The 144,179-nt window shown below is 38.8% G+C and overlaps 4 protein-coding genes across 5 annotated transcripts; 2 read left to right on the forward strand and 2 right to left on the reverse strand.

Moving 5' to 3' along the window:
• Positions 1–20,127: 20,127 nt before the first annotated feature.
• sucla2.L (succinate-CoA ligase, ADP-forming, beta subunit L homeolog) lies at positions 20,128–47,361 on the reverse strand. Its single transcript, XM_018247342.2, has 11 exons — positions 47,206–47,361; positions 41,253–41,430; positions 34,381–34,480; positions 32,768–32,930; positions 29,703–29,831; positions 29,446–29,584; positions 28,137–28,298; positions 26,413–26,555; positions 23,381–23,501; positions 22,215–22,303; positions 20,128–20,415 (listed from the first exon to the last, which is right to left on the reverse strand). The coding sequence occupies exons 1-11, from the start codon at positions 47,287–47,289 to the stop codon at positions 20,341–20,343; spliced, it is 1,383 nt and encodes a 460-aa protein (XP_018102831.1). The 5' UTR covers positions 47,290–47,361; the 3' UTR covers positions 20,128–20,340.
• A 4,771-nt stretch (positions 47,362–52,132) lies between these two features.
• nudt15.L (nudix hydrolase 15 L homeolog) lies at positions 52,133–55,916 on the forward strand (the record flags this gene model as incomplete). Its single annotated transcript, XM_018245539.2, has 3 exons — positions 52,133–52,437; positions 53,897–54,093; positions 54,921–55,916. Coding segments are annotated over 3 exons (645 nt in total), but the record flags the coding sequence as incomplete, so codon positions are not given.
• Positions 55,917–56,077: 161 nt separating this feature from the next.
• On the reverse strand, positions 56,078–67,445 carry med4.L (mediator complex subunit 4 L homeolog). 2 transcript variants are annotated; one of them, XM_018247343.2, is made up of 7 exons: positions 67,291–67,445; positions 65,174–65,240; positions 62,567–62,737; positions 61,049–61,106; positions 59,415–59,501; positions 58,577–58,708; positions 56,078–57,532 (listed from the first exon to the last, which is right to left on the reverse strand). In XM_018247343.2, exons 1-7 carry the CDS (start codon positions 67,359–67,361, stop codon positions 57,360–57,362), a joined length of 759 nt encoding a protein of 252 aa, XP_018102832.1. In that variant the 5' UTR covers positions 67,362–67,445; the 3' UTR covers positions 56,078–57,359. The 2 variants fall into 2 exon arrangements, with proteins under 2 accessions (XP_018102832.1, XP_018102833.1); XM_018247344.2 differs by lacking the exon at positions 67,291–67,445 and adding an exon at positions 63,637–63,692 and having other exon boundaries at positions 65,174–65,220.
• An 18,087-nt stretch (positions 67,446–85,532) lies between these two features.
• On the forward strand, positions 85,533–110,455 carry itm2b.L (integral membrane protein 2B L homeolog). Its single transcript, NM_001086913.1, is given in 6 exon segments — positions 85,533–85,696; positions 98,526–98,654; positions 101,162–101,362; positions 102,087–102,197; positions 104,203–104,353; positions 109,010–110,455. Coding segments are annotated over 6 exon segments (774 nt in total). The 5' UTR covers positions 85,533–85,603; the 3' UTR covers positions 109,099–110,455.
• Positions 110,456–144,179: the final 33,724 nt, after the last annotated feature.

The following is a 144,179-nucleotide window of genomic DNA, read 5'->3' on the forward strand; positions in this document are numbered from 1 at the left end:
GGGACAATAGTTCAATAACCATGGGATGAAGTAATATGGAAAAGAAAAGACCAGAATGGACATGTGCTTGTTTACATTTATGTATCAGCACACACTCCCATACATCAGCATGTCATGTAGTCAGTAGTGTAACTATAGAGGAAGCAGACTCCACGGTCTTGGGGGGGCCTGGAGAACAGGGGTGCCCAGACCGTGATATCTGCTTCCTCTGTTGCAGTAAAAAAATTACCCACTCCCCTGCCAATTTCCTAACTGCAGTGGGGAGAGAGGAAGCAGCAAGCTAGACACGAATGGGAGAATGGGAAGGTCCCGAAGGAAGGCAGGGAGTGGGCGGGAGAAGTGGAGTGGGTGGGCAGGGGCCACGTAGGGTCCTCTGTGTGCCAGGCCCCTCCGAAGATTTCAAAAAAGCGGCATCAGCTTATGGGGCAAATTTACTAACCTCTGAAAATTCGCCAGCGACGGCTTCGCTCACATTGCAACACTTCGCCAGGCGTAGATTGGCCAGGACAATGCTAATTCACTAAAATCCTAAATTGCGCCCAGGGCACCGAATGCTGGCGAAGTTGCGCTAGTGTTGCCTAATTTGGATAAAGCAGGAAGTTAAAGTACAATGGACGTATATGTTGCAGCAAATACATTACACTACACAAGCCCGGAAAACAGTAATAAAAGAAAATAGAGTTGTTATATTGCCCTACACATGAGCCCAGTGTATAGTTTATGCAATTAAGAGTACAAGCGGAGCTCACCAAATCTCGTGGGATTTTCCCACGGGGTATCCTGTGCGTGATATCCCAATTAGGTCAATCTGTAGAAATATGTAGAGTTGTGGGACAAATCCCACAGCAACTGGACTGCAAAACTTCTTTATTGGGGATAGAGGTACACCTGTGTGTATAGTTTATGTGCCGTGTGTTAGGAAATGTAGGGGGGAAGTGGGTTACCCCAAAAAAAAAAAAATGTACGCTCTTTTGCAGCCTATCACCCTGAGAAAAGGAAAAGACACCAGAGTTTTTTTTGTGACTTAGAAGTCGGGCGCAAGAGGTACACTGTAACCTTCAGTAAAATCAGCATCTTAGTGAATTTGCCTAGTTACGTCCATTCGCCAGAGTTAGGGAACAAAGTACCGCTAGAGTTTATCTCCTTCGATACCGAAGTTATGCCAGCAACCGTTAGTAAATCGACAAATTACCGAAATGACGTATTTTCGCCATCGTTAGTCCGTTCGCCCTTTTTTTAATTTGCCCCTATGTGTACAAGAAGTTTGGATTGCCCTTTTAAAAAGGTTTGGAACCAAAATTGGGGCCATTCATGCCAGAAGTGATGTGATGTTTACTGGTTCCAATCAATAGCAAAAACATATTTTTTTAATTCTGGGTTAGAGAGTACTATAACAAAAAAGTAAATCATGCAATAAAGCTTCAAGAATAAGGGTCTGATTTAATACAGCTTGAGCCTTCTAGTGAGTTCCTGAACTTATCTTGATTTCTGCTCTCATTACATCGGCTTTTTGCAGAACAGGGTTCTTTTTTTTTAAGAGAGGGCTTTTGAAGGAAAAAGTTTAATTGACAAACTGTTGCTCAGAGAAAAACCCTGCTACGCACCAAGCCAAGGTACTCAGAGCAAAAACCACTTGTAAGTTCAAGAACTCATGCGTGATTTCAGTAAATGATTGCTTGAGCTCCAAAGGATCGAGCAATAATAAATTATCCCTTAAAAGACCAATTGGAAACTTGCTTAAATAACACATTTCCTACAAGTTTCCTATTTTAAAGGGATTTCCAACAAATAATATTTTGCAGAATAAAAATAATGTCATTCTAAGTTGCTTTTCACCATCCATTAAAGCTGTGGTTCACCTTTAAGTGAACTTTTATTATGTTATACAATAGCCAATTCTAAGCAACATTTTAGTGGATTTTCATTATTTTTATAGGTTTTTAATTATTTGCCTTCTTCGTATGAGCTTTCAAATGGGGGACGCTGATCCCATCTAAAAATCAAATGCTCTGTAAGGCTATAAAGGTATTGTTATTGCTACTTTTTAGTACTCATCTTTCGATTCAGGCCTCTCCTATTCATATTCCAGTCACTTATTCCAATCATTATATGGTTGCTAGGCTATTTTGGACCCTAGCAATCAGACTGGCAAAATTGCAAACTGGAGAGCTGCTGAATAAAACACTTAGGGGGTTATTTATCTCAATATCTTCTGCTACAAACTCCGATCAAATCCGCTCTGGTTTTTTACACTAGTTTATTATTATATTTTCCTGAAAATTTGTTTTGCGGGAAAAAATAGATTTTCCCTTTTTCCTCCGATTTTCGAGATTTTTTCTGATTTTTCACCCGAAAACTTTGATTTCTTTTTACCAGAAACCCCAAAAACTTTGGGGTATTGCACAAAACCCAGCGCACATCAAAAAATCATTGGGACTTCTCCCATTGACTTATATGCAACCTCGACAGGTCTGAGATGCAGTATTTTCAGATTCAGGCTTTTCCATCTTTGGGGTTTAATAATTTCTGAAAAAATGTAGATTTTTTTAAAAGTCTGATTTTATAAAAAAAATAAAAAAAATTTCGTGATTTTTGCATTCAGAGTTTAATAAATAACCCCCTAAATAACTCAAAAACCACAAAAAAAATCCATTTGCAAATTGTCGCAGAATATCACTCTCTAGAAGTTAATTTAAAGGTGAACAACCCCTTTAACCTAATATATACCATGATTTAAAAATTATTTGTAGATATAGTTGCAGTTGAAGGCCATATCTGTTTATCTTTCTGTTCTGTGGTTCTGACTCTTGAAATAACGTGACAGAAGTCAGTTCGCCTCCAGGACTGTTAATTAGTCGACTTTTGCTACATTGGTTTAGCAGTCAGTCAGGAGTGCAGAGAATATAAACAGCACGATTGAAACTGCTGTGTACAGTGATTATATTTACAAACAACATTTAATCAGTGTATATTGGGAAATTGCTTACAATTTCATGCAAAGAAAACACAGGTTTTGGTAATCCCCATTAATATTTTAAACACTGGAGTTTGCAAATGGGTGGTCCATGGCAGGTATTAAATGAGGCCTGAGCATTCCAAGTTAATGATTTTGCCTTCTCCTTCAGACTGTGAGGAATAGTATTACAAGGTAAATACACTTCAGGAACTTCATTAGGTAATTCAACACATCTCTTCTTGCTGGAGCTGAAGTATGTTTTCCACAAGGGACATTAAGTGCAAACCAACAGTCCTACCTACAGCGTAATATCTCTTTCATATAAGTGAAGATTTACAGTGGCCTCTACTCAGTCTGTTTGTCTAGTTAAATCATACACTACATGAAGCTAGGCAACCCCGACATTAGCTCCAATGTTCTACACGTTATCAATAAGTAAGTTCTTATATGAACACATACACTCCAGCTGCGTCATTTTATATGAGAAGAAGGAAACAGTCTGTGTAGTTGTTCCCAAACTGCTTTTTATTGCATAATTACAGAAAAATCTAAGAAACTAGATTAATTGGAGATAATCTAAGCATTTTTCTTCTATACAATTACAAATATTTAAAATTATTTGCAACTGCAACTGGAATTGCAACTAAAAGCAGTTAATATATCCCTGAATTGTCTCTGGTTATGTCCCTTGAAACAATGTAACAAAAGTCAGTCTTCCTCCAGGTCTAATCAGTGGACTCTTGCTACATTGTTTCAGGAGTCAGAGCCAGACGTTGGGAGAATATAAACAGCCAGATAGATAGAATGTATCCTAGCAAAGTTCTCTTTTTAAATTGTCTCTATTTTTTTTTTAAAAGTTTTTAGTAATACAGGTCTTAAAGGGGTGGTTCACAATTAAATTAACTTTTAGTATGCTATACAATGTTTAATTCTAAGCAACTTTTCAATTGGTCTTCATTGTTTATTTTCTAAATTTTTTGAATTATTTAGCTTCTGATTCTTTCTAGCTTTCAAATGGGGGGTCACTGACTCCATCTAAAAACAAATGTTCGGTAAGGCTACAAATGTATTGTTATTGTTACTTTTTGTTACTCATCTTTCTAATCAGACCCTCTCCTGTTCATAGTCCAGTCTCTCATTTAGACACTAGTAACCAGATGGCTGAAATTGCAAAATGGAGAGCTGCTGAATAAAAAAACTGAAATAAAAAAACTCAAAAACCACAAAAAATAAAAACCAATTGCAAATTGTCTCGAAATATCACTCTCTATATCATACTAAAAGTTAACTCAAAGGTGAACATCCCCTTTTAAGGGGGACTATCATGAAAATGAAAATGTAATATAAGCTGCAGCATACTTAAATACTTATATTATACATCTGTCAATGTATTTTCTTTGCTCTCATGGCTGGGTGAGTAGCCCACTGGGAGTTCTGGTGGATCAGGGCTGGATCCAACAGTTAAAACAGAGCCCACCTAACTAGCCACAAACTCTGTGACCTCCATATCCACTTTCAGGAGTTTCACCAGCACATAAAAATAATTAAAGTGTGGACTTCTACAGAACGGGTACAAAACACTACCTATTTTACTTACTGTCTTGTTCTTGCTCAACAAGACAGGCCAATGGAATCCTCTGAATATTTTGCCTACAAATGGACTGTATTGTTGGAAAGGTCTCAGATTCACACTGTACAGTCAAACATTTATAGTGTAGAGACATTATATTAAACATGTTACATTATTGATTTCAAGCTGCAGTACTCAGGACGGAGGGGTGGACGACATGTTTCTAACAAGAAAACCCACTAATAATGTTGTGAAAGGTAAAATACTGATGAGAGTAAATATTTTCAGATGCATGATTTATCTTTTGCTGTTGCTATATTCTAAGCAGTCGAAAGAGTGACACTGCCTCCTAGAGGCCAAGTGGGTCTTTTATCAAGAAATCGTGTGGTTGAACTGCAAGCATATCTGTGTCTGTACTGGTTTATTTTATGCTGAGGGAACTATTTTTAGTTTACATCCAAACATAACCTTTCACAGTATTTCACCTCTGATCTTGGCAATTCCAGACAAATATATCATGGTGATTTGTTGATGGAGTCTGCGTGTACAAATCAATATTATAATAATATTAATGTGGCAGTTAAACTATAACATAATATGCAACAATTCTGGAGTTCCTTTAGCCTGTCTCTAACCTTTGGTTATTATCATTATTATTATTATTAGAGCAGACAATTTGTTTGCAAAAAAATGGCTTTGGGGGAAAAGAATTTCACGGGTTGGAACAACTGAATGAGTGTTTGCAGGGGTATCAAAGCACATGCACCCGTCGTTGAGAATCCATAGAATGGATTTAATCAAACTACAACCTCCATTACTTTAATATCCATGCTTAACTATTTCTCACAGGGAGGGTTGTCACCTGTCTGGTTTTTACATGGACTGTCAAGTTCTTAATTTCCTGTACAGTTAAGAAAACTGAACAGAACTTTGCCCTGACTGACAATAAATTTGTCCAACTGCAAGAATCATAACCCCACCAGCTATCTTCACCAGTTTGTCCCAACACATCATTTCTCCTATGTCCCTGTCTGGACCATAAGCTGATGAAAGGTGGCAACCCAAGCAGTGGTGTAACTAGATATTACTGGGCCCCACAGTTATTTTTCAGGTCCCAAAATGGCAATGGTACTAGTCCCTGGATCAACTTGTACTAAGAGCTATCTTCCATAACCCTGTATGTTAGGTGGGCTCTGTTTTAACTGTTGGATCCAGCAGTGCCCTGACCCACCAGAACTCCCAGTGGGCTACTCACCCAGCCATGAGAGTAAAGAAAATACATTGACGGATAATATAATCTTAATAAAATAGAAGAATAAAGAAGGTGAATGAGGAACAATAGTTGGAGAGAATTCCACACATTCACAGCTTTCAATGTAAAAAATATTTAGATGGAACCTCTTTTCTTCTAATCGGAGTAAGTGCATTTCTGGAAGGACCTACTACCTAAATAGCATTAGAGGGTTTATTATATGGTCCCCTTAAATATTTATACATAGTTATATCTGCCCTTAAATGCCTCTTCTCCAGTGTAATGAACCCCAACTTGGCCAATCTTTCTAAAGTTTCCATATCCTTTTAGTGCTGTAAACTTTGAGCAATGCTTGCCCGGAGATGTCACGGCACCACCCAGTCCCCGGAAGTGGCATCACGTGCATGTGCAAATCTCTCGCCTGAAGCTGCAGCTCTCTACCCTCCGTTGCGCACTTTCTCCAAAAGACATCTAGATACTTATTGCGCATGCACAGCAAAATTTTAAAGAGAACTTACAGAAAAAAATCAGGGGAATGCTTAAAATTCGGGTGAATGCAGTAGGATCAGGGGCGTAACTACAGAGGAAGCAGACCCTGGGGGGGGGGGGGCAGGGGTACAGGGGACCCCATGAGGTCCTAATTAATGAGCAATTTAAACATATATTGGCAAAAAAGGACAACCTCTGAATATGTTGGGGGGGGGGCCCTAAAATTAATTTGCTGTAAGGCCCAGTAACATCTAGTTATGCCACTGAGTAGGATTACTGAATACCGGAGAGAGGGCCAAATTCAGGTAACTCACCGAAAAATAGGGAGGGGGGTTGATAGCTTTGCCCATTACAAGCTTAGTTGTGCTTCTTTGGATGCTCTTTAAATCAATAATATCCCATTTGAGCACAGGAGACCAAAACTGCACGGCATAGGCTAAGTGGGACCTTAAGAGCGCTCTGTAAAGTGAAAGAATGAACCCTCCCTCCTGTGAATCTATGAACCTTTTAATACATGACTGGCATTTACTTACATACATATTTAATTATTTTTCTCTTATAGCTTTTGACATATAAATGGTTTATGAGTTTCCTGACATTTAACATTATTTCGTACTGCAAACAAGCCATATTGTGTTTCAGTGGGGCAAATCACTGACTCGTGCTGCAATCCAGTTAGAGTAAAGAAAATCTGTCACGGTGATGGTTGCAATTTCTGAATTACCTTATTGTGCAGGAAATTATCAAGTCTTACTTAAATCTAGATAAATAATATGAACGTAAACACTTTGGGGTAGATTTACTAAAGAGCGAAGTGGCTAACGCTAGCAACTTTTCACCAGCGTTTACACCCGCAGGGACATTGCCAATTCAGGCGCAGGTGTCAATTCACTAGCGAACGGGACGGTCGATACCATTCATTCGCACTCTATCACCGGGAGACTTTTTGCTCTGGCAAATTATCGCGGACTTCGCCATCTCAGACCAGGCGAAGTGCTAAAAAGAAGCTACATCTTCCTCAATCTTCTGTCACTTACATTGTCTTTATCAAGGTTCCCTGGACATTTATAAGAAAAAGTGGTAACTTCAAGCATTTGCACCATCTATAATAAAGAACTCCATACAACTTTAGATTGCCCGTGTGTGCAAACTGACCTAAGCGCAAGATAACCAGTGAATTTTTCACTAGGCGCAAATGAACGCTACAGCATCTTCGGTATAAAATGCTCACACTGTCGAAGTAACGCTAGCGAAAAGTTGCCAGCATTTTGGGGCCCAGGGTGCAACTTCACATATTAGGGAATTAGCGTAGTGGTAGATAATTTGTGCCTGGCAAAGTGGTCGCTGGTGACAATTCTCCCTTTAGTAAATCTGCCCCTTTGGCTATTAATAATGATTTTCTACATAAGACAAATAGGCATATTTATCAAAGAGTGAAGTTAGAGATTGCCACTCTCCATTCATTTCTATGGGGTTTTTAAAAGAGTATTTATAAATGGGTGAAACTGAAAGTTCTTCCTTTGGTATACATGCCTTTCAAAATCCCATAGAAATAAGAGGACTGAAGTGGACTGTAGTGATCTCTTACTTCACTCTTTGATAAATATTCCCTTAAGTCTAGCAGCTTCATGCTTTATTTTACTGCAATAGCTATAATATCTGACAGGTATGGAATATCCTTAGTCAGCAGCAGGAGTCTAAATCTGCTTCGAAATCTATCAAAACCTGCTCCAGAGACATTTTTTTGGATTTGGAAGTAAGTTGTGGGCATATAAAAAACGTTAGAATTCAGCATTGAAAGTCACAAGGATAAAAAATGTATTTGATTCCCAAGCAGTTTAAGATAACCGTCATTTTGGAGCATATTTACATTGCCATTGGTCAAGATTTTAAAGAAGCCTGTAATGCTCTAATGGATGGAAACACAGATAGTATCACATTTTCTCCTCTGATAAATGTATGGATTACTTTAGCAAATTATATATATATAAAAATAATTTTTGAATCTCACCATAAAGTTCTTGAAAGTCACCTGAAATATAGATTCCCCCCAATCCTTAATGGATTTTATGAGTGTATGTACTGTATGTACTAAGAGAACATCAACTGTTATGGTGATGGCAGATGGGTAGATTTGTTGCCCACAATAAAAATGCATGACTGGGGGCAACTAATCTCCCAAAAAATACTTTTCCACTAGCAATCATTGAAATCATTGGTGGCAAAACCTATACGTCCCTTTGTTCTTCAGAATTCACCCGACGTTGGCTGATACATTAGATAGCTTTAAGAAGGGGTTGGATAGCTTTTTAGCAAGTAAGGGAATACAGGGTTATGGGAAATAGCTCATAGTCTAAGTTGATCCAGGGACTAGTCCGATTGCCATTTTGGAGTCAGGAAGGAATTTTTCCCCCTCTGAGGCAAATTGGAGAGGCTTCAAATGGGGTTTTTGCCTTCCTCTGGATCAACTGGCAGATAGGTAGTTAATAAAAAAAAAAAAAAAAAAAGGTTGAACTTGATGGACGTGTGTCTTTTTTCAACCTTACTTACTATGTTACTATGTTGCCTTGCAAGGAACCTTTGGACATCTTGGCAACATGTAGGTTTTACCACCAGCAATTTCAATTATTTCTGGTGGAGAAGTATTCTTGGGAGATTTGTCCCCCGCAGTCCTGCATTTTATCTCCCTGTTAGCTATGCCCCTTATATTGGTAGTAGGATTTCTGAGCATATAGGGGAACACAAATTTACAGTTTGTAAGTATGGAGTCTGTTCATAGGGTCTTGTCAGAACATTTTGACAAGTCACTTTGGTCACAATACAAAAAAACAAATACTTATACTTTGGCTGCCTTCCCTCACTATACCAGTGTGGCCTAAAAAGGCAAAGGAAACCATCCCAGACGGCCACCTACCTGCACAAAGTGGTTCACACTCTTTAGCTCACAGTGAACACCTAGGAGTTCATGTCCTGACTCCAGTAGAGCTAATATATGGCTCTATGGCATATGTCTCCTTCCAAGGAAATACAAGGAAAGGCCCTTCTCCAAACACAGGCTTCTCTCTCACACACCCTAAGAGATCATGGAGTCTCATACACAGGCAGCAGCACCAGCAGTTACGATGTGCAGTAGTGATGCTATGGTAACACTGTGTATGTCTAGTGGCATTATATATTTATACTTTGTTGCATGATCGCTTTGGAATAAGAAAAGATGAAATAGTTACATTTTTTTACATATTAGTCTCCAAATAGTAGTTATTATATTAAATTATATTCTACAGATGAATTATGGATTAAAGTAAATTGTATGTCACACGAATGAAGTTTTGTAACTTTCCAAGATATGAAATTTAGATTATATGGTTTATGTTTATATATTATACCAATCAAAGAACTAATTTATGGAATTTCTCCTACTTAGCATTTATTTTATTTATAATTGACGCGAGTTTTAGTGAATTTAAAAAAAAGCGTTTTTCAGTGTCTTAATTAATGTACAGGTGTGCTGGGGGGGATTTAAACTCGGTGTAATGTGACAGGAAATGAGGTCTCTGAGGAAGTGTGTTGTCACGAAACGCGTCAGACCTCAGACGCTATGGTTATTTGATTGTATGTCTTAATAAAGAATTTACCTTTTAAATAATTTGGAGACGAGCGATCTTTGCTGATACCCAGGAGTGCGTGGCCTACAAATCTACTGTTGGACAGTAGTGATGCTAGACTCAGATGGGTTTGGTCTGACCACTTCCCCACAGGTGGGTTTCAGAAAGATGGGAAGTTTGTATTCACCACCAGTAAAGCTGCAACCCAAAGTCTGCATACTTTTCCAACCCCACTACTGAAAGGGACGGCACTTGTTTATATACCCAGTTGGATGCAGGTATATAACAATGTGCTGAATAGCAGGCCAAGTCAAGCTGGTGCAGGGTTAAAGGGGTTGTTCACCTTTGACTAAACTTTTAGTATGATGTAGAGAGTGATATTCTGACACAATTGGCAATTGGTTGTAATTTTTTATTATTTGTGGTTTTTGAGTTATTTCGCTTTTTATTCAGCAGCTCTCCAGTTTGCAATTTTAGCAATCTGATTCCTAGAGTCCAAAATACCATAGCAATCATGCATTGATTTGAACAGAAGTAGCAATCAAAGAAGTAGCAATAACAATTTTTTTATATGGGGTCAGTGACTCCAATTTGAAAGCTGGAAACAGTCAGAAGAGCAAAGCAAATAACTCAAGAACTATAAAATATAAATAACAAAGGTCAATTACAAAGTTGCCAGGAATTGGACATTCTATAACCTACTTAAATGACCACCCTTTTAAGGCAGGTTAGGGTTGGGTGCAGGTCACAAAATGTGCAGGCTCAATTCTTTAAAGGGTAGCAGCCTTTTATACAATTGTCACTTATTTATCTGGTTTGAAGTCGACCAAAATCCCTTCTCTGCCAGACGCCACATTGAAGTCTTTCTCACATACCATATAATTCTATTCACCTGCTGGTCAAACTGTCCAGGCACACAGTGACAGTATACAGTATGTATAGTGAGGGCTACATTTCTGATTAGGTGCTGTTCTAGCAGATAAACTGTAATGGAATTTAACATTCATCTAATCTCCCCAAAGTACTTAAAGGTGGTTTTGAAGGTCACAAAACACATGATGTAAAGTTCAAGTAATAAATTGGACTTTATGCGTTTCTTTTTGGCTACCATTTGGCAGGACTATGTGTATGTCATGTCTAATGAGATTTTGCTGCACCCTAACTGCCTGACTCACACAATGTCACTTTCAACATTCAGTGCTGTGAGACAAATTACTGATTTTTTGCGAGTGTCTGTAACAAGCTGAAAAGTGAGTCATTTCACTTATTTCCACTTCTGACAATTCAGTTTAAGCTTGGATCTCAAGGAAGAATTGTGACTTTATTTAACACTTTTTTTAATGAAACCTCTTGTTATCCCTACTCTGCTACTGCAGGAAATCTAACCTGATTTTCTTCTCTTTGGCGCTACAGGAGTCCTGTGTCTCCGCTCTACGGGAGAACAGATAAACTATAAATTGTCGTGCCTCCACCCAGGACAGACTGGGCTGTAACACCCCTCCCTGGGAACTTCTCTGATCCACAGTCACACGTAAGGATAAAATTGAAAGGTTTATTTGCAGAACATTGTAACTTCAAATAACATGCAGCTATATGGATCTCTTTGCAGTCTCTTTTAGATGGGAGCTGTTTGTAGTCACACAAATGATCAGTGAGTGCTTCCAGCAAATAATCATCTAGTGTATACTCACAACTTTCAGGATGAGTGTTCACAGCACCCCAGAGGTAGTATTGCCTGCCTTTCATACACAATCCCGAGTGAAGGTGAATCTCACTGTGGTCCCTTGCTCCAAGGATCTCCTTATCCCTGATAATAACCACTTGAGTCCCTAAGCTGGTGGTCTTGTCACCGTAGGGTACTAACCCTTTTGGTCAGCGTTTGGCTGCTCTCTAAATAACTCCTGATCTTGTCTTTCACTCCTAGAGTGACTATAACAGAACTGCCCTGCCCTTTCTTCACCTGTTCTGGAATCTTCCTTTGTTTTAGAGCCTATGGAACACCACCGTACTTTATCCAGCAAGTGTGCAGACCCAAAGAGACTGAGCACATGGGATCTTCCCCTTTTATAAAATAATATTATCTACTGGCCAGTCACTGAACTGCCAGCACAATACTTTCACAAAGGAAAAGGAAACAGTTTCCCTTCGATAACTGAGGACCCAATATAGCTGACTACGTACTGCCCAGGGGACCAAAGGACCTAAAGCTTTACCCTACTACAATTGTATGTATAACAATAACTCTCTATGGTCTCACATTTTTAGCATGCACTACAAAAAGAATGTAAATTGCTCAGTATGCTTTTCTAAACTTCAATTTTATTGTTGCTTTAATTGGTTTGAATATATTTAGCAGATGCACTTTAAATCTAATGTAAATTGGCTAAATGCTATTTACAACAATGAATTAGGAGCCCAAGATAATGACATTTACCAGAGAAGGCAAGTGTTGGGCTCATTGCAAAGAAGCAAGTGATTGTTAAAGAGCTATAAATTATTACTTAGCACCCTTTACATATGAGAAATACTCACCCCAAATACTGCATTAAAAACAGTTCTTTAACACTTGCTTAACTTTCCTAATTCATGTACCATTTGCATTTTGATGCAGCATACATTGCTATTTAACAAACTTCAAAATGTGCATGTACATTTCTAAACAAAAATCAGTAAACGAAAATAGTAAATCAGTGAATTCAGTCAAGCTTATTGTTATCCTTTCCATGTTCAATGGCATGGGGGGGGGTCAGAAAAAAGGATCCTTAGTGCCGCTTTGAATGGAGTATACTCACTCCTCACTTATCCCTAACAGCCAATAACAGGATTAGTTTCTCATTTTTATAATTGTTTGCCTTATAAACAGATTTTAAGACAATAAATTATTAAAGGGGTTGTGTACCTTTGAGTTAACGTTTAGTATAATGTAGAGCAGTAGCGTAACTATAGAGGAAGCAGACCCTGCAGTTGCAGGGGGCCTGGGGAACAGGGTGGCTCCAACTGTGGGGTCTGCTTCCTCCCCAGCCGCTCTCTCTTACTGGCAAGGAAGGGGGAAGCAAATCAGGTGGGAGTGGGCAGACTTGTGGCTGGATGTGGGCGGGGATTGGGAAACATGGGCGGGGTTGGTACAGGAAGTTGGCAGGAGAATGGGGATCGGAGTGCCCCGGGACCCTCTGAAGATTTTTTTGCATTGGAACTTGGCGCAGTCTTATTACACCACTGATGTAGAGAGCGATATACAGAGACAATTTGCAGTTGGTTTTCATTTTTTATTATTCGTGGTTTTTGAATTGTATAGTTTTTTTTTATTCAGCAGCTCTCCAGTTTATTAAAACATTAATTGGCTCTTAATGTTGGTCACAGGGTACATCTTAACAAATATATCACATATTGTGCATTTTAACCAACCGTCATTTTTTTAATTTGTATTCTTGCCTGGCTCAAAATATTAGCACATTTCATGTACTGCCATAGGGTACATCTTGCCACTTTAAATTTCAGGTTAGATTGTCTGGTATTCTTTTGTATGAGCGAGAAACGCCTTCAAAACATTCACGATGCAATATTTGGTAACAGGTCTAATCACTGTATAAAGTTGGTACGTTTTTGTCTCTAAGCTTAATATCTTTGAATTCCTCAATAAATATTCTTTTATTACTCTCCCTTGGCATGCATTATTTTGTACCTTTATAGGAGAATAATAAGCAGCTTTGCTCCCTATAATTGAGTCATAGAAAAAAATGTAAAAACAAATTGGAGTCAGGTATTAATAGATTTAGAAACATACTGGAGCACTATTATCCTACTGGCAAGCGCAATCTAAAACTGATGTTATGTTTGTATGAGCAAATAGGAACAGTCTGAAACAAGCATAACAATTAATTGTTTTTGCATGAAAACATTTACAGCTTGTATTATTAATATTTACATTATTATGGTCTGTTCCTGAGCTCTCTGGGAAGGTTCGAGAGCTAACGTACAAAATCCTTTTTTTAATCATACTTAAAAACATGCAAAATAGACGACAGACTATCTATTAAATGGTGATCACTGACAACATTAATGATGATAGAAGTTATCCGGATCTACAAATGTGGAACGATTCCCACTCACAGATAGTTTAAGTTGGAGCCAATTAACAAGAGAAGAAGAAATTAACGTGTTTACAGTAACCATGCAAACTGATTCGTTCCTCTGTTATGTGCTGAGGACCAGTGGCTAGAGGGTAACACTATAGGCACACGGAGTTGTAGGCTCCTCTGCTCTGAGCTGCATATTTTTGCAGGCTGAGAGAAACAGATCTGTTCCATGCCTCTACATTTATCTGAGCTGCTTCGGTCTGTGTGTGCTCCAACCAGCAGAGTGAAGGGCAGCCTGAAGATACCTCATTTGCTTATTTGGCCGGACCTCTGCTGCATGTAAGCACACGCAGGAGCATACATTTTAAAATCAATTAAGATGGGGGCATGGAGCGGATCTGCCCTAAGTCTATGGGCCAGCGTTGTAACTAAATTTTACTTGGCTACACAGAAAATTCATTTTAGGGCCCCCAATATATCCAGAGGTTTTTAGTTTTACCAATATATGCTGAAATTGTTCATTAATTAGGGCTTCATGGGGCCCCTATACCTCCTGGGGCTTCCTCTGTAGTTACACCCCTGCTATGGGAAAACGGAGCTAGTTGTAGGCTCTGCTGCTCTCAGCCTGTGTACTTTTGTTGCCTGATAGAAGCAGATCTGCTCCATACCCTGTCTCAATTGATTTTGGATTTTATCTGTCTGCATGCACTCAGATGCAAAGAAATGGAAGTGGAGGTCAACCCAAACACAAGGAGGCATCTTCAGGCCAATCTCTGCACCACAACACTGTGTGTAAGCGCATGCAGGTGGAAGCGGCTCAGTTACATGGAGCAGGGGCTTAAAGCAGAACCACTTCCTGCAGCCTGTAAAAAAATTTTTTTTTTAAATCAGGTCACCAGGGGAGTGAAATGGCTGACGCTATATGTGGAGGCAAATAATCTGGTCAAGTGAAAATGGAGTGAGAGCATAATTGATGTAATCAAGTGCAGCACAATTAATCTCTTTTCAAGAGGTCAATCTAGTTGAAAGATTGAAGGTTAAGAATGAAGCCTTTCTAGACTAATGGAGAAGAGGAAAATTATAAGACTGAAAGTGTATTAAACGACAGCATCAACAGCATGTACTATGTCTTAGAACTCTACTTCTTGCTAAGATTATTTCTCAGTCTTAAAAGGGAAGTACTGCAAAAATAAATTTCATCTCACCAAAATAATTACCTTTAACTAAAACTAAACTAAATATAATCAATTAAATGTGTGTACGATTTCTGAATCAATTTAATCTTCACCATCCCCTACGTAGATATCTGTCTACATCCTCTCTTCCTGCAGGAGTCAATCAGATTTTAATTGGCAGCTTTAATATATCAGTGAGCAGAGTCGGACTGGCCCACCAGGATACCAGGAAAACTCCCGGTGGGCCCAGGTGTCAGTGGGCCTCTTGCTTCTAACCATTTGGCCAATTTCATGATTATTCCATATTTCTTTATGGGAACAAAGAGGCATATTAATGGAAGAATATTATGTAGTGAAAAAAGACTAGGAAAATAAGGGATTGATTGAGGAGAGAAGGTATAATAGTTTGGAAAGTGGGTTCTCAGTCTAAGGTTTTCTGGTAAGCCCCTGGCATCCCAGTCTGACACTGTCAGTAAGGGGACTCCTTTTACTTTGAAGCTCACTCTCTTTATCTTAGAGCACATTCTTTCACCATAACCAACTCTGACAATGTCTCTCTACATTAAGGATTTTTGTGACAGGTGGTTATTTTGAAAGAGTTAGCCCTAATTAGTGGTGTAACTATAGAGGAAGACCGTGGCCCGTGGCCTGTGGACATGGGCAAAGAACCAGGCCGGGTTCCTTTGAAGATATTTTGTGGGGGGTCCTGGCACCAAATCGTTTTGCCACTGGCTCTAATACATCTTGTAGCCAAAGAGAGCCTCCCAAAAGATGTATTAGACCTGTCTGTCGATCAAAATCTGACTCCTACATAGAGTGATAGAGAAGGAGAATGAAGAGAGGGGGATAAGTACTGTAGTAACTTGACTTTAGAAACAGGATAGAAGTTTTAACTGATATTTATAAAATCTCCTTTTCATGAGCTGAAGCTTATACCGTATAACATTTTCATTTTCCTGATAGTTCTCTAAAGGAAGCACTATAATTATACTACCATTTCAGACGTCATAAATATTAAATTAACTTTACCTATAGCCAAGAGAAAACTAAAAGGTCTTACATTACAGGAAATACAGTATAAGCCCCAAATGATATTGTATAATACATTTGTGTCAAACTCTTTCTAAGCATACTTGCTCTGGCAATCAAATCTGGATACAGCCCTAGAAGCAGACATGTGGGATACTAGGAAGGTCCTTATTGGGAGGGGGTCTACATTTGTCTTAATAATAAATAAATAATGCTAGGAAGAGAGCAGATGGGGACCTCCTGGAAGCTTATTCCTATCCAAAAAACAGGTATCACTCACATTCCCCTCAAGTCAATAAAGATCTAGTCATTCAAATCCTTATTACACATTTAAAAATACCTCCAAAGGGATGTACATTAAAAAGTCTTTGAGGGGCAATAAAAATGGAGATCTACTGGTATACAGTATATATCATATGGGAACATAACCCCATACTGTTATCTCACAACTGATTACCACAATAGGCAGGGGAATATTTTGCCAACAAGAAATTGTAGCTGCTTTCCTTGCTTACTATAAAACACTGTATAGCACTGTAGCCATTTATAATAGCTTAGCCTATAATATAAAGGTGGCTATAAACAAGCATTTTAAAGCTGCCGATATCGGTCCTTTAGACCAATTCGGCAACTCATCTGCCTGTGCATTCTGACGGGTCTCCCTGATCGATATCAGGCCAAAAATCGGCCAGATATCGATCGGGCAGATTTGATTTTTCTTGGTGACCGAGGACCGCATTGCATAGTTGATGCGGTCCTGGTCCCATCGGCTCCCATTTCCTTCATTGTAATGCGATAGTTTGTCCCTAGGGCCAAACGATCGGATTAACCCGGTATCACCCTGCCTTTGGTGGGCATATTGGGTTAAGATCCACTCATTTGCCGAGCCTTGCCAAATGAGCGGACCTTTAGGTAGGTTCCTAAATCTTAAAACACTTTCCTAAAATGCCTACACATAAAGCTTGCTTGTTACACTAGATGAAAATAAAGAAGCAATATTCAGCCTTACCAACGGGAGAACCCTGGGCCTGATGGCAATCATGGCATCCCAGCAGAATGGTACAAAGTATGTGGGGTAAAAACTGCATTTGGAAATTGCTTTCCCTCAAGAACTTGTTCTTACCAATCATACCTGCCATAGAAACAGCAAAGCATTCTTTATCAAGAAATGATGTGCAGTACAATTTAATAATCTTTCCTATATTGAGCTTGTGACCATGGCATCATTTTAGATGCACTGGCCAACATTCAGCAATGATACAAGAACGTCATTTTAGTAATACAAAGCCTGTGCTGCAGGATAAAGAGTTTACTCCCAAATATGCAGTGATTTGCAGGCTGACATTTAACCCATGGGTCAAGTGGGTTTAGGCAGAAATCCACACATTATTTGTAGGTAGTACAGGTTAAAAACTATTCACCCACCCCTCACACAACCTTACTTTGTACAACTTCTACCTCCGGCATCCTGTATTTAGAGTCTTACTCCACCCTGCTCTCTTCAGTGATGTCAGAAATGAGTGGGTTAGAATGGGCATGGGTCTATAAATACCAACAGTTCGCCAGGTTGACCCGCATAGAACTACACAAAAGGCCCATTTAAAAATTCACCCTTCCTTTAAGCAAGTGGTTCAGGTTCCACTATGTAGGCCCTGTGCAGTAAAAGAAAATAAGATTGGGGGCTGAAATAGGCCAAACAGAATATGATTGGATGAATGTTTAGTATGTTGGGTACAACTGCTATGGCGATAAGCAGATCAACAAAAGGTCAGCCTTGCCCTCTGCAACGCCGTCTGACTGACCGTACTTTTGGACTCACCCTACATCCCAATACAGACTTTTGTCTCTGGGTGACAGGTCCACTTTAAGGAATCCATCATCAAGGTAAGCTTTGCATCATCCCAAATGCATCAGAATAAAATACCTGATGCACATGCCCAGATTATAAAACAAGTCAAGGGCATGTAAGCAGTTCAGGCATAGAGACAAAGAAGGCAATATAAGATCGACAGCTGAGATTTTAAATTTATAACTATGGAATATTTAATAGAAAAAAAGAATTTGGGTTTCATGTTTAATTTGAAAATAACTTATTTTACAGCTTGTAATGTTTGGGTGACAGGTCCCCTTGACGAGTTGATTAGAAAGGTATCTTTTCCACATGTTCATCCTGTGAAAGCCGTTTAACCATGATATACCACTCATTTAACAAGAAAAACAATGCTTTCAGATACTCAGTGGTTGAGATATTCTGACTAGCTTTCTACTGTCATTTTTCCTGTGTTTCATAAATATTTATTATTGAAACCCTTAATAAATCATTTGTTCCTGAGAGACCGCATTAAATATTTTACTGAAGGAACACCAGTAACTTGTTTAAATGCCACTAATATAGTTAAATGTTGGTCTAACAACTCATCTGTCAACGAACTACAGAAACCTGTTGAGTTATAGTTCCCAAGTGTTTTCTAATACACAACATACCTATTAACCACAAACTTCATATACACAGCAGGGCTGAAATAATTTGAACACTTTATTTAAAAACCTTTAAAGTTACATTTTATCGATTTAAATTCCACTTACTTTAAACAAAAATAAAATGTAACATTAATTCCCCAAACTTTTTAAAGGCAAAGTATTTTGACTCCATTGTTTCAATGAGAAGGGGTTAATTTGTTTCAAATTCTGCCTCAAACTGCTTTCACAATGAAAGGATGGTAGTTTATTAGATAAGATTGAATGTCCAGGTGCAATGCAGCCTCTTAAACGGGGTCTATGGAAAGCAACTTAGGCCAGTATTTTGCCCACTTTATGTAATGTCAGTTGTGTCAATACAATACGGCTTTTGGCAAAATTGTAACTTTGCTCCCATTGAAGTAGTAATACATACATTTTCTCATAGATACTCATATTTAAATACCCAGCAGGACTGATTCCCGTTTTGTGGTTTTGCATATTTACTGTATATACACATGGAATACATCAGAACATTTAACTGCTCGTAATGTATGCGTAAAAACTAACTATATATAGTATTTTCATACACGTTCAAAAAAATCAACAGCATTGCTACAAAGCAAAATATTATACCACCAAAGGACTCCATCATCTAGGCAATTGTAAATGTAGTGGTCTTTTGTATTGCAGTTTAGAAACATGCATCAAAATGTCTGCAAACGTTGATCCTTATTCCTATTTACTGAATTCAAGAAGGACTGTAAGCAGATAGCTCTAAATCAATGACTTTTAATCCTTTTTCTAATTACAATGGGAAGGACAGTGAACAGACACAAGAGTGTTTAGGAAATGAGTTGCGGCTTTGTAGACAGCTACAGAATGAGAAGAAACAAAGTACCAGCAGCAAGATAGCGCACATTTGGATATCTGTGGTTTCAGCCAGGATAAATGCTTAGGGTTATATTCATGTGTAGCATTTTATTACTTTACGTAAGCTAATTCAGATTTTTTCTACAGTCCTTTATATACAGTAATGCCACAAACATCAGCTTCTTATTCAGACATTAAGGGTTTGGCCACACAAGCAGATTCGGGGAGAATAGTCGCCCCAGCGACAAATCTCCTCTTCTTCGGGGCAACAATCTCCCCGAACTACCTTCCCACTGCCCTCCGTTGGCTAAAATGAAAATCGCCTGGGGGAAGGCACACGCGGCGGTTTGTTTTCCAAAGTCACCCGAAGTGAGGCGACTAATCTCCCCGAATCTGCTTGTGTGGCCAGACCCCAACAGTGCTAATGAGGTAAATAACTACCAGGGCATTGATTTCAAGACATCAAGTAAATGCTTACTTAAAAAAAAAACACGTGTTTGAATGCACAGCAGTGGGCTTTGAGATGACATGATAACAGTTATCTAGAATATAACAATACCGGTAAAATGAATATATATATATATATATATATATATATATATATATATATATATATATATATATATATATATATATATATATATATATATATATATATATATATATATATATATATATATATATATATATATATATATATATATTTCAATTTGTGTGTATGAGTGATGTGACAATGATTCCAAAGCAGCAATTCATTTCACACAGCAACCATTCCTAAGTCATCAAGCATGAATTTAAAACCTAAACAGGAAAACGGGGAAAGGAAAAATAAACAAATATTTCCAGATCTCTGTTGCATTAGATGGGCAACTGAAATTTAACATCGACTTGTGCTTGTTTCGCCAGCGTTACGATTTCTGAAAGTTTAACAACCTAAAGACAGAATAAAAAAAAAATTACAAATGACTTGCATATAATTAATAGTCCTAACTCTTCAAATAAGATAAAATGATCGACAGCACAAAATAAATGTAATCACAGACATGGATTATCTTGAAATCTCTGATGGATATAATTGGAGTTCTGAGGTTTAATGACCCATTCACGTAACTATGGTGTTTCCTTGCATCAATTCACCTAAAATCTTTATATACATCTATGAAACATAATCTGGGCATTTTTGCTGTAATTTTTATTACAAAACTATCTTGAGTATTCAGTTTATGAAAGAACACGAGGACTGGTTTAAAGACAAAATATTAAACCAACCTATTGATGAGCAAACAGGAACAGGAGGTTATTGTTGCTATTAATCAGCAAGGTCGGGCTCTCATGATCACTGCGGGTGCCAAATGTTAGGCACTCTTTTCTTCTCCTTTAAATAAACATAGGGAGGGCCAATAGTATCTGTAGGATACTTGTCTATTTATCATGATGTGTAAAACGTGGAGTGAAACATTACCGGTGATGTTGCTCATAGCAACCAATAAGATCTTTTGCTTTTTACACAGCATGATACATAGAGAAGTACCCTACAGTTACTCTTGGCCCTCCATATGTTTATTTAAAAAAAATAAATATTTACAACTATCTAATAAACAAGGGAATCAAAATGTTAGTGAGATGAAAATTTGAATGTCTACATATTAACTGATGTTTAATGCAATGTCTGTGTTAATGTGGACATAGACGCAGAGATCTGCCCGTTTGGTGATGTCGCCAAACGAGTGGATCTCTCACCGATATGCCCATATTGAAGTGGGTGATATCGGTCTGATCACAATGAATCCAAAACGGGTGGTCAGACGGCGGGACCGCATACATGCACAGATGCGGCTGTGATCCGACGGGATTTTTTAACCTGCCCGATCGAGATCTGGCCAACTTTCGGACAGATATCAATCAGGGAAGCCCGTTGGATGGACCCGCACAGTGGCCAATAAGCTGCCAACTGGGTCTGTCGGCAGTTTTTATCGGCCTGTGTATGGGGGCCTTTAGTGTCAACTAGGGTCCTCTAAATACATACAGACGCTATATGTGGAATCGCACAAACTAATAATAAGACCCATGGCCTGAACATGACTCGTGAATAACCAAGCAAATACACTGTTTTAAAGTGTAATAAAATTACCCACAAGCACATTGTTACTGCAATACCGGACACTGGATTATATACATATTTATGGCAATGACACACCGGGAGATTATTTGGCTGTGTTAAACATTCGGTGGCAACAAATCTCCCCTTGTGTCACTGTCCATTATGAAAATAAAAACTGTCTAAATAGATAGCCCATGCAAAATAAAACATGTTTCTAATATAGTTAGCCAAAAATGTAATATATAAAGGCTGGAGTGCCTGGATGTCTAACATAATAGCCAGAAGACTACTTCTTGCTTTGCTGCTCTCTTTTGTCTACTTTTGTAACCAATCAGTGACTTGAGGGGGGCACATGTTTGCTTTTAAATCTGAGCTGAATGCTGAGGATCAATTGCAAACTCACTGAACAGTTATGGCTCATGTGGCCCCACTTAAAAGTCGCTAACTCAGAGTTAGAGAGCTGAAAAGCAGGAAGTAGTGTTCTGGCTATTATGTTAGACATCCAGTCACTCCAGCCTTTATACATTACATTTTTGGCTGACTAACTACTGTATATTAGAATTATTTTTTATTTTGCACGGGCTGTCAATTTTTACACTGAACTGTTCCTTTAAAACTATCAAGAACATACCATTTTTGCAGCTTCATCCAAATCATCACATGCAAGTATTTTTAGTCCACTGGCTGTTATAAGTGCTTTGGCATCATCAACTCTTGTACCTGTAAAAATGAAACACATAAGCATCAAGATATCTACTAGTTGGCAGCATAGGTTTAAGGCATAAGTCTATGACTATAGTATTAGGTTTATAGAATATATTAGGTTCTAGTTTTAGAATTTTAGCTTCATTATAGCTATAAAGGTACACTGTATTACCAAATTTATCCAGACATCTGCCTGTACAAAATCTAATTCCTGGTACTGCAAGCTCTACTCTTTTGGGAAGGCTTTCTGGTAGTTTTACATTGTTGCCGGTATACAATTTGCATAGAGCAATGTGCATACATAATTGATTTGATGACACAGGTGTAGATGAAATTGACGAATAGGGATGGGCGAATTTTTTTGCCTTGATTCAACGTGAAAATGACGCCCATAGACTTATATGGCGTCGTGCAACAAAAAAAAAAAAATGCCACGCGTCAAAAAAAATTTGCCGCGTGACAACATTTTTTGCCGCCCATAGACTTTAATGGGCATCGGCGACATTTCGCAGGCGGCGAATTTTTGCCAAAACAAAACGTGTCAAATTCGCTCATCCCTATTGACGAACCAATTCTAAGCTGTTAATAAGGTAAGATGATTTTATATACTCAGGGCTAGAACTAGGGGGAATAAGAATATTTATTTTTTATCATTTTTTAATCATTTGCCTTCTCCACTTTCCAGCTTACATATGCTCTGTACGGCAGCAAATGTATTGTTATTGCTACGTTTTCTTACTCATTTTTCTGTTCAGGCCTCTTCTATTCATATTCCAATCTCTTAATCAAAGCAATGCATGGTTGCTAGGGTAAGTTGGACCCTAGCAACTAGATTGCTGAAGTGGAAAACTGGAGAGCTGCTGAATAAAAAGCTAAATAACTCAGAAACCACAAATAATACAAAATGAAAACAAATTGCAAATTGTCTTAGAATATCGCTCTCTACATCATATTTGAAGTTAATTTAAAGGTGAACAACTTTAATATAGGATTTTGGGCGATTTGTGCCACGCCGCAAATCCAAAACTACCAACCACTGTCTGTAGTAGCAAATTTACAACAAGGAAATATAGAATCTTACAAACGACTTACCTTGCAAACGGACTACAATAGGTATCCTAAGTTCCAAGTCCTTGACAGCCATAATGATACCCTGAGCAATTACATCACATCTCATGATACCACCGAATATATTCACTAGTATAGCAAGAACCTGCAAAATAAATAATGTTCAGTATTCTTTCATGCAACAAAATTGCACCAATGCACATTGCATTAGGTACCAATAGAAAACATCCTAAATATGAATGCTAGGGGTCCACTGAACAGTTTGATGCTCACTGTGCATATGATTACCAAAGTATTTGGTGGTTAGAGGCCCCAAAATGAAGTTAGCACATACAAATTGTCCCAGAAGTTACTCTAGCTACTGAATAATCAACAAATTTAGTGTTTTTTTTGTGGGGTAACAAAAAAATATATTGAACCATATCTTTTTACACATATGTACACATTCAGACAACTCTTTCCCAAAATTGTCGGTTTTGATTAAATACCTGGAAATTGCCTCAAAGCTTACACTTTCTAGACTCTTATCTCCCACATAACATTAGGTACCAAGACAAACGTCCTAAATATGAATGCCAGAGGTCTACTGAACACTTTGATGCCCAATATGCATAGATTTACCAAACTATGTGGCGTACAGAGACCCCTAAATGAAAACAGCACATTTTTACGGCTGACACGCTGGCTGTTGCAATATAAGCACCCGATGTGTGTATTATGTGCACATCCAGTAGGGAGATGCTAGAAAACCATATATTTTCCTAAAGAACACATTCTGACAAATCTTTCTACTGCAATCTATGAAACTGCAAAGCCATGCTAAAAGTAGCGTTTTTTATGACATTTCTAAAAATTGTCACAAAGCTTGCATTGTACCCATATTTGCTCCACATTTCATAAGGTATCAACATAAAACATTCTAAATATGAATGCATGGGTACTGAACAGTTTGATGCCTACCACACCACACTAATTTACCAAACTATGTGGTGTGCAGAGGCATCCAAGTGGCTATACAACACACAAAATCCCCACAGGCAAAAAAACAAGTCCCAGCAATGCAAAATGCAATAAAACCACTAAAATCATAGCTTTTTTTCTCTCTTAGGAGGTTATGCAATAAGAGGCATTAAGTTTGCTCAGGAGCAGTAACTGATAGCAACCAATCAACAGGTAGGATTTCCTGTCACCTGTTATAAAACAAACATCCTATTGGTCGCTATGGGTTACTGCAACTTAGTGCCTAAGGGCAGGACTCCACGGACAATTCCAGCACGATCAGACGCGCTGCGCAAAAACGCAGGCGTCAAGGCGGATGAGACGGAAATAAGGTAAGTAATGCTATTATTGGATCGTGTCGCATTGTTGTGTGCAGCGTCTGCATCCGACAGTCGTGTCGCATCAACGTTGCGGCACGATACGACAATATCGTTACTTACCTTATGTCCGTTGCATCCGACGTGATGCCTGCATTTTTGTGCAGCACGTCGGATCACGCCGGAATCGTCCGTGGAGTCCTTCCCTTATATTACATATGGGGGTTAGTGTTATAATCCGTTAGAATTGCAGTTTGCATATTTTAGCATGGCCAAATAAGTTATAAGGACAGAAACAAGCGAGCAACACCTATGCAGAACTGAAAATGCAATATAATGACTAAAAATGCCCCAAAACCACCAAAACTTTAATACAATAACCGAAATAACATACTGTACAAAAGTTATTGCACAGTGCGGTTAGTGAATATGCTATTTGCAATTGCAATATAACAGTTTTTTCAGGCAAAAAAAAAAACATGGTATGCAGGCTGCAGATCCATGTTTAGGAAGGCTGGAGGACTGGAGGTAATGCAGGAAATGGTCAGTATCGTGATCTGGATCGGGGGAGGAGACAGTGTGGGCAGCACCAGACATACATGCGCCCACTTTCCCACAAGCCTACCCCCCCCAATCGTTGCCTTGAGTCTGGAGAGCGAGCAGGTAAGTAGCAAGCAGCTTTAAAAGTCAGACGCTCCCCCCTGGAAGTGCTGCAGAACGTAGAATTTGGCACTAAGGTACTTTTATCCACAAAATGTAGATTCTATGTTCTGTGGCCCTTAAAGTGTTAAATGGCAACTTTGACTATGGTACAGCACTTGCCAATAAGCTAGAGACCAATAGGCCTGAAGCAAAAAAACTATCCACTTCTGATAGCAGATATTTAATACTTGCGTTCCATGAACATATGTAGTTATCATTTTATTCCTAGCTGCAACCAAAAGTCACTGGCACAGATCATGTTTTAACACTAACTTACTTCAATAAAAACTTAATACATTTTTATTATTCTATATTTGCAAAAAGTGCAATTTTTAGACCTGTCAAGATCATACCATAATTTTTTTCTTTCAATTTGGGTATTTTTTTTTTAAGAAAGTGGAAACAAAAAGCATAAAAATCCATTAAACTTAAAGGAGAAGGAAAGGTTAAAACTAAGTAAGCCTTATCAGAAAGGTCCATCTAAATATACCAAAGTAATGTTGCTCTGAGTCCCCTGTCAAAAGAAACACAGCGTTTCTTTCCTTCTATTGTGTACACATGGACTTCTGTATCAGACTTCCTGCCTTCAGCTTAAACCTCATTGCCCTGGGCAAGAGCATGCTCAGTTTGCTCCTCTCCCCCCACCCCTCCCTTCTCTACTGTAATCTAAGCCCAGAGCAGGGAGAGACTCAGGCAGGAAGTGATGTGACACTACATTAATACTGCAGCTCCTATTCTAAACAAACAGAGTTTCTAGAGCTTTTTACTCCGGTATGGTAAAACATTCTACAGAATAAATATAGCATTCTAGCTTGCACTATTGCAGCTAATCTATTGGCAATAAAATGCCTCCGTAGCTTTTCTTCTCCTTTAAAAGTACATATAGGTGTTCAAGAATAACCTCAGTGAATATTATTATATAGCTATACAAAAACAAAGTTAATGGGATCCCTAGGAATCTTGCATGTAATATACCAGGCAGAAATAGCAGATGATCTCTTCTATTTCTTATTGGAAATTGCAATAACATAAAGGTACCTTTTTATCAGATGTAATAAGTCTAAATGCTTCTGTTACTTGATGAACTGTGGCACCACCTCCAACATCTAAGAAGTTTGCAGGTGTACCTCCATGAAGTTTTATTATATCCATTGTTGCCATAGCCAAACCAGCCCCATTCACTGCAGAAAACATGAGGAGAAAATACATAAGTATGACAAAGAAAAAATTGAATTGCCTATATATATATATATATATATATATATATATATATATATATATATATATATATATATATATATATAAAAAAAGTTTACTTGTGTATATAAGTGTGTTTATGTGTATTCTCACTTTTGTTACATTTACAAGAGTGGCAGCATCTGATGTTATAGTGAAGGATATTAAAGCCTGCCCATATATTATGAATATTCCCTGAAGTAACAGGACAGGAAGTAAAATGGAATTACATAATTAATACAAGTAGAGAGCACACTATGGAAAGGGTCTTTGTGATGCCTTTCCACAGGATCCATGGCTCCTGTATTTCAGAACATATCCAGCCCAAAAAAAACCTTTACTAGAAGGGATGCACATAATGTTTGGACAAATTTTAGAAAAGCTACAACTGCAAGCAAATGTAAGCATTTGGCTGTCTAGAGAAGTGCTGTCCAACTGGTGGCCTGCCCCCCCCCCCCCCCTTTATGTGGTCCCACATATGAAAGTCTGCCTTCTGTGATGGCTTTACCTTGTGTGAACTTTAAATGGTATTTGTTCTGAGAATAACTGGCCCCAGCATTGTTTACACCTCAAATTCAGACTGTAAACTCTTGTATTGTTCACACCGGTGACACCTCTATTGTTCACAACCCTAAAGCCCTGTACTGTTCACACCTCAGACCCAGACTGAAAGTGCCCACACTGTTCACACTCATACAAACTACTGAAGGGGCACCAGCATTGTGTCATTGTAGCATATTATAAACTGTTCATTTTAGAGTGGTCCTGATAGGTTACCCGGTCTCCTGCTCTATTCTGCCTGCCCTAGGCTCCCTGTGTGTGCCATACTCTGCCTGCCCTATGCTCCGTGTGTGTGTCATACTCTGCCTGCCGTATTATCCCTGCCCTATTATCCATGTGTTTGCCATGCTTTGCCTGCCCTATGCTCTGTGTGCCATGCTCTACCTGTCCTATGCTCCCTGTGTGCCATTCTCTGCCTGTCCTATGCGCCCTGTGTGCCATTCTCTGCCTGCCCTATGCTTGGTGTGTGCCATTCTCTGCCTGCCCTATGCTCCGTGTGTGCCCTACTCTGCTTGCCCTATGCTCCCTGTGTATGCGCCAGGTGAACCTGGTAGGGGTTTGCTAAATACTTGTTAAGGGTCCCCAAGGTGTTTAAACATGTGCTGGGGGTTACGGTGTTATCCACAAGGGATATTTCATTTTAGGATATTTCATTTCAGTCAGTTAAAGCTAGACTCTAAGAAATCTTTCTTGGGTTCTCTGGTGAGACCTGCACTGGTTTTGCTATAAAATATGTAATTTGACAAGCAGAGGTTCTCCTGCCACATTAGAAGAGTGTAGAACAATGGGATGGGCTTTTCTTCTTCACTTGCATGCAGCCATTTTTCCAGCTGCCCTGGAGAGTTTCTAAGTCCTACATTTAAATTGGGAACCCACAGCATGTGTATGCTAAATATACCAAAACAACATTTTATTTTGGAATGGGAACTGCAGTTGTAGATAGAGCAGAACATAAAATTACATACCAAGACATCCAATGTTGCCATCTAGACCAATGTAGTTAAGATCAGCTTTTGCAGCTTGTCTGTCTCTCTCATCTTCCTGTGACCAGTCCCGCAGATCAAACACTTCCTTCTGTCGATAAACTGCATTGGAGTCAAAGTTTATCTTTGCATCCATGCACATTACTGCAAAAAAAAAAAAAAAATACAAAATGTACACATTTTTAAATGTTTTTTTTTTAAATCTGACCCATATAATTCACTGTATTCTAGGTAATCCTCAACTGTTACTGATCTAGTTCTCTAGTATAAATCAGATCTTGTGTTTGGAGGGGACGATAGGTTTGCAGTAGAAATTGAAAGAAAACGAGTGTCACAGTGCCATAGGGCTGCTTCAGGTGCTTTACTTTGTAGTTCATGGAAATTCTTCGTGTACCATATACCCAAGATGACAGCTGTATTGCAGAACATAGCAGGATTATGTAAAAATATATATCAGTAAATGGCTAAAATAATGTTGACTATTGCAACTCTATATTTATATCCCACCAAAGACAGGACTCCAGTCAATAATAAATCTAAGTGCCTAGCTCACACCACTCACCAACAGCTCTTCCTTTGCCAATCCCTACCAGTACATAACTCTGCCTCAACCTTATCTAAAAGTAGTCATAATAAAACCATACAATATACTATTCTAAAGATCTACTCCTCAAAATCACACACATTCAAAAGAGATGCTCCCCTTCTCTGAAATTACTTTCAAAGTTTCATTAGACTTTCTCTCATTCTCTCTCCCTTCACTAATGTGTAGTGAAAGAATGATATGCTAAATTACAGCATCTCTAAAGTAGGGATGCACGGAATCCAGAATTCGGTTCGGGATTCGGCCTTTTTCAGCAGGATTCGGATTCGGCCGAATACTAATTTGCATATGCCATGATTCGGGGGTTCGGCCGAAGTTGTGAGAAAGAAAGAGGGCTGGTCTGAAGTTCTTTTGGTTAAGAAAGCTTTGAGAGAGGTTTCTAAGGTTTGTAACAAAACAGCACCACCTTGCACTTATATTTAGAAAGTTGTTATAAAGGAATTATTGTTTCTGATTATGTTCTCATTATGCCAAGTATGAGCTTAACACTAACTGAGCATATGAGCTTCTTAGTAACTGAGACCTAAGGAATGATAAAAATCTCCCAATAAGTAAAACCTTTTATCAGCCTCACATAAAAAACAGATTGTTTGAATGATAAAAACAGGTTGTTTTTTTTTTGGCAAAAGGAGAAAGAATGCCCTTAAACTCAAGAACAAGTTCGTTTTTTGTACGTTAAAAACTTACCAACCCCTGATGCATCCTCTACCAACGGGTTAATTTCGACCATAGTAGCATCATATTTCATAAAGAGATTATAAAGATTAATCATACAGTTTGCAGCTTCATCCACGATATTTGTAGGGAAGCCCATTTTCTCTGCAAGCTTGGGAAAAAAAACAGATATACTAGATTTAATACCAGTAGTCTACAATCATGAAATGAATAAAACAGAGCAGAGACTTTCATAAAAAAATAGATCTAAATGTATAAATATATTATACCCTGACAGCTTGCTCTTTCTTTATTCCTTCAACAATATCAATGGGTTCCTTTACAATGGCATCTGGGTTTTCAGCAGCAACATCCTCAATATTTACACCACCGTGGGAACTTCCAATTAGTACAGGGCCCTATATAAAAACAAAGATAAGTTTGCCAATTAAATAGTTTATGCAGAACCTCGACAAGGATATTCTTCCATGTACGGTATTTTGGGAATGTCCAGTAATCCAGCAGTTTTGGGTTGATGTGACACAGTACATGGCTGCAGAGCTTGATTTGCCTGATTTGACACACTACCCCCCGCCTACTTGATATAGTGACAGATTTTAATCTTGGTTTATATAAGAGACTATGTTATCTGCAACTACTGTATCATGCTAAAAATCTATACTACTACAGTGGAAATCTGTGGTTGCCCCTTCCCCTAATTTCTGGAAACAGTTAATCATAACTCCCTTACAAAGGAGAAACTAACATACATAGCCAGACTACATACCTCAAAATTTGATGTAGTTTGGGGCACATGGGTGATGGCTCAAAGACAATGAGGTGGTCTCTGTAAGTCTATATGCACTAATGTATGACTCAACCCTACCTCCTATGGCCCTTGAGACCCCTTTCTTCTATATTTTGATATCTCCTTATTGTATGTTTATGTTTAACACCAAAAAAAAAACAACAAATAAATACAATTTTTAAAATTTGTCTAATGAAAATAAAAAGTCCATACATAAATAACACTATCATGACCTCCTGTCCAGTCATCGTATTGCCTAGTTTCATGCTCTCAACTCCTTCCCAACAAAGAACAAATAGTCTTTTATAAATGCTTACCAATACCCGAAGAGTACATCATTTTTGTTATATAATTTTCCTGAGCATTTACTAAAGTCCTTCAAATCACCTGTACCTAAGAAGACTAAACAGAGGTGCTTATAATTTGTAGCACTACAGTAGAAAATTAAAATATAGGAATACTTTACAGCATTTACTTGGGAAAACATTCAGTATGTTACTGCCATCTACTGGTATTAAGAAAGGGTACTTGACAAATGCTTTTCATAAAAATAATTGCACCAAATATGCAGAATAAGGACTACTGCTGCTATGAAAATATATAAGCAATGTTGGTACATGAAGGGAAAATAGGTGAAATTACTTTTTAAAGGTTTTCAAAGTTCAAAAAATTGTAATACAAAGAATGCACAACCTATTTGTCAAAAGCAAAAAAGAGTTTTGTATAAGTAAAAGACAAATATATAAATAATTGCAGTCAACGTTTCAGTCCTGCTTAGAGTCTCATATCTTGGGAAAGGTCCTCGGAGTAGGACTGAAATGCAATACATTTTTGATCACTACTTGAAGTCCCATGAATGCTTCTGTTTCTAAAATATGGATAGGTCTTATTTTTCGGAGGCACCAGGGCTATGCTATAGTCGTTTGTGAGCATTGTATTTAGCTTGGTTCCCTTATACCTCTGAAGTATGATTTCCCTTGTGGTTTCACTTGACATTAATGGACTGGGTATGCCACACTAATTTGTCTCTGTGCACACGTTGGTAGCAGTGGTTTTGTTAGTACACTAGTCATTAAACACAAGCACAGGTATTCAACACAAGTTCAGGCTTCTGAGAAATGTAGTGGGCTCTGTATATAGGTTGCCATAGTAATAGTGCTACTAAAGCATTAAATTCATGTTTTTTGTTAAGTATATCTCATACTAATAGCACATTTTTTCATATTTTTTTGTTTGCTTGTGCTTTTTACTTTATTTAGTACATTATGTGACAAGCTTTTTAGCACCTTATTAGGGTGGGGGGGAGGTGGACTTCCACTGTTTAGGTTACTACAGCATGACTTTTATCCACGTTTGTCCACAAACATTGGATTTTGCATATGAATAAAAAATATATGAAAAAAATATTTTAGATTCATTTGCCAAAAGAATCACGAATGCAAAATATTTTTGCAGATATAAAGTTGAAAATATATGTGTTGAGGTCAGCCACAAAAAAATGACATTACTGGCTTTGCTGGTGTTCCCAGAAGCATCCAAACTGATGTTATCTGACCACAAAATACTGTTGTTCTTATGATGAATATCGAGAATCCCTCAAAGCACAATTGTAAGTCAAACAGAACAGAAATACAGCAGGGATAATGTCCTTGGCTTTCACATAAAAAAAGGCCAGAAAAAGTCATTTACCTTCTTGAAGCAAAGTAAGAACCATTATGGATGTACTAATATATGTAACCAGAAATATGTATAACAGAATGCAGCTTTTCACAGCAACTGGCAAAGCTTATGAGACAGTGGTAAAACAATGGTCAACTGCTCTTTTTACATTTAGTTTTTATTTGGGGGGGGGGGGTTAAACGTCATGTTTGTATTATTCTGCATTTCTAAAACTTTTAAAATAAGAACTTTATTACTAGTTGCTAGGGTATGGTGACTATAGTGACCAGAAAGGACTAGCAATAAAGTTTGTTTCAAAATAAGTGCAATGCTCATCTCTGAAAACAGTCTTTAAATTCAGACTGGAACAAAAAATAACAGCAAACAAATATGGAATATTCAGCTACAACTTCAACTACAGAAACACCCCTTCTTCATTTAGCCCAGAGGCCTATTCCACCTAGCCAGATTTCCTTCCTTATTTGCTTAACTTCCATCATTTTATAAACCCTACCTGTCAGCTTTCTGACTTGCAAAATTGTTTCAAAAATTATAAACTGGTTTTTCACCACAGCACATGTCTAGCAAACATTGAATATTTCAATAAGAGTAAATAGCTCTTTAGAAGAGACTTAGCTGCTATTGGAATTATTTTAATCAAAAAGTCTTTGTCCTAACAAATTTATTACACAAATTTACAATACGTTAATATTCAGTTTTAGATAACTTGTAAAAAGAAACCATTTTTGCAATTATGGTTTAAAAAGCAAGTTTTCATTACAGCGGTTTAATTAATTAATAATCAATGCATCATGTATTCTGAAGCCAGCAGCCTTTTTTGCAGAAACCATAGACATAAAAAAGATCTTCTCATACAAGTCAACTCACTTGGAATGCCCTTTCCATAGCAATTGCAAAGTAGTATTCTCGTCTGGGATACCTTCGTTCACAGATAAACACATGATTGCATATCCTGCCCTTTTCACCTGTCTGTTTTGTGAAAAGCTTCTTCCCAATCATCTGAGATGCGATGTCTTTGGCTTCTTCAGGTCTAAGATAAAAAGAACGCAGTTTATGTATAGAAAATATAACAACCAAGAGCAAGACATGCAATTGTAGAATTCTCAAAATGTAATTCTCAGAAAACAAGAACAGGATACATGATGCATATAACACTGGAGAGTAGGAAAGATACAAGCAAATATGCATTTGAAAGACTGTTTCTGTTTAAAAAATGGTAAAACAAAAGATGCAGTTGATAAAGTCCAGGGATTTTTCATACTAAATCGAAGGACCAGAATCAGTCACAAGCTACCAACCTTCCGGCTAAAGTCAGGTGATCCCACTGGTGTCTAATAAAAGGGCAGCCAAGTTTGGGAGTTTTACTTTGAAAGCAGCAAGTAAGTTGCAGGTAAAACTTAGTCCCTTTGTAAAATGTATAATAAAGCAATAGAATTCTTAAAGGGATACTGTCATGGGAAAAAAAATTTTTTTCAAAATGAATCAGTTAATAGTGCTGCTCCAGCATAATTCTGCACTGAAATCCATTTCTCAAAAGAGCAAACAGATTTTTTTATATTCAATTTTGAAATCTGACATGGGGCTAGACATATTGTCAATTTCCCAGCTGCCCCAAGTCATGTGACTTGTGCTCTGATAAACTTCAATCACTCTTTACTGCTGTACTGCAAGTTGGAGTGATATCACCCCCTCCCTTTTTCCCCCCAGCAGCCAAACAAAAGAACAATGGGAAGGTAACCAGATAACAGCTCCCTAACACAAGATAACAGCTGCCTGGTAGATCTAAGAACAGCACTCAATAGTAAAAACCCATGTCTCACTGAGACACATTCAGTTACATTGAGAAGGAAAAACAGCAGCCTGCCAGAAAGCATTTCTCTCCTAAAGTGCAGGCACAAGTCACATAACTGGGGGTAGCTGGGAAATTGACAAAATGTCTAGCCCCATGTCAGATTTCAAAATTGAATATAAAAAAATCTGTTTGCTCTTTTGTGAAATGGATTTCAGTGCAGAATTCTGCTGGAGTAGCTCTATCAACTGATGTGTTTTGAAAAAAACATGTTTTCCGATGACCGTATCCCTTTAATGAATCAGATGAAAATTGAGCATAGGACTGGCCAGATATGGGATGACTTTGACGTAGTTGGCCAGCTTAAATATATTGCAATATATGGACAAACAATCCCTGTTTTGTTTAAAGGGTAAGGCATTTTTCAGTAGCAGTATGCACAAAATGTCTCTGTCTTAAATATATTGATAATGGGTTGAGTGCAGAGGACTCTTGTATTTGTCTTAACAATAACGGATCCCATACCTGTATTTACATATGATATATTTCTCATAAATCTCTAAACTGACCAATGAGTTTATTAAATAAGCAGCTACTCCACATAAATCCTACCAGAATATCCTACATTCACAGGGTGCTAGGGGACCCAAAAAATCATCAATAGGAACAAGTTAAAAAATGAAACACTCACGAATAAACAATCTTCACTCCTCCTTTTAAACCGCCTTCAAAGGTGCCTTTGCCTCTGCCGCCAGCTAATACTTGTGCTTTAACAACCAGATCCTTTGAACCTTAGGGAGAAAAAACAACAAGCACAACTTGAGAGATTTTAATCAAAATTAAAAATCTACCATATTAAACAGGCTATGCAGTACTTTAAATGATATTTTCAGTAATGTTCAGTTCTACAGCAACACATGGAACTACCTGCTTACAAAATTTCTGGAAAACTACTGAAAGCCAACAAAAAGGCAGTTTTCATGTTTTTGGTACAATATGTTTTCGGACATAGAATTCAGAGTATCATTGTAAAAGTAAGGCACCCCCCAAGTGATTATATTCACTTACCGGATACCCCAGGCTAATGCTCTTGTTTGCAAGAAACTGCACTGGGCCTGTTTTTTTCTCAGTGAGCACCAAAGAGCCAACCTCTTTCACTTAGCCTTTCTTCACTACCTCAGCTCTGACACATGCAGTAAAAAGAAAAAGGCTTTTTTTATCTTTTAAGAAAAAAGAAGAAGTGGGTTGCTCTGTCGTGCTCGCTGTAAAGGAACCCCGGGGGTATCAGATAAGTGAACACAATCGCTGAGGGGTGCCTAACTTTTTGCACGTCCCCAGTAATTTCACCTGTCCTTCTCTTTAAATAGTTTCATATCTGACAAACATTCAATATAAAAACAGTGCTTAGTAGGGTTTCCACCTTTTGCAATGGTGGAGACCAGAGTAGGGGGGTGGGGCTGTGCTGTCAGGGGTGGGGCCGTGACGTAGATGGGAAAGGTGCGGGGCTATGATCGCCGTTTCAATCAAGGGAATCCTGCCCGGTTTTCCAAATAAGGAAGTTTTGACCCGGGCAGCCCTTCAAAATAGCGGGCTGTCTGGGTCAAAACCTGACAGGTGGCAACCCTAGTGCTTAGCGTTTCTTCACTTCCCACACACTAAAAGCTACTAAGGAAATCTTGACTCTTCAAAGTAATCCACCCATTTTTATTGCCAGCAGATCTTCCAGGCAGCATTTTGCACACTTTAAAGGAGAAGGAAACCCCCTGGATGCAAAAACCCTCCCCTGTGTTGCTTCCCCTCCCTCCTCCCCCCTGGCCTACCTGTCCCGCTGGGCAAATGCCCCTAACTTGTTACTTACCCCTCTGCACAGGTCCAGTCCACGGAGTTCACAGACGCCATCTTCTTCCATGCGATCTTCTTCCTGCTTTGACCGGCGTTTTGGCGCATGCGCAGTAGGAGCATTTCACAAAGTTTTCCGATTTCCGACTTCGCGACTTTTGGCGCATTCGCAGTAGATCCGTACCGGCGAAATGCTCCTACTGCACATGCGCCGGTCAAAGCAGGAAGAAGATTGCGTGGAAGAAGCTGGTGTCTGTGAACTCCGTGGACTGGACCTGCGCAGAGGGGTAAGTAACAAGTTAGGGGCATTTGCCCAGCGGGACAGGTAGGCCAGGGGGGGGGAGCAACACAGGGGAGGGTTTTTGAGCCCAGGGGGTTTCCTTCTCCTTTAAGAAAACAACCGCAAAGCTCTGGCCATAAATTGTTCCTCTCACCCGGTTGCATTCTATTATAGGTGTGGGACCTGTTATCCAGAATGTTTGGGGTCTGGGGCTTTCCAGATAATGGATCTTTCCGTAATTAGGATCTTCATACACTAAGTTTGCTATCATGTATGCATTAAATAACCCAATAGGATGGTTATGCTTCCAACAAGGATTCATTATATCTTAGTTTCGATCATATACAGGGTACGGTTTTATTATCACAGAGAAAAAGGAAATTTATAAAAATTTGGATTATTTGGATAAAATGGAATCTATGGGAGATGGCATTTCTGTAATTTGGAGCTTTCTGGATAATGGGTTTCCGGATAACTGATCCTATACCTGTATTAAGAACTGTAAATACATGTAATAAACTGAAGTGTAATCTAAGTATGCAATCCAGCATCATTACAATGCAGTTGTAATAATATGTATGAATGGAATAATTTTAGTCAATGGTTACCATGTAATCCATCTGAAGTGTTTTTTTTAATTAAACAACAAAAAAAAAAAGCTAAGTGGAAAAAGCAGTCAGCATGTGGACTTTCTGTTTCTTTGCAAGATTTGTCTAGTGAAAAAAAAATACTGTCGCAGGTTACACTACCTTACAGCAGAGCTTTATAAATAACTAGAACCCCTTAACCAAGCCACAGAAAGCAATAAAATATTAATAAAGTAATGACTTATAAAGGTAAATTATTACCTAAGCGCTTAGGACAAAAACAGCTATTTAAATATTTAATCATTCTCCGTTAAATTGCGGTCTGCATAAAAATATAGATTGCAGGAAAAAGTAATTGAGACAGTAAACAAACATTCACAGAGAACATAATTGAAGGAAACTTTCTGTACAAAAGAAAACATAATATAACAGAAATAAAGGAATCTATCAACTTTCATACAATGCGTATGGGGGAAGCTTTCAAGTAGAAGAAAAGTAGAATGTTAAAGGGGTTGTTCACCTTTTCGTTAACTTTTTAGAGAATGACATTCTGAGATAATTTGCAATTGGTTTTCATTTTTATCATTAGTGGTTGTTGAGTTGTTTAGCTTTTTATTCAGCAGCTCTCCAGTTTGCAATTTCAGCAATCTGATTGCTATAGTCCAAATTACACTAGCAACCAAGAATTCATTTGAATAAGAGACAAGAATATGAATGGGAGACGCATGAATAGAAAGATAAGTAATACAAAGTAGCAATAGCCTTACAGAGCAGATGGGTCAGTGACCCCCATTTGAAAGCTGGAAAGAGTCAGAAGAAGAGGGCAAATAATTAAAAAACTATAAAAAAATAAATAATGAAGACCAATTGAAAAGCTGCTTAAAACGGACCATTCTATAACACACTAAAAGTTAACTTAAATGTGAACCACCCTTTTGAGCATCTCCTAGTGATTGTAATCACTTATTTAATAAGCTGGGATAGTGCTCCTGTTAGCAGAGAACGGCAATGGCCCCGGGGTGCTTCTGTGCAAGCACCATGGAGCAGTTCTGGTTCTTTCTCGCATGTATGTGAATGTGCGGTAGAGTGAAAAGCTGAAAAAAAAAAAAGCTGGCTTCCTCATTCTACTAAAGTGTCTAAAGCACCCTGTAAAATATTTTTCATTAGACCTACATTATGTCTCTAATTTGGATCATTAATTTTTATGAATGAATAATAATAAAGCATGTACAATTAATTTACAGTTGCAAGAAAAGGTCTGTGAACTATCTGGTATTCACTGAAAACATACTCAAGCCTCTGTTATTACCTTAATATTTGAAAAATGTGGCCTGATCATCAGCTAAATCATATTAATGCACAAACACAATCTGCTTAAAATAATAATACAAATACTGCTGTACTTCTTGACGATTAACAGTCACAATCCAGGCTGGAAAAAAAAAGCATGTGAGCACTTGTATTTAGTAAATTTAGAAGCAGCAATAACCTCCACTAAACGTTTCCTGTAGCTGCTGATCAGACACAATGGTTAGGAGCAATTATATACTATTTCTTCATTGAAAATGGATTCATTCGTATTTATGATGTTCTTTATGTCAAATAATCTTTTCAGGTCATGCCACAGCATCTCTATTGGGCAAAGGTCTGACTTGTCCATTCCAGAACTCAACATTTTCTTATGTTTAAACCATTCTGTGCTTTGCATTTAAGGACCCCAATTATTCTGGGTGATTGATGTCTACCCTGCCGTTATCCTATAAAATGCCAGAGTACAATGATGAATTCTTTGCAGGCCCTGGGGAAGCTGAGCCAAATGATATCATGCTTCCTTAAATATACATTTAAAGGGATACTGCACTGAAATCCATTTCTCAAAAGAGCAAACAGATTTTTTTTTTATTCAATTTTGAAATCTGACATGGGGCTAGACATATCGTCAATTTCCCAGCTGCCCCAAGTCATGTGACTTGTGCTCTGAAACTTCAATCACTCTTTAATGCAAGTTGGAGTGATATCACCCCCTCCCTTTTCCCCCCAGCAGCCAAACAAAAGAACAATGGGAAGGTAACCAGATAACAGCTCCCTAACACAGGATAACAGCTGCCTGGTAGATCTAAGAACAGTGATCCCCAACCAGTAGCTCGTGAGCAACATGTTGCTCTCCAACCCCTTGGATGTTGCTCCCAGTCGCCTCAAAACAGGTGCTTATTTTTGAATTCCTGACTTGGAGGCAAGTTTTAATTGCATAAAATCCAGACGCACTGCCAAACAGAATCTCAATGCAGGCTGACAATCCACATAGGGGCTACCAAATGGCCAATCACAGCACATTTGGCACCCCAAGAACATTTTTCATGCTAACGTTGCTCCCCAACTCATTTTACTTCTGAATGTTGCTCACGGGTTCAAAAGGTTGGGGATCCCTGTCTAAGAATAACACTCAATAGTAAAAACCCATGTCCCACTGAGACACATTCAGTTACATTGAGAAGGAAAAACAGCAGCCTGCCAGAAAGCATTTCTCTCCTAAAGTGCAGGCACACGTCACATGACCAGGGGCAGCTGGGAAATTGACAAAATGTCTAGCCCCATGTCAGATTTCAAAATTGAATTTAAAAAAAATCTGTTTGCTCTTTTGAGAAATGGATTTCAGTGCAGAAGTCTGCTGGAGTAGCACTATTAACTGATGCATTTTGAAAAAAAACATGTTTTCCGATGACCGGATACTTTTAAGGTTTGAAGAAAAAGGCATTGGTCACCAATACGGAAAAAAATGAATAAAATTTTATTTGTTGTGCTTCCATGTAGAATGGTTCCTGGTATACATGTGATTTTGTTTCCGTTACCTCCCAAATGTACATAAGGAGGATCAGTTCTCAGGCCTAAACTGGCAGATCTTATAAAAAGGTATTGAGAGGGGGGTGGAGATATAGTAGATATAATATTAGAGATGCTGGAATATATGCTTTTGGGGGTAAAAAAAAAAAAAACAGATGTGTCTTGCTTCATAGCAGGGCTTGAAGGTAAAATACCATATAAAAACCAAAGGGCAGAATAAGCATTTATTTGAAAGGCTGATTTAACAATTTCTCCACTTGCTTTTAATGGTCTGTATCTGATTTAGCGATCAGAGCAGAAGCAATAAGAAAGCTTAGTTATTCGGAGAGCAAATAAATCACTGAACCTTTAAAACAATAACAGCTGCCACAAAAAATTAAATTGTATCGTTAAAGGATTAATCATGTGATGATTTCATTTCATATAAAAATAACATTTGGTAAATTAAACTTTTAAGTAGTCTTTGGCATGATATGAGCATTCATTTCGGTCTCATTTTCTATTCAAAACAATTAAAATTATTTCTTGTTTCTAGGTTAAAGCAATACCGACACATTCCTATAAAAATCATAAGAACGTGTCAGTATCAAGTATGTGCTGCACCCGGAATAGTTCCCCTCAAAGCCAACCCCAGCCCAAGCAAATCAATCTGCATACTAGTTAGAAAGGGACAAGATACAAATTCAAATGGTAAAGATGCAGAACAAAAACAAAAAGTTAAATATCTTAACAATTAAACATTTTAACCAGCACAGTGCTGTAATGTTTAGGTATGCTGTCTTTCAGCAATGATGTCCTAGGTTCAATTCTTGCCAGGGCATTAATTGCAAAGCAATCTATTTGATCAGAAACTAATCATAGTGTATTTACAACTACTGTGGCGGGAATTTAAGATTGTAAGCTCCTCTAGGGCAGGGACAGATGTGAATAATTTGATAAATGTAAAGTGCTGTAGAATATGTCAGCACTATATAATAATTTGCAAACTACTGGGGTAATATAACAAAACCAGAGACACTAATTTTACAGAAAACTTTGCACCTCTTTGTGTCATATTTACTACACTGCTGATGTGTTGATGAGAATACAGCGGTGACATGTGAAAATATCTTTAATACTAAAGTGTTAATTAGTCTCTGCAAAACAGTTATTATACAGCTGGATCTTTTGTTGTAAAGTTGTAAAGGAGTGGACAATTGCTGCAGAAAGAGAAATATGTTGTAATAGGTCAGTGAAGCTATAGTGGCCTTTACAAATCTTTAATAGAGTAACTAGTGTACTACTGCCTATGAAACAAGTGACATAATATTTGAATATGTTTTACCTATACTAGCCTTATAAACAATCAGTTGTGTTACTATTTTATTTTTCAATAATAAATTTTCCTACAAAGTGACAAAATAAAGGGCAGGTATAGTTATCCAAAACATAAACGGAGTCGCAAATCCTTTAGATCCGGCGATTTCTATCATGCAGAATTCAATGTGGAACTCTCTTCTATCCTCAATTCAAGAATCGCAATTTGAAAAGCCGATTCAGACTGTATAAAGTCCACCCAATCTTTACGAGTACAATATGAAGCATCTTATCAATCAATAATTTTAAGCGACTGAGTCCAACAGGAGAAAAGTGCTATAAAAATGTATTATTTTTTTAGTTCAATTGAATAGGGCATGGGTTAAGCAAACTATTTGCCTATTGTTTTAATTACACACTCTATGAGGTTTGTTAATTTTTTAGCTAAAAGCAGTGAAACTGCAGCTACTCCATGTTTGGTAAATAATTAGATTACCAGTGCTCAGATGATCCACAAGGACCAAACATGGAGTAGCTTAAATTTTCCGGTTTAGCTCAAGACAAAACAAAAAAGTTTTTTTTGTGATTAAAACAATAGACAAAAAGTATGTTCATGCACTCATGTTAAACAAGGGGGTATACCATCCCTTTAATGGAAAAAAAGCTCTCTTTCACAGGGTATATATTCTGTCAGATCAAAACACTCAGCAGAACTCTTACCAATTTCTTTAGCTGCTGTATAAGCTTCATCTGGTGTTTTTGCAACACAGCCTTTTGGGATGGCAACACCAGCATTTTTCAGAAGGTCCATGCTCAGATACTCATGAAGAGACAGATTCCGATGTTGTTGTGCTTGGACACCATGGCACCCGAACACTCCAGGAAATCCACTGAGTACCTACAGTAACCGCATAATAATAATGTTTATTAAATTATTGTTCCTGTTAAATGCATACCAAGAGTATATAAAGCCAGAAAAATTGAGTGGGATTTTTATTTGTATTGATGCATCACAATTAGGTTAACCATAGCATTCAAAAAATAAGTTCTTTGGGTCACTTCAATGCATTATTTTAGGGTTTGCTTTGCAAAGAATCTAGCTCTAGTCAATATGCTTTATCAGATGTTGTGCATGATACAGAATTGCTGTTCTGCTAGTTTAATATGATTCTGTAAAGGAGAAAAACCTTTTTTTTTTTTAAATCAAGACATTAATGAATAACATAAGCTATAGTCCACTTCAATCTGCTCTGTCAGACCAAAATTGCAACAAGTATGGTAGTACGAAATGAGGTGGCTATTCAATGTGTACTGGCATGTGTAGATCACCATACATAATTCATGAAAAATGTATGGTGATCTACACATGCCATATACACTATATTTCCAGACACATATTTGGATTAAAGTACTTTGACAGTCTATCTTAAATGACATGTCCTTGGTAAGAACATGCTGAGTTCCAAAATGCCTCAGAGCAAAATCAGAAACACTATTCATTTGTTATTTTTTTAAAAGGGTGGTTCACCTTTAAGTTAACTTTCAGTATGATATAAAATGGCCGGTTCTCAGCAACTATTCAATTTGGCTTCACTATTTTTATAGCCTTTTAATTATTAACCTTTTTATTTTCCATTTATGAAATGTCACAAACCCCCGCAGTCAAAAAACTATTGCTCTGTGAAGCTACAGTTTTATTGCTATTTTTATTTTTTATTACTTATGTTTCTATTTAGGCCCCTCCTCGATGTATGTACAGGAGTACATGTATGTAACTATATATGCAAATATGGTCCTTCCAGCTGACAAGAGGTCACCCATTCTGATTAGAAGAAAAGAGGTTCCGTCTAAATATTCGGAAGGGGTTTTTTACAGTGAGAGCTGTGAAGATGAGGAATTCTCTCCCTGAATCAGTCATACAGGCTGATACATTAGATAGCTTTAAGAGGCAAGGGAAGGAAAAGAGGGTTATGGAAGATAGCTCATAGTACAAGTTGATCCAGGGACTAGTCTATTAGTATAGCAGAAAACAAACAAACAACAAAGTTTATTCTTGCTCAACGTTTCGGCGCTCCAACTGAGGCAGTCTTCAGGAGGGTGAATACACACACAACAGTGAATCACATTTAAAGAGTAAATTAGGCCTCAAACAGCATGAGGATGATGTCATCAACAAGTGCCTTTTTCATATATATATATATATATATATATATATATATATATATATATATATATATATATATATATATATATATATACATATATACATATATACATATATATACACACACACATATATATATATATATATATATATACATACACACATATACATATATATATATATACACACATATACATATATACATATACATATATATACATTTACATATATACATATATACATCTCAATTTGGTACCTATTAACCAAGTGCAAGTTGAAAACTAGAGAGCTGCTAATTTCGCAACCCCTTTAAATAACATCCCTATAGGGCTGCATCCAGCAAAACAGCCTTATAAGTCAATTCTTACTGAATTTGTTTTGGCATGTGAGGCTTTCCCACGGTTTCTGCTCACTATACGATTCCCAAAATACAGTACACAGAGCTATAAATAGAGTAAGTAAAGGCTACAAATATTAATGGGTGTGAGGTGACCCTAGCTGGTTCAGTCAAAGGCAATTTGAGAGCGCTTATATTCTGATATACATAGAGACAGCTGCAGGTCACTGAGTTACACAATACAAGCCTGGAAATCATCAAGTCAGCAGCTATTCATGCAAACATAGCATGTAAAGATATGGGATCCATGTTCCAGGAACCCATTATCTAGAAAGATCTAAATTACGGGAAGGCCATCGCCCATAGAGTGCATTTTAAGCAAATAATTTTAATTCTTAAAAATGACTTCCTTTTCCTCTGTAATAAAACAGTACTTTGTACTTGATCCCAACTAAGGATATAATTAATCATTATTGGATGTAAAACAATCACATTGGATTCATTTAATTTTTAAACGACTATTAGCAGAGAGATCTAAATTTACAAAAAGACCCCTTATCCAGACAACCCATTCTGGATAATATGCATTCTGGACAACAGGTCCTACATCTGTGTTTATATGTGTATGTAAATGTACTACTCCCTAAACTAAACCTTGAGCTGCTTGCATTTAACAATGCTGCTCAAATACACAGACCTACACTAAAACACTTGCAAGAATATTATTGGAAATTAAACTCACATAAAGCATTCTTTTAGAATTACACTTAACATAATTCCTAGGCTTTTCCAGATAACTGATCTTTCTGTTATTTGGATCTTCGTACCTTAAAGAGGTGGTTCACCTTTAAGATAACTTTGAGTATGTTATAGAATGACTAATTTTAAGCAATGTTTCAACTGGTGTTTTTTTTTTCTTTTTCGTTTTTAAATTATTTCAGTTCTTCTGACTCTTTCCTTCTTCAAATGGGTGTCACTGACCCCATCTAAAAAACAAATGGTCTGTAAGGGTAGAGGCTGCAGGCGACAAATCTCTCACCAAGGGGGCAACTTGTGCGATTTAGCGTTAAGTTGGGCATACCGACAGCGATTTCAATTAATGGCAATGGAGAGGCATTTTCGGGAGATTTGTCGCCCACAGGTGTGCATAAAAAATTGCAGGCAACAAATATTCCTGTATGTCACTGCCCTGAGGCTGCAAATGAATTGCTATTGTTACTTTTCATTACTCATATTTCTATTCAGGCCTAATTCATATTCCAGTCTCTTGTTCAGATCAATGCATGGTGCTAGGGTAATGTGGACCTTAGAAACCAGATTTCTGGAATTGCAACTGAAGAGCTGCTGAACAATAAGCTAAATAACTAAAAAAAACACAAATAATAAAAAAATAAAACCAGTTGCAAATTGTCTCAGAATATCACTCTCTAGATCATATTAAAAGTTAATTTATAGGTGAACAACCCCTTTAAGTTTAGTAGAAAATCTTGTAAACAATAAACCCTATAGGCTGGTTCTGCTTCCTATAAGGATTAATTATATCTTAGTTTGGCTCAAGTACAAGCTACTGTTTTATTATTACAGAGAAAAATATAACATGTATTTGTAAATCTAATTGCTGGTGAAATCAGTGTGTTTACCCTGCCACTTTAAGGGGTTGTTCACCTTTGAGTTAACTTTTAGTATGATGTATAGAGAGATATTCTGAGACAATTACCAATTGGCTTTCATTTAGTATTATGTCGTTTTTGAGTTATTCAGCTTTTTTTTCAGCAGCTCTCCAGTTTGCAATTTCAGCAATTTCTGGTAGCAAGGATCCTAATTATCCAACCAACCATGCACGGATTTGAATAAGAGACTGGAATATGAATAGGAGAGGGACTGAATAGAAAGAGGTAGTAATAAAGAGTAGCAATAACAATAAATGAGTACCCTTACAGAGCATGTGTGTAGATGGGGTCAGTGATACCCCATTTGAAAGATGAAGTCAGAAAAAGAATGCAAATATTTAAAAAAAAAAAAAAAACTTTTAAAAAATAAATAATGAAGAATAATTCAAAAGTTGCTTAGAATTTGTTATTCTATAATAAAAGTTAACGTAAAGGTGAACCACCTCTTTAAAACTTTGTAACAGGAGCCAAGAGTTTCCTGGTATTTTAATCAGCTGGTGTGTAATAATGTTTCAGAAGTCAGAAAATATAAACAAATACTGCTTTTAGTAGCAATTGCATTTAAAAATAAACATGAAACCACAGAGAATTTGCGTTTAACATATGCTGAAAGGTTTCTTAAAATTACATTTGATTTCTTTAATTTAGGAGAAGTACATAGGGATCTGCAGAACAGTGTGTGTATATACAACAAGGTTAAAAAGGGATGTTTGTCAGACTTTCGTTCTCGGATGTTTTTATTCTCTGCACTGCTGGTTCTGACACCTGCAACAATGCAGCAGTAGCCAGCTGTCTAACAGACCTGACTGACAACTGAAATCGGAGTCAGAAAAGAATAAACAATGCTTTGCCATTAAAGGGGTGATTTGCCTTCAAGTTAACCTTCCGTATGTTATAGAATGGCCAATTCTAATCAACTTTTCAATTGGTCTTCATTTTTTTTTTGATTTTGTGCTTTAATTATTTGTCTTCTTCGTCACACACTTTCCAGCTTTCAAATAGGGGTCACTGACCCCATCTAAAAACAAATGCAAGCTAAGGCTACAAATCTATTGTTATTGCTACGTTTTGTCACTGATCTTTCTATTCAGGCCTCTCATATTTCAGTCTCTTACTGAAATCAATGCATGGTTGCTAGGGTAATTTGGACACTACAAACTAGCTTGCTGAAATTACAAACCGGAGAGCTGCTGAATAAAAAGCTAAATAGCTCACAGCAAACACAAATAATAAAAAATGAAAACCAATTGCAAATTGTCTCAGAATATCACTCTCCACATCACACTAAAAGTTAACTCAAATGCGAACAATTCCTTTAAGAAATAGTTCTAAAACCACTTAATTTTTGTAATTTGTGTATATTGTGTATATTGGAACATTACTAAAAATTTCCTTTAATCTACGTTCTTTCAATTTAACTCTGCACATCATGGTTGCCAGGTTGGAGGTTTTCCAGCCAAATTGGGCTACTAATTTAAAGCCCAGGCTGGTTTTGAACGTACAAACTAGCCAAGGTACGGATTTGGGCTACTTTTTGGGCCTTTGCCTGGTTTGTACTTTGGAAACCAGCCAAAGTTTTTTCTTGCCCTAATGTGCCAAGCCTACGTCTCCTAGTGCATGTTGGGTAAGGTAGTATTTCTTTAACAATTTCCCGACTGCCAAGTAAGACTACAATACCCAGCAGGCAATGGGACTGACTTATGTAGAAGTCGGGCTTATCTGTCCTATTTTGCTTCATGGAGAAATTTGCGAATTTTCGCATTTCTTTCTTTCTTTATTTTTTTTACAGCACATATTGTGCTATTTTGGGCAGCTTTTGAAGTGCCTCTTGGAAAGTTTTGTAGCCGACTTTGAAAATTAGACCTGGCAGCTCTGCTACACATAATGAATGGATGATGCAAATAATGAACAGGTTTCTGAATATTAAAGGGGTAGAAAGATTGGCCAGAAAGCTCTGCTTATTGTGTCCATTAACTGGCCAGCTGTAAGAAGCTAAAAGAAAAGCAGTGTAGAACAGCGGGCAGCCAGGAAAAAGGTCAGGCAGATCCGATAACTGTTACTGCAAGAAAAAAAAATGCTGGATGTCAGTACAAGGGCATCCGACTCGCTCTCCTCCCCGCATGACCCCCACGCTGTGTAGCCACGGGAATGGAGGCCAATATGGACAAGTCAAGCAGGGAAGGGGGTATTAGCGAGAAAAGAGACTCATGTCAGTAGCACAGAACAGAGAAGCCATGGATCTGCCTATATAATCAACACTCACAAACGCCTCCAAGTCTGAACACATACACGGGATGGGGTCACTAGGGAACAGGTGCTACACAACTATCTCCAACACAACACAGCACAGCACTGCACCCTCGCCTCTGTGTTACGGGTTGTAGTTGAACTGCAGAACAGACACTGACGCTGTAGGGACAGTAGTGTTTCCTACAATAACACCGCAAATGACAACAACCAAAGAGGTGCCGAGCAAAATCGGCCTCACAGCGTAACAATTACCTGCACTGCAGAACCGAGAGCTGCGCGAGGCGCCCGACTCCTCAATCCAGCTGACAGCCGGCTGTACATTATGGAGGCCGCCATGTTGTCTATGTCAGACACACCTCGACTTTGAGCTCTCCGCGCAGGCGCAGTTTGGAACGTCAGAAAACGGGAGGGGAGTGGAACAAGCGGCCACTAGGTGGCAGAGCGCGGTGTCATATTTCTGTTGAACGTATATAGCGCTAGAAGGTCACGCTCTATGATAGCGGAGACTGGATTAGTTGTGGTTCAAAGCAGATTAGGGTAGTAGTGTTGAGTCCAGTGCGTTTTTAAATGGCATACAATCGTTAAATTGTATAGTATTGTTACATATATTATATAAAATTTTACTAAACCTGAGAATACTTTATGGCCAAATATAAAAAAGAAAAAAACAGTTGGTCATCCGACAGGCTTCTTCTCAACTGATTGAAGTAACAATACACAGAAGCCGTGATTATGCTGCAAGACAGTTATATATCCTTACGAATGGTGTATAGTGATGTCATCAGTTATAATTGGTCCTTAGTGATGCCATTTCTGTCACACGATTCAAAGAAACGTCTGATATATAGTGAATAAAGTACCCCCTATTGTAAAATATAAGGCTATTATAAGTCATCAAGGCAGGAGTGTAACACCAGCACACTGGGCCACCCTGCCAGAAAAATATTCAGAGGGTCTGGCGTGACCCCCTCAATGCTCACGTGCCAATTTAAAGGGATACTGTCATGGGAAAATTTGTTTTTCAAAATGAATCAGTTAATAGTGCTGCTTCAGCAGAATTCTGCACTGAAATCCATTTCTCAAAAGAGCAAACAGATTTTTTTATATTCAATTTTGAAATCTGACATGGGGCTAGACATTTTGTCAATTTCCCAGCTGCCCCTGGTCATGTGACTTGTGCCTGCACTTTAGGAGAGAAATGCTTTCTGGCAGGCTGCTGTTTTTCCTTCTCAATGTAACTGAATGTGTCTCAGTGGGTCATGGGTTTTTATTATTGAGTGTTGTTCTTAGACAGTGGTCCTGGTCCCCAAACAGTAGCTTGTGAGCAACATGTTGCTCTCCAACCCCTTGGATATTGCTCCCAGTGGCCTCAAAGCAGGTGCTTATTTTTGAATTCCAGGCTCAGAAGCAAGTTTTAATTGCATAAAAACTGGCTGCCAGTCAACATAGGGGCTACCATATAGCCAATCACAGCCCTTATTTGGTATCCCAAGGGACTTTTTCATGCTTGTGTTGCTCCCCAACTCTTTTTACATTTGAATGTAGCTCATGGGTAAAAAAGGTTGGGGACCCCTGTTCTTAGATCTACCAAGCAGCTGTTATCTTGTGTTAGGAAGCTGCTATTTGGTTACCTTCCCATTGTTCTTTTGTTTGGCTGCTGGGGGAAAAAGGGAGGGGGTGATATCACTCCAACTTGCAGTACAGCAGTAAAGAGTGATTGAAGTTTATCAGAGCACAAGTCACATGACCAGGGGCAGCTGGAAAATTGACAATATGTCTAGCCCCATGTCAGATTTCAAAATTGAATATAAAAAAATCTGTTTGCTCTTTTGAGAAATGTATTTCAGTGCAGAATTCTGCTGGAGCAGCACTAGTAATTGATTCATTTTGAAAAAAATTTTTTTTCCCATGACAGTATCCCTTTAAGTTAAAATAAAGCGGCGAGGAGGGGAATTTCATTACTATAGAGGAAACAGACCATGCGGTCCCCCCAGCCACCGCAGGGACCGCTTCCTCTACGGTTGCCACCTTTTCTGGAAAAAAATACCGGCCTTCCTTCGCAAAAGATTCCGCCGAATACCGAACTGAATCCTAATTTGCATATGTAAATTAGGGGTGGGAAAGGGAAAACATTTTTTACTTCCTTGGTTTGTGACAAAAAGTCACATGATTTCCCTCCCCGACCCTAATTTGCATATGCAAACTAGGATTTGGATTCAGGCGAATCCAAATCCTGCTGAAAAAGGCCAAATCCCGAACCGGTACATCCCTACTTTTTTCCCTTATTAATGATATTGCGATCAGCCATCATTTTTACCGGCTAGGCTGGTAAATACCGGCCAGGTGGCAACCCTAGCTTCCTCTATAGTTGCACCAGTTCACCAAGGAGTTGCATGACCATATGAAAGCACAAAGCTAAAGGCAGGGTGTTTTTACACAGGTTATGGAATGCTGAGGTGATATTCATATTTTGCAACAGGGGGTACTTTATTTATTATAATACACAAGTTTCAGTGAGTCCTGTGACAGAAATTATATTACTAAGCTCTGATTATAACTGATGTCATCATTAAGCACTGGATATTAATGGCTATTGTGTATTATAAAAAAAACAATGTGTAACCCTTTCGACACCCCTTTGTTGGTGTTACACTCCACGTGTGACGCTTATCTGATGTCACGGGACAAACCTGAGCAACTCCGCAGTGGTATGGGGAGAGACTGGGTACCTGGTACTTACTAGAGCAGTGCCTCCACCTAGTGGGATCTGGGAATGTACCTACGAATGGCCCCACTAGGAATACAGTAATAACACACACACACACAGTATTGGTTAAACTGAATAATGGCTTATCTTAAAATAAATGGCCAACTAGTACATGCAACACTCCTAACCAGTGGCAATAGGGCCTCACTAACTAACTTGCTAGCGCACAGCTGTCTAGCTAACTAGAAAGGCAAAGTCCTTTAATGTACTTTAATAAACAGTCTTTTTATCTTCAGCGCTCTGTAGGGTACTGTCCCTTTAAACAGGATACTCACACAAATCCTCTTTGGATACTTTAGAGCTCTCTTCAAGCGAGTCCAGCACATTCAGTCATACAGTGCGACTACCAGCTCCTCGGGATGCTCAGATAGGAATCTCCTGCTGGTTGCTCCTCCAGTCTGGATTCCTTTCACACTCTCAGTGTGTATGTGGCTTCCCTGTGCCAGCCCGATCCAAAGGAACACTTTTGGTGGAGCCTCTCAGCACTCTGGTCCCACCAGCAGCTCTCTGGCTTCCTTCTCTGTTCACCATGCGGTTCTCTATGCCAGGCTCTCTTCTTTTGCAAAGTCCAAAGCACTGCGGCACACTGACAAGATGAATGTATTTATATTCGTGACATTTATTGGCTCCAATTCAAGTAGACAAAGGGCAACGTTTCGGGCCTCACAGGGCCCTTTATCAAGCCTATAATTACACTCAACACTCTGTGTTAAATAGCAATAATTGAGGGTGGGGAAAGGTCAGAGGAGGTGCTGGACGGGAACTTTTATCTCAATCAATTAACGACAAAAAATGTCCATTTATATCTTTTTGCTTATATTGTCCATACAAAAGTGACCAAAATAAAAGTGTCCATTCCTAAATCAGTGTTTCTGGTAATCATCTTCCGTTTGTTGTAAGTGATCCATCTAATCTTGTTAGTAGTGTCCATAAAAGTTCCATAAAAAACCCATAAATATGTAAAAAGTGTACAAAACCTATTACGTACGAAAATTGTAAATATTAGATATCACGAAACTCAAAAATCTACTTTACTGTTGCTTATCCAAATATATACATAACATTTTCTTACACCATTATAAATTTCACTAACCTTTCATGTAACTTTACAGTAAGGCTTACAGACACAGTTCATTTAAGTGGTATTCTTCAAAGGCTGATGGCACACAGGTGTTTACACCACTGCCAAAAATCATCACAGCCACCTCATATTCACTTGAATTGAAATGTGTAACAGCATTAGGAGTGCTATTCAAGGCACTAGAGCATTTCGGGCAGAAAAGTTCAAGTACCATCATTGTCAATTTGAGCAATGACAGTTATCTTAAAATGTGCATGATGTATAATCTCTGTTAATTTTTCCATCTGTAAGAAGGTGTGCTACGCCAATGAGGTGAGTTAAAGAACTCATCTTAGGAGGCAGCGCCCCACAAGTTACAAGGGGTGGCAAAAAGCTGCTCATGGTATCATTAAGAGCAATTGCGTTCCCTGCACTAGTGAAGTGGATTCCCTCCGGCACCAAAAAGGTGAGTGCTGAGGGGAGCTGTGGGGCAGAAGAATGAAAGCCGGCTTAGTTTGCAATAGGGCAGGATTGTCCCTGTCTGTAAAGGCTTATAGGGTTGTTTTGTAGGTTTGATGTGCATGTTGGCACTTTATTAATAATTATAAAAACATATCTTCAAAAACACCTTGCTTTCACTACAGCCTGGGCCAACGCAGGCCATTTTACCTGTTCCAGATGTCCACATCCACAGATTTAGATTTATGTGTGCACAGTAGTGTAAAAGCTGAAACTTTCCCTCTACAGTGCATGGACAATTCCACATCTTTGCTAGTAACACCTGGGAAAAGTAAGAGTGTAGTGCAGAACTATCATAAACCTCTCCCTATCTAAGCAGCAGCATCAATTCAGCAATTTACCTATTGGGGGCTTATCAATGGACTGGTAATTCGTTTTTTCTAATGTTCTGTGGTACGGGAAGTGATAGAAAATACTAAAGAGAAACAGGCTTCATATTTTTATTTAGTGCCAAAAAAAAACCATAGATATTTCTTAATTAAAAAAATAGGGTAACATTATGTTAAGCACATGCCCTGTTCATTTAGTTCATGTTGAAAAGGGGTGTATATTGTCCCTTTAATTACACACTTTTACAAGACGAAGTGACTAGCAGTTTGTAGTGGATTTTTGTGATGAAGCAGTTGTGGGACACTTTTATATATGGTTTTTCCAAGTAAAGCATGGATAACTTAAAAAAGGTAATTGAAGAATACTCTTTGGAAAACACACGGACAGTAAAAAAAAGGGGGAATTGAATCACATTCTGCTCTTTGGAAAACATGGTTAACCGTAAAAAAGCAAGGGGTTTGAATAACACACTCCACTTATTGAAAATCAAAGCTATCAGGTAAATCATCATAAGATTCTTTACAATTTCTTGTTTTCCTCTACATCCCCTTCGGCTTTTCTCCTCCTCATGCGTCTCAGCCAATCAGAGGCACAGAGGAGGGCGCCTATCTAAGGTCTCTGCTGCCAGCCCCTTTATACACAAGCAGGTTATGGCTCAGCCAGCGGCCAATATAAGACCGGGAGTGGGAGTCGGGGTCGTTGTAACCAGCCCTTCTCATCCTGGCTGTGTCCTTCTGGGGAGACGCAAAGGAAATGAAAAGCCAGGGGCCGGCATGTACCAACTTCCCGGGGGACATTTAGAATTTGGGTGAGCCCACGATTTATTATCTTGTCTGCACCGGGTCTTTTAAAAGCGCACTTCTGACAACATTGTAGCTTCCGGTGCCGACTACATGCTGCACAGCGCACCCGGAAGTTGATTTGCCTTTCTGAGCCGAAGATACATGCGGCTTTGTTCGGGTTTGTGTGCAACTGCGCATGCGCCTATTGTTGCCTTGAGTCCTGTCAGCTATAAAATATATTTGTCTAATACTAAGTTATATTGTAAAAAAAAAACTGTAATAGCCACATTTTGCTTGGTCACAGTGTCATATTAGATGCTACAAGAAATATCAGTACTTGTATGGGCAACTTCATGTTATTTTGCAGGTGTTGCCACCAACATGGGGCATTGAAAAATGCATCATACCCCTCCAAACTGTCTGCACACCTCTAATAACTCTGTACCGACTCGCAGATTGAGTAGTTTCTAGTACCAGCATAAGCTTATGAAATATGGGGCATATTCTGTTCCAGAGAAGAGGGAATCATGGCTGTTCAGCAGGAACAGATTTGGTGAGGTGGAAATGTGTGGGGGCCGAACATTCAGCCTGACATTCTTTGAACCATTAACATAATTTAACTCATTTAAACAAGGAATCGCATAGCCGTAGCAGTAATATTTGGGCACATTAGTGAAATGATCTGCCACTTGGTCTATACTGCTGCCTGTGTGCTGATGGTGTCAGCAATAGACACGTACTGGAACGTAATGACGCCATACTTCTTTAGTTTACTGAAGTATGCAAAAACAGTGTGTCTCTACGTGTCTATTGCTAACACCTTCAGCACACAGGCAGCAGTATAGACCAAGTGGCAGATCATTTCACTAATATGCCTTAATATTACTGCTATGGGATTCCTGATCACACTGTGCTGGGGGGCCTCATTATTAATTTCATGATGAAGGTATGGGACAGTGGCCTGAAGTAACAGGTTAGGAACAGTGGCCCTTGGGTGCCCATACTGAAATAAAATTCAAAAAAACAAAATGTCTAATGCCCTGGAAGGAAACTCACACAGACAAGGTGATAATATCCAAAATTCCTTTTAGATGGTGCCCTGCCTGGATTCAAAAACAAAGTCTACAGTGCTACACTTGAAATAATTTTAAGGAGAAATAGCTTTGATCACTTTGCAGCATATTTTTCTTTCATTGTGTTCTAAGATCATAGCAAAGCAAAACACAGTAAAGTCACGTTAACACTAGCTAGGTTTTTTTTTATAGAAAAAATAGGCAATTACAGGGTATAACACATCTATGCAAACTAGACACAAAGTTATGTTGCCATTAAAGTCATTAAACATTAATTACTAAATAAAGGCCAGTTTAACTAGCAGTATCCATATCTATCTATCTATCTATCTATCTATCTATCTATCTATATATATACTGTATATCACTTTTAATGCAGTTTGAAATCTAACTACAGTCTTTCACGTTTCAGTGAAAGCTGGGAGGTTTGTGCAGAGCGGGAGACACTGGAGGAAGCTGAACTTCACCTTAAAAACACCCGTTTTGCATCAGTGGTAAATCCAGTTTGTCTGAAGGTTAATTATCATTACATAACAATTATAATGAAGGGAGAAGTAGATATGAATTACGCATCGGAACCAATAAACATGGAGCCTGAGAAAAACGAAGGTACGTTTTTTTCACTTTCAACCTGAATATTGCACTCCACAGCTTTCCAGAATAGACAGCCAAAAGATTAAATTGTATTCTTCTGTAAGAATTCTTCCTACCAGTGCAATGTCTGGCAGCTTGTTCTCTGTATAAGTAAAGTTTTAGCAGTTTCAATGGTGCCTTTTTTCCCAGCTTGAACGGCTGCCCAGAAGCTTGTTTACATAAACTATACTAGTCTTACTGAATCAAACATGCCAGTTTTACCAGTGCAGAACACTACTTTAATTGCTTTGATACACTTTGTTGTTGGTGTTACTGTTCCTTTAAGTCTTATGGCACACAAGACAATCTCTCACCCACAGGGCTGAAAAAGTCCTGTTTTTCATTATTTGTGTGAGGGGAATATATTAGCAGAAGAATATCTAATGATAATTCTGCTGCAAAGCTTTCCCATGATTTCACAAAGCTAATTGCATTGTCTTTTTACTTGTGAACTGTTCTCAATAAACATTGTAGGTATCTATAGGCTATTCTCAATGAAAACTTCAGTTATACATTATAGCATTACACTATACATGATGTATTACAAGATATTTTGAAAAACCCAGCAAATATTAAAGAAAAACAACTTGCTCACCTGTCAAAAGAACAGATGGACGTTTTCTTACTACAAAACTTACAGTGCATCACTATGTAAAACTATGAAAACAAAACAAAGACAGCATGTCATTTCTGTAGGAAAAATATTTTCTGAAGAAAATGGCTGAAATGCTACTGAACAGTCTACAATCATTTTATGGGATGGCTTTCTTAAGAATTCGTACAACTTTGTTTTTGTCACTCAGGTTGGAATTGGGTAAAGTGGGAAGAATTTCCTCCAAATGATCAACTGTTCTGGGCTTTGTGTTGCCTGAAGCAGCAAGGCTACAATCCATTCTCAGAAGATTTTAATCATCTCCATGCACAAAACAAGAACCAACAGTCTTAATGTCAATGCTAAATATGAAAATAGAAGCCTGGGTAGAACTTTACTGTTGTTGAATTATGTATGTCTGCCACATCTGTAAACACAGAAATTTGCTCAATTGTGTGCATATTAACAATGTCAATTGTTAATTTTATATAACAATTGCTTAGGTTTTGGTTTTGTACAACATATAAAATGTCTGTTAAGAGGAAAGAAAGCAAATGGTAAAAAATACTGGACTTTGGTTTAAATAGGTTGTTCACCTTTGAGTTAACTAGTATGATGTGGAGAGTGATTTTGCAAGTGGTTTAATTTTTTTATTATTTGTAATTTTTAAGTCATTTAGCTTTTTATTCCGAAGCTCTCCAGTTTGTAATTTCAGCAATCTGGTTGCTAAATTAACCTAGCAACCATTCACTGATCTAAATGAGAGACTGGAACAAGAATAAGAGAGCCTGAATAGAAATGAGTAATAAAAAGTAGCAATAACAATACATCTGTAGATATACAGAGCATTTGTTTTTTAAATGGGGTCAATGACCCCCATTTGAAAGTCGGAAAGAGTTAGAAGAAAAGGGCAAATAATAAAAAAACGATTAAAAATAAATAATGAAAAACAATTAAAGTTGCTTAGAATTTGCCATTCTATAACATACTAAAAGTTAACACCCCTTAAATAAAAAATACAGGTCCAAAATATTAACTAACAGGTATTTTAAGTGTTACTGTTCTTTTAAGAAAGGCATGATTTATAGAGAGAAACCAAACAAAACTGCTTAAGGTAATGTGGCTGTAAACACCTATATTCCATGAGCTAAATAAATAAAATCTTGTATTGAAATTGCATAATAAACTATGTTTTTATTCTTTGTAACTCTATGGCTACTACTGCTCCTTTCACTTTCCCTGGAATTACCGTAATTCTTCTAAGAGATGTAAAGTAATATGCAAATACAAGCCCCCCCCCCTTTCCTTCATCATTGCTTGTCTGCCAAGTTTACAAAGAAGGAATTATTAATTATGCTGCATGGGGGGTAAATGGAAGGGTAATCTTTATTAACCAGCTTCTTCTCCCAGAATTGTGCAGGTACCAACAAGGTGGGGTTTTTGTTGTTCATTTAATGGGCTCATGTTAAACACGTGTATATTGTACATTTAAGGGCAATGCCACACATGGAGTTTTGCCCTTAAATGGACAAATTCCTTGCCATTATGGAGGCTGAAGTAAAACATTCAAATTGTATGAAAATGCCTGCATATGTATTTTTCATCTTTTACCAGCGGTGATTCTCAACCCCCACAAAGGCAAGGAATTTTCTTATGTTGTCACTCCAACAAAACACCATATGAACATTCTTTCTTGGAAAGATCTTTTCCAGGAAAGATCGTAATTGTAACGTCTATGGCCACCTTTACCCATTGTAGAACCCAATTATCCAATAAAACATTCATGTATAAGCATGAACCAATATAAGACACACAGAAATGCCTGATAAACTTTATGTTTGCTTAAACCTCAATCCCATGCTCAAGCTCCTTTTCAAAATGGTTATCCTTAAAAATAAGAATATTTACATATATATATATACATACTAAAAGGACCCTTGTTTACAAAAGTCCATCAATTTAATGGGATAGGGAATGTGGATGAAAAATGAAAAACAACCCTCAGAATGTTTAACAAGCATGGTACCTAATGTACCTCTATGTACATGTGGCAATATACACATTTTTTAGAAAATGTCAATGCCTTCATAAATACATATGAACACAACAATGGATATGCATTATACACAGAGACAGACCTAGCAAAATACTATGTACAACAGACACATTAAGAAAAGTTAACCCAATGAAAATATATACAATAGTTTTAAATTTGTACCAAACCCAATAATAAGCATTTCCTAATGGGACAATGAAGTCTTGATGGAAAGGAAAAGGCAAATGAAGCTGAAAGCTAGCACATTCAATATACAGCACTGTGCCAAAACACATGCTGGCCTCCCTTTCAGGCACTTCAAGGGTTTTACAAATAATTAACTGGGGTAGGATGACCGCTTCCTTCAGACAAATTAACTTACTTATTAAAAAAAAAAAAAAAGTATCAAAAATATATATATATATATATATATTTAACAAATCACAAAAAATACCAGTACAAAATGTCAGTTCAATATTCCAAGTACTTGACAAAAAAAAAGTCCATGGCTTCCATGACTATGGCAGTCTTCAGTATGTAAAGCCACTTAGGCAACATGCAGACACATCAGTGCTAGTGGTTGGATTCCAGTGGCTGTAAACTTTCTGACTACATTTAATCAGAGTCGCTGCTGCTGCTAGAGGAATCTGTGGACATGACCTCAACATCTTCTTCATTCTCCTTGTTGGGCCCAAGGGATTCCATTAAAAATTCATTACTGTGATTTGGAGGTAGCATGTTCATGGACATGTCATTTGATTGCCACGGGTATTGAGGCGCCAAGACATCTAAAACAAAAAATGATTTCCAAAACAGTTTAGATATGATGTGCAGACATTGACTCATTAACTACTAATGAAGTTCTCGGTCTTCAAAGGGTATACTTATGGCAGCAATCAGAATGCTGCAAGTCACCCCTGATTGCTTCCCATTTGTAATTCAACAACACATAGAAAGAGTGACTAAGGATGCACATTGTATTAAATATTGGCTCAGAATATTGCTGCATGAAAATGAGAACAAAAACAAGGCTTTAAACCTACCATTATAGAAAACCATAACATGGCTGAAAAGATCAGATAAAATCCAAGACAAAGTTACAAAAGTGGTTGTTATTAAAGATTATCAAAGTAAATTAAGAGATACAAATGAAATGGAACACAAACTATCAGTTCGGGCAATCCAACAAAATCAGGCAATAGTTAACTCGTGTAAATTAGCTGTCGGAAATTCACATGAAAGGAAACCACCTGTCACAAACACAGATATTGCACACAGATGAAGTTATGTAATTGTTGAAAATTTTTTGTTGTGCAATATCCTGCTGTATTGGCCTGAAATTTGGAAGATATTGTGTAGTGCTCTCTGTGCCCTCACCTGGTAAATTTCAGTTTTATATTTTTTTCATTTTCAAATTCTCGTTATTGAATGTTTAATAATGCAGCAGCAACGCTTCAAAAAACCATACTTGCCAAGATTCTATGTGAATCTTGTAATTTAACATTAACCGGTATTAACTACCAAAGTTACCAGAGATCTACTTCATCTTTTTACTGGACACATTTAAAAATAGTGCAAACATTTTCTCCAATATAACATGTGAATGGTACAGTCAAGTCAAAGCATTTTCCAGACCTCAAGGATTTTCTCAAGGCATAGCAGCCATATACAGTATTTTATACCTAAAGTGGATATTTGAGAATGTGGAAAATGCCTGCAAACCAGAGGTTTTGTACTTAAACTTTTTTTTTAATTTGCTTTTAACATTATTATATGGATTCCAGGACTTGGAATAACTAAACCATGTGAATATTTTAGTTCTTCTAGATTACCTGGGAGTCGTCCAGCAGCCAGTGCATCCCCAGGCAAATGTCCATTGACTCCATTGGTAGGCAGGTTACTCATCTGACCCAGTAGGCCACTCCTCATTTCCAAATCAGTGGGGTAAGGCCTTCGGGGATCACCTTTAATAAAAAGCATAATACAATTAGGATGGGCAAAATGCATTAAGTGACACTTCTAAAGGTGTATAAAATAACAGTGGGAATACAGCATGCATGACTCACTTAAACACCATGCTGCACCGTGTAAAATAATTTGTATTTACAGTAGGGATTTACACCCATCGCACTCTGTGTGATATATTTTACATACCTTTATACATTTTTAAATCTGTGGTTTTAATTTAGCAGAAATATTTTTGATTTTACAAAATGATGCCAGGGATACTATGGAGGAAGAAAGCAGGGAGGGGGGCCAATGGAGAAATAAAGCAGGGAGGGGGGCCAATGGAGGGAAGGGGACGGGGATTTTTGATTAATGGATGTTTAGTTCTCCTTTAAATTGCAGTTAAATTAACATAAAAATAAAAAAGCCTTAATTCATTTCATGAGTATGGAGGTTTTTGTAAACATTGAGTTAAATTAATGAATTAATTTAATTAATTAATAAATTAATGAATCTGAAGTACCTCCAGCAAGAATCTGTATTCCAGAAGAAGTTGTACCCCAAAGTTAGAAAGATGCCGTTAAACTGCCCAAGTATCTTTTCTTGTGAAGAAGAGAATGCAAACCACAGTCTTTCCCTTTGTTGGCCTCTCCTCAATTTTATTTCATTTCTGGTTCATTAAGCATTCATTAAGTAGCTAGATAAGTGTCAATATGTAATTACCTGGCACCCAAGTCAAAGGAGCACATACAGCATTGCTTGCACTAATTCGATGGGCATACTTAATAAGTTCCTCAGAAGATATTGAACCTTAAAAAAAAAAAAAAGTATTCAAACATTTGCAACAATTATTTGCACTTATTAGTTTTAATTCTTAACCTACAAGCCTTGCCTGGCACCCATATTGGACATCGTTCACCAAACTGGCAGATCAACTAGTGTTTTGATTTGTTACACTCCATTATGATAACACTGTAGTTTTGTTACTCAAATTAAACTAGCCTGTGTGCAGCAATCACATAAGACAACCAGGTATGGGATCTAGGGATCACCGTATCCACTATTTTGGATTCGGCCAAACCCCTGAATCCTTCACAAAAGATTCGGCCAAATACCGAACCAAATCCTGGGAAGGGGAAAACATTTTTTAATTCCTTGTTTTGTAACAAAAAGTCACGAGATTTCCAGCCCTGCCCCTATTTGCATATGCAAATTAGGATTTAGATTCGGTTTGGCTGGGCAGAAGGATTCAGGGGAATCCGACTGAAAAGGGCTGAATCCTGGCCGAATATAAACCGAATCCTGGATTCGGTGCATCCCTAATAGGATCAGTGCAATGTGTCAATCCACGTTGGAACCAGCATTAATCTACAACACTACAAAGTCCAAGAGACAAATAACATCTTCTGTACAGACACTTGTGATTAAAGGAAACTGCATGGGGTATGACGTACTTTAAATAGACACAAATAGTTTGTCGTCTACCTAACCCCTCCCATCTCTTTCATACTGGTAAAGCTTCTTCCTGGTGTTTGAGGCATCCCACATGCTCAGTATGCTCTGATTTGCAGCAGGTAAGCTATGCTAAAAATGTGTGAAATTCATGCTGAACAGAGTATGTGGTTAACATCTGCCAAATAAATCTCAAGACAAGTGAAAGGTCAGTGTTTCATATGTTACTAATCTGTACGGCAGGTCAAAGAGCCAGGAGGTATATTGATTAAAGTAGTACTAATCATCTTTGCTGAACATTTATTATGCAGGTTATAGGTTTCATAGATAAAGGCATTCCAGACCAACACTTCCAACTAGGGATGCACCGAATCCACTTTTTGGGATTTGGCCGAATCAGTCGTGAAAGATTCGGCCGAATCTACTCCTAATTTGTATATTTACTTACTTGTTTTGTGACAAATAGTTGCGTGATTTCCCTTCCCACACCTAATTTACATATGCAAATTAGGATTTGCTTCGGCCATGCACAAGGATTCAACCGAATTCTGCTGAAAAAGGCCGAATCCTGGCGGAATCCCGAACCGAATCCTGAATTCGGTGCATCCCTAAATTAAACATGGATCAAGAGATAAGAAATAATTCTTATTAACGTACTGAAAATGGAAATTCACTTTTTAATCACAACATAGACTATTCAAAATAGCTAGCCTAGGTTAAGATTAAAAAGTGTAGTTTGGCGTTCTGTGCATTAAACAGGGTCCAAATTACTATAATTAAAATCCTCTACTACCTAAAAAGCTTTAACCTTCAGTTTGGCAAAAATAGATCTATATCTCTAAGAGAACAATTTCTTACATCTGTAAAACAATTCCATCAGTTTCACAAAAATCTTCCACACTCACCCTTATTTGCTTTATCTATTGATTTCAGTTTTTCCTTAGCTTGATAGACAGCTGTTGCCTTAAGTTAAAAGAAATAGCACAGTTTTAATGAAACATGTTTTTTTCAGTAATGTTATGCCATTTATGGAAGTTATTCAGATTAGGGATGCACCGAATCCAGCAGGATTCGGATTTGGCCGAATCCTTCTGCCCAGTCGAACCAAATCTGAATCCTAATTTGCATATGCAAATTAGGGGTGGGGAGGGAAATTGCGTGACTTTTTGTCAGAAAACAAGGAAGTACAAAATGTTTTCCCCTTCCCACCCCTAATTTGCATATGCAGCTTAGGGGTCAGATTTGGTTCGGTATTTGGCCGAATCTTTCACAAAGGATTCGGGGGTTTGGCCGAATCCAAAATAGTGGATTCGGTGCATCCCTAATTCAGATAAAAAAAAAATATGAAAAGCATTGCTCAGTTTACTGAAAGTTGTAGTTTAACAACATAAAAGGAATCTGCTTGACAGCCACTTATCTAGAATAGCAATGGCATAGCAAGGAAGACAAGCAGCTGTAACAAACTTTTATATGGCCCAGCTATCGAATTAAAAAAAAAATCCTATTGGGTTAAAAAACTTAAAATAGGAAGGAAAATTTGATTGAAGCGTAATTGTAAAATATAATATTTAATTAGGATTTACAGTCACTGTACTGGTTCAATAAAACATTAGTAAAGAAAGCCTTATTGATCCAAATATGTTCTTTATTTAATGAACAATTAGCGAATTTAGTGTTCCTTAGTCACAGCGAGTACTTAAATGGGAGCTCAATACACAAACTGCATTTAATTGTTTACATTTGGTGCACCACTGGCTCTGACTTCTGAAACAATATAGCAGAAGCCAGATGATTAATTGGCGTTGAAGGAGAACTGACTTTTGATACACTGTTAAGAATTAGACCCGAAGAACAGAAAAGGATAAACAAATACTACTTTCACTAGCAAACACGTTTGCTATTTCTAAATTGCTTTAAATTTCCTTTAATTTTGCAAAAATGTGTTTTTGAGTCTATATCCGCCAACTTCAACTGAACAGCAGCTTTCATTGCCATACTGTTTGGAGAACCAGTGGAACACACTTAAAACTCAGGACCTTCAGAACAAACTCAAATTTTTAAATGCTAAAATAGGAACGTGTAACCTTTTAACTATAATTTTACTGACATCTTGTGGCATCAGATTGTATGGCACCATTTTTCACCTATTTATCTTGGTAAGATGAGATTTTTATCCTTGTCATTCTGATATGACAACATCATATTCCAGCTTGGAAACAGGAATAACTGAATTGTGTAAAGGCCCTGTTACTGTATTATCTAGAAGTGAGTAGAGGACATAAGTGCAAATTTACTTGTGTTGTGGATTACTGGACTTGGCTGCTATGGATTATACTTAAGGAAATAAAGGTAAAGAAAACATATTTGTTCTATATAAGCACATGGGAAGAAGCTGCCAGCAACTAGTTATTTCTAGAGCTTACCAATATATGTTCGGCTTCCTTCAACTGTTTCTGTAATTGCTGGATATCACTGTCCCTCTTCTCCACTTCTTTTTCTAAAACCTGCATTTCTTGGTGAATCTTCCCCTGGCTGAATGCCACTTTCATCAGTTCTTGGAATTCTCCATCCCTCTGAATTAATAACTCTAAAATCTAGCATGAATAGACAAATCAGTTACTATAATATCTCAGACAGGGTCATGCAAGACAGATGCACAATTAACTAAGGAATGAAACAATTAAAAGGTATACCATCATCATTTAAACAATGTCTTTGCTTATGATATTAAAACATCACAAAGTATTTACCAAATAAATGGGGGAAAGTAATAAACGGTCTTAAGGGGACCCGTCACCCAAAGAAAAATTATTCAAAATCCTATTTTATCACATTAGTCAAGCAAAATTAACTTTACACTATATAAATTATTTGAATCTTGCTTCCTTTAATCTGGGATTTCAAAATTATAGCAAGCAGGCAGCAGCCATTTTGTGCACACTGTTATTAAGACAAGCCTTGCATCATCTCAGAATCTTGTTTGTGCACCAGAATGGGGGACCCAGTGTCCATCCCCATGCACTGGCTACACAATTAAATGGTAAAGAGAACGGGGAATATGTGGAAAGCAGTGAAATCTAGAAAGAGCTGAATGGAAAGTGAAAGTAATTGTCTGCCCTGCCTCTATGCCCAGGGCATAGAGGAGCGGCAGACAATATTTGATTGACAGCTGAGATTTTTAAATGAGCTTACAACACCTATGAATGCTGTAATAAAAAATAGAAATTGGATTTCATGTTTAATTTGAAAAGGACTTTTATTATACAGATTTTTGTGTCTGGGTGAGAGGTCCACTTTAAGTTTGCATCGTGTCTAGTAACCCTGAGCAACCAGTATGCAGATACCATTTACTGGTCAGTGGTTTGAAAACGTCTGGTTGCAATGGGTTACTAGATGTGGGCAAACATTAGACCTTTTATTATAGTACCTCTTAAGTTACTCATTTCTAACTTTATATAAATTAAAATCAGTATTTTATTAGCTTTGTACTAACCATAAACGTTGACAGTTGTCATGATAAATTAGCCAAAAATACAACGCCATAGCAAGCTGTCAGAAAAGTAGTAATAAAACAGTAAATAAGCGGAACATTAGTTATATATTGTAACAGCATTTGCCTAAGTTAACAGGAGTTTAGAGCCATGTTCAGACATCCTTCACACCTAAAATGTTGAGTAGATTAAGAAAATACAAAATAACAAGAAAGGGAAACCTAATTTAGTGACAGGAAAGTCGAACTTATAAAAGGAAAGCATCATGCCATAGACGTAAGGCCCCAGTGAGACTGCCTTGTCATACATGACAGAGCATATCTATGTACATGCTTACTGCTCCATCTACTGCACAGTGTGAAATCCAGTCAGACTTCCTACTGTACAAAGGAAGCACTTTGATCCAGCAGTTTTAAATGCCAGTCTTATCGGAGTCTCCCAGCAACTCTTCCTCTATTCTAAGACTTATCCACAGAGCAGAGGTCTGCATTTTGTTTAGTTTGAGTGCTGAACTAGAGTACCCACGAGTGGTCAGGGATGCCGACTTAATAGCAATCCTTCCCCTAAAACAAATATCTGCATGACGGGCACGGTGGGGGAAAGGCTAATTTCAGTGGGGCGTGCAGTTATGGTAAGCCATAATACAAATAAAATTAACACTTGTTAAAATAATGCTTGTTATATTCAAGTTGGCTGAGGAGGTAAAGTCTCTATTAGTCATGTGTGGGACCTTCGAGTCGGGTCAGGCCGACTTCTGCACACTTGCGGACCATCTAGTGCCCCTCTTTCTTCCGAATGCATGCCCTTTTATATACTTGTGCTGGTGTGCCTGCCCCCTTCAATGACATCACACTAGGTGCAGATATATAAATAGAAGAGAACACCAGGTTAGGGTCAGGTGCAGGTTCTCTAGTGTTGGGTTAGGATCGGGTGTGGGTCGACTTTTATTCGAGCTGCACATTACTAGTCTCTATCCCTTGCCCCATAGATGGATACTATTTGGAAATCAAGAAAACCTATAGATTTAGATCTTAAACCCATGATCATATTGGGTTTATTTAATGTTTAAACAATGGGTATGGTCATTCAAATTAAGCAAAGATCCCTTATCCAGATTATGGAAAGACCATCTCCTACAAAGTCCATTTTAATCAAATGTTTTTTAATTATTTTTTTCTCGGTAATAATTTAACAGTGATCCTTTGATATAATTGATCCATATTGGTGGCAAAATCCTATTGAGTTTCTTTGACGTTTAAATTAATTTCAGCAGACTTGCGACATGGAGATCCAAAGTACAGAAATACCCCAAGGTCCCGAGCATTCTGGTCCCATACAGGTCCTATACCTGTATATATAGACATTTTTTCATTAATAGGTAAACAGTGTTTTAGGAGTGTTTTATCCGATCAATATCTTTAACTACATCAAGGATCGTAATGCATCAGTCACATATTATGTAACAAATTCAGTTAAAAATGAATGAACTGTATTATAGCTTTATTCATTCTATAATCTGTAAATGTAAACTGCACATACTTGGTTCTCTTCTCCAGGTTGGCTGAGCTTCTGGTTCCTTGAAAGTGCAAGCATTTCAATAAGTTCTCTGGAACAATATTAACAGGTTTCAATCAATAGAAATTCTTAAATATTTTGCTACAGATAAATGGTTAACTGAACCAGACACGCACACAATGTACACAGGCCTGCTTCCATTGATTAAAAGGAAACCATGATGGCCAACCCCAAACTTTCCTTGACCACTGAGAAATGATTCTAGGTCTTGAAGTCCTTCTGCTTTCCAGAAAATCTGTGCACCACCTAATTCAGAAAGCAGAGCAAGCCCCAGAATCCATCACTTCACAGTGGAACAACGTTGGGGGGGGGGGGGGTTGCATTGTACTGTGAGAATAAGTGGGGTTGGGAAAAGGTTTGTCAGATTAAAATAAAGCAGATTATCGCCATCTCCTCAATTTGTAGAATCAGGTATACATAAAAAAAAAATATTTATTTATTTCTGGACCGTCAAATAGTATTGCAGCTTTTTTCCACAACCACATCTGAATGAGCTTGTGTAAAAAAAGGGGGGATATTTTCCCTTATAATAGAAATAAAAAGTAAGAAAAGTATTCCTGACATTTGGAGAGGGAACCAACAAGACTATATGCTAGTGTTTACTCAGTGTCAAATAATGGCTTAAGGGGCACCCAAAAATCTTTCCCCAATCAAAGATGAGGGCAACAATAGTTTTCTGCTCCTGTGAGCTGAAAACTGCATCTGTATTCCTATAGGAGCACCACATCATTCTGCTCATCTGCCCTGGGCCAGTGCACGTGTGTATCTCCTACAGAAGTACACCAGGTCTCAGGTGAGTGATTATTATCCCTGTGAGGTGCCTAAAGGTGGCCATACACGTGCCGATAAAAACTGCCAACAGACGGAGTCGGCAACTTATTGGCCAGTGTATGGGGCCGCTGACAGGCTTCTCCGATCGATATCTGATGTCGATCGGACAGGACTAAAGTCCTGTTGGATTGTGGGCCGCATCTGTTCGCTGATGCGGTCCCGCAATCCGACTGCCCATTTACCCTTTGTTATGATCCGATAGTTGAGCCCTGTCAAATTTTCATTTGCGCGGCTGAAGATGGCACCCGTGAACTCTGCTGAACAGAATCTGCACGGAAGGGTAAGTAAAGAATCAGGGGCATTTGCCCGGGGGGGGGGGCAGCTAGGCTGGGAGTGAGGGGTCTATGTAGAGTAGGGTGTTTTTTTATTAAACCATAAAACTGAATATGGTTAGAAATGCCTTATTTTATATACTGAACTTATTGCACCAACCTAAACTTTCAGCTTGTCAATAGCAGCAATGATCCAGGACTTCAAACTTGTCAAAGGGGGTCACCATCTTGGAAAGTGTCTGTGACACTCACATGCTCAGTGGGCTCTAAGCAACTGTTGAGAAGCTAAACTTATGGGTCATCGCAAATTATCAAGCAGAAAATGAGGTTGTCCTGTAATATAAACTTATGCTACAAGGCTGATTATTACATTCTGATGCTAGTTGCACTGGTTTCTGTGCTGCCCTGTAGTAATTATCTGTATTAATTACTAATCAGCCTTATATTGTGACATTTCTATTCTATGTGTACTGTATATTGTGAGTGGGTCCCTAAGTGACAGCAGCACAGAGCATGTGCAGACAGTGAATCAGCAGAAAAAGAGATGGGGAGCTACTGGGGCATCTTTGGAGACACAGATCATTACTGCTAAAGGACTGTGGTTTCCTTGGGCTGGTAAGAAGCCCAAAACATAATGTACAACATTCATAGACTACTTTTTACTTAAGCTTAAGTTCTCCTTTAAGGGATTGTTTCTCCTTTAACAGATACTAGTCTCGCCCTAAAGTGTGTAGTGGGGTTAATACCGTGGGAAGAAGACTAAGTACGAGCTTAATGCTTTAATGCTGGTCACATAACATACAGAAGACATAGTATAAGGCCCCATTGCCCCAGTTCATATTACAGATCTTAGCGATTCTGCTCTCTCCCTCATCATCAGCTGCTGCTACTCCAGCCCATAGCAGGTACCAATACTTGTTTCATGGAATTTGGCGCAGACCCGAAAAATACAGTACTCGTGTTGCACCACGCATTTACCGGGACAGAACTTCCAAATCGTCCAGCAACGACACCAGCCTTTCCTTCGTGCTCTTCTCCGGAACAGCCATGTCTGCGGATGGAACAGAGACGGGCTGACGAGCAGTTCCGGGTAGGATTCAAGAGAAACGCGTATGTGGAGAAAAGCGCGGACATTTTTCACAGCGCCATCTAGAGCATAATAATGAAACAGACCCCTAGAGATGATCCCACTTATTTCCAGTATAAGTAGCAAATGTAGACAATACGGTGGGTGCCCTTTTGCACACCACCCAGCAAAGACAGAAATAGGGAAAGATCTGCTGTAGCGTGACGAAATTGTCTGATCACACCCGTTTTATGGCCACGCCTCCTAAATACCATGTCCATTTTACAAAATTTGGCAGGTTATGGGCAGTTTGAATACATTTCTGGGAGTTTTAGGGCAATGTTTATGTGTTATTACAGTTTTGCAGTGAATTGCCCTTTAAACGAGAATCAACCCCCAACTAATGAAAACCCCTTCCCCCTACGCTCTATAGTCCCCCCTCCCTGTTCCCCCCAGACAGGTGTTAATAGCTGTAAATGCCCCTGATGCAGAGTCAGTGCAGCGAAGCTCACGGGCACCATCTTCCAGTCTTTGGGGCCATTCTGCAATTTCTGTGGCTTTCGCGTATCGCAGTTGTTCAGGACTGGAATATTGCTACAAATGAGCATGCGCCAATACGACACTTACCGAAGATTCCCGAAGTGGTGAAGATGGCCCCTGTGAGCTCCGAAGTGCTGACTCTGCATCGAGGGGTAATTAAAGACTATAGGGCATTTGCAAGTATTAACACCTGTGTGAAGGGGGACTATAGGGGGTAGGGGTTTTCATTTGTTGGGGGGTTTGGTTCTCCTTTAAGCTGTGAGTCTCAGTTCTCTCAAGAGACCTGTTTATCTTAAATAGTTACAATTGTATCTCTCCTTATCTTAAATTGTTGTCACAGGTGTATCTAAGCTGAGCAGCCACTGGTCTGGGCTCTCTGAAAAAAGTCTCTTATTTAATTAAATTTCAGAAACTTTGTATCTTTTTCTGGCTGTTCAGTACAGGAGAACTAAGAGAAAGTCAGGACATTTCACTAACAGGACTGCGTGCTGAGCTGTCAAAATTGGGACTGTACCGCGTAAAACAGGACAGTTGGGAGGTATGCATTTGCAATACTTTTTCACTAAACGGAGCTACGGGTGAATGCTTAGTCTAGAGGTGTCAGTCATATTGATCCGAACCACAACAACAAGCAATTCACAAACCTGACTTCCTCATGGTCCTCAGCAACACGGCCATAAAGACACCACCTTGGCTTGGACAATTTAATTGTACAAGGCTAAAGCATGCCAGGGCAGGGTGGCAGAACATACTGGGATGCAAACATTCCTTGGTCTGCCAGCATTTCAATACATACACAGTGTGGTCCCCAGTTAGGGTTGCCATCTTCTCTAGAAAAAATACAGACTTTCCTATGTTTTTATGATTTTTCCCTATTAATACCATTTGCGTCAAGAAACATTTTTACTGGCAAAGTGGTGACCCTACCCCCAGCCTTTCACAACCAGCACAGTGTTGTACCCAACATTTCATGACAGTTTCGCTCTTTGGTGTCTCATTGGTCTTTTATATCAAGAGACAATTTCCTGTTAAAATCACAAGGTTGAACTAATGTTATAAATGCTACACAACAGTGTTTTATGCCCTTTAGTTCCACTCCTTTCCCTAGTTGCAAGAGGAGCTGGGTATTTAATGCATGGGTATTTAATGCATTTTTCATTGTCTGTTGTTACTTTGAGAAAGGCCTCGGAGAGGCCAAAACGTTAGTCTTTTGTTAATAAAACATTATTTAATTTTTAAGTCCTGAGAGTGCGGACCTTCTTTACTGAATATATATATATATATATATATGTATATGTCACATAATACTGCACTTAATGGGATACAATCAAGATTTCTTGAAAAAAATCCTGTTCTAATATATATATATATATATATATATGCAACGCACAAAAATTCACTGTTAACTTGTTGAATGCCAGAAATGATAGCATTATTATTTACTTCAAATTCACATTAAAATGCATAAAGGAAACAAGATTTAAACTATTTATATAGTGTAAGTAAAGTCTATTTGTTTCACATATATAAAAAGAAGATAATTTGGAATTATTTCTTAGGGTGACAAGTCCTCTTTAATATTGCCCATTCTGTAGTTCATCTTTCAGCTTTACATTTCTTGTGTCCCCCCCCCCCCCAAATTCTCCTCACTGCCACCAGTTGCCAACTAAATCCGCAGGCCAAGGCTACCTAGTGCGAGATAGAAGTGATGTAATAAGTACTTGGACTATGGACCATAATTCAGCGATGTGACAGTACAGTTTTGTTTGAGGTGTGAGTAGGTGAACATTGCATGGAATTAAAGTCTGAGGTATGAACAATGCCAGCTTGTCTAAGTTCTGATACCTTTTAATGCTTACACAAGATAAGCAGTCACATTAGCCAGACTTAATACAGGGGCCACACAAGGCATCTGGCGGGCCACCAATTCGACAGCGCTACCCTAGCTTATTACCTTCCACTATGCTACAATAAGAAGGCTCTGATGTTCTTCCCAACACAGCCCCGACAACTTTTTAGATAGACCAATTGGCTGATGCAGAAGACAATGAGGCAATAACAGCAATGTAGGAGAGGGTTCTAGCAGGGATTTACAAAAAAATTGCTCTCTTCCCTAACCATTGCTCTCTAAAACAATAATAGAGTGACACATAATATAATTCACACATTGACAAACAGTTTGTTTATGATTACCATGGTATTTCTTTCCTCCTACAATCATCACATGTATCTTTATAAGTTATTCTAGCTACTGTTACATAGGGTCAGACTAACTTACCAAAGCACCAAAGAATCTCTCACTGACCTGGTAAAGTGTCCCATGGCCCTTTATTTTTTCCATCATTGGCCTATACAATAGCTGTATTATTTAGCATGTAATGCATCTTAATTTTCATTTACAAATGCAGTCCATGATGCAAAGGCTCAAATAGATTCAAAATACACTGGTGGTCGTTACAAAAACACTGGGCAAATTTGCACCTGGGCAGAAACCCATGGAAACCCTTTCAGATGATTGCTTTCAGTGCTCAACCTGCAGCTGGCTGAAAAAAAACGAATCATTGATTGGTTGCTATGGGTTACTGCCCACAGGGTCGAACGGGGGGGCCCAGGGCCCACCTCCAGCCTCCCTTGCTGAGCCTGCGCTCCGTAGCACCCCACCTTGTGTGTGTGTATGCACGCTGTGACACGCGTGTGTGCATGCGCGCACTCGCACAATGTTTTTCCCAGTAGGAAGAAGCTTCCAAATTTCGGATCTGGGCCAGCAGGGTCCACAAGAGCCAGGGGCCCACGGTGTTTTTTCCCGGTGTCCCGCCGGTCCAGTCCGACCCTGACTGCCCAGGTGTAAATCTGCTCAGTGTTTATAAATGACCACCAAATGACATCATTCACAAAGGTATGTGCTCCCATATATGCTCCCATATATGCTCCTACCAACTGTCAGGCAGCACCACTGTACCCACCCTCCCTATTCTGGTGTATGAAGCACATTCCTATTTCTCATACCCCTTCCTCTTTTAGATTGCAAGCTCTTTTGGGCAGGTTCCTCTTTACCTCCTGTATCGGTTATTGGTTGTTTTTGTATGTTAATCAGTATGTTCAGTTTCTACACCCATTTGTTGTACAATGCTGCGGAATATGTTGGTGCTTTACAGACAGGGCCGGCCTTAGGCCAATTGGACCAATTGGGCCCAATTGGGCCCCGCACCTCTGGGGGCCCCGCACCACAGGGCAGCACAGATAATATTTCCCTCAGCACATGATGCTGCCTGGCCTGCCCCCAACTTTGAGAGTCCAGCCCATCCCCAAATCCATAGGTCTAGCCTGCCCCCAACTCTCATAGGCCCAGCTTTCCTCCAACCTTGATAGGCCCTGGCTGCCCCCAATCCAACCAAGCCTGCTCCCAAGCTGAATCGGCCCAGCCCCAAACTAATTGGCCCAGTCCACTCTCCTATTTCCTCCCTCTCTCTCTTACCCTGTGTGCCCCTATTATGTTACCTTGTCTGCCCCTTTCCTTTCTATTTTGTGCCTGTATGCCCTTATTTTCCTAAATACTTGGTGTGTCAGTAGCCAGCAACACTTTGTCTAGGGGCCCCGCCAACATGGTCCCAATTGGGCCCCACATGTGATAGGACCAGCCCTGTTTACAGATATATGAAAGAAGTTCTTCACAGGCAAAGAGAGAAGTGTTTAGAAAAGAAAAGGGGATTATCTTCATATTAGACCAAGAAGAAATTAAAATTGCTGCAGTTTTCTTAGAGATTAAGAAAAAAAAAAGTACTTATTCTTTAGTGCTGAGCAAATTGTCACACTGGGAGTGTTTGCCTCAGCTTGTGCACAACTTTGCTTACACTCTGGGAAAAACCAAGCATGACGATTTGCATCTGAAAATGGCACTTTGCACTATACTCTGCATTTTTAAGTTCCCTTATAGTTATCAAGTTGTATACCTCCCAACGGTCAGATTTTGACAGCTCAGACCACAGTCCTGGATTTGTATTAAAATATCCACAATTAATCTTTGATCTCCTGCACTGAACACCAGAAAGATATACAACGTTTCTGAAACTTATTTGGATAAAATGCTTTTGGCAGAGAGCCTAGAGTACTCAGCACCTGCACGTATGTACAATTGTAACTAATAAGATAAGCAGGTGTCTTCAGGGAAACTGAGACGGAGGCAATTTCACCTTCATTAGCGAAACTGTAATAACACATTGTCAAATTCAGTGGGAAAATAAATCACCACAGCAGTAGCATAAAGGACCATTTATTTCTGAATCAAACTCATAAATAATCTGTATCTTCAGCAGGTAAAATGAAAACTTAAACATGGTCCACAGCATAAATTAACAGTTTTCATGGACAGCAAAAACCAAAAAGTAATTTGTTTTCCCATTCAGTGCTCATGCTCACCTAGTCTTGCAGGCTATTAGATCCTATTAGATCCTCAGGGAGGAGAGTGGTTTTCACACACTTTTCCTCTGTAGTCCTCACATTCATCTCCCAAACTCCCTCCTGAACTCCCAGGGCTCTCTTATTTTCTGCACTGCTGCAGTAAGTAGCCCTGCTGTGCACCTTAAAGGTATCTGAATAAAGGGGAAACAATCCCGTTGTCCATGACCAGGGGCGTAACTACAGAGGAAGCAGACCCTAAATATTGGTAATACAGTCCAATCTGTAGACATTTTGAGGGCCTGAAAAATAATTTGCTGTGGGGCCCAGTCACTGTCTAGGACCCACTCTTGGAGCCCTGTAGAACATAAATAATACACACGACCCTAAACCCTCCAGAAATGTGTCCAAACTTTCATAACTTGGAAAATTGTGAAAAATGGATGTAGTATTTAGAGGTGTGGATACGGTTGCCACCTTTTCCCCCGGGTGGAATCCGGGCAGGGCAAAGGGCAGTGACGCAGTAGAGGCGGAGCAGTGAAGCAGCAGGGACAAGGCCGTGACATCAGGGCCGGGCGCGACAATTGGCCGGTCTCCTGGTCAATCATAGGAAATCCTGCCCGGTTTTCCTAATTTATAAAACCGGGCAGGCAGTTTTGACCCAGGCAGCCCTTCTGGGTCAAAATCGGGCGCGTGTCATATACTGTAAATTTCACCACTCTACATGCTCCAGATCTTTTTGTCCCTCTTTACATTTTTCAAATGTTGGGAGGTATAAAGTTGTGTCAGTTACTTTTGTTGATACTCTGAAGTCCTACTGCTGTATGATTTACATTACCAAAAACTATAATCTCATTTAGGGACCAGGACTATTTATTCTGTGAAGCTGCTCAGAAATGTGTTTTTTATCATTATGCTTTCAGCCCTTCCTAGCGAAGAATCTCAATAGTTGCTTTTATTTCATATACTTCCTTATTTATCTTACCTATCTATTCTCTTTCCTCCTGTGTCAAGGAGAGCAAGGGCAAATCTCTTTGTATATCATTGGTAGATGCTGTTCATATTCTGGAAAAAAATTATGCATGCTTCAAAATTTTGCCTCAGACAGCAGAATAACTCACAATAAATTCCTTGTACGTATTAAATGTTTTATGTTTTTTGAGAATGCCAGACCATTTTCTGACAGCTCATTTTACCTACTGAATAAAGCTTTCATCCATTTACACAAGATCAATGAATGATTATGCGAGGTGTTTGCATAAGAAAACAAGACACAATAAATTATTTATGTCTGACACACCTGGGTTGATGTATAATTTTATTATTATTATTTATGTCCTTTCATAATGTTCTGCTCTGGTTTATATGAAAACTTTTTAGTGTAATAAGTGGGTGTCTGTTTCACCTCTGGTCACACCAGAGTTTTTTGTACAAAGACATCCATGATTTCTCAGGTTGAAAGGAAACCCTGATGTGCTGCCTCAGCCTAGCAGGGACCGTTTCCCCTCTATCTTTGGCTGTCAGAGTTATTCAACCCTGCCCTCACCTTGTTCTATATTGAATTGATGGATTCTGACACTTAGAGGCCCATTTACTTTGCTCGAGTGAAGGAATAGAATAAAAAAAACTTAGAATTTCGAATGATTTTTTTGGCTACTTCGACCATCGAATTGGCTACTTTGACCTTCGACTACGACTTTGAATCTAACGATTCAAACTAAAACTTCGACCCCCTACTTCGCCACCTAAAACCTACCGAGGTGCCATGTTAGCCTATGGGGAAGGTCCCCATAGGCTTTCTATCAATTTTTAGGTTGAAGAAAAATCGTTCGATCGATGGATTAAAATCATTCGAATCGAACGTTTCGAAGGATTTAATCGTTCGATTGAACGATTTTTCATTCGATCGAACTATTTGCGGTAAATCCTTCGACTTCGATATTCGAAGTCGAAGGATTTACATTCAGCAGTCGAATATCGAGGGTTAATTAACCCTCGATATTCGACCCTATGAAAATCTGCCCCTTAGGGTAGGACTACACGGGCGTTCTCGGCGCGATCTGGCGTGCAGCGCAAAAACGCAGGCATATAGTCGAATGCAACAGAAATAAGGTAAGATATACAAATTTCGGATGAAGTCACAACGTTGATCCGACGCGACATGACTGTGTCATCCGACACTTGTGTCGCGTCGGTTCAACGATTCAACTTCATCCGACAATGCTATTACTTACCTTATTTCCATCACATCCGACTTGATGCCTGCATTTTTGCGCAGCGCATCGGATCGCACCGAAGAAGCCCGTGTAGTCCTACCCTTAAAGTTCCCCTGCTTAATATCTAGAAGGGGATGCAGAACACCTAAATCAGGGGTGCCCAAAAGGTAGATCGGGATCTACCAGTAGACCTTTAGCTGGTGTTCAGTAGATCTCAAGACACTGCCAACAAACAGCTAGTCTAAATCAACCTCCTATTTCATGCTTTTCATTCAGATATTTATTATGTTACGGTTACATAAGAAATAGTTGTTTGTTAAATATAGCAATATATATTTCAGTACAAAGAGCACTCTGGATTTGCATTTATTACAAACCTAAACAAGTTAATAAAAAACAGTTCACTAACCAGAACCCCAACAATATAAATATACTAGCAAATTCTTGTTGGTGTGGACTGGGTGTGCGCTGCAGTAGGTCATAGTAGGCAGCTCATCCCTGTTCTTTTTAACCATCTTTATTTCCCCCAGTTCTGTGAGCCCAATCCAGTATGAGTTAGAGTGATTCTGGCTTATATTCATGCTTGCAATTGTGTACTTTCTTAATCGTAGTTGGCTATGACAAGACTCTACTTCTCCTAAACAAATTATTGTTGATAAGGAAGAGGAGAGTTTGAGGTCATGTGGTACCCACTCAGGAAGACATCCATAAGTAATCAAACGGAAAGGTGTTGCTCATAAAAAAAGAAAACATTCATGCTTCTAGTCAGATTAAAGGGTTCTCATCAACAGCATACAGAGAGAAAGCACCTGCGAAAAGTGACTAAAGATTATCAGTAAGTAGGGTGAAATGTATGCCTCTACATAGTTACATACTGTCAGGGTCGGACTGGGGGGCCCGGGGCCCACCGGGACTGCTGTCCAGGGGCCCCCCTCCGGCCCCCTGCACCCCTACTAAAATGCGTCGGCCCAGCAACACCGCCGCTTGGCGCGTATGCGCAAGAGCGCCGTTCGGCGTGCATGCGCTGGCGGCGCTGCGCATCGCCGGAATATTTTTTTTTTCCCGTGATTGGAAATATCTAGAGAAGGGTTCTGGCCCGGCGGGGGCCCACGAGGGTCGGGGCCCACCGGGTTTTTTCCCGGTTTCCCGCCGGGCCAGTCCGACACTGCATACTGTAGTTACATAGTTACATAGTTAAATCGGGTTGAAAAAAGTCCAACAAGTTCAACTCCTCCAAATGAAAACCCAGCATCGATACACACACCCACCCACATCTTCACATAAATTCTATATACCCATATCTATACTAACTATAGAATTTAGTATCATTATGTCTGTCCAAGAAATCATCCAAGCCATTCTTAAAGACATTAACTGAATCAGCATCACAACATCACCCGGCAGTGCATTCCACAACCTCACCAACCTCACCGTCCTCACTGTAAAGAACCACCTACGTTGCTTCAAATGAAAGTTATTTTCTTCTAGTCTGAAGGGGTGGCCTCTGGTACAGTGATCCTCTTTATGGGTAAAAAGGTCCCCTGCTATTTGTCTATAATGTCCTCTAATGTACTTGTAAAGTGTAATCATGTCCCCTCGCAAGCACCTTTTTTCAAGAGGAAACAACCCCAACATTGACAGTCTACCCTCATAATTTAAGTCTTCCGTCCCTCTAACCAGTTTAGTTGCACTTAGTCTCTGCACTCTCTCCAGCTCATTTATATCCTTCTTAAGGACTGAAGTCCAAAACTGCACTGCATACTCCAGATGAGGCATAATTATGTTTTCATTCCGTGAGTTAATGCCCTTTTTTATGCAAGACAGAACTTTATTTGCTTTAGTAGCCACAGAATGACACTGCCCAGAATTATTATCATTTACAAAAACCCATAGGGGCAGATTTACTCAAGGGCGAATATTCACCAGCGACAGCTTCGCACCCATCGCAAGTTCGCAACACTTCGCCAGGTGAAAATTCGCTAGGGACAACGCTTATTTACTAAATAGCGAAGTTTTGTCCTGCCCCATGGAGGCTGCTGAATTTTCGCTATCGTTACTTCGGCAATGCAAGCAAATCAATGTGAAGATGCGATAGCATTCAATTCTTGCACTCAGGCTAATTTGCATATGGTGGGAAATTTAAAGTTGAATGGATGTCTTTATGTTACAAGTTGCATCAAAAACATTACATTTACATTGATAAGTAGACATGTCCAGGGAACCTTAATAAAGTCAACAGAGTTGTTATAATGCCCTACACATGAGCCCACTGTGTTATGCAAATAATGTTCCATATGTTAGAAAATGTATGGGGAAACTGGTATAAATGGTATAAAATGTTTGCACCGATGTGTATTTAGTAGCTTGATAAAAGGCGATTGTATGCCTGAAACGTCGCTGCTATGTTGTTCATGCTGAAATAAGCCCTTTTGGAATAAAGGCATTTTAAGAATTTACCTCAAGTGTGGTGCTGTCTGCTTTTCTACATTGTGTTTACAAAACGGGTGGAAGTGGCCACCTTAGACCTGCACCTGCGTCCAATATACCCTATGGGTGAGTGCTGACTTCTAATCTCTAATTCTTCGGGGAAACTGGTTACACAAAATATTTTTTTAGGACTTTTGCAGCCTATCACCCTGAAAAAAGCATTTTTGAACTTAGAAGTTTGTCAATTCAGAAAATATGATGAAAGAAACTGAAGATTGAAGAAGAGCTAAGCACTCCATTGCACTTTGCCTGGTCTGAGCTGACAAAGGCAAGTCTGGCAAAAGAGGCAACGTTCAGTAAAATCCACATTTTAGTGAATTTGTGGAGTAAGGTCCATTCGCCAGAGAGAAAAATCGCCTGGCTGTAGAGTGCGAATGGCCGCTAGCGTCTGTCTCTTTAGCTAGCGAAGTGACGCCTGTGCCCGTTAGTAAATTTGCAATGTCCCTGCGGGTTGGTAACACTAGAGAATTGACGCTAGCGTTAGCCACTTTGCCCTCGAGTAAATCTGCCTCCTAGATCCTTTTTGTTTAAGGAAACTCCCAAAACACTGCCATTTAGTATATAACTTGCATTTATATTATTTTTGCCAAAGTGCATAACCTTTCATTTATCAACATTGGACCTCATTTTCCAGTTTGCTGCCCAGTTTCCCAACTTATACAAATCACTCTGCAAAGTGGCCGCATCCTGCATGGCATCTATAGTTCTGCACAATTTAGTGTCATCTGCAAAAATAGAAACAGTATTTTCAAAGCCCACCTCCAGGTCATTAATAAACAAGTTGAAAAGCAAGGGACCTAGTACAGAGCCCTGTGCTACTCCACTAACAACATTGGTCCAATTAAAAAATGTTCCATTTACCACCACTCTTTGTAGTCTATCTTTTAGCCAGTTCTCTGTCCAGGTACAAATACTATGTTCCAGGCCAACATTCCTTAATTTAACCAGTAACCTTCTGTGTGGCACTGTATCAAATGCTTTAGCAAAGTAAATCACATCCAATGCCATCCCAGAATCGAGGTCCCTGCTTACCTTCTCATAAAAAGAAATTAAGTTAGTCTGGCAATATTATTTATATCGCATAAGAAATTAAGTTAGTCTGGCAATATTATTTATATTGCATAAAACCATGGTGGCACAAACTCATAGTATTATGATTTGCTATGAAGTTCAGTATTTTATCCTTTATTAAAGGGGTGGTTCACCTTCAGGTTAACTTTTAGTATGTTATAGAATGGCTAATTCTAAGCAACTTTTAAATTGGTCTTCATTGTTTATTTTTTTTTATAGTTTCTGAATTATTTTACTTCTTCTCCTGACTCTTTCTAGCTTTCAAAAGGGAGTCACTGACCCCATCTAAAAACAAATGCTCTGTAAATACTACAAATGTATTGTTATTGCTGCTTTTTATTGCTTATCTTTCTGTGCTGACACTCCCCTATTAATATTTCATATTCTCATTCAACTCAATGCATGAGAACTCAAATACCACAAATAATAAAAATGAAAACCAATCGCAAATTGTCTCAGAATATCGCTCCCTACATCATACTAAAACTTTACTCAAAGGTGAACAACCGCTTTAACGTTTCGAAAAGCTTTCCTACCACTGACAGACAAACTGGCCTATAGTTTTGAGGCTGAGAACGGGATCCCTTTTTGAATAGCGGCACCACATTAGCAGTTTGCCAGTCTTTCGGCACCATGCCAGACCTCAATGAATCGTGAAAAATTGAGTAAAGAGGTGTGGCAATTACAGAGCTAAGCTCGCTAAGTACCCTGGGATGATTACCATCTGGCTCTGGACCTTTATTTATTTTAACCTGTTCTAGTCTCTTTTTAATTTCCTCATGTGCCCATCATTAGCTGTATTTCCTTCATTAACTGGTTCCTCATTTGTGTAGACAGACGAAAAATATGACTTCAGAATCTGAGCTTTTTTTTTGTTCTCATCAACCAGCTGACCCCCCCCCTCTGATATTAAAGGTCCCACCCCTTCCTGCTTAATTTTTTTACTATTAACATATTTAAAAAATAATTTTGGGTTGTTTAAAACTCTTTTAGATAGGCCTGGAATTTGTCATTTGTCTGTAAGCAATTTTGAAGTCAATAAATAGGTCACCTTTTTAATAATACAGTTTGCTACTATGTTATGTCTATACCTGTATAGTAATGCCAAGTGGGGTTATTGTATTTTGTGCCTCTAGAAGGAAAAATTATTTTTTTCACACATAGGCGAGACAGAGTGAACATCACAGAGGAGCTCCTAGTGCTGCTGGCAGACACAGTGCTCTGGCATGCTGGGACAAAAAGAAGGGAGGCTGTGTCCCCCCGAAACGTTGAATATTTATTGTTGGTGGCATTAATAAAAGGGGCACTATCCCCGACTGCAACATTGGTGTGTGCGGACCGTTTTTCGAGAATACAAAACAAAAAAAAATTGTGCAATTAGGATCTATGCCAGAAAAACAAACTGCTTCAAATTTTTTGACCAGTCAGAGAATGTCCAAAGTTACTTTTATTACTTATGCTTCAGAAAATATATAAAATACTGGGGGCAATATATATAAATATATATATATATATAATATTGTTTATTTTACCTCCATAATTACTTCAAAAATTCTTCAAAATACTTCTAATTTGCTGAAATGTTATATAACCTTTCTTTCAAGTTATTGTTATTCAGGAAGTAGTCAATTATGGGATGGTTCCAACATGACTCCCTCACATGCTTATATCAAAATATATATTCATTATGCATGCAGGTGTGTCATAACCTGCATCAATCATTATATAAAAGAGACGAAAACCAAACTAGGACTATATTTAGCCCTAATATTTAGCCCTACTTGTGAAAATATTAAACTAACTGAGCAAAATAACAGTTTTTACTTGGATTCAAAATGTATTGTCAGGCAAGGCATCCTAACATTGCACAGTGAAACATTTTCTTTTATTATGGCCTTCTGCCAGGCATTGTAGGAGGCATTGCTGCCTTCCTGTTCCGAGGTCTTGAATGCATTTGTTGTCCCTGTGTATATATGGGTTACATCCAAGAACTCTGTTTTCTTCCCACACTCCAAAGACTTAGGGACAATGGGGGGGGGGAAGGATCATTGCAGGAGCCACCTCAGGGAATAGAATCGCCACCCTGCAAAAACAAATAAGCAAGTTAACAGGTTTGCAATAAAATTGATGATGTGTGTTGTATAAATAAGGTAGGGCAATTGGACTTTAAGCACCAATAGTAGGGACTAGTGCTAACAATGAAAACTATCTGTAAACCACTGTACAATAAATTAGAACTATAAAATTGAGTATATTAAAAGTATACCACCAAAATGTTTTATTGGCATAGACATACAGCTGTATATTGTGAGCTTTGTGATTTATGAATCTCACTGTTTTACTTCAAGACCACAGAGATGCAATTGGGTACACAAACCAGTGTGCAAAATATATTGTGGAGCACATAAAAAATGTTGTATAGACACACAGTTATTCCACTTTTAGCTCAGACTCACAGCACTTATCGTCATTTCGTGCAAACTCTATTGAAGTCTATGGGAAAAAACTGGAGATGAATTACTGTAGGAGATAACTTTTTCCTCACTGAATTGAATCTAACCCAATACAGTTTATCAAATCTGTCTATAAAATAGGGGACTTTCTATAATTTAACAGTTACAGAATGAAAAAGGAGGATTAGAAGGCCCTGCTTGCAAGATCTTACAATCAATAAGGGCGTTGTAAAGAACTGTTTTTCAAGGTGTGTTAACTTCACAGAGGCTTTTTTTAAAGAAGTGGGTCTTCTGGGAGGCTTTGAATGTTTTGAGTTAAGGGAGAGTCTGATAGGTAGTGGCAGGGAATGCAGACATGCAGGAACTTGAGCAGAATCTTGCCCTTGGGAAACGCAAGCTGTTATAGCAGAGAGGTAAAAGTCAGAAGCAGAGTCTAGAGAATGAAGGGGTGTATATTAAGATAAAAACTGAGGTATATTGTTCAGGGCAAAAGTTTAGCATGGTGTCAGACAGGCACTATGTTGCACGTATCTCACCTAGAGATTTTTAATGTGGGGCATCAGTGTAAGAAGTAATTTTCATGCAGTTATGTATGGCATCATATGTGAAGTATTTTTCATGCAATAATTTGGAGGCAAAGGTATTTTCAGACACTTTGTCATAGGCGACAGTGTACCCTACCTGCCATCACCCTAACAAGGTAGTAATATGTTTTGTTAACGCAAAAAACATACGAAAAGACGATTGCAAACGTTAGCGACCATGTTTGCATCCTTTTTGACTAATTAAAGACCTCAATGACTTCATCTTAAAGTTTGCGACCAAATGGTTTTTGTGAACATTCGCAGTGTACCGTATGTAATTAAATACAGAGCTGGTGTTAATGCTAAACCTTTGCTTAACAATAATGCGAAATGTAATAATCGCCAGCGAGTGATTTTACCTTGTGAGCAGTGCTAAACATTTGCAAAAATCTGTAAACAAGCCTTTCTGGAATTTTATAATCAGAAGTTAAACAAGAAATTGTAACCATGATTCAATAAGTTGAATCATGGTTACTAGGAAAGCCAGGATTAAGGTGCACACAGTTTCTAAAAAGTGCACACAAAATATAGTTCATAATGTTTTTTGGATGGGGTCAGTGACCCCCATTTGAATACTGGAAACAGTCAGAAAAAGGAGGCAGATAATTTAAAAACTAGAAAAAATAAAAAATGAAGACCAGTTGAAAAGTTTCTTTGAATAAGCCATTCTATAGCATACTGAAAGTTAATTCAAAGGTGAACCATCCCTTTAAAGGGGAAGGAAACCTAGTCGGCGCAAACCCCCACCCCCCCTCCCGTTTGTTGCCCACCCTCCCTCCTCCCCCCTGGCCTACCCGTCCCGCTGGGCAAATGCCCCTAACTTGTTACTTACCCTTCTGCGCAGGTCCAGTCCAGGGAGTTCACAGACGACATCTTCTTCCACGCGATCTTCTTCCTGCTTTGAACGGCGCATGCGCAGTAGGATCATTTCGCCGGTACGATCTACTGCGCGTGATTTTTGGCGCATGCGCAGTAGATCCGTACCGGTGAAATTATCCTACTGCGCATGCGCCAAAACGCCGTTCACAGCAGGAAGAAGATCGCGTGGAAGAAGATGTCGTCTGTGAACTCCCTGGACTGGACCTGCGCAGAAGGGTAAGTAACAAGTTAGGGGCATTTGCCCAGCGGGACGGGTAGGCCAGGGGGGAGGAGGGAGGGTGGGCAACAAATGGGAGGGGGGTGGGGGTTTGCGCCGACTAGGTTTCCTTCCCCTTTAAGTGGTCCATTGATCCTTGGCCTGCTATTAGACATGCATCGATTTACTTGAAACAAAGATACAGATTGTGAACACTTGGTCTAACCCACTCTGTAGCATAAAATGAGATGCCTTGTTGTGGCATGTAAGCTTACATATTTTGACCAAAATGTAATACACCTTTTTTGTAATATTTAAGCTTGTTCAAACGTACATTGCAAGAATGCAGGTTGCAGGTAACCCTATCTTCCTTAGCTGGGCAGATATATCATCCAGCAGTGCTATGTGTAGTGAACCTAAATTCTGCATTAAAAATGTTGGTCTATATTATCAGGACGTGCCAAAAAATCATGCTAGAATTTTGGGTTCACAGGCTAGACATCTTGACAGTTAAAAAAAAGTTACCAATGGCTTATATTCTAATTAACAAATGATGAGTTAAAAACACAGGCGGAAGTAAGCACCTGCAACAATACAGATGACATATATCTGCTTACAATTAAAAACAATAACATTTTGTTATATATTTATCCATGGCTGTTACAACATTTTTTTGTAAAACAAAAAGATACATTTGTAATTATCATTAAGTACACATTTCTTGTGCCCAAGGTCTGAGAAGAGAGGTATTGATTTCAGCTCTGAAGTTCTCATTCCTTTTTCTGAAAAGAACTGGATGGCCTAATTACTGAATGCTTCAGAGCAGATGACGCACCAACACTGCCAATGAAGTCTTTTTTTTTATTGGCATATAAAATTCTACATCCTGTTATTAGTGAAAACTTGAGGACTAACTAGATTTGGCTCAAAAAAATCACTACCATAATTGTGGTTTGTTTTCCACTGTGGAAATAAAAATGTCACTATGCATTTTTTTGTGCTTCTAAAGTTTGAATAACACCCAGGGCAGCCAAAAGTATGAATATCAAGCATATAACCTAACTTCCATTTACTTTACCAGGACATTTAAATACAATATATGTAAAAATGCCAGTTACTCCAGTATTTGGACTTGACAACTGTAAATATGTAGCGTACCATTTGGGATACTATCATTCTGTATTATTCTGCTGTTTAACTCTGTGAAATAGTTTCTATGTTATAAAGTTGGTAGCTGCTTTTATATGCTTTATATAACAGTGTTTTAAAGGCTTCCTCCAGCCATAAAACCTGCTAAATGAGTTTTGCAGTTTCAATTAGAAAACAATCCTTGCTGGTCTTGGGAAAGCAGCAGCTAGGGGAGGTGTGCTTATTTCTTGTTTCTTCGCAACAGTACCCAGTTGGCGCCCCTAGGCCCACTGCCGTTCGTCGCCCCTGTCCCCTCTTTATTCGTGCAAATTTTCATCATCTGGACCGGAGCAATGGGGATTGGCACACAGGAAATTTAAAAAATTATTGTTTCTCCTGAGCATCACCAGTGTTTTTGAACCAATGTGGGTGTGGTTGGGCAGCATGCCGCCCCCCTAAAATCCTGCCGCCCTAGGTCCGAGTGTAGGTGGCCTTTCCACAAATCCGGCAGGACTATGCAGCAGGGACTAGTGATGAGCAAATTTTTTCGCCACCCATGCATTCCCAGGCAAAATCCAACATTTCGACATCTGGGAATTTTGTCGAAAAACTGCAGCAAAATTTGCCTCGACAAATAAGTTGCCAAGAAAAAGAAAAACCCCATAAGAAAAACCGCCAATTGACTTATGCATTTGGACGAAAAAGTCGCTATAAGAAAAAACTCCCATTGACTTCAGGGCCATAACTAGGGGTAGGCAGAAGAGGCACGTACCTCTTCTGACGCCATCCCCTGCTCGGACCCTTGTTCCCTTAACCTGCAGCATTGTGCCCTTAATCTGCAGCAGTACTGAATAGTGAGTGTGCGCATGCGTGCTCCCGTTCTTCGACGCAAGCGCACTCATGGGTCTTCGGCTCTTTCATGCATGCGCACTTACGTTGCCTTGGGTCTTCCACGCATGCGCACTCACGCATCCTCGTTGAGAACAGTAGGGAGGCGACGTAGACGGCCGGGTTGCCTAGGGCCCTGGGCTGGTGCATTTTTGGAAAACTAAAACCACTGGGGAGAGACTCCCCAGTGATTCTACCTTTCCATTTTCAATGAGTCCACCTTTCCAAAACTATGCTTTTTGTTGAGAATTACACATGTGTAAATTTTATTAAGCTTATTTGAAACCTCCAAGCATCACATATTCATCAGGACAACCTCAAAGCTAGAACATGGGAACAGGAGGAACAAAGGTCAATTGGGCTGTAAGCACTCCTATGTTAGTGCCCACATCATTTGAAACAACTACTGACATTGGAGCACTGTCAGCCAGCCGGGCGCCCGTCCAGGCCAGCTACTTGGCCCCCTTCCCGGCACGCCATTGAGTGTGCATGCGCGCGTTTGTCAGCGCTGGCCTCGTACAAGGGTCCGGACCAGGGGAAGGCGAGAGAAGAGGTTGCACCCTAGACACGTGCCTCTTCTACCTACCCCTAGTTCCGGCTAGGGTTGCCACCTTTTCTGTATAAAAATACCAGCCTTCCTATATATTTATCTTTTTTCCCTATTAATAACATTGAGATCAGCCATCATTTTTTACCAGTAGGGTTGCCACCTTTTCTGGAAAAAAATACCGGCCTTCCTATATATTTATCTTTTTCCCCCTATTAATAACATTGGGATCAACCATAATTTTTACCGGCCATGCCGGTATAATACCGGGCAGGTGGCAACCCTAGTTCCGGCCCTGTTACTGGGTTACAAATTTACTTCCAGCTTCCTAACCCTTCTCAAGACACTGGAATAGGGTTGTCACCTGGCCGGTATTTTACAGGCCTGGCAGGTAAAAATGATGGCTGATCCCAATGTTATTAATAGGGGGAAAAAAAAGATAAATATACAGGAAGGACAGTCTTTTTTTCCAGAAAAGGTGGCAACCCTACACTGGAGTCTCTCAGATTAGGATTACTATTGCAACCTTTGGATCTCTCACAGTCACAGTCACCTAAATCCAAGTTCTAATTTCCACCACAGTCCTATAACATTTAGCACAGTGGGTACTAAGAGGCAGAGGCTCATTATTCCTGGCATTAAAGCTATACTGGCACAGGCCGAGCTCTTGTTGTTATTGTTCGTTACGTCACTCCTTGGCCCCGCCCTCTCTCAGCACTGTCCTACTCAGCGCTTCCCTCCTCTTGCTGATCAGTTTCCGCGGTGATTCGCAGGCAGATCATACACAAAGCGAAAGAGAGTCGCTCGGCTGCCTCGCATTCTGCACCCCTTCACCGCAACCATGGTGAAGCTAACCTTTAACTCGACGCTGGGCCAAAAGGACGGAAAGAAGGAAGATGAGAACAACGAGGTGCTGATCATTCCCGAGGCCAAGGTGAGTTAAGGGGCCCTAGGGCAGCAGACTGGGTGTTATTGCACCATGGTCCCCCTGCAGGAGAAGAGGCGCAACTGCAGCGAGAGCCGGAGTTTATTGGTGCGCCAGAGTCTGCAAGCTGAGGGAGGTAACCGTGCGGCCCTCCAGTTTCTTTGCAGTCTTTATCCTTGCGCAACGTCTGGCAGCCAAATGACGCTTACTAATAAGTACTGGAGCTGGAACTACATGCAGGTGTCTTGGCTGCTGCTCCCTGGTCAGTAGTATTTCTAGGGGCCACTCGCGGGGTCCTGTCCTGTGGGATCTGGGCGGCAGCTCTAAGTGTAATGAATTCTATTGGCTGGGGGCTCAGGCTGTCACTAAATACTGCCTGGCAACAACATCACTGGGATCCCTCTCTATATTCAAGTATTGTTATTATAATAATGGGGAGCGTATTTGTGCTTTCCTGACATGTCAGCTGTAGATGAAGAAGCAAAATAAAATGGTGGATTGCTACAGAGAGCAGCAGTGAGATAAGCTCTCTAAAATGGCTGACAAGGGAGCAGCACTGCCAGTCCCTGCTGCTTTCCTCACGGATTGCTTTTCTCTTTCCCTTCATGCACCTTTTCCTTTCTTCATCCCCTTGTTCCCCAGACAGCCCCTGTCCTCACTGGCTCACTAGTTCCCCACGGAATGGTAGCAAATAAGCATCAAGTTCATGTCCAGCACGATCCCATCTTGTTTCTGCTTGAATGTAGCTCTATAGTCAGCAAAACTGGTAGAACCTGTTCCACAGGGGACAGCCTGAACTTGCTGGTCATGTTAGATAAGCCGCAAGGAAGGCAGCTTGTACCCCCTTTCCCCGACATCAAATGAAATCCGAGTGTGTTCCAGTTTCAGGGAATTCTAACGTACGTGACTGAGTATGTTTAATAGGCTGGTGTTGTATAGCACAACCTGAAAACAAGGTAAGACAGACATTACTTAGTGTGGCTGGTAAGACATGCTGCCCTCCAGCTGCTGTTCATCTACAGGCTCCCCAGCTGTTCGGAGAGATGCTTCTAGGATTTCTTTTTTTTCACAAGAACAGCTGTGTCTGTCTGCCGCAATTTAGCCGTGATATAAAACAACATAAATGTATTATTATTGTATATACTCTTAACAGTAGGTGCCGTGGAAGATATATAAATTTTTCTTAAATTGGACTTCTGACAAAATTGAAACCCAACTGAAAGGATTCTGCCGATAGTGATGACAGCTGTCCTACAGCTTTGCCTTATGCAACATTAAGGTCATTGTACATTGATAGTGATCACTTTGGCCGGCAGTTGCCCATGCCTGCCAGTGGTCACTGTACATCTCTGTGGGGCAATGAATATAATAAGTGCAAGCATAAGATCAATCCATGCATGCCTTTCTATCCAATTTTCTCGTCAATGCTGTGTTTGTGGTCCAAGGATCTGTTTTACTTTTTTCCTTTGTAAACAGACACTACATGGTCGTACAAAACACACAAATGTTCTGTTATAATTTGATGCCATAGGTGTACAAGTCCCACATACAAAATCGTTTTTATATTTTGATAACAGAATTGGACTTCTTTTCGAATGCTCTGGTAGCTATTCCCAACTGAATAATTGCAAAAGGGACCTCTCATTGTTCTAGCCATCCTTTACATTTCCACCCCCAGTCTTCTGGGACTTGTTGGATGGATGCCAACACATCAGCACTTCAGCAGACTAGAAATGCCTACTGTAGAAGGAGCAGCCTATGTGCAGTCTTTTTTGTAGCTTGAACAAAGACATGAAGTGATCACAGAGCACAGTACAGAAATTATACAGAACAGTGTCAACCAAAGGTGTTACCGTTTTTAAGAGTTTATAACACTGAAGTTATTTCTAATGTAAAATACATTCTTTTTTGGAGCTTCTTTCTAAACGCAAAAGAGTCCATGGAGCAGCCCTGTCCTACATCTTTGTTCTGATTTGTTATTGCTGCAGCCAGGAGCGCATGCCATTCAATGATATCATGCTATGTGCCCATGTACTTTGTCCGATGATTTCATCTTGCAATATGGGCGACTATCAGTAATAATTAATAGCTTTATGTAATGACAGAAATTGCTTGCCAGTGTCTCAGTAATGCAGTAAAAAAGAAAGGTCTGCCTCAATGGATGTATTCTATAAACGATAAAAGCAGTGTCCATTACTAATGAGACATTTTTAAAGGTTTCTAAAGGCAAAATATTCTAATTTATATTTGCCTTCTGCAAGGCATATACCCCTATTGCAATATACATCTATTAAAATTCTTTTAGTAAAAGTAAACACTGTGTGCTCAAATAATTGTCTGTGTACTTTTGTACTTATTCTGAATGAGCAAACCAGTTTTTAAAAACTGTGCACAAGGTGCACAAAATATAGATTTTCTGCACACACAGCCAAAAAGACATTAGGGGGAACATTGCCTGTAAAGTTAGACAGCCATCAAATGCCCAGCACAATAAACATGGCTGGCGGCTTTTACTGGGATGCATGCAGACTGAAAGAAAAGAGAATTTTAAGTATTGTCAACTACAAACACTTCATAAAAAAAAAAAAAAGTTTTTTTTGTATAAAATATGAGCAAAATAGGTGTACCGTATATGCCATACAAAAAGCAAATCTAAGTTAAAATACTTTGACTTTAGAACCCTTTTAAAGTGGACCTGCCACCCAGATGTAAAAAACATAAAATCCAAATAGTTTTTTTTAATTTAAGCATTTATAGCTGTTGTAAATTCATTTAACAATCTCAGCTATCAATCGAATATTGGCTGCCCCTCCTCTATGCCTTAGGCATCACTTCCTGCCTGAGTCTCTCCCTGCTTGCTCAGATTACAGCAGGGAGGGGAGGAGCAAACTGAGCATGTTCAAGCCTGTGCCCTGGAGGGTTAAGCTAAGTGAAGAAATCTTGGGGGGGGGGGCGCAAAAATGATGTCACTGCTCTTGCTTCATGGTTGCTTATTCTTGCAAGCTGTTTATGCCATATTGCATCCTAACCAGCACTGCCAGAACACCTTGCAGCATTTCTAACCTGAAATGAGTGACATTTGTGCCAAACCAGGCCACAACATGTCCTCTCTCCTCTGTCAACAGTCCTCTAACTACTGCTCCTGTATTTGAAAAGGTAATGATCCCTGCAGTTGACAGAAATATAATGAAATTATAAATCAGAAGTCACTTTAGATATCTTTGACCTTTGCTGTGGTTAAGGAGACCCGAGTCAGCCAATGGAAAACTGATCATCCAACCTTAAAACACTAATATGTCTTGCTAGCGCATAAGGGGTTGTTTGTTCTACCTACCATAGGCAAGTTTATATTAGCTGGTATTGTTTCAAAGTGAATTACCATCAGTCTCTGTCTGGCTTTGTGGGCTCATAGAATCCTTGTAACGTTCTGTATACTGGAGATTTTTAGTGGTAGCTCCTTGCACCATAGAAGGCAACTTGTGACATTTGTGGTGACTTTGTGCAAGTGCTCAATAAACGTATTTCCTGAGTACATCATTTTTAAAAACCTCTAATAAAATTGTGTAGCAATGGGCAAAGCATGGACCCCTAGCCTGTAGTCCTAGCCTAAATATATTTAGCTTAGTAAATTTGGCATTGTGCTGCTACACCTAAGAATTAGAACATGCATACATTGGGTCCAATTTAAAATACTGCTGATATGGACACCACTGCTGTGCAATATCAGCTGAACAGTATGATATAAAAGCAGTATGTTAAACTTCAGAGCACTTTTACTAATTCTCCTTTCAGTTAAGGTCCCTTTATTGGTGGCTTTGCCTACTAGAGTACTGTCTTTTAATCTATCAAGATTAGATTTTTGATAGGGCTTTCCTAACTTAGATCTGGAACAGACATTCACTCTCTATCCTAATGGTCAAGACCAGTCTTACTAATGTGGAGACGTCATATGGTCTATCTGTCACATATTAGGCAGTCCCTGACAGTCCAATTCATGTCTCTAGTTGGCCTATCCTAAGCTCTAGCAAAACTTGCATTTTTTTTTACCTCTACATCCAATATTCAGTGTATATCAATAAGAGGCAAACGTCTATCAGACCATATCTTGTTGGATCAAAGTGCAGCAAGTGGTGGTTTCTGCTGACAGTTATGTTGTGTCTAATGGCTCATCTTTCATGCAGTTTATACATAACATTTAATCTCAATTCTATTACATTTGAGCATATTCAACTACATTCCACTTGAAGGATGCAATCTGTCGATCTCATAACATCCAACAAAATCTCCAGCGTAGATCTACCGTTAGTAGGTGTAGCATTGTTTTTCAACCCATTGTTTTAATTTAGTGAAGGGTGGTTCTTCCCCTTGGCCTCCATCTTCTGACCCAGGTGAATTTGTCTGGGGAGCCTGGTGTCAGCAAGTTTAGTGACACAGTCAGTGAACAGGGACCCCATGAACGGAGTTTAGTCGTTAAAGGAAAACTATACCCCCCAAACAATGTAGGTCTCTATTAAAAGATACTGAGTAAAACAGCTCATGTGTAAAACTCTGCTTCATGTAAATGAACCATTATCATAATAATATACTTTTTTAGTAGTATGTGCCATTGGGTAATCATAAATAGAAAATTGTCATTTTAAAAAATAAGGGTCGCCCCCTGAGATCGTAAGATTCACTGTGCACACATGCAAACCACATGTAAGGTCACATGAGCCAATTAACAGACAGAGTTCTGCCTTTTGCTTCCTCACTTCTTCCTGTTACAGTTAGTGTTGTAGTATTTCTGGTCAGCACAGATAGAGTCACGAAATGGTGGTTCAAGGCAAGAGATGTAAAAGGGCAATATTTATGTAAATATATATTCCAGTTTGGTAAGATTCTTTAAAGGGATACTGTCATTGGAAAAAAAAATTTTTTCAAAATGAATCCATTAATAGTGCTGCTCCAGCAGAATTCTGCACTGAAATCCATTTCTCAAAAGCGCAAACAGATTTTTTGATATTCAATTTTAAAATCTGACATGGGGCTTGACATTTTGTCAATTTCCCAGCTGTCCCAAGTCATGTGACTTGTGCTCTGATAAACTTCAATCACTCTTTACTGCTGTACTGCAAGTTGGAGTGATATCACCCCCTCCCTTTCTTCCCCAGCAGCCAAACAAAAGAACAATGGGAAGGTAACCAGATAACAGCTCCCTAACACAAGATAACAACTGCCTGGTAGATCTAAGAACAGCACTCAATGGTAAAAACCCATGTCCCACTGAGACACATTCAGTTACATTGAGAAGGAAAAACAGCAGCCTGCCAGAAAGCATTTCTCTCCTAAAGTGCAGGCACAAGCCACATGACCAGGGGCAGCTGGGAAATTGACAAAATGTCTAGCCCCATGTCAGATTTCAAAATTGAATATAAAAAAAACTGTTTGCTCTTTTGAGAAATGGATTTCAGTGCAGAATTCTGCTGGAGCAGCACTATTAACTGATGCGTTTTGGAAAAAAAATTTTTTCCCATGACATTATCCCTTTAATATGTCATTCAATTTGATATAAACTGTTGCTTAAGTATTCATTTTGGGGGTATAGTTTTCCCTTAAGCATTTGTCAGGAATACATTCTAGAATGTAAGATAGTAAGGTTAAGCTAGAAAGAGCAGGTTTGTGGCCCAACAAATGATTGATAGCAGGAGGTAGTCTAAAGTGGAGGGATCACAGTACTGAAGGGTTTCAGTTTTAGAATTTTGCTCCCTGATTCCACTGAAGGGATCCTGGCCACTATCTGATAACCTTAAAGGGGTCTTCTCACAGTTGTCCCTGGACTCCTTTGAGGATATTCACATTCAGAACAACAGGACTGTATCTGATCACATATAATAATGTCTCATTGGTCTTTGAGTATTAACCCTGTGGTGTGACTTTAATGAATCAATTTTACTTTAACTAGAACCTGCTAAACAGCAGCAGAGAGTTGAAGTTGCACTTCCTCCTTTACTTAGCAATATCTTATTGGGTATGAGAGTACAGTGTGATCAATGGAAAGGCACTTTTAGGCCAAAATAGGGCAACAGGAGTATAGAGATTATGTAAAATACTAAGCATAGTATTATAGGGCGGGGCACCATATGTGTTTGTTTCTCTCTGATACCAGGAAACAATATTAAGGCAGCAATACCTCTGCGGTGTCCGATTAAGAGTCGCTTAACACAAAGGCTAATGGCACATCAGGGAAAACGCCAATCTGCTTCTTTCCTGACCCTGTATGTGTATATTTGGCAGGCACTGGATCAGCCTTTCAGCTCATATACAGAGTTGATTTTGGCATGAAAATGCATGCTTTAGTATTTGCTCTCAAAACCCACAGCGTGTGTGCTTACAGACTGATCTTGTGCCACATATCTTACCATGTCACGGACATGTGTGCCATCATCACCCTAAAGAGCAGATAATATAGGCTGACTAGTTTAAAAGATTATCTGCAGAGCCTGTGGGTGGTTTCAACATTTCATGAATCTGATTCCCAAAGTGTCTAAAGATGACCATCAATCAGATATCGGGCTGATCCGATTGTGGGCCTTAGGGCCCAATGATCGGATCACAACAAGGAGAATACGGGTGGTTGCATTGAGGACCTCAACAAAAATCCGACGGGATCCGCCCAATCAATGTCTGGCCGACTTTTGGGGGTAAGCCTGTCGGAGGGCCCTATACACTGCCCAATAAGCTGCCGACTTTTATCTGTCCTGTTCATTTTTATAGTTCTGTAGTTATATTGTATTAATTTATTTTAGGTAGCTGTTAAACAGATAATTGACCACAACTGTTCTTGCCTTCAGTTGCAAACCACAATCTAAAATAATACTTAATGTTTCATTATTATAATAATGCCTTTGTGCATCTCTATTGCTGCAACATAACCTTTTATATTAGCTGTTCCTGTTGTCCTTAGTTCCAGCTGTAGTTACTCATAAATATCATGTAGGTGCTGACATGGCTAAGCGCTTAATATACACAAATACATATAGCAACTTGTAGAACTTTAACCTATTTCTAAAAAAAATAATTAATGATCATTAGTGAAATGTAAAATCAGTCAAATGTGAGGTTTGTATTAGAAGTGACACAAAGAGATTGTTAAACAGTTGGTATCCAAGATAAAGCCCATATGTGTAGTAGTTAATAAGCAACTGCTGCAGGAGAGCGAGTTTTGTGCTATTTTGAAACAAAATTACCACTTTAAAGGACATGTGAATAAAAAAAAATCAGAAAAGGCTTGCAAAAATTGAACAAATGTCATATTTATCTGGGGCTACAATAATTGGCAGCAGTTTATTATGTCCTTCACTGTTATAACAACTTTCATGGCCGTGCAGCGGACAGACAGTGGTGTGCATCTGTACTACTGGTATTAAACATAAGGCTGAGTAACTGCCTAAAGATGGCCATACATTGAAAGATCCGCTCTTCTCGAGGTCGCCCAATGAGCAGATCTTTCCCCAATATATCCCCCTTTAGGTCACAATGATGGGAATACAGGCTGTCTAGGCAAGGGCCACTTGAACAAGCCAATGCAGTCAACAATAAAATAAGATTTACTTGCAAAAAATATAATAAATAAAGTACTCCCTCTTGTAAAATATAAGGATGTTATAAGTTACTGATGACTTCCATGACCATGTAAAAACACTAGGCCAAAGGCCTGTCCAGGTCATGGAACTCTGAGTTGACAGAAATGACATCACTAAGCTCCAATTTTAACCAATGACATCATTAAGCCACCTTTTAGTGAATAAACTACCCCCTATTTTAAAACTATAAGAATATTATAAGTTACCGAGGAGTTCCATGACCATTCGGCCGAGTGCTTTTATACAGGTCATGGAATTCCGAGGTAACTTCTAATATTTTCATATTTTCCAACAAGGGGTACTTTATTATAATACATAATACTACTGACTGTTTATAACTGATAACATCAGTAGTCACTGTTTGATTTATAATTTACAAGATATTCATGGCTTTTGTGTATTATATAGTGAATAAAGTACCCCATCTTGCAAATTATAAGGATATTATAAGTTACCGAGGAGTTTCATGACCATATAAAAACACGAAGCCGAAGGCCAAGTGGTTCTATATAGGTCATGGAACTCCTCGGTAACTTCTAATATCCTCATTTTGCTACTGGGGGTACTTTATTTATTATAATTAGGGATGCACCGAATCCAGGATTCGGTTCGGGATTCGGCCAGGATTCGGCCTTTTTCAGCAGGATTCGGATTCGGCCGAATCCTTCTGCCTGGCCGAACCGAATCCGAACCCTAATTTGCATATGCAAATTAAGGGCGGGAGGGAAATCACGTGACTTTTTGTCAGAAAACGAGGAAGTAAAAAATGTTTTCCCCTTCCCACCCCTAATTTGCATATGCAAATTAGGGTTCGGATTCGGTTCGGTATTCGGCCAAATCTTTCACAAAGGATTCGGGGGTTCGGCCGAATCCAAAATAGTGGATTCGGTGCATCCCTAATTATAATACACAAATTTCAGGGAGTCATGTGACAGAAATGACATCAGAACTCACTGTTTATAAGGTTATAATTTACAGGATATTCATGGCTCTTGTATATTATATGATACTTTGTAAACAAAGGGGAGCTATTCTGTAAATACATTTAGAGCAATATACTACATTGAAATTGTATCTAGCCTAAAAAAAGATTTCATTCTTCACTCGCCTATTTTTAGGCACTAGAATTAGTTCAGCTAGAAGCCCCTAATGCCAATTAGCCATAATACTGTAAGAGGATATAAAAAGAGCAACCGAAAAAAAAACAAAACGCGGATTCTCTTTGACCTTTCAATTTTCATTTTTAAACAGCAAGATTGTAATCCGTTAAAGGGGATCACCTGTAAGGTATATTTTAGTATGTTATAGAATGGCCAATTGGTTTTCATTATTTATTTTTTATAGTCATTTGCTTTTTCTTCTGACTCTTTGCAGCTTTCAAATGGGCGTCACTGACCCCTTCTAAAAAACAAATGCTCTGCAAGGCTACAAATGTATTGTTATTGCTACTTGTATACTTGTATTCCTCATTTTGCTATTCAGCCCCTTTCGTATTCCTCTTATCCAAATCAATGCATGGTTGCTAGGGGAATTTGCACCCTAGCTGCCAGATTGCTTAAAATGCAAATTTAAAAGTTGATGAATGGAAAGCTAATAACTCAAAAACCTTAAATAATAAAAAATGAAAACCAACTGCAAATTGTCTCAGACAATCATCAGACTAAAAGTTATCTCAAAGGTGAACTACCCCTTTAAGTTACAGTGACGCTGTTTGAAATCTATAAGCAAGTCTTAATTAAATACAATATGTTTTAAGGGGAAGTGGAGATGGGGTTTCCCTTCGTTTAGCCTAATGTATAGATTTGTAGTGGTGAGGATTACTCCTCTCCTGTGGCGTTGAAGGAATGGATTGGAAAGGAACAATGCCATTTTTAATCACGACAATTAACTGGGATCATTAGATCATTTAATGACCTATGAGATCATTCATGTATTTCTCGCCAAAACCTGCTGCATTTGGCTCTGCCACATGATACATCAATCACCAGTCATACAGTTATAGTTTATATGGAGTATACTTAAAACGTTCCTAGGTGAGCCAGTTGGCAAGCCTGATGCATTTACTCAGGAGTTCACCTTGTGAAGATTGCTCTGTGTAACTGTTGAAGTGCAAAAGTCCAACTAATTTGTGTCAAGTGAGGGAATACTGAGTTATGTTGTAAATGCTGCATAAATAGAAAGTAAAGTCTAAGTAAGCGTAATGCGCTATTGTACACTGGCGCTACGCAAAGAAAACCTTGAGGCTCATTTATTAACAGTGGGCAATTTCACACATGGGCATTATCCCATAGCAACCAATCAGTGGCTGGCTTTTTTTCTGCCAACTGCAGGTTGAACAATAAAATCAAATATTTGATTGGTTGCTATGGGTTACTGCCCAGTTGCAAATTTGCCCAGTGTTTATAAATGAGCCCCCTTGTGTCTGACAATTCAGGAATGGGCAGAACAGTATTTTCATTAAACAAACAATATCAGGCTGCTCCAAAAATCCGCTTAAAGGGATTAAATGACTGGTTCTGTGTGATAAATTATACTGAACATGACTATATGCTCTAGTTAACACATTTCTTCTTCATTCCAAACCTCCACAACATGGGTTTCTCTAGAGGTGACTTTAATTTCATGTGTCTCTTAGAATCTGTCTTCTATATCTTACTACTTCAGGTACTACACAGTCTATATGATTTTAGTCCTATGATGTCTGATACAATTTAAAGCAGAGAGCCAGACTATTCTTCCCCCAACTTTCTATATTCCCTAGCATTTGGATTCGTTTATAATGTTTTCCACTGGTGGGTCTGTGATCCCTTCCCAAATCCTTTTATTAATATATATTTATAAAGCACCAACTTATGCAGTAGTGCTGTACAATACAAGCATGTATTCATTAACTATAATCAAGCTAAATACGGATACTGATCAACATAGGAAGTAAAGATGGCCTTACTCAGGGTTTACACTTTAAAAGGAGTAGGAACTAAAGGTGGCCATAGATGCACCTATAATATCATGCAAAACAAATTGTCCTATGATCGGTTGGCTCGTGAATTGGGCTGGCTGGAAAATTTTGATAAGGTGCCTTTGAAGGCACCCGAACATCAGCCATTGTTAGAGCCGAATAATCAGATACAGGTAGAATTCTATTTTTTCTTCCTGTAAATCTGACGATTCAGCTTTACACGTGTGTTGAAACCAACAATCTTTCCTGGATTGTAATTTTAACATCTATGGCCACCTTAAAGGGATACTGGGGGCAGCTGGGAAATTGACAATATGTCTAGCCCCATGTCAGATTTCAAAATTGAAAATAAAAAAATCTGTTTGCTCTTTTGGGAAATGGATTTCAGTGCAGAATTCTGCTGGAGTTGCACTATTAACTGATGCGTTTTGAAAAAAACATGTTTTCCGATGACAGGATCCCTTTAAGAGACACAAGATGTGGGGATGGGCAAGGTTGTTGAGGAAGAGATCAGTAGATTAAAGATTTATTGAATGCATGTTATTAAGACCAGATATATGGGGTGAAGCGAATTGCTTTTAAAGGAATTGTTCAGTGTAAAAATAAAAACTGGGTAAATAGATAGGCTGTGCAAAATAAAAAATGTTTCTAATATAGTTAGTTGGCCAAAAATGCAATGTATAAAGGCTGGAGTGATTTGATCTATAACAAGTCAGTCAGGACACTACTTCCTGCTTTTCAGCTCTCTTGGTTTACACTGACTGGTTACCCTGGCAACCAGGCAGTAACCAATCAGAGACTTGAGGGGGGGCAACATGGGTCATATCTGTTGCTTTTGAATCTCAGCTGAATGTTGAGGATCAATTACAAACTTACTGAACAGAAATGTCCCATGTGGCCCCCCTTCAAGTCACTGACTAGCTCAGAGTTATAGAGCTGAAAAGCAGGAAGTTGGATTCTGGCTGTTTTATTAGACATCTGTTCACTCCAGCCTTTATACATTACATTTTTGCCTAACTAACTATATTAGAAACATTTTTATTTTGCACAGCCTATTTATTTACACAGTTTTTATTTTCACACTGAACTATTCCTTTAACAGCAGGGTCAGAGGTTTGACTGTGAATGATACGGTGGCATGGCAGAATTAAAATAGTTTGTGAGGTGTATGAACCTGGCAGCTGTGTGTATTAAAAACTTGAATGGGGACAGTTTTTGGAGGGGACAGTTAGTCGAGAACTGAAGTCAATAATTTACATGATAAGAGAGAGTGGCTAATAATTATGTTGGCTTATATGTGTGATGGTCATATTTTAGAAATTGTAACCTAATCATTAGATATGAAGAGTGAAGGACAGAATCAAAGATGTCAACAAGGCACAGGACCTTGGGACAAAGGGTGAAAGAAAGTGTGTGTGTCTGCTGAAAGATGTACAATTTGATTTCACTATTGCTTTGGAGAAAACTAGACTTCGGAATACGAAGCGACATGTGTGCCATGCCGCAGGCGATTTTTCATTTTAGCCGGCGCAAGTCGGACGTAAGGCATTCATTTGCATAATAACATCACCAGCAGGGGACAAGATAGGGAAATCTAGTGATACTTATAGTCGAGGAGTTTACTGAAACAAGGCATTCTGGATAGAATACTCAAGGCAGTGCTACTACCTGAGCATGCTCGTGTATATTATAGTCACCGTGATAGTCTCAGTATGGCCTCCCTCACTGAAAGAACCCATTTGGCAAAGTAAGGGATTTTGTAAAACCTGCAGTTTTTTTTCCAAAAAACTATATATGTAGTTTGATTAAACGTGTTTAGGTTGTACTGGTCAGATTGTTAATGTGTTTGATTTTGGCTGTGATAGGTGCCCTTTAATTCTTATCTTATCTGCCTTGTCTGTGGAACTCTATCAGACTCTGCCCTTTCCTACAAACTTTCAAACTATCCCTAAAGGCCATCCTATTTAGAGAAGCATATGCAATGCACCATGAATGATCAGAAATCAGCCTATCCTAAATCACCAATTCTTTTCATCTTCCTTATGTTCCTTATGTTTTTAACACCATCAGATTGTAAGCACTTGTGCGCAGGGCCCTGCTTCCTATTATGCTGTATCCTTGTTTATTAATGTGTTGTGTAACTTGCTGCCATTATACCAATAGTTTTAGAATAAAGTTCAAAATGGTGTTATCATGCAGTGCATATTGTCACAATGACTTTTACTGAAATAACAACTCCATATCTTTCTACTTGCAGGAGCCTGAAGATGTTGTGCCACTTGGTCAAAGAAGGGCATGGTGTTGGTGTATGTGCTTTGGCCTAGCTTTTATGCTCGCTGGCATCGTTCTGGGTAGTGCATATCTCTACAAATACTTTGCTATGCAGGTATGGAAATAATAATACTGCCCACTATTATGCTTGGCAGTTCATCAAACTATATAACACAAAATTACAAGAAGAAACTATGATCTCCAAATGCAAGTTTGATTGTATAATGGGCATACATATATTGTGGTTTTCCCCCAGTGTAGAAAAAAAGTTGTGTGAGAAAATGTTATGTACCATATTCTCTACAAACTATTGCTTGTTCAGTAGCTTGATTCACATCTTAATTTACTTTTTTTTTTAATTTAGACCAGGAGTGTCCATACTTTACTAAGGAGGGGGTGTACTTTTAGTGATGTTGTCCCATTATGATCTACATTGATAAAATCATTGTTAGCATTCTGTTCCATTAAAAACATTACTTAATAATATATTGATTTATGAGCAAATGTATATTGCTATGTTTAACAATTATTTATTATGTAACTTTAATAAATAAACTGTTATAAATATCTCAATTAAAAGAATGAAATAGGAGGATGATATTGACAAGCTGATCACCAGCTAAGGTCTACTGGTAGATCCCGATCTACCTTTTGAGCACCCATGAATTAGACATTGAGTTTAGTCGTTAAAGAATGTACTTTAAACCACACATCAGGCAATGACATCCTTTCTGTCATAATTTGTCATATCTATTGATGATGTGCACCTATTCCATTTTTTCCATGTTTTATTCATAATGCATCAGTTATTAGTGCTGCTCCAGTAGAATTCTGCACTGAAATCCGTTTTGTAAAAGACCAGATGTTTTTTTTTATATTTAATTTTGAAATTTGACATTGGACTAGACATATTGTCAGTTTCCCAGGTGCCCTCAGGTCATATGACTCTGATAAACATCACTCTTTACTGCTGCACTGGAAGTTAGAGTGATGTCAACCCCTCCCTCCCCAACAGACCATTAGCAGCCTATCAACAGAAAGATGGGCAGCTAACCAGATAGCAGCTCCCTGAAACCTCTGCTGAAGGATTTGTTTGCATTGCTTTTAGCCCCACCTAGTGGTAGACATGAGGATAGCACCATGACCTAGGTTAAATACAATGGGAAGAGAAACAATAGCAGTCTCAAAGCAGTTCCATCCATGGGGCAAATTTACTTACCTTCAAAGTTGCGCCAGCATTGGCTTAGCCACACGTCGCCAGGCGAAGTTGCGCAAGGGCACTGCTAATTCACTAAAATCCGAAGTTGACCCTATCACCATTAAAAAAGTAAAAGACGCCAGCATTTTTTGGGACTTGGGAAAAAATTTAAACTTTTTTTGAAGCAATCCCTATCTACTCTATTGCACTTATCCTGGTCTGAGGTGGCAAAGGCAAGTCTGGCGCAAGAGGTAACGTTCAGTAAAATGTGCACGTTAGTGAATTAGTGTAGTTACGTCCCTTCGCCATAGCGCAACTTTGCCTGGCGTAAGGGTGCGAAGTAGTGCTAGAGTAGGTCCACTTCGCTAGCAAATTTACACCAGCACCAGTTAATAAATCGGCGAAGTAACAAAATGACGTCACGGTGGCAAATTTGCGTTAGCCGCTTCGCGCTTTACTGAATTTGCCCCCAAGTGCTGGGTCCTTCTCAAAGAATCAGGGACAAAGCACTGATATAGCTGCCTCCACACCAATATTGCAGCTAAAAAAATACATTTGTTGGTTCAAGAATAAGAATTTAAATGGTAGAGTGAAATATTTTCACTGTAAACATTGTAATTTAAAAATAGAGTTAATCATAAAAATGTGAACAGAATCCCTTTAAGTATAAACATTAAAGTGTATGCAGTATAAATTATTCCATTCACATTTTGAAAAGCTGAGCAAAATAAAAAATGATCCTTTTAATTTCATATGGCAGAAATAGAAATCAGTTGAGAAATGTTTGTGATTCTTATTTTATTCAAAACAAACTATATCTGATTAAAAATACATTTTGACTGCATCAAGAAACAAGGAAGAATTTTGACTCTCTGGCTGACCTTGATCAAAGGCAAGATCGGATGGCAAGTACATAAAGGTCACTAGCCTGTGTAATAGAAGATTGAATGCACACAATGTGAAGGCACAGCAGAATGAGTCCAAACATAAGAAAATGTTAACTTCAGTAATGCAGATAAAACTTCAGGAAGCAGGACTAAAGTCATGTAGGAGCTGGAAAACCGTTTAAGGCATTAACAGGCAATAAAATGATGATAATAATTGGTCATTGAAATAGAATCCTACTCTAAAGTCTGGAATCTGTATTTCACCTTGCCATTTGCATAATACTTAAAACAACTTGTGTCTTGCAAATGCTTGTCGGATGATTCCGTGAAAATGCACACAAATCGGACAGTGGAATTTTTTTACCCCCCCATGGGCAGAATGCCATTTAAGTGATTTGAATTTGTGTGATGTTAACACTTTCTGTGCTGACTGCTAGAGTAACCAGAAGCTGACTTGTTCTTGCATATTAAATTGACCAAAATATTTTCTTAAATACATATTTTAACTAACTCTGCCTTTTTTTTTTTTAAACTTAGCGTGGTGTTTACTTCTGTGGAATAAGATACCTTGAGGATGATGCTGCACTTACCGAGCCTTATGCAGAGACTCCAGTCCGCTACCATTCATTTAGGGAGAGTATTCAAATCCTGGAAGAAGAAGAAGTTGAACTGATCAATGTGCCTGTTCCAGAATTTGCTGACAGTGACCCTGTGGACATTGTTCATGATTTTCACAGGGTGAGCATGATGTGTCAGTTTGCATGTAGGCTTCTACAGTATATGGCAGTTTATAATGGGATTTCTAAAAAAAACAAAAAAACAACAAAATTTTTTTGCATTTCCAGCATCCACATACTGCAATTTACAAGTGGTGGAAGATTTTTGTTTGTAGCTGTAGTGTAGCATAACATGCAGGTATCCATTAGCCTAATGGATTTAAATAACACTCCAGATAAATTCAACATAATGACCCTTATGCACAAAACTCACTGCAGGGTTGAATGAACCTATTTGTTAACCTATTTTTTCAGAAAAAAATCCCCAGGTGGGGGCAATAGGTTTTTTCAGTGCCTTTAATAGATTGAAGAAGATGGGGGGGGGGGGTTGTAAAACAAATTTGTAAGGCATTTTGGACATAAGTACATTTAAAAATAGCATATTGAAAAGTGCCAATTGAACTTGATGGATGTGTGTCTTTTTTCAACCTTACTTACTATGCTACTATGATACAATGATTTATATGTTGGAAAGCTGCATATATTTATTTATACATGCATACATTTATTTATTTTTTTAATTTTGCAAAAAGAAGTTTCATTCTTTGGCACAACATTCCCTTTAAATGTATGTAAGTATGTGTTCTTGCATGGTACAAGATCTTTCTCACCACGGTTTTAGTATAATTTCCCGCATAAGCCAAGTCAAGAATCTATGTGATTTTAAAACTTTTTTGTTTTGTCAGAAACTGACTGCATATTTGGATCTCAATCTGAACAAGTGTTACGTCATTCCTCTGAACACATCCATTGTTATGCCACCAAAGAATTTCCTGGAACTGCTTCTTAACATTAAGGTTTGTTTCTTTACTGTTTATATACTACTGTTATATAGTATTTCACAGACTAGTATACACTTTAAATGGTAAAGTAGAGATGGACTAATATACCCTGACAGACTTTGATATGATACAGACTATACAATCAACAGTGTTTATAGTTGTCTTTTTTCTGGTTAAAAATGAAAATTGCTCTTATTCTATAAGAATAAGCAGCTCTCCAGTTTGCAATTTCAGCATTCTGGTTGCTAGGCTCGAAATTACCCTAACAAATTTGAATAAGAGACTGGAATACAAATAGGATAGGGTCTGAATAGAAAGATGAGTAAAAAAAAAAAAAAAGTAGAAATAACTACATTTGTAGCCTTCAAATACAATTACAATTAAACCGCTCCTGCTGTTTTGGCCAATTAATCCTTGGGTGCACATCCAGAGACCTGTTCACAAGGTTTCTCCACCATGCATGTATTTTTCTCCAATAGACAGCACTCCAATTAAAGTAAATTGTGCATTGTGCTGCTGTCCCATAAATAATAAAGACGGTTTTACTATAATTGGAGTGCTGTCTATTGGAGAAAAATACATTTGTAGCCTTACAGGACATTTGATTTTAGCTGGAAAGAGTCAGAAAAAATAGGCAAATAATTTAAAAACTATAAAAAATTAAGTCCATTCAGTAACATACTAAAAGTTAACTTGAAGGTGAACCACCACTTTCATTGTCTTTTCATGCCTGTTTTTTTCTGTTATTTTAATCCTCTGCTACCACCCACCCATAACTGACATTTCACAAACACGGGCATTGTAACAATGTAAAAAAACTAAGATAAATCGTATTTGAAGCATAACCCCTTTCTGGAACCTTTACCCACTCTCTTCAGCCCTTTGCTTTCAGCATTTTGTCACTGCATGAGTACACTCAGCACTCTCTCTGTCTTTTATCACCTCTTTTATACTGAAATGCTGTCCCCCCCCAAGTATATAACAATTACCTTCGTATTTGGTTAAGTAGATCTTGCCTGAAATTGTAGCAATGCATGTCTGACATACTTGAACAAGCAAATTTCAGGCAATTATATCACAGGGCAATGGAGGACAATTTTAGATGTATAGTAGTCATGTTCATGTTGACCCAACCCCATAGTGACCCGCAGGTTGACCACCGTTTGGGCAGGTTCAGGTTGAAATTTGCCCGACCATTGCGGGTTAGGGTTGGGTGTGGGTCATACTGGGGAAGTACACTCCTCCACTGTTCTCAAAGATTACCTGTCATGGGACGTGCACAGAAGTATACAGAGCAAGATGGTGCAGGTTAGGGTCGGGTGCAGGTTGAGTACTTCCTGACTTGAGCTCACATCACTAGTGTATAGATTAAGTTTGGGTGTTCTTAACAATGTGGCAGATAAAATGCTATTGCCCTTCCTAAATTACATTAATTCTACCCTCTGTTACTGTTCTTTTTCCGTAGAAAACTTGAACCGCATCATCGGTTATGTTTAAAATAAAAAATTCTTTATTTAGTACATATGGTAACGATCTGGGTACAGCAACGATTCAGGCCCTGTTTGGCCTTTTCGCAAGCTTGTACCCAGAATGTTGCCATATGTACTAAATAAAGTTTTTTTTATTATAAACATAAACCGGTGTTGTGCTTCAAGTTTCCTACAGTACACGAATGGATGGTGGCCATTGACTGCACCTGCACTGGGAAAAGTTTTTCTTGAATGAAAAGATGAAAACTGAGCTGACCTAGTTTACAATTGTTCTTTTTTCCCCCCACTTTGCTTATTTGACTAAAAGGATGTTTTCTCTGGGATACTATGAATGAATCATGAATGTTCAGAATATAGCATACATTACCAAGTGTTCACTTAATACAGTTAACATGATGTAAATTTATCCTATGTATTCTTTTGCTCAAGTTGACAAGCCTAATTTTAATAGCTTAAAGAGATAAGTGTGTACATATAGCCATAGCAACTAGAATATTTATAAATTGCTGTAACAATCTATATTTTCTCAGGCTGGAACTTACTTGCCACAGTCCTACTTGGTTCACGAACAGATGATTGTTACTGACCGCATTGAAAATGTTGACCAGCTTGGATTCTTTATCTACCGTCTGTGTCGTGACAAGGACACTTATAAACTCCAGCGCAAGGAAACTATTCGAGGTATTTACCAAAGATGGTTTTCCAGTTTTACATGCAAATGGCACTTTTTCACCTGTTAATTGCGGGTGCACTGAATCCCAAACCAAATACGAACCCTAATTTATATCTGCAAAATCCCAGAAACAAAAAAATTTAAGTGTGCAAAAACCTGCCCCTTTTATTGTCACATGGTTTAAAGTCAGTTGAATTTTAGGGGTTGGATTCAGTACAGTCAAATCCCAAACTGAATCCATTATTTGGTGCGCCTCTGTTATTAAAGAAATATATATATATATCTCCATATAGCAAAGAAACCGCACTCCAGGTCTTTTAAGATGAAAAAAATCAAATCATATTTATTTTGACTTTTCGGTTCCTAACTCAAGCCGTCCTCAGGAAGTGATAACACAAACAACACACATATATTTAAACCATAAGATGGCGCCAAAATCAAATCATGACGCCATCATCAGGAAGTGCTTTTCATTGGTGATTATATTACAAGGTGCACGACCCAGCAGTGAATGGGTGTATACCCTTAGTGATTAATCAAACCCCGTGACAGACTTAAAAGTAGTGACAGCATCAGCAGGACATACCTGTTTTATGTTAAGTGTCATAAATATCCTCTTCGTTACTGCGTGTGCATAAAAACATTGCATAGCGTGTTTCGCATAAATATAGCTCCTTACCCCTCTGGACCTCATCAAATGCATCTTTGTGATGTTTCGCCTTATGTGTGGAACACGTACCTACGATCTGTGCCGGAGTAACCCTGTTTTATTCCGCTTCAATATGTCAGCGCCTACCCGCAACAAGTCTGCACTGATCTCATCGTCACGTCATGTTTCCCCATTTGTCTCGTGCCATTAGTGTAAGTTCATCCGTCACGCAACCTTAGCGGCTTACCGTGGCTTTCTTAGCCATTGCTTGTGCCGCTGTAACAAGACCTCCAGCCTCCTTCCTATTCTCTGAGCAGATCGGTCCACAGCACAGAATACCAACAGGCACCTATACTCGCACCTCTCAGTCCAACCATAAGCCACATATTTCACAAGTATAGAGTATGGTCTATTAGTTCGGTTGTGACAGGCATTATAAGGTTAGCATATCCACACTCAAGGCCATGTTGGGGTATTGTATTCGGCGCTCTGACAAGTGTATAACCACATGTCCATCCAGGGTTCTATTACTCCTGCTCGGAGGCACGTATCCCCAATCAAGGCAGACCTTCAATCGCTACCCAAATCGTCCGTTGAGGGGAAAAATATAACCTAAGAGTTAGTACGCTAAATGTGAAATCACCAATCATTATAATGAATGCTAAGTATTCAATTCTAGCCAATACGTCTCAATAGTGTATCCATATGTATACGTGTAACTAAAAGGTGACACAATGGTGGTAGGCTCAATCAGTGATCGAAACTGTCTCAATTAAGTAATAATAAAGTATCCAGACTGTACTTTCTGGTATCGTATTATTTTCTTGCATGCACTGGTGGATAAAAACTTTTGTTCATAGACCAACATTAAGTTAAGAGGCTAGTAACCTCTTGCGCTCTTCAATGGAAAAGTCAATCAAAGTCTATCAATTGGAGTAGTCATTAGTAGAAGGGAGACACTGGAAGAGTTTCATTTAGTCCATGGGGAACCAATGTGTTCAATTTATAAATCCACATCGACTCTCTCTGCAAAAGTAATAAGTCTCTATTCCCATCTCTCTTGGGGGCAGGTATGTGATCAATAATCATGTGGCGAAACTGTGGTAACTTAGGCTTGTGAAGCATACCCTCCTGCCTTAGGGGTATCTGTTAAATCTTTTTTTCACAAGTAGATCACTCAGGCTATGGCCCCTCCTGTATGCCACTAGTGGAGTCTTCTTCTCAAAGAAAGGTAGACTGGCATCGGATTTGAGAACCCCTAAGGCAGGAGGGACATGGTCAGACAGACCCCTAAGAAATGTCTGTTTCAAGTGTGCTAGCTGTTTTACGTGTAATGGGATGTTACAGGGCTCCCAATTCACTCATCCTAGGACTGGACATAAGTTCAATATAGCACACAGGATGACGTGCACCACAGACCATGTGGTTTACATGGCATGGTGAATAGTGTAGTACTACCAGCTTGCACACCGTGGCTCTCCGTATCGTGAAAGCCCGGTGCTCGGTGAAGAAGGCTTTGGTATCCTCCAATACAGGTAAGTGTAATAGTTACAACCAGCACACAGGTCCAAAATCAAGCAGGGACAAGCCCTTGCTGTGTTTATTTGTAAAGTGCAAAGTTTCAGTGTAAACCCCTTTGTCAAGCATACAGACAAGTGTAAGACAAGGCTATGTAACACCACCCCTTGTGTAGCTAATTAAGATAGTTCATTTTAACCAGTCACAGTCCAATTGACTAAATTCATTGCGAATGGTCCACTTAGTGTTACATGGTAATTTAAAACCAACCAATAAAATCAACCAAACCCCCATATCCCATCAAAAAAAGTAAAAAGTACTTTGGCTGGTTAACCCCTGTAAATAGTACATTGTAACAAGTAGTAATTACAAGTTGTTACAAAATGAGAAGAACCTGTTGCATGACCCAAAGTAAATTACAATTATTACAAAATGTCAAGTTGTTACTATCTTACACTACACGAGGGAGAGGAAGTTAGGGTCTGTATCTGTCCCTGTGGAATATTAGAGTTGCTGGATTATCTGTAAGAAATATATACGAAATGTTACAACAAACTTTTACAAAAAACAGGACATATTAAATTCTTTGTTTAACCCTTTAGGGTGTCTGGACTGCAATTTCCAGATCCAGAAACATTCCCTATGTAGTAAAGGTTTCTTTTTATCAACCCCTTGTTTAATCGTAACCTTCTCTAAAATCCACCGAACCTGTGAGACCTGTTGGCCATGGTTAAAAAAGTGTGTTGCCAAATGTGTTTCTTTTTTGTATTTCACAGTTTCTTTTTCGGTCTTATGTTTTGGATTAGTTTGTGCTGATGCGATTGGGGGGCAATCATTTCGAATGGTCGACTTATGCTCATTGAGCCTGATTTTAATAGATCTACTGGTTTGCCCCACATATGCCAATCCACATGGGCATTTAATGCAGTAGATGACATCCTTACTGTCACAGGTATAAAAGCCTTTCAGGTTAATTTTAGCACCTGTAAAATTCCCCAATGTTTGAGAATAATATTCCTGCAGGATTTGGCGTTAGTATCAAAAGATGTAATAAAGGGGATACGTTGTTGTGTTTTATAGCCACTAGTCTTTCTAGCCAGTATGTTGCTTCTTGGAATGGTGGCTACTTCATCACGGATGGCCATTAAATTAGAAGTATTATAACCCTTTTATGCAAATTTTTCCACCATCTGTAATGATTCCTGTTTAAAGAGATCATCGGTGGAAGTAATCCGCTTAACTCTCATAAATTGGCTCTTAGGCAGTCCCTTAAACAAACCCTGAGGATGGAAGCTTGTGGCCCTTATTAAGTTATTTCTGTCCATTGGCTTCTTGTAAAGTGAAGTAACAAATTTAGAATCCACATATTAAATGTTGACATCTAGAACATGTAATTCAGTGATACCCACTTCTAATGTTAATTTAATTGTGGGATGTACAGTGTTAAAATAATCCACAAATTCATGCAACTTCTCCATAGTGCCAGTCCAGATAAGAAAGGTGTCATCCACATAGCGCATGTAAGTGTGGATGAATGGGCTAAATTCATCATTACATAACACAAACCTTTTTTCAAAGTAATCCATAAAGAGGTTGGCATAGGCTGGTGCCATGTTGGCACCCATGGCACAGCCCTGTAATTGTAAATAATATTTATTTTACATGGCATGGTGCCCATGTGGACTCCACTATGTAGGAAAAGCCTCCACTACATATCGTGAGTGAATGAACAACCACAGGAGTGCTATTAGACTGGCTTTGTCTTCAGGGAAGGCTGATCAACCTATTTCGGAACATTGGTTGCTTCACAAGCCTAAGTTACCACAGTTTCGCCACATGATTATTGATCACATACCTGTCCCCAAGAGAGGTGGGAATAGAGACTTATTACTTTTGCAGAGAGAGTCGAGGTGGATTCATTTATGACACAGGGGCACGTATGATATACCTTCTTTAGACACTTACCATAAAACAGGTATGTCCTGTTGATGCTGTCACTCACGGGGTTTGATTAGTCACTAAGGGTATACACCCATTCACTGCTGGGTCGTTCACCTTGTAATATGATCACAAATGAAAAGCACTTCCTGATGATGACGTCATCATTTGATTTTGGCGCCATCTTATGGTTTAAATATGTGTGTTGTTTTGTTTGTGTGTGTTATCACTTCCTGAGGACGGCTTGAGTTAGGAGCCGAAACATCGAAATAAAATAGAATGTAATTCTAAGCAGCTAAAATGCATGCATAAAAATATTTAAGAGGTTTTAAAGTTATTTGTGGGCAACTATTCTTGTGTTCCATTGCCCTAAATCTGTATATATGGCCTTTATCTGAAGCATGATGGGGGGTGGTTATAGGCTTACATATGAAATAGGCATTTTGATTCAGGACATTATATTTAATTGTGTATTATATTTTGGTTTTGTTTAATGATGGAATATTGTTTTAATCTTTTTCATTCTTTTTCTTTTTTTTTTTTCTTTCATGAAATACAGGATTCCACAAACGGGAAGCTGAAAACTGCCATACAATTCGGCACTTTGCTAATAAGTTTCCTGTGGAGACACAGATTTGCGAGCATTAAATTGATCATGTGAACGTGTCTTCAACCATTTTACAACAGTATAGCCCTACCTTTTTGTTGTGTGCAGTAATTTTTCTAAGGAAGGGTTTTATTATTAGTGAAAAGGCATTTGCATACCATTTTTGAACATTCATCTCATATAATATCCAGAATAGGTTTCTAAGTATTTGTTTTTCCTCTTCCTTATTTCAGCTTTCAAGTGTGGTGTTTTATTCTAATTTTTTCAGTGTAACAAATTAGTAATGTAAAAATAAGGTTTTAGCGTACTAAAAAGAAAATGTGACCCAAAACAGAAGAAATGTTTTAAGGGTCACAATTTACACCTTTTATTACACATTGCATTCCATGACATTGCTTCCACCAGTTATAGCAAAATGTACACATCTATTAACGTCTTAAAGTCTGTTTAATATTGCATGTTCAGTCACCTCAAATACCTAAATTTAACCTAGAAACATGTATAAAGATGTTTCAGAAGAGCTCAGGGCTACAACAAAAGGCAGTGGTTAGTGTAAAATAAAAAGTAGTGTATTAAATGGCATGTACCCAATTGACTATTCACTAATTCTAGATTTATTTAAGGTATGTTTGGAAAGTGGCTGTGCGACATTTGGCTGTTAAGTGTCATTTTATGATGAAGAAAAGAAATTCTCAGTGCAGTAGTGCTGAATATAGTGTCTGCGCTGGTAAGTTGCAGGATTGTTGCATTCTTTTCATTTCCATTTATTTATAAAGTTGAGTAACTCTGGTTTACGTAATATTATTTTAATCTGGCCCAACCAGCTGAGTTTACACTGGATCATATTAATTAAAATTTTCAAGTACTTTATTTTTCACATGGTTCACAGTCTAAAATGCAGTGATGGGGCTCATGTAGCACCAGGTTTTTCAGAAGCGTGCAATGGCCAAGTTATGGCTGAATAATATACTCCCTCACAAACAGATTTGGCTGTAAATGATCAGATCATCTTTAGTTGCTTGGAGATGATAGGGCACTGGACTGTGGTTTAGTTTATTCTGATATTTGTACAGTTAAGGGATGGTTTTGATGTGCACATTTGCTTTAAGGTATAATATGAACTCTTCATTTGCAAGTCACCCAGCAAATTTGCAGATATTCACACCTGACCTGCCTTTTAAGCTCTATTAGTCTGAAAATATCTGTATGACCTAGCAAACAGTGCAATTTTTTTTTTTAATGTTTAACTCTTTTTAACTCTTGTAAAACTTAATGGTTGTTTTTTCCTTCTTCTGGCAATATTTAAATGAGCAAAGAATAAAAGAATTAGCAGTAATGTGGTACTAATTTGTATATAATCATACTTGTAAAGGAATAAATCTTACACAACTCGTTTAATTGTCTGTTGTATTTATTATTTACTACAAAATAGATTGTATATACTTCTTTATAGCTCATAGTATAAGTTGATCCAGGCTGGTCTGATTGCCATAAAATTTAAATTTTAAATTCTACAAAAATTTTTTGTTTTTTTTTGGCCCAGTGCCGGATAGCCCTATTTGTTTTGTTTGCCATCTATTGTAAACTACCCAGCTCCTGCCTTAAAGCCTGTCCCAGCCTTGCCCTCCTTAAAGGAAAACTTTACCCCAAAATGAATATTTCAGCAACAGATATTTTATATCAAATTAAGTGGCATATTAAATAATATTATCAAACTGGAATATATACTTAAGTAAATATTGTGCTTTTACATCTCTTGCCTTGAACCACCATTTTGTGATGGTCTGTGTGCTGTCTCAGAGATCACCTGACCAGAAATACTTCAACTCTGACTGTAACAGGAAGAAGCGTGGAAGAAACTCTGTCTGTTAATTGGCTCATGTGTGTGCACCGTGAATGGTACAATCCCAGGAGGCGGTCCTTGTTTTTTAAATGGCAGTTTTCTATTTAAGATTACCCAATGGCACATACTACTAAAAAGTATATTATTATGAAAATGGTTTATTTACATGAAGCAGGGTTTTACATATGAGCAGTTTTATGCAATATATTTTCTTAGAGACCTACATTGTTTGAGGGGTATAGTTTTACTTTAATAGATTGATTTTTACAGAAGTCCATAGGACTACATGCTTTTGTAACTTCACACACTTTATTTGCAGAGGCCCACTGTCCTACAGGCTTCTGTTAAAGGTGTTCTGTTATAGTGGTGATGTTGGGGCAGGGCTTTGAGGTGTAATATATATTTTAGCTCCAGCAGTTACTTTTTCACCCTGCTGCAGTTGGAGTACAGTCTGGGGGATTTAGAGAAGATAGAAAAATATATATTGTCTCCAGTTTGCTTCAGAATGAGGTAAAATCTAATACATTTTACATGTGGTGATCCGGCTTAATCACGGAAAGAAGGTTTTTTTGATTAAGCAGGATCACCGTATATAATGTGTTGACATGCAGCAATCTAAACATTAATAAAGGGAAAAGGCATTTTAGGAGATTTTTTTTTTGTCCATGGTAGCAAAAATTTCCCACAGGTGACAACTCTCATTGTTGTGCCATTACCATAAAATGCTTCATGAGTCATCTTTAAAAACCTTAAAAATAAGATCTTCTGGGGATTATTTACTAAAACGCGAATTTATCTCATAATTTTAATAAAGCAAGCTTGACCAAACTCCCATCCACATTTTTATCTTATTTATCAATAAAATAACTTGAAAAAATCTGGCTGGGAAAAAAATCTAGAGAGAACCTGAATCGCATGAATTTTTCGGATTTGAAGCCTGAATCGTTAAATTTTTTTGGGTTCTTCAAATTGTAAAGAGACATCTCCCATTGACTTATACATGACCTCGACAGGTCTGAGATAGCAGATTTTTGGATTCTGACTTTTTGCAGCTTGAGGCTATAGTAAATCTTTAAAAAAAATCTATTTTTTTTTTCTCTACTAAATTTCTAACTTGTTCCCAAATAAATAACCTACTAAATGTATTGTCGAATGAATAGATTCATTGCGGGAAAAAAATCCCGCAATGAATCTATTCAAAAGGATGATATTCTTAAACAGGATGAAATTATAGCCCAAAATATTAATTAATTAATGTAATTATCAAGCGACAACATATTCCACAGCACTGTACAAGAAATAGGTGCAGAACATACAAAAACACTATCGATAACCAAAACGAGAGTTAGCAGGCCCTGTCCTATAGAGTTTACAATCTAAAAGGTAGATCCTTTGATTCAGACTTTGTCACACTATGCAGGTCCCTAACCTTATAACCAGCCAGACCCCTCTAAACCATAATTGTACCTCCTTTGCTAAACTATAATAAACAAAAAATTGTGAAAAAGAAAAAAGAATCCAGCAGCACTTAAATGTTTTATGTGGTGCAAAAATGGTTTATTTTGCCCATTTAGAAGGCCCTTCTGTATATAAAATCCTGTTAAAACTTTACCATGATCCAGAAACATGCCTTCTCTGGGTCATTTAAAGTAGGGATGCACCAAATCCACTATTTTGGATTCAGCCAAATCTTGCTGGAAAAGGCTGAATACTGGCTGAATCCTGGATTTGGTGCATCCCTAATTTAAAGGGGAACTATTGTGAAAATGTAATATAAACTTCATATTGAAATAAGAAACTTTAAAAATACAATAAAAAATTCTGTACTGTTTCTGAAATAATCTAGTTACTCATTCAAATAGCTGATTCCAGTACAGACAATATCTAACAAAATAACTTCCTTTTGCACAAATCCTGCATGTAGAGAGACATGATCTCTGGTGATTTTAATAGAGTGCTCTAATACATCTTCTAGGCAAAAGGAGCCCCCCTATAACATATATTGGATCTAACTGTCAATCTGAAACCCAACTCCTGCATGAAGAGAGAATGAAGAGTAACAGATGCTGAGAGAGGCATAGTAAAGATAAACTTGATTATTTCATAAATGGTACAGAATTTTAATTGATGGTATTTAGAAAGTTTCTTATTGCAGTACGCTGAAGTGAATATTTCATTTTTGCATGTTCCCCTTTAAGATGGACTGAGGCAATGGACTAAGTGTCCTGTGGGCACCGTTCAAGAGCCAGCAGCATCCGTAATGGTATACGGGAACATTTAGTGCACATGGTTATATTTGGTAAGGCACTATTAATGCTGAACAGTATGTACAGGTTTTTGAACAAGATATGTCAGTCAGATGGTCTTTTTGCAGAGAAGGCCTTGCATTCCTCACATATAGGGTTGCCACAAATTATTATAAATTTACCAGCAATGTAGTTGCCGGTAATTTGTAATACTTTAAGAAAAAGTCCTTGGCCGCCCCCAATTTGCTCAGTACTTCAGTTTTTTTTTTTTCAGGTTTCTGTCCATCGTGTGTATTGCTCCGCCCTCTTTTCTGTCACTGTGTGTGACCCTGCCCCTTTTATGTCTTGACCCACCCTTTTTTGTTCCCACGCCCACAGGCCAGTAAATTTTTTTTAGAAATGGTGGCAACCCTACTCACATTTTACAACACCCTGGCTCCATAGTAAAAAAGTCCAGGTGCTAAACTGACTTGCCTGCAGTCCAGTCAGACTCCACATGGTTAATGGGAAACATGTCCCTGTCGTATCTCTTTTTGAAATGTGTTGCTGGCATCAGATGCAAAATGAGCAGATATGTTTCATAAAACAATATTTCTAGTTTCTACTTTTGATGTTTATTATGTACTATTAAATATAGGGTTTGCAAATCATCCCATTCTCTTTATTTGTATTTTATCACAGTTTTATCAAAGTTTTTTGGAAATGGGGTTGTATATGCAGGATGTTTTCTATTGAACATTACATTGGCCTCTGCTGGAGGGGAAGTCTTCTAGATAAGCACCTGACACACCCATAAGTGTATAACAGGGGAAGGCAACCCGCGGCTCTGGAGCCTCATGCGGCTCTTCATCCTGCTTGTTGCGGCTCGGTCTTGCTGCTTTGCATGTCACGTTCCTGAGAGTGCGACCGCGGTAAGCTAACGGTTAGCTTACTGCTGTTGCACACTCAGGAAGCCACCGGCAGGTGCAAGCGCTGTATAGATGTCCCAGGAGTGAAAGCAAGAACGAGCCGCAGCAAGATGATTCATCATGGTCCTTACCGCGGTCACACACTCAAGACAAGAGAAGAAAGATCCGCATGGAGCTTCAGGAACAGAAGTCACATTAAACCAGGTATGTCCAAAGTGCGGCCCTTTATCAAATTTACACTAGCCCTCAGCCTCCTGTATGAAATTAATAATAATGCGGCCTGCCAGCATAGTGTGATCAGGAATCATGTAAATGTAGCAGTAATATTTGGGCACATTAGTGAAATGATCTGCCGCTTGGTCTATACTGCTGCCTGTGTGCTGAAGGTGTTAGTAGTAGACACATATTGGTACATAGTGACTCGCCGCTCTCGCATACTTCTTTACTGTACTGGCACGTCACTACTTCTATTGCACCTTCAGCACTAAAGAAGTATGCCAGAACGGTGTGGCAGTACGTGTCTATTACTAACACCTTCAGCACACAGGCAGCAGTATAGACCAAGTGGCAGACCATTTCACTAATGTGCCCAAATATTACCGATACGGCTACGCGATTCCTTGTTTAAATGAGTTAAATGGTGTTAATGGTTCAAAGAATGTCGGGCTGAATGGTCGGCCCCACACATTTTCACCTCACCAAATCTGGCCCTCGTTGCAAAAAGTTTGGACACCTCTGCATTAACAGCATTTAATAGGGCTATTTAGTGTTTATTTCAAAGTAGGTCTACACATACACACTGCTCTTCTGTTTGTTGTATTCTGTTGTTGTAACAGTTAAAATTAAAAAAAGGTTACAACTTTTAAAAGTTTATAACATTGTGTTGTGTTTTGTGGCTCCAGACTATTTTTCTTTAGTGGAAGAGGGGGCAAAATGGCTCTTTTGATAGTAAAGGTTGCTGACCCCTGGTGTATAATATACAGTGGTGTGAAAAACTTTTTGCCCCCTTCCTGATTTCTTATTCTTTTGCATGTTTGTCACACTTAAATGTTTCTGCTCATCAAAAACCGTTAACTATTAGTCAAAGATAACATAATTGAACACAAAATGCAGTTTTTAAATGAAGGTTTACGTTATTAAGGGAGAAAAAAAACTCCAAATCTACATGGGCCTGTGTGAAAAAGTGATTGCCCCCCTTGTTAAAAAATAACTTAACTGTGGTTTATCACACCTGAGTTCAATTTCAAAGGTTATAAAGCCATTTCTAAAGCTTTGGGACTCCAGCGAACCACAGTGAGAGCCATTATCCACAAATGGCAAAAACACGGAACAGTGGTGAACCTTCCCAGGAGTGGCCGGCCGACCAAAATTACCCCAAGAGCGCAGAGACAACTCATCCGAGAGGCCACAAAAGACCCCAGGACAGCATCTAAAGAACTGCAGGCCTCACTTGCCTCAATTAAGGTCAGTATTCACGACTCCACCATAAGAAAGAGACTGGGCAAAAATGGCCTGCATGGCAGATTTCCAAGGCGCAAACCACTTTTAAGAAAAAAGAACATTAAGGCTCGTCTCAATTTTGCTAAAAAACATCTCAATGATTGCCAAGACTTTTGGGAAAATACCTTGTGGACCGACGAGACAAAAGTTGAACTTTTTGGAAGATGCGCGTCCCGTTACATCTGGCGTAAAAGTAACACAGCATTTCAGAAAAAGAACATTATACCAACAGTAAAATATGGTGGTGGTAGTGTGATGGTCTGGGGTTGTTTTGCTGCTTCAGGACCTGGAAGACTTGCTGTGATAGATGGAACCATGAATTCTACTGTCTACCAAAAAATCCTGAAGGAGAATGTCCGGCCATCTGTTCGTCAACTCAAGCTGAAGCGATCTTGGGTGCTGCAGCAGGACAATGACCCAAAACACACCAGCAAATCCACCTCTGAATGGCTGAAGAAAAACAAAATGAAGACTTTGGAGTGGCCTAGTCAAAGTCCTGACCTGAATCCTATTGAGATGTTGTGGCATGACCTTAAAAAGGCGGTTCATGCTAGAAAACCCTCAAATGAAGCTGAATTACAACAATTCTGCAAAGATGAGTGGGCCAAAATTCCTCCAGAGCGCTGTAAAAGACTCGTTGCAAGTTATCGCAAACACTTGATTGCAGTTATTGCTGCTAAGGGTGGCCCAACCAGTTATTAGGTTCAGGGGGCAATTACTTTTTCACACAGGTTTGGATTTCTTTTCTCCCTAAATAATAAAAACCCTCATTTAAAAACTGCATTTTGTGTTTACTTGTGTTATCTTTGACTAATAGTTAAATGTGTTTGATGATCAGAAACATTTTGTGTGACAAACATGCAAAAGAATAAGAAATCAGGAAGGGGGCAAAAAGTTTTTCACACCACTGTATATAGTGGGTTATACTCTCCACCACAGTGTACAGTACAAAAACCTTTTTAGCCAAAGCCTCTTAACATTTTGTTACCATAACAAAGGTTTCTGAACTACCACTACTGAATCTTCAAGTAGCACAGGGCTTTATCTCAACCTGCTGAAAAAAATAGGTGGAAGCAAGAAAGAAGGCCAATGCCAGCATAGGGGCGAATTTTTGGCCTGTGTTTATCAGCAGGCAGATTTAACCCCCATGTGGCATCAGCCATAGCCCTGCTTCCCAAAGTTCTTTCTTCCCTTTGGAAGTAGATACTTTGCACCCAGCTGTGTCTTAATGTTTGCTTCTTTTATGCAGGCTAGTGACCCTTGTGTACAGATCTAGTTGTTGATTCAAGTCTGCCAGACCTTTTATGATCAGAGATTTTTACTGTTTCTTCATGTAAGCCACATAGAAATTTTGCCCATTCTAAATCAGATAAACGGTTTGAATAAGATAAAAGCCCAAAGTATTTCTCCATTGACTACACGTATTCCTAAAATGCATTTATAAAGGTACGGGTACATTGGTTGAAATGCTATCGAATTCTATCATGGTATTCAAAAGATGGCAATGTGTAAGGTAGGTATAACGTGACCAGGGACCACCAACTTTTAACAGAAGCATCACGCAGAGATGGCAGACTTGTTTAATCAATGGGAACAGCCCTACAGCTTGGTTATGTTTGTTTTCAACATTTTGTTTTTTGTGGTGTCCCCATTTTCACATTTTTCTGCTCAAATGGCTGTTGGTCTAGGGCGCAACACCTAGGGCTCGAGTCTCCTTCTGTAAGTACAGACCATTTCTTCACTCCCTGCCAAATTACATAGAAATTCATGTGCATGAGGGTTTTTATTGGGGCAGTCCGTGTTCTCTCCAGAAAAAAAGTTGAGAAAATAAATCCATCTCTCTCCCACCCACAAAGAACATTTTTTACAGAAGTCAACAGGACTGTATGCTTATACAAATCTAGTGATCAGTTCCATCAGCTTCTGTGATACAAATTCTACTGTGGTGCATGATAGGCCTGGACTGGCAATTGATAGGTTCTGGCAAATGGCCATAGTCACTAGTTAGTGGGCTGGTGGGAGGCTGTTTGGGCCTTTGTGTACCTGAAATTCCAGGGCCTATTTTGAATTCCAGGCATGGTGCAGGAGGTGCGGCACAGAAGCAGAGCCTGGAGGCAAAGAAAAACTGCTGACAAAATGGCCTGGGGAAAAAATTGGGCAGGTGAGGTAGGTCCACCAATGAAATCTTTGCCCTGGACACACTAGTTATCTGAAAGCAGCCCTCGGTAGAAAAAGTGTGTGCATTAGGCAGATCTGTGAAAATTAATGGGACATGATGGCAAGCATGTGTAGGACAAAAGGTTTTAATTGGTTTTACCACAGCACAGCTATTGAGGAGGTACAGCTGCTGGTGGGGTCTGCCTTCTTGGGTACCTGAAAACTACTGAATAGTCACAAGGCCCCAAATTCACGTGTACAGAGCCTCAAGAGGAAAAAGTGGATCCAACTAGTGAAATCAATGCAACCGCATAATGCACAGCTTTGTGACCAGTCAATTAAACAGTTGACTGAAGTTTCAGCTTGATGGTCTTTGTGCATTGTATTCTTGGTCCCTGCATTAGTTGTGAGTCATCACCGACCCAAACATACAGTGCTAAATTATACATTTGTTACTAAAGGTTTGTCATTATTGCACGTTGTGTATGTACAGCAATGCACCAATGAAGCTCGGATTGACATAGTCATGGTGGTTTGTGAGAAATCTGAATTAGTACAAAGGTTTGTGGGACAGAACAACAAATCATTGGTAATTTTGAAATACTCCTGGATGATATACATGTATAAAACACTCATAATCTCCACAGGTGTTTTTATGTTGCATAAACATTTTATAATAATACAGCAAAATTGTCACATGTTGCATATTTAATGCAGAGATCAAAAGCAGGCCATAGACAGAAAACAATTGGAATCCAAATTCAGTACGAAAGCAGCAGACAAGAGACTGGGTCACGAAGCAAGGCATAAGTCAGAGCAAGAAATACTGAGTTGCAAGGCAGACAAAAACCCAGTACTGAACTGTGCACTAATGCTGATACCTGACACTCATCTGTGGAGACAAATAATGGGTGCTGTGCAATGCACTGTTAATTAGCAGTTGCCAATATCTGACAATTTCTACAGACATTTGTAAGTCCCAATGCCCTTACCAAGAGTGGAATGCAGCCCTAGGGTTGCCACATGTTTTGATGGTAAGGGATGCACAATTAGATTCTACCACAGACTACATTCTGGACCATCCCTAATTTGCATATTCAAATTTGAGTAAAATCAGTATTCAGTTGCCCAGAGTCTTAACATCACATGATTTTAGTGGTTTGTCTAGACATTTAGGATTCATCTAAATGCTGCAAAATCTACCTGGATTCAGCAAAATCAGTGCAATTAACTGCTGTTAATCTAGTTAATCTAGCTGCAATTAACTTTCCTAGTTATGGAGCATACAGATAGACGTGAAGGTCTACTGAGTGTTTTGGTTTCAAAAACTAGGACCACTTACAGGGACAGAAATTTCCACAGTCAGAGTCTTAACCAGAGATATATTCTTGGAAATTGAAAACAATTGGTGATTATGAATTAGCTTATGAATGTATGGTTTTGGTTTGTATGTATAACTATTTATAAAAGTCTGCATGGGTATGTAATGCAGTGCTGTACAATCTTACAATATATAAAAGTACACACAGGAAAAACATGTAACATAATGAATAAAATAATATATGAGTACACAGAGATTAAGGGCTTTGTGGTTAGAGAGACAGAAGGAAGTCTCTGCCCTTATAAATCCCTTTTAAAGGGGTTGTGATAAACCAACCTAGGACCCCAAACGGGCCTAATCTGAAGACAAATCTAAAGCAAAGCAAACTACAAGGTTCCATTCCAGTGTGAAGCAGAATTTATGGTTAAAAAAGTTATAATTGCGAGACTAGCACTCCTAAAATGTAACAGCTACATAATATATGCCTGGTATTTTATTGGCTTTCTTATTAAAAATGATGCTTGATGATAATAGTACTAATAAAGAAAAAAGAAATGGGAAAACATTTGTTTCCAGAAAATGCACAAACCTTAAAACCAACACTTGCATTAAAGGGCACCTATCATTGTAACGTTGTTTCCCCTACTGGAGGTGTGGTTAATAGATCCCACACTAGCAAGAGCTATGCCCCTGTGGTGGGTTGCCACCTGCCCGATATTTTACTGTCCTGGGTGGTAAAATTGTGTTTTATGCCGCTTTTCTTTAAACAGAAAAGTATAGGTAGGCCAGTATTTATTTTTGCAAGAAAGGTGGCAACACTACGCCTGTACTGGAAGTAGGGCTACCACTTTGACGGTATTTTAACTGCCTGACCGGTAAATGCTTGTTGCCAATATTATTGGCAACCTTATCCAGAAATGGATCTCACGGTTCAGGCTGCCATATTGGACTAGGAATGCAAATTATGGGGAGTGTCCTAGTTCACTTATGATGCGTTTGGGTATGACTCGGGATCAGGGAAAGTAAGTATCCCCCAATCTTAGGCCTTACATGTTCATAATGAGCGACCGGAAGTCTCCTTCATTATGTGCGTGGGTCTGACCAAACATGCCCGTCCAAGCTGAGAACAAATCCCAGTTTGGGAAGCATATTGCTCACTAGAAGCATTTTCTGTCCCAAACTTGATATTTAGTAAAGGTCAGTAATACACATACCTGTCTTAGGACTTTGTAAATAAAAAAGGTATTCTGATTACTGCCCTGCACAAAAAGCAAATACATTTGGCACGACTGGCCATTCGAGATTGAGTCGGTACATGTAGAAATAAAGTTTTTTTAAATATGTTAATGCAAATGGTAATACAGTACGGCTCATTATCTACAAAACTGGCCACATGAGTACCTATGAAGAAACAGACTGTCAATCGCCCCGTTTCCTACGGACCAGTTTTCAATCTCCACACTCCAACATGGTTGAATCTACTTCTAGCGACTTACTGCAAGATTACCTCTCTCACTTCTGCCCTTTCCTTGTTACGTAGTAAAGTTGCTGAGCAACTCTGTGACTGAAGTATTTTAGGAGGATAGTTACCCTTTAAATTGTAATTCCTAACCAGTGTTGTTATTAGTCTCAGGTGAGTTTTAACTACTTAGCATTACAGTCTTCTCAGCGGCAGGGCTGGATTTACATAACGGGCACCCCTAGGCCCACTGCCGTTCGTCGCCCCTGTCCGCTCCCCTTTATTCGTGCAAATTTCGAGCAATAAAGTTCGGCTTTACGCTCTACTGTGCATGCCGCGAGAAGACCTAAAGAAGCAGGAAGAGGATCAATCAGTGGTGCTCGCTAGAAGAATACCGTTCTGGTGTGGTTTTCTGCTCATAGGAGCACCGGCCCAGCATGTCAGGTAAGTAAAAGTAGTCACTTGGGGATGCCCAAGTTTTGACATCCTGAAGTGTAAAACGGTATTCTTTCTCCTTAGGTGGAGTTGATTCATCCAGGTGGAGATTAATAGAATGTATTGTTATACACTATGCAACTCCCTGCCTCTGTTAAATTATAAAATTTACACATATGTATGTATATATTGTATGTATATGTTTCCGGATAATGGATGGAAAAAAGGACCGGCCTTTCTATATATTCATCTTTTTTCCCTATTGCAGGTACGGGACCTGCAATAGGGAAAAAAGATGAATATATAGAAAGGCCGGTCCTTTTTTACAAAAAAGGTGGCAACCCTACCTGTATTGAAGCTCTTCAGTCCTGTTACGAATGTCTAATGGGGTTCCCTAATTGTGGTAAACCAGAAGCACAGAATCATTTTGTGTTATCACCAGTCAGCTCACATTGCAAGGAATATATGGATGTTGTTCAGCAAGTGTTTCTGTGCATGCTAGTACAGTGTGGTACCAAGTAATAACTCTCATTTTATTTTTATTATTATCAAATATTTATCAAACTCCAACATATTCCATGCTTTTAGCAAACGCATATAAAAAATAAAAATGTTTTGAAAAACCTTTCGTCTATGTGATGGCATGAGGATCTTATTTATGCAGCTGTGCAGTGCTCCCAGTGTTTCCTCCATATCCATGTCAGGGAACAGTTGTAACTGCTTTTTCACTCCTCGTAGAGTAATGTTTCTCTTATAAAACTTTGAAATAGCTCCCTAATTTTCCCACTTTTATTGAAAGATTTTTCATTCAGCATTATTCCAATTTAGCTCCATCAAATATGAACATATGTGTACAAAATGTGTCTCCTAATGTCTCCTTTAAGGCTCCCAATAACAAACCTGGCCCATCATAGTGTTTCAAATTATTATGAGAGCTTACAATCTAAACGCTCAGCAGCCCTGTTTGAAAGGGTATGCACTGCCTACCGTTAACCCTAGAGTCACTGGCACTCTGATTCTGAAAGAGACGATAAGCTGAAAGCCTGGTAATAGTAAAACTGTAAATATCACAGAAACCACTAAAAATAGAAAAAATAATGCCTATTGCAAACTTGCACATAAAAGCACTCTGAGTAATGTTTTTTACTTGGAATTTATATTCCGAAATATTTAACTGCCTTGTTCAAAGGATAAGCCAAGCCAACTGTAAAGTGATAACCATAACTAGGGAGAAACCATAAATAAAGATGGAGCGGCACACTCCATTGTTGTTTTTGTCAAAATGGGTATGACATAGGTTGATCTTCACTACTTGTCAAACAGATATGCATGCTGGAATGTATATGTAGATATAACAGATTTCCCCTTATCTGAGGGACAAGTCAAATTTAGGGGTCCGTTTACTAAAGTGCGGTAAATCTGACTTTAAGTTTCCGCATGTTATCGCTGAGAATATTTTTACGCCAGAATATTCGCAGCGACTAAGTTTACTAAACAGCGATGCGCTCAGAAGTCATTGCGATCACTTGCGGTAACTACGTTAAGGAACCAGCTTACGTTAGCGGTAATTTTAGCGAGTTGCGAATTTTCTGGCGAAAAATTACGTTTTTGCGAATATTTATGCTATAAAATAGTCTTGTTTTATGGCGGTTATTATGGCAATTTTTACTGTGACATTTATGGCCAGAAATGCATCTTCAAAACTCATAAACTTTATTGACTGATGATTATACCATCCAACAACATTACCAGAGTGACACCAATCAAACATGTCTGCATCATATAAACCCTTCTGCCAATAGAATCATATGAACAATAAATCATACCAGTCAATCTCTTTGCATCATATAAATGCACAGTTTAATGTAGCCAATCACAATGAAACCAAAAAAGTGTAGAGGCTGACGAATCCTTGGACTGTGATGCCCACTGCCAATAATACACCTCTGAGCTGAAACTGCTGCTGTTGCACCAGATAGAAGCAGAAGCCAAAACATCCTGTCAGCAATAGCTACAGATCTGTCTCCTGTCAGCAAAGAATGATGGGTAAAAAAAAAAACATTATTATGGGATATTTCCTGCCCCTTGAGAATTTTCTGGCGGAAAAAATACTTTTACGCCACTTCATAGGTGGCGGTAAAAGTTTGCGAATATTCTGGCGTTAATTTTGTCTTTAGCACATTTCGCTGTTTAGTAAACCATGCGTTAATGTGTACGTAGCGTTATTTTCAGCAAATGCGATAACTGGCGAACAATTATTCTTGCGCAAGAAAATTCGCAAATTTATATTTACCGCAGGTTAGTAAACTGGCGATAACATATTTGGCGAAAATTCTGTCTATATATTGTGCGAATATTTTTAACGCACTTTAGTAAACGGACCCCTTGTGTTGCATTTATATAGCATTTCTGCAAATGCAGGTACAGAATCTATCATCCACAATTTGTTGTGGATGTGGTTTTTCCTGTAATTTGGATCACTAAACTCTAAATCTATTAAGAAAAATTATGGAATAAGGTAATTAAACTAAATAAGCTCATTAGAGTTGTTTTTCCATCAACATGAATGTATACAGCTCAGTTACCATCAAATACAAGTTACCGTTTTACTGTTACATAGAAAAAGAAAATTAGAATTATTTGCTTAAATGAATTGCTTTACAATATTGAAAACTTTCTGGATATCTGGTTTCCACTTCAAAATATATTACTATGTCAAAAGTAGCCCACATAGGCCCACCATGTTTCAGTCGATAAAGGGTATCCTATCAGTGATGAAAAATATTATAAAGCCCTTTCTTATATTGTTTTTGCCCTGTTTTTACCCCTGATGAAGACCCTTAATAGATTGATACTAGTAGGGCCTCTGTGGCTTTCTTTTTATGTAATAATACATTTTGGATGAACTTTTTTTCAGTGTACAATACTCAGATCCTATACATAGGATGGTGTCATATAAAGATGTTGCTAGGCTGTTGACTCCATCATAGAGTGATAAAGTACAAGTTCAAGCAACCTACTAAATAGCAAAATCTTTCAAAGGTAAGTATTTTACAGGATTTGTTTTTTTTAGATAAACAGTGACAGAATACACACTGTTCTCTTACTTTATTCCTTTGCTTTTATTCCTTTGCTATCTTAAATTCAACATTAAAGATAGCAAAAACTGTACTTTGCTTATCTCACCATAGTTTGCTTTAACCTTTCCAGAATGAGCCTATCACTAACTATTACACATTCTGTCAGCATTACACACCAACTTTCTCCTGTCTATATTCTGTCAAGTACACCATTTGGTATTGTGTAAGAGTTTGAAGGGCAGTTTACAACCTTTCTTTCTATAGACAGATGTTCCTTAAAGTATAGCACTTTAAGGGGCCCATTTACTTAGCTCAAGTGAAGGAATAGAAAAAAAAAAACTTAGAATGTTTTTTTTGGCCACTTCGACCATCGAATTGGCTACTTCAACCTTCGACTACGACTTTGAATCGAACGATTCGAACTTAAAATCGTTCGAATATTCGACCATTCGATAGTCGAAGTACTGTCTCTTTAATAAAAACTTCAACCCTCTACTTCGCCACCTAAAACCTACCGAGGTGCAATGTTAGCCTATGGGGAAGGTCCCCATAGACTTTCGAATGTTTTTTTGGTCAAAGAAAAATCGTTTGATCAATGGATTAAAATCTTTCGAATAGATTTTTCGTTCGATCTAACTATTTGCGGTAAATCCTTCGACTTCGATATTCGAAGTCGAAGGATTTACATTCGACAGTCGAATATCGAGGGTTAATTAACCCTCGATATTTGACCATATGTAAATCTGCCCCTAAATATACCCTTTCTGTATAGAATGGAAACCATCCTACTATATCATTTATTTCTAGATGTCTTCTTTAATTAGTCCCAGTTTCTCAGATTGGAATCTACTTCTATTACACCCATGTACAAAGCAAAAAGTATTACTTTTACCCAAATAATTTTTTTAGGACATTACCCATTCCCATTCCAGATGAAGACCTAAAAGCCATGCAGAGCAAGATATTTTTTATAAAGATGGACAGACTATAGAACATTTTAAATTATTTTGAAACAGCAATTATACTGTGCACTCCTATGATCTGCACTCTCCCACTGACCTAGCTTTACAGTAATATCAATTTTTTTTTCATCAACTCTCCAAGCAGCATCTATTATTGTCAATCCCCTCTTTGCTGTCTATCATATAAGATCTTTAGTTGGTGGACGACCAATGGATTCAGATTCATATACCAATTCCATTCCCGATCTGACCCTTAATCTTGGTCCTTGATTCAAGAAACTTTCAATTTACAAAATATAGAAGCTTTGCGATGCCACTGCAAAAATTTAACAAAGATAACTCTTTTATGCTTCCTACTTACATTGGGAAGTATTTATAACATACCCATATTCAAGGAGTCTAATCTCAAACATATACAGATCCCTCTTAGATGCTAACTCAAAACATCCTCTACCCTACATTGCAGCATGGTGTAAGGTCCTCAATGTTAATATAGCAGAGGAAACTTTGTCTCAAATTTGGGACTCTACTACTCTCTGTTCTAGGAATATCTCACTTCTATAGACCTCGTATGAAGTACTTATGCGTTAGTATCTGGTCAAAACTTGTCTAAATACGATAAATCCTCAGTATAGTAGAATGCATTGCTTTAGATGCTATGGACAAGTTAGTACTATGATGCATTTCTGGTGGAGTTGTCCAAAAGCTCAAATATTTTTTCCTAGAATCTATAATATTAATTCATTAAAAAATAAATCTAAAGAAATTCTGCAGAACACTTACATTTTCCAATATTAACAAGCACAGAATAACTTTTATAACTTTTATTTTTCTAGCTGCTAAAATTACTATTGCAAAATTCTGGAAATCCATATCTATACCCGGATCTCATTTCAGGGATAAACCTTCTGGGAACTTCTAAAGAATCTGGGAACCTTGATACTTCTATACTTTCCCAAAAACTGGGAACTTCTCTTCTTGTTTATCCTAATTAACTTAACTGATTCAACTGCTATTACGACATTTTATGATATCAAGGACAACATCATGGGCTTGTCTGAGTTGCTCCTTTCCTCAGCTGGTAGTCTTTAGGCTTTCTGCCATTTTTTTCTTTCTTTATCTTTTCTTTTAAAATGGTTATCTGAAACTCATAATAACTGTATTTTGATATCCATTTTGTATAATTCAAAATGTTAATAAATATTATTTAAAACAGATTTCATACATTATACTCATTTTTCTGTATATGAAAATGTTAAATGGAATGGCTGTTGGATAACCCCAATACTGACCTTTGTATATCTACCTTAAGACTTAAGGTAAGTATAAAACATGCCTATACAAATGAATGTAATTTTCTTTTTAAATGTAGTTACTCCTTTAGGTTGAAAGCATATCAAAACAATAAGAAGAACTGTATCACAAGCACAAGGATTTAGATGCCAGGTTGTTTTTGGAAAATTATGAAACCCGGAAAGCTGATGTTCTAGACAGGTAGCAATTAATCTAGATGTTATAGTACACTATACTGCCCAAAAGTCAGCAATATCAGTTGATACATTTGTATTATTGGGATACCAGTCTGTTCTAGATTATTCCCTATTTTCTAATTAGTACAGTTAATTTGGTTTTTTGATAAATGATTACTGTGGTCACAAAAGAGTAATCATGTTTTTTTGCTGTAAATGGAATATTAAGACATTTTATTACACACATAAAAAAAGCACCTTTGGTCTATTAACAGGGGTCAGGATTCTTTTGGTTCAGCAAAGACCAGTTGAATGGATTTGCAGTTAGTTTATGTATGTAATTTAAGGTATGATCATACAAATAGTGTTTAAACTGTAGCCTTCATTTATGGGCCAGTAAAGTGATTCTAAGAAAAGAAAAAGAATTCTAAGAAAAGAGCAACAGTAAGATGAAACAGAACAGGGCTGAAAATGATGATGCCAGAGGCAAATGGGTTCTAGGATTGGACAGATCCCAGCAGCAGATTCTTAGAAATGTTAAAAACCAGGTGGCAACCCTAAATGTAGGATTTGTTATACTACAACTCTGTTAATTGATGATTACCTATTTTTTTTTCTTGTCTTGTCCTTTGATACATGCTTTACTTCCTCTTGTGCCTCCCATTTTGCCATCTCTCTTTTCTGTTCTTAAATTTGCTGGTGTCTTTCTCTTTACCTCTCTCTTGTTTTTCACTGGTTTTCCCCACCCCACATTTTTCTATTTTCACATTATTTATCCCTCCTGTTCTTCTGCGCATTCAGTCAGGGAATTGTTACCAGGTGTTAAGATAATACATGACTGAGCTTGCTTTTGTGTCTGTGTGTTTGAAGAGATGTGTCCTGTGTTGTGATTGGAAGGGGGAAGTGAGGAAAAGGTTTACTGCAATTACATGTACATTTCAAAAAGAAAATCTGATTATGTGCTTTCTATTTGATATATCGTTTAGTGTGTAATTCAGCTGAAGTAAGCAGTGTAGGAACACATATTCTACTTTGCAGTAGTTATTGCTGTTCCTATGTCTGAATACAGCACCGCTGAAAGCTGACATCACAGGGAAGTTGGTAGGCAGCACATGGGCATCAAGACATGCAGTTAAAGGTGCAACAGACTTCAAAGGGCAGGGGAGACCTCTGCTCAACTCCAACCTTTTGTTGGAGCCTTTAACAGTAACTAGTAATTTTTTTTTCAGAGGTTGAACTAGGGGTAGTCAGAGTAGGCTTCTGTCTAAGGCTTCTATTTGTAAAGAAAGGTCACTTTCTGTCCCTGCAAAGAGTACTTTTTCAGATATTTCTCTTATTTTCCTTTTTGAGCGAGGTTTCGGTTTTCTTGGATATTTTAGAATATCGAAGTCGAAGGATTTTGTGCTATTCCTACGATCGAACGATTCGAAGGATTTTAATCCATCGATCGAAGGATATTCCTTCGATCAGGAAATTGTTACGAAGCCTATGGGGACCTTCCCCATAGGCTAACATTGGCCTCGGTAGGTTTTAGGTGGCGAACTAGGGGGTCGAAGAATTTTTTAAATAGACAGTACTTCGACTATCAAATGGAAGAATAGTCGAACGATTTTTAGTTCGAATCGTTCGATTCAAAGTCGAAGGTCGTAGTCGAAGGCCGAAGTAGCCCATTCGATGGTCAAAGTAGCCATATTCGACCATTCGAAATTTGAACTTTTTTTCCTCTATTCCTTCACTCGAACTAAGTAAATGGGCCCTTAAGTGTTTAAAAATGTGCTTATATTTTTGAAGCTTGGACCTTGAGAGAACACCTCGAAAAGATGAATCTGAAGAAGTTTCTACAGTACCTCCACAAACACCACTTAGGTGAGGAGATGATGTCACATGATTTGTAATCATTGGTCTATATTTGGCTTTTACTTCTCTTCTAAAAATAATGCATTTTAAACCTTTCTCTGCCAGCCTAATTTTTGCTTAATTTGATGGTTTGACAAGCATACGTTGCACCATTTATTACATAATCCCTGGAGAACTTTCAGGAAAGTAGGAAAGCTGTATATATATTTTATTTTCAGGACTACCAAAGCTTTTAAATCTGCCTGAAGTTTTGTGTAATTCGATTTTGTAACAAGATGTATAATTCTAAATGCCTAAAAATATGATGGAAAATACAACTGATTTGAATATCCATGTGCATGGCAATTACGTATAGTTTTATGGGGATTCTTGACTCATATAGATTAAAAACCTACAGCAGACCAGTACTGAATACTCAACGCACTGCATCAAGCATAAGAATACTTTATATATAAAACACAATAGGGGGGCACAGATGAATTAATATTGAAGACTATTTGAGAGGCTCTATATAGGGATTAGAATAAAGTCCATTTCCACCCTGAAAATCTTAATTCTGTGGGTGAGACGAAGCCGAAAAGCAAAAGTCCAAATTCTAAGGATAATGACTCCCAGGGATATTCCAGGTTACAGCCTCCTTGTGAGAGGGGATCAGTTTTCAGTCATCTAAAAAATATAAGTAAAAGAAAGGGGATGGGGCTCTTCCCCATAGTGTGTACCATTCAACATTAATTTGCATTTTAATTTATTTTGAAATGTGTATAGGGGCAAAGTCATCAAAAGTTATGTTCAGAAAAGGGATGCACTGATTCCACCATTTTTGGCATTTGGCAGAATCCTTAATCTTTTATAAAGGATTTCTCAGAATCCCAAATTAGGGTCCAAGCGCTAAAAAAAATTTTTGTCGCTGGAAACCACGACAAAAAAAAGTTAAAAAATGATTTTCTATTTGGATCACATACATTAACCTATACCTTATAAAACACAACATGGTATGATACAGAAATTTTGAGGGGTAACCCTCTACTGCAGGAAACAAACCATCATATTCAAGATATACTTCAAAGGACCAGAACAATTCCAAGATCTCCCCAGGAGTCACCGTACCAATAGACTTTTGGAATCCTATTTAAGGTAAACCAATTCTGGCACGTATAGATTTGAAACTTAAACTCAGAACCTGTTCTAGAAATGTACTGTACTATATGAACCCTGTTCAATTAATGTTGGTTGTTTTCTATCATTAATGGACGTGTAAAGTGTCCAGGAACATGTTGTACATGCTTTGAAAACTTAATAAAAACAATTCAAAAAAACTGAAGATATTTCTATTACATGTGAAGATGCTGCAAATTTCACTTTCTTTGTGTGTGGACCTGATATACTCATTGTTAATTGACATGGATTACATTTTTTTAAAAAAAATTTGCAATTAATTTGTTTTATCCAGTTAAACCAAAAATAAATGCAGTCTTGTAAACATTTTAACTTGACAATATGAAACTTAAAACTAACCATTGTCTTTTCAGAACTGCACTGTCAATCCAAAAATCAAGATAACAGACCATTTTGGACATGTTTTAAAAGAAAAGTTTGCCAGTTCCGTTAATATGTATGATAAATATGTTCAATTTAGTGATCTGGATTATTTATTTGGGGGTTATTTTCTAAACTCTGAATGTCAAAAACCCCCAAAAAATTGTGTTTTTTTTCAATATAAAAACCAAATTTAGTGGAAAAACCCAGCAAATTTTTCAGGATTTCTAATACCCAGAGGATGGAAAAAGTCAGAATTCAAAAATCCGGCATCGCAGACCTGCCGTGGTTGCATATATAATAGTAAACTTGTGTTGTGCTACGGGGCACTGGTCTGAACGGTGGTTTAAATAAAGGCATTCAGGCCCTTTGGAAAAATTTGAGGAAGGGACCTTTCAACTGGACCTTCATGTCACCAGCTAACTGTCACAAGTCTGCGGTGCTTCAGGGACCATGGGGCCTCAGAGAAATATCTGGCCATAATAGAGCAGACCTCCCAGAAGGCCCGACTGACAGGAAGTGGGCACGAACACACTCAACTGATTTTGGCACAAACACACTCGGCTGATTTTGGATTGAAAATGCAAAGCCTTGTGGTACTTTGTTGAAATCAGCCAAAGAGGAGGCTACTGCCTGTTTAGTTGCTGAAATCTGCTTGAGTATCCCAGCAGGCTGATTTCAGCCCTCGTGTGGCTAAAACTGGCATTTATTATATTCTCAGTGTGTGCTAGAAAACGTGATGTTCTATATTAATGGCATTAACTGGAGTAACTTTCAATATCAAATGGATAGTGACACCTAAATGTGTATATATAGATCTAAGATATATCTATCCTAATGACCTTCTCACTTCCACAACCTCCGTCCTCACAGTATAATGGCTGTCCCAGCACTGCATTTTTGGACAGAGTTCCCTGATGATGTTTCTGGAATCTGTTCCAGTTCCCAATTTAGGAGTTACAGCCTTGAGTGCTGCTACCACCAATGGGACCCCTTTGGCCTTCACTTTTCGCATCCTCTTTAGTTCCAGATTCAATCCTTACTGTTTTTTCAGCATCTCATATTCCTTCTTCTTGATGTTGCTGTCACTTGGCACCCCTACATGTATTATCACAATCTCTTGTGTTTCTGGTCTACTACCATAATCTGGTTGATTGATCAGTACCTGCTTGTCCGCCTGGATTTGGAAGGCTCACAGGATCATTGTCCTGGCATTTTCCATGACTTTCTGTGGAATCTTCCATATGGACTTGGGAGGGTTAGGCCATACGCTGTGCAGATGTTCCTTACACAATGGCAGTTACATAATTTTACCATTCAGTGTATACTGTTCCTGCATGCATCTCACACCATGCCACTATATGTTGGACTGTCTATAAGGTCTCTCCATAGTCTTTTCTAGTGTGGTAGATCCCTGCTCTTATGGATCAGGTGCTTACTGCTTATTCTTGAGCTTCTTGCTATGATAACTGCCTCAGTGCTGTCTTTGAGTCCAACCCTTTCCAGTCACTGGTAGATTTTCCCAATGTAAACCAGCCCATCTATCTGTCAGTGGTACATACGATGCTTGTTATTTTCTTGCCATGGCACTTTAATCTGCTTGTTTTATGCTGCTGTTTCAGCTGCTCAGTTACTCATCTTTGGGTGTCATCATGGCTTTCATGCTCACCAGACTCCTCACCTGGGACCATTATCAAGATACAACATAGTGAAGAACAACAAACATTTATACACTCACCCTAGAAAACCACAGTGTACTTCACTGTGTTGTATCTTGATAAAGGTCCCACATGAGGACTAAAACATATATTTAAGAAAGACTGCTAGCACCGGGCATTAAACTTGGATGGAAGTGTGTGCAGTAACCGTGGACTTTGTGAAAACATAAAACAAAACACAGAAAATTCCCACAATTCTTTCATCTTTTATTTAGCAAAAAGGATGCATTTCAAGTGTACATAGATGTTTCGGTTCATAGTCTGGAACCTTTTTCAAAATGCATTAATTTTGCCTGGCTAGATGCTGCTGGAATGATTTTACTCCACTAGACGTTTCTTCCATGAGTAGTTGCAGTCCCATAGAACTCCACTGCCAGGAGCGTAATTTCAAGTGTGGCCCAGCGATGATGACGTCATGTGCAGAGCCGTCAGCTGAACTCCAGGTCACGTGTGCGACAAAGATTTGTCTATATACTAGAGACGAGCGCAGACGTGAGTGGTATATATCTATGTAATACACAAAAGCCATGAATATCTTGTAAATTATATCCTTATAAACGATGAGTTCTGATGTCATCAGTTATAAACGGTGAGTTCTGATGTCATTTCTGTCATATGATTCACTGAAACTTGTGTATTATAATAAACTAGACATTAAGCCCGTTAAATTAACGGGCGCTAGAACATATGTAGTCAAACATTTGCCAGAGACGGTAAAGAGGCAAGATGCTCTGTGAGGAGCTGGTGAAAGTCTCTCTCAACCCCGACCCCCCATTTACCTTTACTAACTGCGCAGCGGACTCCCCGGTCACACATCCCACAGCTCGAGCTGCTCCTCTGTCACATGGTGCCGGAAAATCGCTAGCGCAGGCTTCGTGAGCGTTCGCCGCACTTCGCCAGGCGAATTTTCGCCTGCGCTACGCAAATTCACTAAAGTGCGAATTTACGCTCTGGTTGGCGTCTATCTACTTCGCTAGCGTAAATTTGCCAGAGACGCTAGCGTAAATTCGCCAGAGACGTTAGCGTAAATTCGCCAGAGACGGTCCGTGGGGCACATGCGCAGTAGCGCAATTCCACGGACACAGGGACTGGACGCAGAGACACTTGAACTTTATTATATAGGATAGGATTGTTATTGTACCCCCAACAGTCTCCCTGTCACCTGAGACAATGTGTTTATCTCCCCCGATGCTTCCTGCTTCCCCACATCCGCCACTGCTTCTTTATCCCCCCCGGTCCTACTATATCCCCCCCGGTCCTACTACATCCCCCCCGGTCCTACTATATCCCCCCGGTCCTACTATAGCCCCCGGTCCTACTATATCCCCCTCCGGTCCTACTATATCCCCCCGGTCCTACTATATCCCCCAGGTCCTACTATATCCCCGGTACAACTATATCCCCCCGGTCCTACTATATCCCCCCCGGTCCTGCTATATCCCCCCGGTCCTACTATATCCCCCCGGTCCTACTATATCCCCCGGTCCTACTATATCCCCCAGTGCTACTATATCCCCCAGTGCTACTATATCCCCCAGTGCTACTATATCCCCCCGGTCCTACTATATCCCCCCAGTGCTACTATATCCCCCGGTCCTACTATATCCCCCCAGTGCTACTATATCCCCCCAGTGCTACTATATCCCCCCGGTCCTTCTATATCCCCCGGTCCTACTATATCCCCCCAGTGCTACTATATCCCTGGGGCTGAGAGCTCAGGTCTCAGCCATTGTCGCTGCCAGACAACCCTTCAGCCCTCGGCCCCTGACACTGCTCATTTCCCTGAGTGTCCCTCGCCCTACACATCCCTGTCACCTCTCTCTAAATATATATATATATAGTGCCACATCCCCAGTAGTATCAGCAGCAGCAGGCTGCAGGCGCGGGTCTCCCTGCAGAATCCCAGACACATCCTCCTGCCGGGGCAGCTCCAGAGGGAACCGGGTCAGAACGAAAATTTTCCCTTGTAGTGCGCGGAACGTGACCATGTAGCGCCTACGCACACAACACTCGACGACGTCGGCGTCCACACACGACGTCACTCAGCGCGTGGCCATACAGTTCGCGTCTGTGAGAGAGGATTGAGCACGCCACAGATCGCACAGGGTAATTCTGTCAATCTGACTGCTGCCTGGCTGCAAGTAATCTGCAATTTAAGTCTCTCCCCGGTGTCTCTCCCCGGAGCACAAATTTGAGCGCTAGGAGTGGCGCCTCCCCGGGCACTGGATGCACAGCCGCTGGCTCTTATCAATCATGTGTTGTGCTTCCTGGTAAATGATCATCCAATCCCCCCTTCCGCGGGGCACATGCACAGTAGTGCATTTCCACGGACACAGGGACGGACTGGACGCAGAGACACTTGGATTTTATTATATAGGATAAAGTACCCCCAGTTGCAAAATATGAGGATATTAGAAGTTACCTCGGAGTTCCATGACCTATATATATACGGTCATGAAACTCCTTGGTAACTTATAATATCCTTATATTTTACAAGAGTGGGTACTTTATTCACTATATATATAGGAATTGAATTTAATATTTAAATGGGTTTAAATTGGGGTTATTTAGTATTGAAATGTTTTTCTTGTAGACTTAAGGTATGGAAATCCAAATTACAGTAAGATTAAAACCCCAGGTGATGAGCATTATAGATAATATATTGCATACCTGTAATAGATTTCATTCTAGCTCTAAGTAGGACATTCACTAAGATTCGTTATTGCGCCAGCGTCCGCTTCGCCGCACTTCGCCATGCGTATTTTTGCCAGTGCTACGCAAATTCACTAAAATCCGAAGTTGCGCTCAGGGGAAGCGTAAGGTTGCGAAGTTGCGCTAGCGTTAATTCGCCAAGCAAAGTTACACTAGAGATGCTTAATTTGCATACGGTGCCAAATTCAAGTTACAATGGAGGTATATGTAGCAGCACTACACAAGCCTGGGAAACCTTCAAAACAGCAAATAAAATTTTTATTTTGCCTTACACATGTGCCCACTGTATAGTTAAGGTGCCATGAGTTAGGAAATGTAGGGGGGAAAGAGGGTAGCCCCAAAAAAATTTTGATCTTTTTCAGCCTATCACCCATAAAAAATGAAAAAACGCCAGCGTTTTTTAGGACTTAGAAAAATTTGTAACTTTTTTTGAAGCAATCCCTATCTACTCTATTGCACTTCGCCTGGTCTGAGGTGGCGAAGGAAGTCTGGCGTAAAAGGTATCGTTCAGAATAATTTGCGCGTTAGTGAATTTGCGTAGTTACGTCCGTTGCGCAAATTCACCAGGCGTAAGGGTGCGAAGTAACACTAGCGAATTTACACCGCGTCCGTTAGTGAATCGGCAAGTTAACGAAAATGCACTACGCTGGCGTTAGGCGATTCGTTGTTTAGTGAATTTGCCCCTGGTCTTTTTTTTTTCTCGATGCCAAAATGAGATTTGTACTATGGATTATCTTTTGTGTCACTAAATTCTTTTAATATGTGCCTGTTTTTTGTTATGTCAGTCAACTGTTAGTCTTCCTGTAATATAAACTGTAAAGAGCTTTTCATTCATGTGGTGTCACCAACCTCTCTGTTCTTTTCACTCAAGACACCTTTCCTCCTTGCCAGCAGCACATTTCACGACTGTGATTCAGTCATCTCTAAAGAGGATTTGCCTGCTTAGTTATATGTATTGTCGCGTTCATTCCTCATTCCCAGCAGCCAACTAATTCAGCTAATAGGCTGTGCAAATTGAAAAATGTTTTAATATAGTCAAAAATGTAATCAGGGTGGACAGAACAGATGTCTAACATAATAGCCAGAACATTACTTCCTCCTTTGCATCTCTCTAACCTCTGAGTCAGTCAGTGACTTTAAGGGGGACAACATGAGACATAACTGTTCAGTGAGTTTGCTTTTGATCCTTAGCCTGCAGGTCAGAATCAAAAGCAAACTAGCTGAACAATTATGCCCTAAATGCCCCCCTTCAAGTCACTTATTGGCTACTGACTGGAATATCTATGTGTTAAATGGTGGGTCTGTTTAAGTAATAATTCTATATAGCCATTAGAGGTGTCACATCCAGAGCAGAAAATAACTTGGTAAATCTGATAGCAATGGTATTTATCTTTACAGAGCATTGTTTGTAAAATACATTATTTGCTTCTCCTGTCCAAGTGTGTAGTAATATTAGTGTTTATGCATTAAAAATAAATTTCATTTTCAAGAGCCTTAATATTTTAGGTTTTCTAGGAGTAACATACCACGAGAATCTCTGTTAACGATTTAATTAGGAGAGATGCAAAATTTATATTTAGGACATTTTAGGGATCATCGACAAAAATGGTGGGACATGGATGCAACATTCAAAATAAAGCACCATATTTTTTATTTTAACGTTGCCGTTTGCCCACATACAATTTACTACATTTTTGGGTGCCTATATGGCAGTAGCCACCTGTTTGTTATTAAACATAACTTGTGGAAGATTGTTGGTTATATAAACATAATGTTTTCAATGTATATTTATTTATTTATTTATAGTTGGGAAATACTTCTCAGGCATATTGCAGTTCAGGAACCAATCTGTCATTTTCATGGATTCTGCGGGTGTTTGAAATTAAGTCATTTGACTTTTACAAAGTAATTGAATGCTTTATCAATGCAGAACCAAGCCTAACAAGCGATATGATTAAATACTTAGGGGTAGATTCACTAACAGGCGAATTTTCGCCAGCGTCAGCTTCTCACAGCTCTCTCCAGTTCGCCAGGCGTAAAAGCACTGCGACTACGCCAATTCACTAATATGCGGAGTCTCGTCCTGGTCGCCGAACGCTGGTGACTTTTCGCTAGTGTTACTCCGGCAGTACAAGCTTTTCTTAGCGAAGATGCGCTAGCGTTCGCTTGTGCCTATTGAAAATTCGCTAGTGATCTTGCGCTTAGGACAATTTGCATAGAGTGGGTAATTTAAAGTTGTATGGAGTAGGGATGCACCAAATCCAGGATTCGGTTCGGGAAAAGGGCCAGGATTCGGCCCTTTTTCAGCAGAATTCAGATTCAGAACCGAATCCTAAATTGCATATGCAAATAAGGGTCGGGGAGGGAAATCGCGTGACAAAACAAGGAAGTGAAAAATGTTTTCCCCTTCCCACCCGTAATTTTGCATATGGGATTCGGTTTCGGTTCGATATTCGGCCGAATCTTTCGCGAAGAATTTGGGGGTTCGACCGAATCCAGAATAGTCGATTCGGTGCATCCCTAGTATGGAGGTCTTTATTATACATGTTGGTGCAAAAGCTAAAAATTACCACTTTTCATTACAAATGTCCAGGGAACCTTAATAAAGACAAGAGAGTTAATATAATGCCGTACACATGAGCCCACAGTAAAATCAATATTCCATGTTATGAAATGTCTGGAGAAAACCAGTTACCCAAAAGAAGTTTGTTGGGACTTTTGCAGGCAATCCCGCTTCAAAAAAAAGGAAAAGTCGCCAGCGTTTTTAGAACTTTAATGCATTTTTGGCTCACAGGATATGATGTAAGTGACAGAAGATTGAGGAAGATCTAGATTCTTTTTAGCACTTTGCCTGGTCAACTCTGGCGAAAGAGGTAATGTTCAGTAAAATCTGCACTTTACTGAATTTGCGGAGTAACAACCTTTCGCCAGAGTGCATTTGCGCCTGGCGAACTGGTTGTGAGCTGTGCAAAGCTGACGCTAGTAAAAATTCGCCTGTTAGTGGATCTACCGCTGTGAGCATCAAATCATGAAGAGCCTAGCTTGGCAATCAGTAAGTAAATATTTGTAAATTTGATAGGACAACGCTAATTCACTAAAGTGTGAAATTGAGTCCAGGGCACCGAACGCTGTTGAATTTTCGCTAGCGTTACTTCGGCAATCAAAGATGCGCTAAAGTTGCCTAATTTGCATACGGCGGGAAATTATAAAGTTACATGGAAGTATATGTAGCAGCAAATACATTACACTACACAAGTCCAAGGAACCTAAATAAAGAAAATAGAGTTGTTATAATGCCCTACACATGAGCCCACTGTATAGTTTATGTGCCATATGTTAGGAAATGGAGGGGGGAACCGAGTTACCCAAAAAAAAGAATTACGGAACTTTGCAGGCTATCACTCTGAAAAAAGGAAAAGACGCCAGCGTTGTTTGGGACATTTTTGCACTAAAAATTGAGGAAGTCCTATGCACTCCATTGCATTTCGCCTGGTCTGAGTTGGTAAAGGCAAGTTCAGTAAAATCTGCATCTTAGTGAATTAGTGGAATTACGTCCATTCACCAGGGTGAAAATTCACCTGTCGTTACAGTACTATTTATTAAAACAGTCTTCCTATAAATAACACAATGTAACGTTTTCAGGATGTTCCTTCTCTTCAAAAATTTCTTTCAAAGTGACATATTAATGTTTTTTTCAGACCCCAAAAAGAGCAATATATTTCTCACACCTACTGTTACTAGAGTTTCTGATGGGCCTTGATTACAAGTATATATTAACCATAATTATTGCCTTCTTACACTCTAACAGGAAGCACAGATGCTTAGCAACAAAAGTAAACTGCAATTATCGTGGTATAAATATTTACTTTTTGCTTAACATTCATGTAGACCTTTCTGCTGTACATTTCTTATGCTGCAATGTACCATAAATTATATGCTCTGGAACCTTTAATAAAGCATTTCACTTTTTCAGTTTATTTGCATATAATAATTGTTAAACGCTATCCTTATAAACAGTGCTTAGTGATCTAATTTGTTATAATCTTTGCTTTGTGATGTCACTCGCATTGAATTGCAGTGATGTCACCTCAGACATACACGAGCTGTGTGAAAGGACCCCTTGGGTCCAATATTCCTCCTTTAGTTTGCCAAACAAAAACAAATACTGTTCAATTCCATGCATTTAGTCATTTTAGTAGGTAATTGCAAAGTTTCCATTACATAATATGTAAACCTGACCAAAGCATGTTAATATGTAATTATGAATAATAATATTGAGTCAAATCTGTTTCAGTGCACAAAACCTATAAGATGTTACATATTTTAATTTATTCATGGTTGGCCCTGACAGCTGAAATCAGAATGCAACATTATGCATCTTCTAAAAGTGCATGTAACTACCTATATGTTATGTTAACCATTCTCATAGTATTGAAATCCGTACAATTAAAGGTTTGTGTAAACAGAATAAGGATACAAAGCCTTAAGTTGTCTGGTATGGGGTAGCCCACAAGTGTCTCATTGATTTGCCTGATTGTTTTATATACTGTAGGACACATTTAGGGGCAAATTTACTCAAGGTCGAATATTGAGGGTTAATTAACCCTCGATATTCGACTGTCGAAGTTAAATCCTTCGACTTCGAATATCGAAGTCAAAGGATTTAGCGCTATTTGTTCGATTGAACGATTAAATCCTTCGAATTGTTCGATTTGAAGGATTTTAATCTATCGATCGAACGATTTTTGTTCGACCTAAAAACCATTGGAAAGCCTATGGGGACCTTCCCCATAGGCTAACATTGACTTCGGTACCTTTTAGGTGGCGAACTAGGGGGTCGAAGTTTTTTCTTAAAGAGACAGTACTTCGACTATCGAATGGTCGAATAGTCGAACAATTTTTAGTTTGAATTGTTCAAATCGAAGGTCGAAGTAGCCCATTCGATGGTCGAGGTAGCCAAGAAAAACATTCGCAATTCAAAGTTTTTTTCCTCAATTCCTTCACTCGAGCTAAATAAATGGGCCCCTTAGTGTCGGACTGGCCACTGGGATACCATGAAAACTCCCGGTGGGCCCAAGTGTCAGTGGGCCTCTTGCTTCTAACCATTTAGCATATTTCATGGCCATTCCCTATTTATTTATGGGGCAAAATGCTTGATAATGGAAGAATATAGTAAGTAAGTATAAAAGACTAGGATAATAAACAGGTTGAGTGAGAAGAGGAGGAATAATAGTGGGGCCACTGTCTAAGGTTTTCTGTTGGCCCCACAGTCTAAGGTTTTCTGGTGGGCCTCTGGCATCCCAGTCCGACACTGGACACATTGTATATTTGACATGCTTTCATAGGAACGATTGCTAACACACAGTTCTGGAAGGTCACTGCTATAAATAAAGTTGTGTAGGTTTAGGTATGTCCAACTGATCACTAAATCGCCCTAAGTTGCCTCCAGAGGAAACTTCAGTCTATTTAGCGATCAGATGGACATACAGCCAGCGATTTCTATTACCAGCAATGGTGAGTAATTTTTGGGAGATTTGTTGCCCACAGCCACGTCTTAAATATAACTGCCTGTGTGCCACTGCCCTAAGAGTGTGAAGCGCTTAGCATACTTCTTCAAGAGCAAACATTGCCTTCTCTATGCTAACAAAATGAACTGTATCCATATAGTGTAGTGGACATAACCCCCAAAGACTACTTATAATACTCTTAGTATAAACAAGAGAACTCCACAAAAAAAGCTTCAAGCTTGCGAAGTGGAGACTTTAAAACAAAAAAGGGAGGGGGTTTAGAACTAGGAAAACAAAAATTGCAAGAGTATTTAAGACCCAAATCCCTCCCTTAATTTAGCCACTCCTTGCTTTCCATTGTCCTGGGTCACTGGGGCAGGGAAAGACAATCAGCTGACCTTCCCTTGCCCCCAGCTACACCTGCCATACTTTCTTCTAGCACACCCAGCCCGACCCCTTATCTTTACTCCTTGTTTAGCACCATCATTTACTATATAGCTGTAAACAAACAGTGCCAGTAAATGATTAACTTGCCCAATCAAAAGTGTTGCACTGTTTGATATCTGTGTCCAAAATGACTGACTGTTTTGCCATTTTCTTATATGCAATGCACTCCTTCTGTAAAGGTGGCAATAGAAGTAGAGATCCGCTTGTTTGGCGACATGTCCACATTGAAGTGGGTGATATCGGGCTGATCCGATCGTGGGCCCTAGGCCCCGGCGATCAGATTATAATGCAGGAGCGGTCGGATCGCGATACCGCATACACGCAGAGATGCGGTGGCGATCCGACAGGATTTTTTAACCCGTCTGATCAAGATCTGGCCGACTATCAGACAGATATTGATCAGGAAAGCCCATCGGATGGCCCCACACATAGGCTAATAAGCTGCCGGCTTGGTCTGTTGGCAGCTTTTATCTGTCCCTGTATGGGGGCCTTCAGTGAATAATGCAAATTGGTGAGACCTTTCACCTCTAGCTGCCACGTGATTCAGAGTCGTGCAGGCTGAATGTGCTTTTTGTATAAACAATTGCGAAAGTAGTTTATCTATGTTAGGTCTTGTCAAGATAAAGCAGTCACATGACTCATTATGTGAAATGTCCAGCGTTCATGCATTTGGCAAGACTTCAGCAAAATGAATCACTTATTAAACTCCTTGGCTCACAATTTTAGTTTTATTTTTCATTTGTACAGGATGTGGTCAAGGCATTGAGATTAAATACTATGTCAGCTGTAGTCTAAATCTTACATAAATAAGTGGTCCCCAACCTTTTTTTTCTTTTTTTACCTGTGAGCAACATTTAGATGTAAAAAGGAGTTGGGAAGCAACACAAGCATTAAAAAATGTTCAAAATAAGTGCCATGTTGTTTACAAGCCACTGGTTGGGGACCACTGGTATAAATAAATTGAAATACTTTTTGTATTGTACTAAAATGTTCATTTCAATATAATTTTGAAGGGTAACGGTTATAAATAAATCAAGCTACAGTGGATATTTTTTTTTAAATTCGTGCCACAAGTTTTCTTTTCCTTCCTCCTCATATAGCCAAAGTCTTGAAACAATGTGTGCTCCATCAGATGAAGATGGTCTGGGTGAGGAAGCTTGAGTCAATAAATGATTTCCCTGGTGTAATAAACACCTCATGCCTTATGAGTCACCTAGTAGTGGTCTGCTTTTTCCAGTCAGTGAATCATGTCCTCATGTGGGCCCGGCACGATAAAACACTGTCTGTCTCAGAACAAAAAGATAGGCTTTGTCAGGCACATCTACAGATTATTCAGTGACAGCTTGGTGTGGCTGTGTGCATGTGTAAGCATGATTAAAAAGCTTCAGTTATGACAGCGCTGGCGTACAGTAAGACACGGCAGAAGTGTAATGCTTTCTAAATACTCTAATGCCATATTCTGTTTGTGTAAATGCAATATTTATCAATAGTTCTATTCGCATTTTCAACAGTACAGGGTGGATATTAAGAGGAGTCGTACCTTATCCATAATGGTAAAGATTTAGCAGGATAGAGTTTCCTGCAAACGTTTCAACTAAATACCTAATCAAAGCCAATTTGACTATGAAATAATGATCAACTAAATTTGGCAGTTATGTGTTCACAAATGATAATGTTTTTTTTCTTGCTGACATTTTAGATATCTGCCAAATTTAGTTGATCAGCATTTTAGAGTCACACACTATTTTTATGTGTCCTATCTGGTCAGTATAAATCATTACTTCAGCTGAAAACGCAGTCTGGTTGTTGGGGGTCACTGACCATAGCAACTAAAAAACAGCTTTACGTGGTTTATTTTTTGTTATAGTTGTTTTTAACTGTTTGTATTTGTTTTGGACCCTCTCCTATTAACCTTGCATTCAGACCATAAGGGGCAGATTTATCAAACTATGATAAATCTGCCCCTAAGACTGCCACCTGCTTGCTAGGGTATTTAATATGTCGAAACTTGATAGGTTATACTACTTTGAGCATTGTAGAGTAAAATATGTAAATATTTCAAAAAGAACTTCAAAAAAGAAGCCTATGGAATACTGCTGATTTATTTTTAAGGTGAACTATCCCTTTAAAGGCTGCCTCATTCAATTTCAATACAGTCTTTACTTGATTAACCTTTTGATGTTGCCTGCTGTAACCTGTAACTTGCATTTTCTTTACCAATACAATCGAAGCACTGGTTGACATTTATATGCATGCCTAACTTTCAACTGAATAGCCGTGTCCTGCCCAGTGTCCCATAATTACCTTTACCTTCCTGCCTTATGTCTCCTTATATTTGAACATAATCACTAACACCATGCTGATTAGTATGTACTCCAGTCCATAGGGTGCATAGATAATAATGTACCCTCTTTTGTAAAATATAAGGATATTAAGGGGGTTATTTATCAAAGGTCGAGTTTTCGAGGGTATTTTTCAGTCAAAAATCTAATTTTTGGGTTAAAACAAAATCAAAAAAATGAAAAAATAGAATTTTTCGTGATTTATTAACCCATAAGCTGGAAATAGCTCAAATCTGAAACCTGTCGAGGTCATGTAGAAGTCAATGGCAGAGGTCCCATGAACCATTTGAAGATGATAATAGCCTTCACGATGATTCAGTTTTTTCCGTTCGGTTTCACTCGATCAATGTGATTGATTCTAGGTTTTTTTTGCGGAAAACAAAATTTTCGTTTTTGGGTTAAATTACAAACCTTTTGAGTTGCCAGTTCATTCAAGGTATAAAAAAAAACCTCACAAATCTCTAAAATTCGACCTTTGATAAATAACCCCCTAAAAGTCACCAAAGCAATCCATGACAGTATAAAAGCAGGCACAGTCAGTGGCATAACTAACGGCAGCTCGCACGCCACTAATAAATAGGAAATGCGGCCGTAATTGCGGACATACGGAGGGGGGCGGGGCCTGGCTGCACGTCCCGCGCCAGGGCCCACCCCCCTCTAGTTACGTCTCTGGGCGCAGTCCAAGGGAAAGATTCACTAAAGGGCAAAGTGGCTAAGGCTAGTGACTTTTCACCAGCGTTGCTACCCGCAGGGACATCGTCAATTCACTAACAGGTACAGGTGCCATCACTAGCGTTCATTCGCCAGGCTACTTTTCCTTCTGTCGAACGATCGTTACTCCGCAAATTCACTAAAGTGTGGGTTTTACTGAACATTACCTCTTTCGCCAGAGTTGACCAGGCAAAGTGCTAAAAAGAAGCTAGATCTTCCTCAATCTTCTGTCACTTACACCATATCCTGTGTGCCGAAAATGCATTAAAGTACCAAAAACGCTGACTTTTCCTTTTTTGAAGCGGAATTGCCTGCAAAAGTCCCGACTTAAATTTTTTTGGCTGGCTTGAACTTTTTTTGGGTAACTGGATTTCTCCAGACATTTCCTAACATATGGAACATTCATTTTACAGTGGACTCATGTGTAGGGCATTATATTAACTCTCTTGTCTTTATTAAGGTTCCCTGGACATGTATTTGAAAAAGTGGTAACTTCAAGCATTTGCACCAACATTTATAATAAAGACGTCCGTACAACTTTAAATAACCCGCCCCATGCAAATTGACCTAAGTGCAAGATCACTAGTGAGGCACAAATGAACGCTAGCGCATCTTCGCTATGAAATGCTCGCACAGCTGAAGTAACGTTAGCGAAAAGTCGCCAGCATTCGACGCCCGGGACGAAACTTTGCATTTTAATGAATTAGCATATTCGTATTGCATTTGCGACTGGTGAAGTTGTGCGAGGTATGCTGAAGCAGTCGCTGGCGACAATTCTACCCCCAAGTGCTTTTATACAGGTCATGGGATGGCAAAAAGACTTCTAAATATCTTCACATTGTTTTGGCAGGGGTTACATTATCTTTTGTATTACTGGGTCATTTTACATAAATTCCATCATTAAGGACCAAT

The sequence above is a fragment of the Xenopus laevis genome, chromosome 2L, assembly GCF_017654675.1.
Source record: "Xenopus laevis strain J_2021 chromosome 2L, Xenopus_laevis_v10.1, whole genome shotgun sequence".
Taxonomy (NCBI): Eukaryota; Metazoa; Chordata; class Amphibia; order Anura; family Pipidae; genus Xenopus; species Xenopus laevis.

Coding starts and splice junctions, on each gene's coding strand:
- med4.L (XM_018247343.2), bottom strand. CDS start 67,361: ATGGCTGTTCCGGAGAAGAGCACGAAGGAAAGGCTGGTGTCGTTGCTG. Junction 65,241..67,290: donor GATTTGGAAGTTCTGTCCCG/GTAAATGCGTGG, acceptor ATATTGTTCCAG/AGAACTTATTGAAATGCTTG. Junction 57,533..58,576: donor GGCTGCTGGACGACTCCCAG/GTAATCTAGAAG, acceptor TTTTTGTTTTAG/ATGTCTTGGCGCCTCAATAC.
- sucla2.L (XM_018247342.2), bottom strand. CDS start 47,289: ATGGCGGCCTCCATAATGTACAGCCGGCTGTCAGCTGGATTGAGGAGT. Junction 23,502..26,412: donor TTATTACATCTGATAAAAAG/GTACCTTTATGT, acceptor TTTATTTTGCAG/GTTCTTGCTATACTAGTGAA. Junction 20,416..22,214: donor TGGATGAAGCTGCAAAAATG/GTATGTTCTTGA, acceptor TTCTGTCTTTAG/GTTGTTAAACTTTCAGAAAT.